General features: G+C 40.5%; 1 protein-coding gene and 1 long non-coding RNA gene across 4 annotated transcripts; one reads left to right on the forward strand and one right to left on the reverse strand.

Moving 5' to 3' along the window:
* The first annotated feature begins 13,097 nt into the window (after nt 1-13,097).
* Nucleotides 13,098-119,075, forward strand: Atp2b1 (ATPase plasma membrane Ca2+ transporting 1). Of its 3 annotated transcripts, XM_028783083.1 has the most exons (22): nt 13,744-13,828; nt 65,333-65,762; nt 76,096-76,293; nt 83,074-83,328; nt 83,417-83,542; nt 86,899-87,039; nt 89,626-89,664; nt 90,423-90,584; nt 91,947-92,161; nt 94,318-94,560; nt 95,878-96,119; nt 97,900-98,137; nt 103,973-104,152; nt 104,801-104,888; nt 105,262-105,368; nt 108,406-108,597; nt 108,819-109,032; nt 109,415-109,626; nt 110,911-111,018; nt 112,736-112,918; nt 113,297-113,410; nt 115,735-116,223. In XM_028783083.1, exons 2-22 carry the CDS (start codon nt 65,555-65,557, stop codon nt 116,044-116,046), a joined length of 3,777 nt encoding a protein of 1,258 aa, XP_028638916.1. In that variant the 5' UTR covers nt 13,744-13,828; nt 65,333-65,554; the 3' UTR covers nt 116,047-116,223. The 3 variants fall into 3 exon arrangements, with proteins under 3 accessions (XP_028638914.1, XP_028638913.1, XP_028638916.1); XM_028783081.1 differs by lacking the exons at nt 13,744-13,828; nt 113,297-113,410 and adding an exon at nt 13,098-13,249; XM_028783080.1 differs by lacking the exon at nt 113,297-113,410 and having other exon boundaries at nt 13,610-13,828; nt 115,735-119,075.
* Nucleotides 72,251-73,092, reverse strand: LOC114634482. The gene is made up of 3 exons (XR_003713329.1): nt 73,028-73,092; nt 72,859-72,897; nt 72,251-72,270 (listed from the first exon to the last, which is right to left on the reverse strand). It is a non-coding gene; the product is annotated as an uncharacterized LOC114634482 (long non-coding RNA).
* Nucleotides 119,076-129,583: the final 10,508 nt, after the last annotated feature.

Raw genomic sequence — 129,583 nt, forward strand, 5'->3', positions numbered from 1 at the left:
GCTGTCAAGCTGTATACATTTTAACTAAATTTCACTCATTTTCCACTAATTACATTCCCTTTATATACAATAGATGCAGTGGTTCTCAATGTGTGAGTAAGACCCCTTGGCAAACGTCCATCTCCAAATTTACATTACAATTCATAACAGTAGCAAGATTAAAATTATGAAGTAGCAATGAAAGTAATTTTATGGTTGGGGTCACCATAACCTTAAGGATCCATATTAAAGGGTTGCAGTGTTAGGAGGGTTGAGAACCACTGCACAATTAATATTAAGGCTTACTCTAAAATGTGACAGATTACATAGGGTACTGCTTAAAGACTAGTTACTGAATCTCTACTGTGAAAACTGCATTGTATAACTTTATTCTCAAAAGAGGCCTAGAAAGTTGTCGTTTTACACAGAGGAAAACTAAGGAACCAGAGATGATAAGGAACTTTGGCACTGAGGTTCTAGTCCAGGTTACCTCATATCTAGCCTCATCTTCCTCAAAGTCAAGTTTAATATTTCAGTCCATTTAAATTTCCCCAGTGTAAGTTTATACAGTACATACAACACCATCATAACTCACATATTTCTTTCGCCTTCTCTTTCTTACTGTTTGGTGAATTTCAAATGCTACTAGAAGCGGTAGGCTCTTAAGTCCAGACACTACATCCTATGCCATCTCTTTTTCCAGCACAGTAACTACTCTGCAGTAATTATGACAGCTTCCTACTTTGGTTATGTCAGGAAGTGACTATAAAAATCCATCCCTTGTATTTCATGGATCAGATTATTAGACTTAGAAAAATATAGAAATCCATGCAGGTAACGGTCTACACCTATTTTCTGAGACTGCCCTTGAACTCACTGTATAGCCAAGGATGGTCTTGAACTTTGGTTTTCCTGCCTCCATTTCTCATGTGTTGGGATTATTTGCATGAGGCACCTGCTTTTGTTTGTTTTATTATTAAAATCTCTATTGTTAAACATTCATCTTGAAAAATAAAAAAATTATGTATGTATGTATGTATGTGTATGTATGTATGTATGTATGTATGTATGTATGTATGTATGTATGTAAATGTCCTCATTAGGGTTTCTACTGCTGTGATGAAACACCATGACCAAAAGAAAGTTGGGGAGGAAAGGGTCTATTTGGCTTACACTTCCACATCACAGTCCATCATCAAAGGAAGTCAGGACAGGAACTCAAACAGAGCTAGAATCTGTAGGCAGGAGCTGATGCAGAAGCCATGGAGGGGTGCTGCTTATGGCTTCCTCCTCGAGCCTTGTTCAGCCTGCTTTCTGCTAAACCCCAGGACCACTAGCCTAGGGACAGCACTAACCACGATGGGCTGAGCCCTCTCCATCAATCATTAATTAAGAAAATACCCTACAGACTTGCCTACTGCCTGATCTTATGGATTAATTAAGGTTTCCTCCTCTGAGATGACTTTAGCTTATGTCAAGTTGACATAAAATGATCCAGAATGACTGATCCGGTAATAACTTGACAGCAAACACATCACCATTAACCCACAACCTTTTCTTTCTCATTCATTTCCCAAGATCCCACATTAAAAATATAAATAACTTTAACAGTCCCACAGTCTTTACAAATTCAAACACATTAAAAGTTCCATCTCCTTAAAATAGCCAATCTCTTTTAAACTCCAGTATTATAAAATTCAAAGTGTCTCAATTGCGGAGTCCTGTAAAATCAAAAATAAACCAAATGCTTTCTTAGTTCAAGAGGGAAGAACCAGGGCATAGTCACAATCAAATTAAAATAAAACCAAACTTGAAAAGTAGAAATAACTCAATGTCTAATATCTAGGATTTACTCACAATCTTCTGGGCTCCTCCTTGGGTCACTTCTCTAGCTCTGTCCTCTGCAGCACACACAGTTTGTCTTCTAGGCTCTGGCTGACTCCACTCCACTGATACTGCTGTTCTATTGTGGTGATGAAACACTGTGTCCAAAAGCAAGTTGGGGAGGAAGAGTTTATTCAATTTACACTTCCATATTTCTGTTCATCATTGAAGGAAGGCAGGACAGGTACTCAAGCAGGGCAGGAACCTAGAGGCAGGAGCTGATGCAGAGGCCTTTGAGGGATGGATGCTCTTACTTGATCCTCATGGCTTGCTCGGCTTGCTTTGTTCTAGGACCTAGGACCACCAGCCCAGGGATGCTACCATCCACAATGGGCTGGTCCCTCTTTCCAGCAATCACTAATTTAAAAAAAAAATATTAGCTATCTCAAGTTGACATAAAACTCTCCAACACAATATATTTTATACATACACACACACATATACAAAGAGAGAGAGAGAGAGAGAGAGAGAGAGAGTCATTGCAGATAGAAAAAGAAATTAATTTGAAGAGGCATTGTAATTATTTTTCTATTTAGAATAGTGACATATAAGATTCCAAGAATGAGAAGAAAGCTGTCTAAGGCTCAGAAGTAAGAAGGATTTGAGGCTGTTAAGGGAGCCCCCCTTAATTTTTAAGTTGATGAAAGGAATTGTAACGAGAGTGTGAATGAATACCACGATCAGAAAAGGGTGATAAAATATATATAAAGCAAGCGTCAAAATAACAGAAAAGACCCACCATTTGTAAGCATATGGAAGAAACGAAAAATATCTTTAGCCACATTAAGACTACATTAAGCCAGGCGGTGGTGGCGCACGCCTTTAATCCCAGCACTTGGGAAGCAGAGGCAGTGGATTTCTGAGTTCAAGGCCACCCTGGTCTACAGAGTGAGTTCCAGGACAGCCAGGACTACACAGAGAAAGCCTGTCTCGAAAAACCACAAAAAAAGAAAAGACTACATTAAAAATATTAACATACATATAGAGTCATATCCATGTATAATAATAGAAGAGTAGCAACCCATAGAGAACTGAATATATTCAAGTAAAAATAATTACCAAATCTACATATCATTTAACAGAGAACTGTGAGATGTTCCTGTAACCCTATAAACAGGTGCTACTGCTTGAGGTTTGCTCTAAATTTACCAACGTTGTACTTACGTCTGATGGTACACTAAGTTCTTATAGTTTATATTCATGGAAAAGATTTGAAAATGCACTCATTATATCTGGGAGGAGGGGGAGCTCCCCTTCTTGGAGGAGGTGGAGAGGGGAGATTGGGTGGGAAGATCTGTATGATGGGGTACTGGGAGGAGAGGGGGGCTGATATTGGGATGTCAAGTGAATAGATAAATTAATAAAAAAAGAAAATTTAAAAGATGAAAAAGAAAATGTACTTATTCAATTAGGTAAATAAAGTGAAATTGACCATGGAGAAATGACTCATTTTAAAAAGAACTTAAAAAAATGTCTTCATTGACAATTTCATACAGGGATGTGGTAAATTCTGGTGACTTTACCTCCTATGCTCTCTTATTCCTCTCCTTCCACTCTCAATGCCTTCTCTGTCCTCCATGCAAGCCCCTTTCCCACATTCACGTCTTTTTGTTTAATGTGACTAAACATCTCCCAGAATTCATCAGTAGCCAATAGTTCAGGGAGGGGCAGGGCTTGGGAGCCCCTCGTTAGTCAATAATTAACTATTGGCAGACCTAGCACTATGCAGGCTCAGTACCATAGTTGTCAGATCACAACTGCAACGGTTGTGCTGTGACCAGAAACTCAGCATTTCACAGCCTTCTCCCTATCTTCTTCTGCCTTTTACCTTCTTTCTGTCTCCTGTTCTGCACTGTTTTCTGAGCCTTAGAGTGGGTGGGTGGTTCAAATGCACTGTTGAGGGCTAAGCCATCAACTGTCGTTTACTCTCAAGAACCTTAAGTCATGTCTTTGCATTCAGTGCCATTCATCCCAAAGGAGAAGCTTCTTTAATTAAGGTGGATACTAGCATCTATCTGTGGGTATAAACAAATATTGAGAAGGTATTTTAAAGTCATGTCAATTTAGCTAAACAATAGAGCTCTCATCTAGGGCCTAAGGCCTCTTCACTAGAGTGTTTTGACTGAATGTCCAGTACAGGGCATGAATTCCCTCATGCTGAGCAAGCCTCAATCCAGGCAGAAAGCGATTGGTTACCTCCAAAGCTGCCATGCCAGTATGGTACCAGGGAGTGTATTTTCTCTGGTTGGTTGGTATTATAGTTCATACTGTTCACAGCTGGGGAAGACAGCTGTTACCTTTTCTCCCCTAGCAGCTTGCTTTGCACCATCTATCACTATGTAAACTAACCAACAAAGAGGAAATTCTTCGTCAGTACACCTTAGATAGCTATCCAAGCTGTTTTCACAGGACTATGATTTGCAGTTGCTACATCTTGTCCGGTTTTCTCATGTCTTCTCATTTTAAACACGTGTGCCTACTCAGTTATGGCCATAAGCATAACTGAAATAGTTTGCCTGGAGGAGAATATGAACAGTTAATCCAAGGCCTAGTACATCTTCCATGCCTATCCGTCAGCATCTGAACGAGACTCTTACCTTCTGAGCGTTTTCAACAATGACATTGTAAGATCATTGACACCAAAGGTTTTCCTTCTGCATCACTAGTTGTTTGTACTGGGGAAGAGCTGGCTCAGTCTCTGTACTGCTGGTCTCTCTCTCTCTCTCTCTCTCTCTCTCTCTCTCTCTCTCTCTCTCTCTCTCTCTCTCTCTCTCTCTCTCCCTCTGTCATTTCTCAAAGACATAGCTCTTCCAGTGTTGAAGACAAGCACAGGAGAAAAGCACCAAGTCTCTTGGCGAGGCTCCATTTGTAACCCCCTCTGGCTAGCTGTTCATGACTTCTGAGTGGCGGGCATCCAGACACTCATAAAGGTGTATGTGGGTTTGGGGGAGGGCACAGTCAGGTTCTTGCTTCTTATCATGAGCTATAAGCATTCTAACAACCTCGTGTTCCTCCAGGCCCAACTCCTGGCAATCTTCTGATAAGGACACCACAAACTGTCCATCGGAGAAACTGGCATCTATGAAGAGTTACATCATGGGCCTTTAGTCAACTTTTCTGTCATGTCTGTGGCATCCTTCTCCATTTTTCTTTGTTCTGTGATGTGTTGCCTATGCAGACATCTAACTAGTAGATGCAGAAACCTCCAGTGTCTGAATATGAGTGATTTTCTTAGGAAGCCAACAGCATTTCACCTAAATATGGAATTCTAGGAGAGTTATGTCCTGATGAACTCTGAAGAAAACATCTTTTCCCTCTCCACCCATGTTGTTGTCAATATAAACTTAGCCATCGGGCTAACTGTTACATTTTTACCATTTCTAGTTGCTGCTCTGACTTTCCCATCTTTGGTGTCACCTGGTTTCCTAATGAGGCTTTTTTTAATGGTTTTCTTTAAAGTCTTGCGTCATTGGTGCCTCTTTGTTTTCAATTCTGGGCAGAAGTCAGGCCTCTCTGATGATGATTTTACCTGGCATAAGTGAACTGGGAGGAACCAGTACCAGCCCACCACTGTGAGAGCCAGGGTTCTAACTTTACATGGTATTGTATGTAGCCCATGCAGAATGCTAACAAGATACCAGAGATTCAATATTTTATCAACAACAGAGGCTTATTTCTGCATTTCCAGAGGCCAGGAATTCCAAAATTAAGGTAAAAGGGCCTTAGCTTCTGGTGAGGACCAATTTCTTGCTCATAAACAGTGACTTCTGTGTCCCGAGTTGGTAGAGAGAACAGAATAAGTCTTCTTGTCTACTTTATAAGCAAATTAATTCTACTCATGAAGGTTCTTTATAATTCTCACTACTTGATCCGTTTGGGGGATTAGAATTTGAACATATGAATTTTACAGGGACACAGCATTCAGATAGAACACACACCCCCACTTTGCTGCTTGGATCATATCCTACCACATGTTATCAGTAAACTTCTGTGATTGTATGCATCTGGCTAATTCCCAGGTTTAATCATTCCCTGGGCTAACATCTGTCTGTGGTGTGCTTGATCCTCTGCCTTTGCGTTCTCTAGTCCCAGACTTACAAGTTTCTTGTGTCTTTATACGCAGTTCCATATCAGTATTGGTTCCTACATTCTCAGTACCATTTATATGTGCCACCCACAAACATTTGAGGAGCAGAGTTACATAATGCAGGAAATCTAATCCAGCAGATCTGAAGAGGCTTCGTATGTGAACTCTAAAAACTTCTTACCAAAAAAAATCCATCTGCTTATGAACCGAATTGGGGCCTCTTAACATTCATGCATTGAAATCCTTGGTGCTCACTGTGCCTGCCTGAAGAAGAGGCCTTTAGACAAGTAATTAAAGTGGAGTGAGTTTGTAACAGTGAGTGCTTAACCTAGGGCCGACGTTCTTGTAAGGAGGAGAGAGATTCTCTTTCTACTCACTTTTACCCATCGTGGCATGACGTGATGAAAAGGCACGCCATGTAGAGAAGCCTCATGGGAAACTCACCAGAGGCTCTAGAACATCGGGAAAATACATGTGTGCTGTTCTGACAATTTCAGTCTGTAGTATTTTGTTGGAAGTCAGAAAGAAAAAGACTCATATCTTCTATCAGGTCTCTGTCCATTCTTGCTAGAAAGTTGTGCACCAGATCCTTGACTCTCATGTGCTGAAGCCAAATTGGTAGGAGGAGGGGGGGGCAGGGAACACAATCCTGAGTTCTGACAAAATGTCATCAAAACTTATATTGTTGTAAAATCACTCGAAATTTACCAGGCCTTGGAAAATCTATACAGGACTTATTTTTTAATCATCTTTTAGCGCTTGCAATCTACTCATTCAGGGTGTAGTTTAACTTCCTGCTGGCTGCTGGCTTTAACCAGTATGTGAGGGCTAGCCTGTGTGTGCCTGTATCTTCTTCCCTCTGAGCTCCAGCTTTTCTTCTTCCTTCTTGTCCTGTACATTTTAGATCCCAGTGTCCTCTTCCTCCTCCATTTCGTTCTCCACACTTATCAACATTCTCCTTCTCCTGCCTGTTCCACCCACACAAAACACACCAGTCAACAAAACGGCCTCCAGTGACTTGATTTTTGATGACTGTTTGATTGTTTTCTTGCTATATTTCTATCTGGAAGAAGAAAAGTTAAAGACCCCAAAAGAGGTTTCCACACAGGTTACGAATAAAACCAGGCTATGTGCCTAAACTTAGAATCCATCATGGGAGAAATGATACTTCATTTCTTTGTTCATTCATTTGATCTTAGTGAACTGACATTAACTGGGTATCAAATTCTGCTTGGCCTGGCATATAGTATGTGCTTATTAAAAATATCTTTGTGTAAATGACTAGATGAGCTATTACCTTGATAATAATGTCTCCTAAATAGAATATTTCTTGTTTTCCTACCTTAGGGACTTCAGAGGACATTGGTCAGGCTCAATAAATACTCTAAATAAAACAGTATTACCTTGTCATCAAGGGACTGAAGTCATGGAATGGGCATACACTGTTATCCTGATAGAACAATGCTCAAGAGCAAGAATTTACTATTAGAACTAGGCAAGACGAACATGGAAAAATGTTGAACATGGTAGTATGTATTTGCAATCCCAGCACTGGGAAGGAACCGACAGGTAGATCCCTGGGGTTTGATGGCCAGTCAATCTAGACTAATGGGCACACTCTAGGCCACTGAGAGTCCCTGTCTCAAAAAAAATAATAAAGTGGATAGTGCAGGAAGACAAGACAACAGAGATTCTCCTCTGGCCTTCACATTCAGGTATATGTGAGGTCTCACAAATATGCTTCAACACACACACACACACACACACACACACACACACACACACACACACACAGAGGAAGAGAAGAGCATGCCACACAAGAATTACCTAAAAGGACTGTCTACTCTGGAGAAATTCAATAGGAAGTTCCGGCCCAGATATCTGCATTGCTTACCAAGGTAATTCTTTACTATGGTTCTTCCTGAGATGTTCAAATGAGACAAAAACAAACCAAAAACAATTTTTAAAATTACCTGAAAGATAAGCTAACAGACCAAAACAACTGCAATCGAACATCAATAAAATTCTGCTGATTTTCCCGATGATTGTATCAGAGATGCTAGGGCAGAAAGCTATGGACCTGCATTCTGGATGTCCGTGTTCAGCTGCTGATTCAAACATAGCACCACATACTCCAAACTTCTGAAGTGGAACTGCAAAAGTGGATCCTGTGTTCAGGATCTCCAAAGGCTCTTGTGCTGAAGGCTTGGTCCCACAACAGTGCTCAAGGGTTACTAGATTGTGAACACTCTAAAGTCATGAGTGAATAAATTCATTAATGAGTCTGTTGATGATGGGGCTATAATAAAGTCAGGCCTACCGGGAGGAAGAAGGACACTGGGGAAGCAGAGCATCTCTGAAGACTGTATCCTGGCTTTCCTTCCTCTCTCTTGTCTTCGTTCTATCTCTCTTCCAGCCACCAATAAGCAAACAGCTTTGCTCTAGCATAGACTTCCCACCAAGATGTTCTATTTCAAGATGGCTTAAAACAGGTTCTCTACCTGTGGGTCCTAAGTCCTTTGAGCTCTCATATCAAATAGCCTGCATATCAGATATCCGCATTATGATTCACCGTCATAGCCAATTACAGTTACAAAGCAGAAACAAAATAATGTTACAGCTGGGTCACCCCAACGTGAGGAGCTGTATTAGGGTCACAGCATTAGGAAGGCCACTGGTAGAGCAATGGTTTCCATGGACTGTGGGATGAATGGAGATGATCAAACTGCTCCTCCTGTGTCTTTTCTCCTTCGAACTCTCCATAGCACGTTAACATAATCTGCTTTCATAAAAGCCACTGTTAGTCTACTTTTTGGCTTAATCATAGCCAAAATCATATCTCAATTAGTAAATTTAAGGTATTCAGTGAACTGAAGCAATGACCTGGAGTTAAATGTGCTGTGCTGTTAAGATGATCACAGATAGTATCTTTCGCGCAAGCAAGTCATTGTGTTCTATAGTTCTCTATCTGGCTAAACAAATCAAATGTGCATTTTTGTTGTAATGTTTACGCTGTGATAAGAGGGAAAGAATGGGTACTTCTAAATAACGACATTTCCTGAGCATATACTATACAGCAAATACTGTTTTTCAGATGAGAAGAACGATAGAACAAACCTGACACTGAGAAGGCAGATGAAAAGAAAAGTGGGAATTCAAAGTAAGCCTGGGCTACCTATAAATTCCAGGCTAGCCTCGGAATCAGAACCTTTCTAGAAACAAACAGAACAACAGAAAAAGCAAGAAATGAAAACTGTATTAAAACTTTATGGAACTACTTCATCCACGTTTTATAACTTACGATGTACCACAATTCATCATTAGTAATGTGAAAAGCAGTGAGGTCTAATGAAGGGAAGTGATGGCTCTCAAAGACCCTCAGTATATGCTTGAATAATAAATAACAGCAAGAGAAATGACTGTGGTAAAATTGTTAATTCTCAGGTAACCTGAGAGTTGTTACCATATATGTCTTTTCTATTAAGTTATGTGTGTCTTTTATGGTGCAAGACAGATCTAAATCTTCCGTGGGAAACCTTCCGCAGCATTTAAGGTATGGTCTGTTTGTTGGACTTTAGATTTTGGGGTCAATACTATATGCCTGAATTATACAGTACTGGGGGTGGGAACAATGCCTTTTCCATAGATGGGTACAATGTATGTAGGCATTCAGCAACTCCTGTCAAATATCATCCACCAGCTTTGTGTTTCTCACATATAAAAATGTTGTATTGTGTGACTTGAAGACACTTGTTTTAGGCTTACTTGTAATTTGCTCTGTTTAACCCAGGAAATGGAATTAATTCGTTACTAATAGGTAACTTTTTTTTTTGGTGTGGGTTTTCAGCTAAGTAATGTTTATCTATCTGACTGTCTGTCTGTCTGTCTATATCCAGGATAATGGAAACTTGAGAATATATATAACTGTGCTTTAGGATGCATGGGATATCCCTCCACCCCCTCCCTCTCTCCACTCCTCGGTCCTCTTGTATTATGAGCAGGACTGACATAGTCACATAGAAAAGTCCATTTAGGGAATGTATCTAGTTTTAAAAAACATGCCACTGTTGGTGTCTTAAGTTTGCTCCAATGCTTAACACATATGATGCTTTTAAAAATAATCTATTTAGTTTTATTTTATGTGCTTTGGTATTTTGCCTGCTTATATGTCTGTGTGAGGGTGTCAGATTCTGAAGTTATAGTCAGTTGTGAGCTGCCATGTGGGTGCTAGAAATTGAATCCCAGTCCACTGAGATATCTATCTCTCCAGCCACCACCACACCCTGTTCTTTTAAAGGCAGGGTCTTCATATATAGATTACTCTTCTGGCCTAGAATTCTCCATTCTCCTGGTCTTCGCCTCCTGAGTGCTGGGATTATGGAAGTGTCAAATCATGCTAGGCTGGGATTCTGAAGAGGAAAAAAAAGAGCCTCACGTTTCTCTTCACATTTAGTTACATTGAGGACTTTCTGCATGAGTTACACAGCTTGAACTAATCAATTTACCAGAGAGATGTCAATACAATTAGACCATTAGAAGGAATGCAAGGAATGCACCTATTAAAATTACCAAATATGTTCAATATAACACCCCAAACATTAACTCTTGTAACTAAAAAGCACATGTACCAAACTCCCCTATCATTTACTAGAAAAACCATATTGTTTTCCTTTTCATGTATATGACTATATTACTATATTCATCTCCAGATCAATGAAATCCATGGGATTTATCCAATGGGATAAATTAAGTCCAAGATGAAGATGATACGTTCATATAATACACAAGGGCATTGCTGACTTCAGGCAGCTCAATATTTTATAAGAAAAAATGCTGAAGGATGAGCTCTATCCCAGGACCAGGGTACCTGCTTGTCACCATGAGGCTCTGGTCCCATCTCTTGCACCAGAGGAAAACAAGAAACCCTAATTAAGCAACTCAGCCTTTTTACATCGAAAAGTATGTCATTTGGGGAGGTTTCAGTATGAAGCCCTGCAGGAGAAAAAAAAAAATTGAACCTCTCAATGCTCAGTTGCCACTATATTGGTTTCAGCTTTAATTTTGTATCTGAAGAATAAAAACACACAAATCAAATATACAGTATAATTATGCTGACTATATGAGAGTAACTTTATCATATATGCAACTCACATAAAGTGAGTTCTGGGATGTATATGTTTTCACTTGTGGGTACATCTGTGCATGCAAATAAAAATTTCACTGCAATAATGTTCTCTAGTAAGCATGCTCAGTGATTTCTTTTTCATGAACACATATTTTAAGAACATGCATTTTACAAGTTAGAACTGCAGCAAACCCACAAAGTGAACAGATTCTTATTTAATCTATTACCAGCTTTGCTGGTGTAGCATACAATGATTCACTTAATACTTTAATGTCAAATTCTTGATTAAAATAGAATGCATAATTCAATTTTCTATGGGGACTTCCTTGGAGGAAAAGCTGGGAAACGGCCAAGAGTTCATAAATGTGTCTGAGTTATTCTGAAAGATATTTCAGAGCGAGAAAATACTGGAAATTACCTAAGTGAAATTTAATTAATTTGGTTTTCTAATTGTAGATTTGAAATAGTATCAGGAAGGAGTATTTATTTTACCACATCAACTAATTCTCTGTAATAAACAGAAAGAGAGAGAAATGCCAGTTTTACATGTCAAGGGCACAGCTCGGAGGCTGGTAATGTCTACCCTGGTGGAAGATATAAATGGAAAAATTATTTTCAGCAGTTTTATCATGGAAAATTTGCTTTTAAACTCAAGTATTTTCTTTTCAAGCCTTTATATTATTTTAAAACAAATGCTACAAGACAGGGAACATACATAATGCAGTATTTGCCTTACCCGTGTGCTTTTGAGAAGACTATGAAACTACCAATTCTTCCATTTCAGGGTTGAAAAAAAAACACTACAGAACAGTTTTTTTTTTTGTTTCTCGGGCTAAGCGATATAGAAAATAACACGGGTAAGGTCTGAATTGTTCGGGGAGGGGGACCTTTAGTTCAAGCAGAGATCACAGAAGGATGGAGCAGGATTCACCTCTTTAAATGTGTGGATACAGTCAAGAAGATCCTTTTTTAAAGTAGATGCAATGACGAGCGGTTTTCTTTTGAACTGCAACACGTTCGAGAGGTTGGACCAGAATCGGCTACCTTTTACCATCTAAATACTGCACGGTCCTCTGCATGATTGTTTTTTTTTTTCCCTTTTCGTTTTTTTCTCCTTGGGAAGGAAGAGGATAGGGTGTAAGTATTATGAATTTAAGACCCACTAGCTCGCCACAGGTAGGAAAAATAAAGCAGCAAACCCAAAAGAGAAACACGAGGACTTCAAGCGCGGACCTTGCGAGGCCTGCTTGCACCAGCTAGAGGACACCGTTTGGGAGCTGCAACGGGGATCCCCGGTGTCTGTGGCCCGGCCAGCGCTCCTACAGGGCGAGTGGGCTCTGTTCCCAAAGGGGAAGGCACTTTGGCTGTCGGGCGAGTGCGTCACTGTCCCGGACAGGAGACAGGTCCGCTAGGGAGTGGGCGCCGAGCCGCTCTACCGTCCGGTGACCCGGCTTCGCCTCCGCCCCGGGGGACGACTCGAGCGGGACCCCCAGGTGAAGGGCGTCCCACTGCTGCCGCAGGCAGTCGTCCCTCTCCTGCTTCCTCACGTTGCAGGAGCCGCCCGGCCGCGCGCCCAGGCACCGGCGGTGACGGACGGAGTCACCGCCCCCTCCTCCCCCGCCGCCCCCTCCCGCGGCCCTCCCCGGCCCGACACGTCATGGAAACACAGACGTCAGAGCCCGACGGCCAATCGGAAGCCGCCGCAGGCGGGGAAGGCGGGAGGGGGAAGCGCAGGAGGGGGCGGGGGCAGCCGGGAGCCCGGCGCGCAGGGAAGGAAGAGAGGGAGGGGCGCGCGGAGGCGCGAGTCGCCCGCCCCGCACTCCAGGCCACCCTTTTCCCCACCGCGCGCTTCAAGTTCTGGTCCCCTGCAACCACCCAAGTCCCGGACGCGCGCTCGCCCGGCGGGGACGCGCTCGCCGGATCCTCCCCTTTAAACGCCCTCTCCGGGAAGCGCCAGTCCCGGTCCGAGCCGCGCTACCTCCGCTCGTGCGCGCGCGCCCGCCCGCCCTCAGGCTCCCCGCGGGCCGCGTCACGTGACCGCGCCCAGCCAAGGCGGCAGCGGCGGCCGCGCGAGCATCGGCAGCGGTGGCAGAGGCAGCGGGAGCAGCTGCGCTGCCAGCGTGGAGCGGGAGGCGTGGAGGTGTGGAGAAGAAGGGAGCGTCGGACCGGAACGGGTGAGCGCCCTCCTCCCCCTTGCCTGCTCGGGCGGTCCCCGCGGGTCACCCGGTGCAGACGGGCCCCTGCCCGGGAGCTGGCCGTAGCCCCCGTTGAGCTCCGCCGTCTGCGAACCGGTGTCCCCGGACCCCACCCCGGGTTGCACCCCGCCCGTTGTTGCTGCTGCTGCTGCTGCGGACGACGGCGCGGGGCCGGTGGAGCTGCTGAGCCGAGCGCGGCGCGCCCTGAGCGCGGCTTTGCGGAGCGGAGGAGGCGGGTCCTGCGGGGACGTGAGCGGCCACTCGGCGGCCGCCGGGCTCTGGGCGGGGGCCGGCCGGGCGCCGCCTCCTCCTCCTCCTCCGCCGCCGCCTCCTCGCGGTGCAGCGTGAGTAGGGAGCCCCGGCTGGTGGACGCTGACTCTCTGGGCTCCGCCGCCGCCTCCTTCCCGAGGTGCAGTCGCACCTCCGCGTGGCGCCCGGATCCCAGCGAGCCGGCTGCGGGCACGTCCCGCGACCCCCTCGCCGCCACCCCCGGGACCCACCCGCCTAGCCGCCTTCCTTGATTCTTCCCTCGGAAAAATGGTTCCCGCTGCGGGCGAGGTGAGTGGCGGCCGGTGGCTGCCCGCGGCGGGGGCGGCCACCTGCGGGGGAGGCCGGGTGGGGCGCGCAGGGCGCGGCGGGGGTCCTGACAGCTGGGCGCGGGGTGGAGCGCCGCGGGTCCCCGCGAAGTTGGCGGCGCAGCCGGGGGTTCGCTCCTGCTAGGAGACCGTAAAGGTGAGAAGGCTTCCTCGCCGCGCGCCTCGGCGCCGGGTCCAGCTTGGAGTCGCTGTCCCGGTGGCTTCTGGTCTACACCCGGGGCTCTCCGACTTCGCGGGGCTGCCTCTGCTGCCGCCACAGCCCATCTGAACACCGGTCGCCCCCACCCCGGCATGGTGGTGACCTTGAGGGCAGCGGTGCCCGGCACTCCCTCTCCCCGCGCCCCGGGAGGGTCACCCATTTAATCCCTGGCTTGGGCCCCCAGGAGGTACTGCCGGTGCAAGGTGAAGGCTCGTCGTCGGCTCCCCGGAGAGGGTGGTGTGATAGAGGGGTGTCAGACAGGACGGTGACTCCCGGGGAGTTGGAGAGCCGCCTGGACGCTCTCTTCAGGTCTTGAGTCTGGCCCCCCAGGATGTTCACGGTTGCTTCCGATTCATGTTTATGTACTTAGTTTAAAAGAAAAAAAAAATCTGCTCTGACCTCGGATCCCTGGAACGGGTCAGTAAGAAGGAGGGTGATATTCCTATTGCGGGGGGTGGGGGCGGAGGCGGCGGGGGGGGGCTTCTTCTCTATTTCATCTTGCAGGAGAATTTTGTGCCTTAGCTAGTTAGCGACCCCTGGGTCTGCGCCTCGGTCTCTACTCAGGTTGGTCTGTGTGCGCATTTCATTCACCAGTTTACTGCGGGACTCAGCATTGGAAGTGCTTTGCTGTTGCGGTGATAAGACCCCAAGGGGAAGCTGGGGTTGGTCTGCATGGGTAAAGGGGTCTGCAGGACCTTGCTAAGGACGCGAACCTCCTCGGTAGGCTGCTTTTTACCCTTCCTGGGGATTAGAGCGCTGCAGACAGCCACCTTTGGCTGCTATGCATGCTACTTTTCTGGGTTTATTAATAATCTAATGACTCCTGTCGGTATCGATTGCTGTTCCTGATAAATTAGTTATATGGATTTTTTTTTCATACGTGTGTAGGTATATGCATGTCTGGACTGTCCTGCTTTTCAACATGGAAGGCTTTGTTGTGTTTCACCTCCCCCACCTGAGGACAGTCTTACTTTAAAATAAGGTTCTTGCTCAGCGTAGGTGTATTTTATAATAATAAGTACTTGTAAGGGCCTGGTTTGTATAAAGCGTTCCTAGGGCATCCCTTTGGATAGTGGCCCATGCGAGTGAATGGAGAGCCTTCACTTGCCCTGCCACCAGCTTTCCCTAGGGAGACTCCCTGTCCTTGTGTGTGGCAGAGGCGGATTGGGGGAATTAAAGAGGGATTGGAAGGGGAGAGTCTGCGTTTTGTGCTTATATGTTTCATTTAGTGCCCCATCCCTTTTCTTTTTTTTCTCCTCCTGGTCAGTTCGGATTTGAAGTAAATAGAAATATTTTTTTCTTGTTGAGAGCTTTTGAAAGCTGGTGTACGAAATGGGCCTTTTAAGCCATGTTTTCAGGGAGATGTTTTAGTTTCTACCTTGCTTTGGATAAGACAGATAAATTGCTGTCATAAAGGGTGGACCTCTGTCCTGATTTTGGCTTGGGTGTAACTGCAAAGATCTTTGAAAAGTAACTGTTATTTCCTACCATATAGTCTGCAAAAGTGAGTCACATTCGGGTGAGCTGAGGACAGAGCGCCACCTTTGATCTAAAATTTTGTTATCCTCCCCACCACCTCCATCAAATGGTGAAAATGATGAGGACGCCTTGGTAAGGCAGTTGTCCTCACCGACGTGCCCCTTTTAGAAGTAAGGGAGGGATTTGCCTTCATTTTTCTGTATTCTATAATTTCTAGACCTTGAAAGGAATTTCAGCAACTGTATGGGAAACTCTGGTGTTTTGTTTTTAGTTGAAGCTTGAGACCTTACATACCATTCTGAGATGAGGTGAGGAACTAATTTTGTCTCATGTTGATAATAAAATAAGAGGATATTGATGGTCTGGACCGACCAAGGGGAGGAAGGTAATGCGGCAGTGCTGTCAACGTTGTTTAGCCATTCTAGCAAATTCCAGTGCCTTACCAGCATGGCAGTCCTTGGACTTTTTTTTTTTTTTTTTCAACTGCCGAGCTATGAACAGGTTCTACAATAAACACTGAAAATTAAGTAAAATTATTTTTCTGGCCTGAATACAACATAGTAATTTTTTTTCATTCGACCGTCTCCCATTTGCCTGCCTTCCGTAGTCTCACTTGAGGGCTTATCATAACGTGCTTTAAGCTAATCACGAATGAGCACTTCGAGAAGGGGTCCATAGATTCAAAGTTGAATCGAAACCATGTTGGAAAATGGGGCTTCTGCACACGGTTCCTCTCAGATGCATCTCATATTAAAAATAAATGGGATTTTTCAGGCTTGCACCAGAAAGATGCTGTAGTGACAGCTAAGCTGATGAGATTTCCCTGCTCTCTCTGCAATGCTCTCCTCCCTCCTTCTCACATCCACATTTTAAGGTACACTATCTCTTTAGGCAGAGGGTAATTTCTTATTGTCATCCATAAAACACAAAAGAAAAAGATGTAGCTTTTAAGTAATGGGTAAAGTAACATGGATGTTACCTAATACGGGTTTTAATTACAGACCACAAGCTGTTATTGCTGTTCTATCTGCATTTAAATTATAATTCAACATTCGAGTTCTTCTGACTACCGTAAAGCATCAGATGTTGAGCTGTAGATAAGTATTAAGCTATAATTAAACAAAAAATCCGTTTGAGATGATAGATTATTTATGCCTTCACTGCTACAAGGCCTCCTTAAAGCCATGGAAATGGCCCTAGGTTAAAGGACATTTGAAGCCATTAAGTTGATGCATGCAGAATAATTAATACATTGTTAAATGTATTTTGATAAAATCCTTTATTTGGGGATTCAGTTGACTGATTTCCTTGGGCAAACATCTTAAGTTTGTTTTAAATGAAAGAATCTTTTATTTTGAAATGAGTTTTAAAAGGATTTGTCTCTTAGTAAAACTTTTTATAATGTTGAAGATCAAAAAGCATTTGACAATTTTCCTTGTAGTTTATGCATACAAGGTTAGAGCTGCTATAGAAATTTATAATTAATATGGAAAACAGGCTAAGGATCAGGAAGCAGAGACTTAAAACCAGTTTCTGCATCTCATGTAAGAATATTTTCTTCATCAGTTGGAATGGAAAATTATGTTCTAGTAAATGTCTTATAGAAAGATGGTATTAATAGCTTATGTGGGGCTCTGCAGACTCTGAGGTAACATTACAAGGAAAATGATATACAAGGAACATTTTCAAAAAGAAGTAACAATTTCCTAGCTTTTAAAAATGGTACTTATGCATGCACACCAAATACACTGTTTTATTAAAAAAATTTTTATAGAAATTGCCAATGAAAATGGAATGGCATTTAACTGAGCATTTTGACAACTCACAGCCTATCTCTCGTTAATATCACCATACTAGGAATAAGTCTTATTAATGGACACGTTAGCTAAATGAATGGAATCTTTTTTTTTTTAACACCAGATTCTTAGTATGTAGCCCTGGCTGGGCTGGAACTCACTTCACTATGTAGACCAGGTTAGCCCTGAACTCATAAAGACCCACCTGCTTTCTCTTCTTGCATGTTAAATCGAATTCTTACATTTAATATTTGTAGCATAGGAGATACACAGCACTACCTAATATTTAATAGGATCTGAAAAATTGACCCTGGTTGTGTATATGACATGGATTTTTTTTTTCTCCTGATACTCTGTTGTATAGCAGATACCTAATAGCTTTTCAAGTTGTACTCTTGTTAGCACTTTATAACAGTGACTTAGAAATAAATACTCACACTAAGCACTTGGGAGGCAGAGACAGGTGGATTTCTGAGTTCGAGGACAGTCTGGTCTACAGAGTGAGTTCCAGGACAGCCAGGGCTACACAGAGAAACCCTGTCTCGAAAAACCAAAAAAAGAAAAGAAATACTCACACTTATTCAGTGTAGTTTTTAATATAACCGTGTGGCTTGATTCTCAGAACAAGTAGTTTCTCAAAGTGAGTTACATGACAGTTGGACCTTTCTCCCTCTGGTAGTCAAGGTGATCTATCTAGGTCCAGTGTCACATATCTGACAGATAAATCAGCCAAACCTGGACTCTAGGTTATCCAGAGGTCCCCTTAGCTGTGCTCATCGCTGATCTCACTAAATGTGTTTACGCTTATGGACGTATATGAGACGTCAGTTTCTGATCAGTGTAAATTTAATAATATATTAAAAGTAAGTTGCTTAGGCTTTGCTTTGTAGTTTATTGCTTATGCTCCGAGTGATACCAACAATTCATACCTACCCTGATTTGCTTCACAGCAAGGGAGTGACATGAACATATGTAAAATACTATAGTTAAATTTATAAATTTTTAAATCTTGTTTTCAGTGAGATTTTTTTTGCAATAATTTATTTAAAAATAAAATATGCTAGGGCAAAAAAAAAAAAAGTTCCTTCTTTCAACTCCTGTAATTAAGCACTTGCTTTTTCTGACACAAGTATGTTATCTAGATTTTTCTCAAATGTTAATTTGTTAAGCAGTGGAATTTAGACATTTAAATAGGTCCCCAGTGAGGAGATTTTAATTCATAAAATCCAAAACCTTGTTACAAATCTCACACAAAAAAAGTGGTAATTCTCTACTGTTAGTGCAATTACCTGGGGCAGCACAGGTCTCTTGGCCTTACCCCTGCAATTCTGATTCGGCAGATTTGAGGTGGGGCCTACCAGTCTCCATTTTGAAAAAGAATGCTACTGACTTTATAAGCTGGATGAAGTTGTAAACGTTAATAAAAACTTTTATTATTCAGGAGGAAATCATTGATCTATTTTGAACACGGTCAAATTTGTATTCCTAAATGGTCTTGACTGTTGTAGAAAAATTTGACTTGTTGTGTTGGGTAGTTTTTGTGACAGTTGTAGCGCCTGATAGGTGGCACACACTCCTGTGTGTGCTGAGTCGTCTCTCAGAAGCCTGTCTGTGGTTACTTGGTGAGCACTGTAGACCCTCAGACACATTCTTTCTTAGTTCTGCATCTAAGTGTCCACTGTCTTCAAAGGAATTAAACACAGGCTTCTTGTCCTAAGGGTAATTCATATTGTTTTGTTTTCTTTTTCTTTTTTTGTGAGAGGGGGAAAAGTCTTTCTAATAAATAGCCATAAACTAGTAGGTAAATAGTGACCCTTTTAAATTTCATTTAGCAAACAGCTACTTCAAAAATAGCATGTTAGTGCTGATGGTCTTTCAAGAATATTAATGATACCACATTGATAATTTACCAGCTGCACACCAAAACAAGTCAGTGCTGCTCCTCTTGCCCGTTAATAATTTGTATAGCTAGGTAATCTGCAGTAAGGTCCATTCCATCTGGCTCTTAGTGTAGCCTTAACTGTTACGAACCGCATATGAGCTAACTGTACCCTGTTCAGAATCAGTCTTAAAATGCAGTTGTTTTTGTTTCATATATATCAATGTAATAGTTTGTACATACATTAGAATGAAAGTCGTTTCAAAGCCCATCTCAAGACTACTGGGCTTGTTTTTATTTTGAAGACTTAGGCTTATTGGCTGAGCCTTAGGGAACAGTTAGGAGTCGTGGGGTATAATTTACTAATGATCATGGAAATCTAATTTATTATTTTTGGCAAAGTGAGAAGATTTTTCCCTATATTCTCTTAAAGCTGTTGTCTTTTAATTTTCCAAAACAATGTTAACTAAATAGTGTATGATGTTTTAAATTACTTCTTTGGTAGGAAAATTACTTGCTATTTGTAAATATAGTAAGCCCTAGCATTGTGGTTTCTAACAGTCGGGGATTCTGGTTTTGTATTAATGTTACTGTCACCTGGGCCTCTAGAGACAAGGAGCATACTTTTGAATGGACCACTGCTTGCTCTGCTTGCTTACACTGTGAAATCTGAGATTATTCTCTTCACCGAAAACTGGTACGACTGCTGGACAGGCCTGATAAACTGAAGAATGAAATGGATGTTTTCTGAAAACTAGATCCTAGAAAGGATTTGACTGTTTACCTCAAAAGGAGCTTTTACAGCAATTGTATTGTTACCAGCATAGATCTGTCCTGTTTATTAACCCAAAATGTTCTCTTGTGAGGACTTTTAAGCTAATCTTGTTCTCAAAATGCTCAATTCCTGTCCTTTGATTTACCTTGCATATTTGTGCTCAGATTTAGCAGGTGTTTTTGTTGTTGATGTTTGTTTTCTTCAACCTTACCTGTTGTCATTTCTTCACTAAAACATTTAGTGGTTCTCCTTTTTTTTTTTTTTTTTTTAAATCATATCCAACAAGGTTCTGGAGCACTTGGATCCAGTGAATAATCCAGTGTTTTCTAAAGTGTGTTGGAAAGCACTGGCTCTTAGGGACATTAAGGGTTTGATGTGAGGAAGAGGGCAGAACTGAAATCTAACATGTACTGTTGATGCAGTTTCTCCGTTTGGGATTTCACCATGTCTGTAATGTGAGAGTACAGATAGAGCTTATCCAGATGTGTTCACGGTTTTGCCTTTATTTCACAGACTACCTTAGTGGAGCGTCTGTCTCATCTGCTCCGCACCAGGGTCACTAATTTGTACTTTTAGGGGAGGTGTTATTCACACATACAACTTGAAACGAATGGTGCTTTCTGGAACTGAGAGCCATGCTGTATACATAGCACTGTTGACCGCCCACTGGAGACAGTATAGTCTGGCTATTGACCTATTTCCTTTGTTGTGACTTCATACATGTATCCTCTAACCCAAGAAAACTCTGGGTCTCCTGGTCTAAGTATGCCTGTTAGTCAAAGCTCAGCAGCTGTTCAATCTTCCTAGTCTTCTTATTACTCTGCCTGTCTGAGTTCCTCTATGTTTCTATTCTTGCCTATACAGCTTCTTGTTGCTGTTTGTAAGATTTATTTATTTATTTGTTTATTTTACTTAGATGTATCTGTGTGTGCTTGCATAAGTTTATGTGTTGCATGTGTGTGCAGGTGCCCGTGGAGACCAGGGGAGCAGTTGGGTCTCTTTGAACTGTAGTTACAGGCAGTTGTGAGCCACCTGATACTGGTACTGTGAATGGAGCTCAGGTCTTTTGGGAGAGCGGCAAGTGGTCTCGACTACAGAGCCAGTCTCTCCAGCCCCAAGTCACACACATCGGATGTTCTATGTCCTCTTTCTGTAAAAGAGACAACCTGGAGAAATATTGCATCAAGGAACAGCAGAGAGGATGACTTGTAGACCACAGATGCTCGCTCCACCAGTACTTTCTGCATATCGGTTTAAGAGTTAGACACTTTTGTTAAGGTATCAATAACAGAGAAGCTTGGAAAGGAAGAGAATTTCTAAAGCTTGTTTTGTCTGACTTTTTAACCCTGCGCCTGTTGCTTCACAGGGTAGTCTATCTATCCTTTTCATTGAATAGCTCTAGGACAGTAGAATTTAGTTTCTATATGGGAAGTAGCTTCCATTTGTAAACAGTGCGGTATATTCATCCTTATTAGATTTTATTCTGACTCCAAAAATAATCGCAGTTGAACTTTATATTTTTAATCAAAATAACATATGAAACTCAACTATCAAAGAATTAATTAAAATTTAAAAAAGAGAAAGAACAAGTCATTGCGGGGAAGTATGTATTTTTAAATAACTAATTTCATTTTGGGCATATGCCCTCTTAGACTTTGAACTAATATTGAGATGTGCTTCCTGGGTCTGTCTATAATCCATTGGCATATTGCACAGTGGACAAGGTCATAATTTGAAGCAAGTATTATGGGTTGTAATTTAATCGCATTTTCTTGCAGTTCCTGTGTGTTGATACGAATGGTTGTGGAGCTGGAATGGATCTCAGGTCTGACTGTTTGGGGAAGGGTTTTTGAGAGTGACTTAGTCTGTGACCTAGTGCTCAATCACTGCAGGCCATCAGGAGGAAGTATAAGGATACAGTCTGTTAAAGTTTAAAAGTATGGTACTGTTATTTTTCTACCTGTCTTCCCATCAAGAAAGACCACATCTCTCATGTCTACTGAATACTCATTTCATACACAACATATTAATTTCAAACATCAAGTAACTGTATAAATTTGCCATTGTAGTAAAATCATCACTCTCAAAATACTTGGAAAAAAAAACTTCTAGAAATGAACCCATTTTACAGTAATTAGCACACTGTGCTATTGTTTATTTAGCTATTTCAAATTTTATACATATAATTTTTGAACCATTTTTAAGGGCTCATATTTTAAGTGTTTATTTTTTTATTTAAAACCTTTTTGGACATTATTTTATGAGGATCCAATTTATCATGATTATATTTATGCCAGTCCCTTTTTCCTCTCCTTTACCCACTTCCTTTCCTTCTGATTCTCTTCTTCCTAATTGGTCTGTCCATGGCTACAGAAAACCTTTAGCAACCACGAACAGTCAGTAGCTTCTCAGGAAGGAATGGTACCTCCTGGATACCTCTTTTGAAGGGCCAAATCTTGTGCCCTGTTTTCATGATAGTAGTGTTTTATGGAATTCCTTCCCATGCTTTCTTGAAATGTTCTTTGATGTGTGTGTGTGTGTGTGTGTGTGTGTCACAGACACTTTAAGAGTTCAACACTCAACAGTTCCTCATTCTCAGCATTTCACTAGATAGAAATCTGCATGAACCATCACCCTCTGCAACAAGGAGGGTCTTTGCAGCAGGCTGAGTGCCACACTGCTTCACAGATATAATGATAAACCTTTAGGGAACCAACGGTAGTATGTTCCCTACATGGGCCTTTGACTCCTCAGCCAGGCTTTTGAGTACCAGGTATGCCTTCATAGGGGGCAGGCCTCCCTCCAGTTCAATCCCAGAACAGTTGCTTATCTCCAGAGTTCTGCCACGATTGGACCAGCAGGCTTAGCTTGCTTGGCTGGTCAGTATTGTAGCACACATGGTCTATAGCTAAGTAAGACTTGACCACGGATGTGTTTCCTGACCTGGGTATATACTTAGACTTTTATAAGGTACTAGAGAAACTATTGGAACTTGGTCCCGCTTTAACTTTACCGTTGTAATTGTAATGCAACTGTTGGTCAATGAGATGCAGGGGCACAGTTTTGTTAGTGGAAAATAAAAGGGGTTTGAAAGCAAGGATTAGCAAAAGAAAATGGATTAAAGCAGTAAATCTTGATCTTCCTGTACCAGAATACACACAGGCGCACATACACTGTGCAGCCTGGCAGTGCCTATTGATATAAAATATAGATCTATAGAATTCTATCCCTTCCCAATTCAAAGTCAACTGAGTCATGTTGTAATTACTTTTTTGATGTTGTTGTTCTTTTAAAAAAGTGACTCATGAACTTCAGGTACTTTGTATACTCAAAACAACTAAAATCATGAGAGGGAAGTACTGAGGGGAAGGGTGCCAGTGTATACAGAGAGGACAGGAAAGGAGGATGGCCAGCTAGTGAAACAGCCAAGATGCTGGGCATGAGGAGGAAAAGGAGCTCTCCCAGCATCAACCCCCAGGTCAGGTGTTAGAAACAGGAGAGCAGCCAGTCCCCTCCACATGCTGTGGACGGACAGATACACAGCAACCTTTGGGATGTGCTGCCTTGGGATTTGAATGGCAGTCTTTTTATATGTACGGAACCCTGGGCCCTGCCTCCTGACTTCTCTGTCACTCACTTTGCCCTCTTGCTGAAGCGTTCTCGGTGTACTGTCAGTGATACTTCATGGACTCCATGTTTCAGTTCTGTCCTGTCTTTGCCACTGAAAACTTTAATGACAGTTAGTAAAGGAAACATTTAAGTGTCTTTGTCATTTCCCAGAAATGTGTAAAGAGGCAAGTATTTTTAATTTTTAATATTTTCTCTTAAGTTTAGATTTCAGAAACCTTTATTAAACTTAGCATAGCCTCATTCTTTCCAACCTTTCATTTTTAAGTTTTGTTGACTCTGCTTTTTTTTTTTTTTTTTTTTTTGATTTTTCAATTGACCCAAATGCTGTTTGGTTCCTGAAGATAAATACATTCATTGAAAACCTAAGTTGTCTTAAAGTTTTTCATCAGAAGTTTTTATGTAACGAGCATTAGCTCTGCTCCCTGACATGTGTACACTAAAACTGTAAATAGCAAGTTCCTTATAAATTCAGAGAAAAGAAATCCATACCAAAGTGTCAGAAAGAACCGCAATAGCCACACAACAGAATCCAAGATTGTCACTTTAAACATGATTTTTACTGCATATATTATACCATAATAAAGCAGTAAGAAAACTTTTACATCATGGTTAAAAAAAAATACAAACAAGTTAGTCAAAGGTACGTACATCCGTGTGTGGCTTTCTAACTAGGTTTCACTGTAGAAGAGCCGGCAAAGACTTTTTTTTTGAACACAGACAAATTAGATTCATCAAGATTTTCTCCCCTCTGAGCCCAGGACACTGACAGCTGAATGAGAGGTGGTCCCTCATCACTCAAAAAGCTGAACTCTAACCAGTGATGGCAAAGCCTCGTCATTTCGGAAGTCCTCAGATGCTCTTGGTGTAGCTCTGTGACATCTTCCTCATCTGTCCAGATTAGGAAGCCTGTCTTCTGTCATCTGGGGGAGCTGAATGCACTGAGAGCCACAGCTGCAAACCAAGACACCACAGTCGTAGTGAGAACATGCAGATACTAGCCACCTGTCATTGAGCTGTTAGTGTGCTGGCCAAGAGAACGACCTGAAAATCCTGGTTTGTGTGTGAAGAAAGAAAGGAAGGAAAGAAGGAAGGAAGAAAGAAAAGGAGTCTTTGTGAGATCTTCTACAGTGAAATCTGTAGTTAGAAAGGCACATATTGATGTCTATACCTTTGATTTTTCCCTTGCCTTACTTTTTTATATAAGATATTTTTAATGTATTACTTTATTAAGGTATCATATGTTCAATAGACATCATGTTGTTTAAAGTGAAATCCTAGGTTCTGATTTATAGCTATCTCAATTAATCCACAGTCAGTTTTTAAGCATAGTCATCTCCCATAAAATGTCTTTCTGTCTCTATACCACCACCCTTCCCAGCAGCCCGCTGCTGCTTTCCTCAGGTAATCACCGATGAACTTGACATTTCTACAAGTATATGTGCTTAAAACCATACAATAGATGCTCTTTTGTAGTCTGGCTTTCATTTGATCTAAGTATTTTGAACTTCATCCCTGTCGTTGTTTTTGTTGCTGATGAGGATGTCATTGTATAGCTGTAACACAGTTTGTTAATGGGGAATTGTGGACGTTTTGGTTCACGTAAAGCATAGTTTGTTATTTTTGAGTTATATTATCTCTTTATTGCTTAGATCAAAGAGTGTTAGGAGCGGTTTGTGTTTTTGCTGAGGGTTGGAGAAAAGTATTGGTGAAAGGAATATATGAAAAACCCCAAACTGGCAAAGTAGGGAGGCCCGCACGGTCAGACGTATGTGTAGAGATGAGCGTGGGTCTATGTTAATCACCTTACTGTCGTTGTGATAATACACTCCAGATAAGTCAACTTGAAGGAGGAAAAGCTGATTTGGGCCCATGATTTCAGATTTGGGTCTGCGATTGCCCTGGCTCAGTGCTCTGGGCCTGTGGTAAGGCACACTGTGGCAGAAGCATCTGGTAGATAGGGGACTTGATAACCTCAGGGCAGTCCAGAAGCAGGGAAGGAATGGGCAGCCTCCAGTATCGCCTTCAAGGGCACCCCTCTGTGACCTACTTCCTTCCAATATGATGTCCACTGCCTCATGGTAGCATTCCAGGTCGGTAATCAGCCTTTAATACACGCAGTTAGAGGGATGGGAAAAGTGGAGGGCAGATTAGAAAACACAGTAAGTTCCAAAACGAATAGCTAATAGATTAGAAAGTATAATTTGTAGGTCCCTCGGAGTAGGGACCGTCAGAGGACAACTAGGGGGATTATTGATATTTCAAAGGAAAAGTATTGTGGATCTTTGCTCTAAAGAAACTTATACATATAGAGTTGATTTAAATGATAAATACATTTAAATGTGTAGATAGCCCAGATATGTTACCTGTTCCTGAATCTGCAGTTTCTGGTGCCTTAGATACAGATGTCATGCTACTTTGGGCAAAATAGCTTGCTTCTACAGAAGCATGAAGGACTAAAGCAGATGTAACTGAACATGCCTTCTGCAGAGATATTCTGTTAACAACTTACAGGTTTTTTTCTCCATCCTTGATTTCTCCTTTAAGCCCATCAGACTTGAAGTTCTTAAGTCCTTTATCGGAGGAACAGTGAATTGCCATCTGCAACACTGTAGCAGTGTTTTAGAGCTTTTTTTCATGACACCTGAGTAATTCTAATTACTTTGACCACGTAAAGGAAAGTCATTGAATTAAATGAATCATCATATACCAGCTTTAAAAAAAAAAAGATTTGTTTGTTTATTTTATGTATATGAATACAGTATTGCCCTCTTAAGACACTACAGAAGAGGAAGGACATCAGACCCCATTGCATGTGGGTTGCTGAGAATTGAACTCAGGACTTCTGGAAGAGCAGTCAGTGCTCTTAACCACTGAGCTGTCTCCTCCCTCCCCTCCGCCCCCCTGTCTACCAGCTTTTTACTTGTAACATCCTGATCTAAGACAGTGGCTTCTGTGGAGTTTGGTGTAATCCTCTATACAGGAAATGATGAGAAGGGTTTGTAGCTGTTCTTCAAGACTGTTCTCGGGGCTGGGGAGATGAATGGGTGAGTAAAGTGTTCGGCACATACGTGTGGAGACAGGAATTCAGATCTGGAGTATCCACTAAATGCCAGGTGGGCATGGAGGCTCACTTCCAGTCCCGACCTTGAGAGCCAGTGACAGGGAACAAGCTGGCTAGCTAGAGTAGCTGAGTCAGTGAACTGTGAGAGAGCCTGCCCACACATGGAGAGCATGAGGAAGACACCTTGATGCCATCCTCTGTCTCCACATGCTTGTGCGAGCACACAGGTTTGTTTACACCTCTACACATAGGAAAATGCACATACGTCACACACAATTATCTGCAAATACAGTGGCTTATTAACCTTTCTTACCTAAAAGTATAAAAGCACTAATAATAGAATGCTTGGAAGATACAGAATGATGTAAACCTCGGAGAAAATCAGGCTGGAGAGATGGCTCAGTGGTTAAGAGCACTGACTGTTCTTCAGGAGAGCCTGGTTTGATTCCCGGTACCCACAAGGTGGTTCCAAACCTGCTGCAACTCTAATTCTAGGGGATTCGACCCCATTTTTTGCCCTCCACAGTCACCAACAATACACGTGGTCCGAGGACTACATGCAAACAGAATCATCTATAAAGATCAAATTTTTATAAGAAAATCACTCACTATATCTGATAATAATTAGCTTTAACATGTAATTATTTTGATGTTTGAATTGTATATGCTTTAACATCCTGGAAGTAATATAAAGTGTGATTGTATGGTTTTAAGAAGCTTAAGATGACTTTCTAAATTTCCTTTTTAATGTGATGTAAATTAGAATGATCTGTCCTGTGACTAGTCCCATGTACGGAATGTTTTGATTTTCCTCTTTGTTAAATAATCTCTCATTGTACATCCTTATATTTTGGATGCTTATCTCTACTTATGACTGTGCACTTTATAATTACTAAATTTAAAGTAATATGGTGGTTTGTGTGACCCATTACAGTCTCTTCCAGCTTCCTAGAGTCATGTTTTTGGAATGGTCTTTTCTTGTTCCGTATATAGTGTTTCCTGTCTATTTACATGTCTTTCCACTACTTTCTCAAACTCCCATAGCACCTTTTAAAATTGTATTCTTGTTTGACGCTTTCAGGAGCTGTTCAGCCTGAGAGTAGAGGGTACTAATTTTTCTATCGTTTGCCCTTGGCATGGTGCCTGTTTATACCTGTGAGGTTGATGTTAAATGAGCATCTTGTCTCTAGTGTTGAGCTTGTATCCATCGCCTTCTGATTCATGTAAAATACTTGCTTGAGCCTGGAGAGATGGCTCTGCTCCACTATGAAGAGCACTGGCTTCTCTTGCAGAGGGACCTGGGTTTCATCCCAAGGAGCTACACAGTGGCTCACAAATGCCAGTAACTCCCAATTCCAGGGAATCAGATTTCTTTTTCTGGGCTTTTCAGATACCAGACATACACATGCTGCACAGACATACATGCAGGCACTCGTAAACATAAAACAAAAATAAAATACTTGTTACATTCTTAGAAGCAGTAGTATGCTTGGAATGAGAATTTATCAACAGCTCCTGTTTCTTTTCTAACTTCAAGAAGACTGATGTGCCAGCTGAATGACACAGCTGAGAAGTACTTTGTTACAGCTGTTGCATGCTGTATACATTTTATTCTTTCTGTAAGGAGAATTTACTACCTGTGTAAATAGAAAAAAACGCTGCAGAGAGTAGGAAGAGAAGACTTAGGGATACCCAGGTAACTGAATTCAGAATGCCACCATTTTAATAAAATGATCCAAAACAGAATGATGTGGTTTGTTCTTGTTCTTTAGAAGAGAAAACTACAAACATTCTAACATCTAAACTTTTATGGACAAATCTATGTGCAACTAATAATACAAAACTACATTGTAGGTAAAATAAAATTGTGGAGACTTGCCAAGGTATTTTAGTAGATTTTCCTGTGATATTTTCTGAATTTTTCTCAAACTTCAGATTTTGAGTGGAAGACAGATTTTTTTTTTTAATTAAATATCTGTATTTTATTTTCTAATGTGGAGACAGATCAGGAGTTCAAAACCAGACTGGCTTACATGACACTCCATTTTAAGAAAAAAAGCAAAAGAAAAGAAAGGGGGGGACAGATGTGGGCAGAGTGATGGTGTGTGTGTGTGCGCGCGCGCGTGCACGCCTGCTGTTTTGCTAGAAGTCTCGATGGGGACAGAGTGCACACTGGCCACTCCTCTGCTTCCTTTTCTGTGACGGTGTTTATCAGATGGTGCCTGCTTCCAAGCACCAATTTCTGAGTGTGCACCTGACCCCTTCCTTGACTCTTCTCTACAATGAAGGGCTATGGCATTTCTCACTGCTTCTTTTCCCTACAAAGGAGAGACCCCAGAATGTGCTTTCAGACCTAGGGACTTGTGCTGCCACCGTTTCCGTTTTTTAAAAGTTACTGCTGAGGGGGCTGGAAAGATGGCTGAGTGGTTAATAGCACTGGTTGCTCTTTCAGAGGTCCTGAGTTCAGTTCCTAGCAACCAAATGATGGCACACAACCATCTGTAATGGGATCCGATGTCCTCTTCCGGTGTATCTGAAGAGAGCGACAGTGTACTCATATTTTCCTAAGTGGCACTGAGCATTGCTTGTATTTTCACATAGAGCCAAGGGCTGGTGAGTTAGGCTGTCCATTCGGTTATATCATCTTGGACTTGCCCCTGCCTCCTTTCCTGATACATACTAAATCATGTAGCCATAGATTCAAATTGCTTAGTTCCCAAGAGAGACGCTGTCTGGTGAAGATATTTGTCCTGAAATGAGGGAAAACTGTTGATGACGTTCTTTGGCTCCTACAGTATACTTACTATCAGCTGCTAGACTCAGAAAGTGTATACCCCAGAGTTAGGTTTTAGGGTTCTTAAGAGATGTTTATTTAACTGAAAACTGCAAATATATACAGGAAGCAGGAGGCCACCATTGAAAACCAGAGGTAATATTGGAATTGTGAGCGTTTGGGTTTAGATGGCAGCTACAGAGTAGACTGCGTTGGAAGTGTGTACTTGGGAGTTCGGAACAAGCAGGGTGCTTTCTTATTTGTTTTCTTTTATTCTGTTGTAAGCGAGGTCACTTTAAGAGAAAAATATAGTTAAAAAGGATGTACAAAAATGTGCTTTATATGTTAAACTCAATACATACCAGGATTGACTGGGCGTGGTGACACTCTTTATGAGTTTGAGGCCAGCCTGGTCTACATAGCAAGTTGTAGGCCACCACTACTACACAGAGAATCCCTTTCTCAACAGTCATGAGGTGTTCTTTGGTGGACTGGTTGCTTCCTGGAATGAGAAAGAATAAAAACTTCATGGGGCTAGAGGAAAGGTTAAGGGCTGTTGGGTATCTTCTAAGCTAGCCCAAGGCTATTGTTCATCCAACTTCCTGAACCATGTAAAACAAAGTACAAAACCAGGAAATTGGCAGAGAAGCATTTTAAGAAGCCAAAAGTCCCTGTGTCAAACTCTCTTCAGTTTAGGTGTTTACATGATGTGTTTACCCATACTTTAGATTCATTCCTGTACAGTTTTTTACTACTAGTCTTCTAATATATTGCCAATGACAGAACAGATGTGAGAAGCAAAATTGTTTGGAGGCAAGCACAAGGATTGTGGTTTTCAGAATCGAAATTTGACATCTTGATGGCGTAAGATGACATTTTTGAATTGATCAGATTTAACAATAGTGGACAGTTGGTTGAAAAACATTGGCTCTTTGCTGTTCTCCGTATCTGGAAAACCTTCACATGGAATTAATATCATTTAGGACCCTGAAATCCTTCTTCACGAAACCTACACTTCTCAAAGAGTAGGTGCTTCTCTCTAATTAATGGTCATCCAGTTGGAGCCTACTGTGTGGTCCCAGCTCTACTGGCAGGCATCAGCCAGGGATACTGGAAGACCTTGCTGATTCCAGAGGTCCACAGCAGCTGTTCAGTGTTCCTGCCCTTGTACGGCACTCTCCTCGTCACTAAGTCCCTCATGTTACAGAATACTCCTCCTGTTCAAGGCCTACTTTTAAAGACCAGGCTTGGCTGAGGCACTACCCAGCCACCCTGCACACTTTGTTTTTCTATCTTTCCCATGCCTGTGTGGCACGTATTTCCTATGGTTAGTGTCCTTGTCTCTGAACTTTCAGGACATAAAGGATGAATTTGGTACTAGTTGTAAGCAAGTGAGAAGTACGCACACAGATTATCATGTCCTGATTGTCTAGAGACCGTTCTTTTCTCATAAAAATTGTTATTATTACTGGAATATCATCCTTTCTTTTTAATATAGAGAAATTCAAGTTCAAGCCTTTTTCAGTTTCAAGTCCCATGAGTCATGCTGGTCTTGGATTGAGAATGGCATCTCAGCAGCGTGTTACTTTTATAACCTGTGCTCTGTAGTCTTAACTTCCTCTACCACCACCACAGTGGGCATATAACTACAGCTTGGCAGATTTGTTTGTAGTTTGTATTTCATTATTTACTTAATTTTTAATTTATTTAAGTGTATGAGAGAGTTCCTCTGCATGCATGCATGCGTACAAGGAGGTCAGAGCATTTCCAGCATTTTCTGGAAGTTAGTTTTCAACACCCCACTCTACCCCTTTGTTGAGGCAGTGTCTCTTGGGGTATCCCTGGCAAGCTGGCCTGAGAGCCTGTTCTCCTGTCTCTCCCTCTCATCTTGTCTCAGGAAGGCTAGTGTTTTGGACGACAGCATCTGCCTATTTCATGGGTCCTGGGGTTGCCTACAGGTTGTCAGGCTGGAGCACCAAACACTTTTACCGACCAGTTGAGCCCTTTTCATCCCCAAACTTCATATTCTAAAATTGTGGTATTCTTACTTTTATTTCTGTTGTTAATGTAATAACGATCCAGTGTGCTAATGTATAAAAGGAGACACAGTGCCCTTCCTTAATTTGAAAATCCTTTTCTGAGAATAAGGCAAATCCCTTTGCCTATAATTGCCTGCCTGACGTGTGACAGGCAATCTGTGTAAACTAGATTTTTGGTTTCAGTGTTGTTTCTTAATTATAGACTTCTGAAAGATGCTTTAAGCAGAAATGAGGGATTCAAATTCCCATGGTCTCAACAATGACAAAAGGATGGAATTTCCTATTTGAGGAGCTAATAGTGCTGAGAACTGAAAGAATGCCTATTGGACTATTCGAGCAAGCCCGGGAAATGGGGATCTCTCTGTCTCTCTCTCTCTCTCTCTCTCTGTCTCTGTCTCTGTCTCTGTCTCTCACCCCCACCCCCGTGTGTGTGTGTGTGTGTGTGTGTGTGTGTGTGTGTATGTGATTATGGAGGCAAGGTGCCTTACTATATGACTCTACATTTATTATTATTTTTTTCACTGACCCTCTGCCTGGCCAGCAAGCCCTGGGGCTCTGTCTATTCTCAGTGCTGGGATTTTAGCTGCCACACCTGGAGTTTTAAGTGTGCCGAGAATCCAAACTCGGACCCTCATGCTTCCACAACTCACACTTTACCAATCAGCCATCTCTTCAGTCCAGAGCATTTGTAAATGCCATTTGTTCTCTTAGAGTCATGTGTTGGCAGGTCTGTTGCTTTTGGATAGAGTGGGAGTTCTTTAGGAGTTAGTTAGTGACACCGTAACCCCTAGACCTAGCAGACTTCCTGAGGTACTGCAGGTCTGAAGATGGATAGTAATCACAAGTTTCACCTTCAGGCTTTATTGTACTTATCTTTTTTTAATTGTTCAAGGTAATTTGTGATATGTTGGCAAAAGATTTTTATGAAAATTAGTTAGTTTCTATCTTTAAATTTTTATTTATGCCATGTCTTAGTTAGGGTTTTACTGCTGTGAACAGACACCATGACTAAGGCAATTCTTATAAAGGACAACATTTATTTAGGGCTGGCTTGCAGTTCAGAGGTTCAGTCCATTATTGTCAAGGTGAAAAACATGCTGACCTGCAAGCAGACATCATAGCTGAGAATTCTACATCTGGATTGGCAGGTAGCAGGAAGAGTAAATGAGGCACTGGGCCTGGCTTGAGAATCTGAGACCTCAGAGCCCACCCCTAGTGACACACTTCTTCCAATGAAGCCACACCTACTCCAACAAGGCCACATAGGAGTCATTTTCATTCAAAGCATGACATGCCACATATCTCATGGATGTCACCCTTTGCCCTGAGTTTAGGAGAATGGGTTTAGCTCATTGGCTTTAGTTTTTGTAGTCATGAGGCTAAAGAGTTCTTACACAGTTAGGTGATTGTGAGAAGCACATTGCTTCAAAAGTTGATGTGCCTTCATCTGTTTGGCAGCATTCCTGATAAGGCAATGATTCCTTCAATTCCTTCCTGTGTAGACAAAGACAACGCAAGTTTATCTGCCCAAGGTAAACTTCAGTGCCCAGAGGCCTGAAGGACTGACCTGTGGGCCCATTCTCTAGTCCTGGGCAGTTGCTTTTTCCATTGCTCATAACAGTGCTTCTGTCATGTCATGAGCTAGATATGTTTGTGAATTTGTTGGTTTTTTTCTTTTCTCAGAATTAAAATGTTCTTAGATCAATCTTGAAGTGCTTGCCTGTTCATCCAACTATTTCTGCAAATCTGTTCAGGATATTATGCATTTGATTAATTTAATTGACAAAATGCTGGTTTATAAAGGACCTGTTTTAGATACAGTTCTCTTGAGAGTGTGTCTCTCGTTTAAAGTATCAGACAAGCAGTGGATATTTGATACTGTCCTAATCCATTATTCTTTGTTTGAGATAGGATCTTGCAGCTGGACTTACTCCTCAGACCTCCTGCCTTCACCTCCCAAGTGCTGGGGCTTTCGGGTACGTGCTGCCACATTTGGTGGTATTACCCTGGTCTTAAAGGAAGAATTCATACTGTGAGAGACACAGATGGGCATGAGGGAGAAAATAATAATTATTCATGAACTATGGGGTTTCTGATGATCCTAGGGAAAGGGAAAACATAGGAAAGGACATCTTTGTCAAAACCAACAAGTGGTAAATAGTAGATGCTGCAATATGCTTAAAGTTTAGAAACAGTTCTGTTAAATTTAGGCTTAGGAGTTTGATGATCTGATTGACCTAGGAAATTTCATGTCATAAAACACTGATTTGTGTAGGGACTTGCCTCTGACAATTTCTGTGATACAATTTTGCCAGTATCCCAAGAAAGGGGTGAGTCACAACTTTGCACTATCCTTACAAAATGATGAGCTACCAACCTTCTTAATGAGACTTATTTACAAGATTATTTCCAGGATATCTTTTTAAAACAAAATGAAGATTTGCTATCTTTGTGACATTTTCTTTAAAAAACAAAACAAAAACAAAAACAAAAAACAAGAATTGAAGTTATAGATGATTCAGGCAATAGGAGCCCATCCAGAAGGCTGAAGATAATTCTCTCTTGGTACAAAGCAGGCATTAACCAATCTGTATATATTCTAGTATATTTACATTTTTTGTAATATCTTTATAACCACATGCATCATAGTAATGACATCTATTATTAAAAAAAAGTCTAGAAACTTTATCCAGTGTCCAGCGAAGTGTTACTATGAAGAATCCAAGTTTCCAAAAAAAGTAAGTAATTGGGTCTTCTATACATTCCATATTTAAACTAGAGAAAAGTAAAACAGTCAATATGATTTTATTAAAACAACATCACCCTTGGTTTGTCACAGGAATCAATAGGATTCAGAAGCACATCACAGCTTCTGTGTCTAGTGATCTACAGCCATTTGATATTTAGGAAACAATGATTAGCAGGTCATGGTGATACACATCTGTGGTCCCATCATTTGTGAGGTCACTAGTTTCAGGTCAGCCTGGGACAAATGAGATCTTGTCTCAAAATAAATAAATAAAGAGCAGATTAACAGAAGCAAACCACTGTGTCTGCGTGATGCGCTGTGTACACAGGAAAGGTAAGACATGGATGTGAGGATGGGAACTGTTTCTGAGACTGACGTGGTGTGGGAACAACAGTAATCAACAAGTATAAATACTAATACAGCAAGTGAGTGGATAGAGTAAGGGTAAGAAGCCATGCTGAGCCTAGGCAGAATATGGGTTCGAGTCCCCCACCCTCAACTGCTAGCTGAGCATTTGAAGTCTTTAAGCTTTCTCTCAGAAGCATGATGGTTGTTAGGTAGGGCCAGGATCACAGGCCTGATGGACAGTCTGTTATGTTATGATTCATTCCCAGTGTTCCTAAGTGTGCTGGGTTGTGACACTAGACCGAGGTGATGCTCAACTCCTGCAAGACCCAATTTCCCTTCAGAATCAAAGAAAAACTAAATTACATTGGATGTTTAATTTACTTTTAAAATTGTTTCCTTGGAAACTGGGCTTCATAATCATAGAAAACAGGACCAGTTTGCCAATGAATATTTTTTATGTGTTCCAGATACTGCCTGGGACATATGTAGGCAAAATGTTATTCGTTGATTATCTGAAGTTTAAATTCTATTTAATAGCCATTTTAGAGCCTGACGAGACAGGCAGTAACAGTGAATCTTTGCTCTCATTAGTAAATAGGAGCCTGAAATACAAAATGTGTGTAAGTCTTAAAGAATGTACTAGTATTTAGCCGGGTGGTGGTAGTGCTCACCTTCAATCCCAACACTCAGGAGGCAGAAGCAGGCAGATCTCTGAGTTTGAGCCCAGCCTGGTCTACGAAGTGAGTTCCCAGACAGCCAGGACTACACAGAGAAAACCCTATCTTGGAAACAACAACAAAAAAGAATACCAGTATTCAAAACCAATTTTAAAGGTTGCCCGTTTTTATTAATTAGAACCAGCAAGGCATTTTTACATTTAGGAACTAAATTCAATACAGTGAACCATGGTTCTGAGCCATTAACATAAGTAACTCAGTAATGAATGTACATGTTGACTCCTGAGGAGGGCATTTTCTGGTGGAGGATACTGTATGCAGCTAGTGTGAGTGGACCTGTGTCTACTAAGTGGAGCATAGACGCTTCTGCCCTTGGAGATGTCTTGGCTTTAAAGCAGTCTAGAGGCAGGGGAGAGCTAGGAAAGCTCTGAGAACCTGGTCCAAACGTGTGCTTTGTAGATGAGACCAAGTGGTACTCCACTTTCCCAGGTTGATAGAAATGAGTGAAAACTCAGGTCCCATTCCTAAACATTCGCACTAGCATATTCATTCATTCAGGATAATATCTGAGTGGTAGCTTCATGTTGCCACAGCTAGAGCTTCAGGTAGTATGTTGGATACTGGGGTACAGCAGCTTTGGCACGTATATGTGTAACTGCATTGTGTCTCCACTAATCACAAATAGGTGGTGGCAACGTGGACAAGATGCCATTGAAGGATTTAAAGTGTGTCCTTCAAAGCTACAGCTCTGACTCTTGATCCTTGGAGCTTAGTCCCCTATTCTACAGTTCATAATAGCTGCACAAAAATTTCACGTGAGCCTTCAGATATTTTGTCACTTAAAAATGCTCGGGTACCTTATAGGCTTGATCTGCTCCTTTATTTGTCGTTAGTGTAGTCACCCTTGGGAGTGATTAATAGTGTCAGTGAGACCTCATTGGTGGTACAAAAGAAACTGTTATCAGGTTGGAGCATTGCCTGAGACCATGAATGAACACAAACCCCCCCGACCTTAACTGAATGCCTCATCTTCTTAAGGTAGGTTCCTGCCAGCAGCCTTGGTAGGGAGTTTCTAAATCGTAAGAAAGCGGGAGGACGTGGGTTGACAGCTAGTCCTGATTTTCCTTTTGCTTGTGGCAGTGTTCTTAATGTGTTCTTGAATTTTTTTTTTCTGTAACTGTTTGAGTAAGCATAGAATAAATCAATAGGAAAGATAACCTCACAATTATTGCATGAATCTGCTTTCCTTATTTTGGCAGTCTAATGAATTCTCAGTAGTGGTCCCCAAAGAGGGGGAAGTATGTTTGGTTTGCATTAACATTGAAAATGCCAATGTTACTGTAACTTGTAAGACCTGGTTATTAGAATTGCCGTGTAAGTAACATTTGTTTGAATCCCACGGTGAACCTCATTACCTTCAAAAATATTCATGTTTCTCTCTCTTAGCAAATAAAGTATATGGAACAAAAAAAAATGGTGGTGTTCTTATTTGGGTACCACAGTTTTATGATTCTCAGTATCAGTTTTTCATTCTAACACTCGCTCTAACTGAACTGTTTTGGCTTACGAATATCAATTCTTCTAACTGAACTGTTTTGGCTTACGAATATCAATTCTTTACCAGTTGGTTGGTGTTTATTAAGAAAATGGGTGGGGTGCTACAGAGATGGCTCAGTGGTTAAATGCTTGTTGTGCCAGTATGAAAATTGGAGTTAGGATGCCCAGAAACTTCTGTAAATGCCAAGTGAACAGGGTAGCCACCTGTAACTACAGGCTCAAAAGGCAGAGACGGGAGATAGCCACAGCAAGCCAACCTGTAGATACTGGCGAAAACATGAGCTGCGGTTTTAATTGAGAAATTCAGCCTCAATACATTAAGGTGCACAGACGATGGAGAATGATTTCAAACATCAGCTTCAGGCCTTCACATGCACTCACACCCATGTGCACCTGTGCACACCTGTACACATATGTATGTATACCACACATCCCAAAATAGAAAAAGGATAAAGAAGACGGAGATGAAGAAGGAGAAGACGACAACGATGACAACGACTAAGCCAAATTACCACTTTTATAAGATTACTTGGAGTGAGGTTTTAAATAATTTTAAAACACTTATGCTGGAAAGGTAGCAGAGTGGATAGATGTGCCTGCTGCCAAACCCGATTACCTGAGTCCCATCCCCACATAGATAGCAAAAGGAGAGAAGCAACCCTGACCAATTGTCTTCTGACCTTCACTTACCCACTGTGGCACGAATGCTCCCTCATGGAAGTACCTGGAAAGTAAATGTAATAAAATTTAAAGCAACTTATTTATGCACTTGTCTACTCTTTACGTTGAGACAGATTTTTTAATTAAATATTCAGCCTAAGTCCTAATTAAAGTTTCATATCAGTTTAAAAGAGCATTTTGTGTTTCACTGTCTTTATGGGAAAGCAATTTTATTGGTATTTGAGTTAGAAAAGGACTGGGTGATTGGTATATTCATTTCTTTAACCTTACTGCATAATAAATTAAAAGATCCTAATCATTTGTTTTAAATCATTTGTATTTGTGGAAAATAGAAATATCCTCTAAAAGGGTATTAGATTAATTTAGGTAGGGTTGATCTTCGGTTGTTTCCCGGTAAGTATAGCTCTCAGCTCTCGCCAAAGGAGCTTTAGAATAGAAGCCTCTTTGCAATAGAAGGGGCCATCACAGAAAGCACAGCTAGTCAAATACAGAGAGCAACTCTTCGTGGAGTGTGCAGACCCAGGAGCTATATCTACAACGTAACTCTTGCACCTAAAACTCAAGGAACATTGCAAAGGAGGAGACAGAAAGACTGTAAGAACCAGAGGACCCAAAAGTCTGGTGTGATATTGTGTCTCCTAAAAATGGTAGGGAAGCTTCATCCACAGGAGTGCAACAGTATGGCTACCTACTCAAGACCCAAACAGTAACGACACCAGTAAACCTCCAACCATGGAAGGGGGATGTTTCAAGGAACTTACCCTTAGACAGAACTACAGACAACTCAGGACTGCTGAGAGTGGAAGAGTTAGTATTCTAGATCTCGTTTCTCTTTCTCTCTCTTTCTCTCTCTCTCTCTCTCTCTCTCTCTCTCTCTTTCTCTCTCTCTCTCTGTGTGTGTGTATGTCTGTAAAGCAATAAAGAAAAAGAAGACATGAATTTTACAGGGAGTAACAGGAAATGGGAGGGGTTAGAGGGAGAAAGGGGAAGAAGGAGATGATTATTTTCCATTAACATTTAAATTTTTAAAATAAAATTTACTATTTTGATAGAAGTAGGACTATATTTTTTCTGAATTACATAGTTGTTTTCTTTTACTATATGTATACATGGGCACTGTAGAAGCACTTACTGGTCTCTTCATGTAGATTTAAGTGTATGTTTACATGCATACAACACATATATGAACTATGGAGCCCTCCCCAAGTCATACAGTTTCATGTCAAGAATGTACAAAATTGTACCATGTGTTGATGGAGCGTAGTGGACACACAGAAGCCTCTGCCAAGAGTACTGTTAAGCCTATTAGTTTATATTTGATTTGTGGTTCATATATTTGACTCAGAGGCTAGCATTCATAGTTTTATCAGTATTTTTAATAAAGGGTGTTTTCAGTATAGTGTTAGTTTGCTATAACTTCCTTGTAGGAAATGATTTGCAAAGTTCAACGATAGTTTGTTCCATTGTATTACATGAAAGAGGAAATAACATATAAAGTTTTAAATTTTTAACCATAATGTAGAAGACAAGTGTAGTCATGAACATATTTGGTGTATTGTATGTTTGTTGTATGTACAGGTATTTGAGAAGTGGTGTACAGTCTTTAAGAGGAATGAGTCAAAAGGATAGATTGTAGATATCTGGGAGGCCACATGTTTGTTACAGCTTTGCTGAATTATACGGGCTTGTCTTGTTAAGAGGGTCAAGGAACAGAAAAATCCTTTACCATCTGAACACTGAAAATTGATTTGATGAACAGACACTGAAGAGAATTTCAGATATAATTCTGAACAGTGGTTGCTGGTGCCTTCAGTCCATACAGCAGCAGACAGACTATAGAAACAAAAACTTGTTTTGTTTTGAAGTGTAAGGAGTGTGTTAGTCTCCTGGTACTGCTGTAAGAAAACGCCCCAGCCTGGGTTATTCCTCACAGTGGCGGCCCTGTTGGATTAAGGCCCCACCCTTTTACCTCACCTAAAACTTCATTACTTCCTTGAAGATGTAATCACCAAAAAAGCCATATTGGAATATAAGGCTTCTGTGTAGGAGTTTTAGAGGAAAAATAGTTCCATCTGTAACTGAGAAATTAAGGAAGTCCACACTCTTCCTGGAAGGCTTGGTAAGGCCTTCAGAGTTCCTGATTTTGTCTCATTTGTAAGTGTCTGTCAAGCTCCATGGTGATGCTGATGCTGTTACTCTGGGGACTGTACTTGGAAGATTGCTTTTAGATTGCAGGGGTGGGATGGGGGGTGTTACTCTTGAGAGTCTCGAGAGAGGGGTATGGCCAGAAGTAGAAAACAGTGGGATGTTCAGGAGACTCTTGGTTCAGATTACCAAGTTATGTTTAGTCCCAATTTGAGACATTCAAAGATTTGATTGAAGTTCAGTTGCTTACATTGCCTGGAAAATAAGTTCTAGTTTTATTAACAATCTTACTCCCTCAAATATTCAGAATTTTGGTCTTTTGTCCCCCTGCCTTTGTTGCTTCCGATCTTACTCTCCTGCCTCAGTTTAATGTGTGCTTCTGAGGATCTTGCTCCTCTCAGTGCATACGTACACACAGGATTCCCAATCCTTTCCTCTTCTGATCTGCCATGCACTTCCTTTTACAAGTAGCCATTCTCCTGCTTTACTTTCAGACTTGCATATCCAGCCTACTGTATCCTTTCACAAAGGCTGGCACTTTTCCCTGTACTTGATAGATTTTAGAAACTCCACCATATCGGCTGGTAGACAGCATCTTCCCTGTCACAGGTGTGTTGTGTCCTGGTCTGTGGGCTGTTCTGTTTGCAACCACTACCTTCCGTTTGGAGCTTAAGGAGTCTTCCTGTATTCAGAAGTTTAGGTGATGCCGCAGAGCATAACCTGGTGCATATGTATTCCATATTACTAAGGTGTATCTTCAGAGTACGTTTCTAGTTCTTCTGGGTAGAGAGAAGTTGATTTCCACCTCCACTCCCTGAATTCCTACCGTGCTCTTTCATAGTTAGTGGACTGGGTTCATGATATAAGAATGCCTTATTAATAAAATAGTGAAGTTTAAAAACAATAGATAATGGTGCCAGTAAAGAGACATGGGGGGGGGGAATCTGTGGCCTTGGTTTGTTTCTTCGGTTTTTACAGCATCTTTAATTTCCTTCCTGGTCGTGTCTGCTGCTTCTTCAGAAGCACTGTTTATTTGAGTGTGCCATTTGCCTTGCTGTTGCCTTGCAACCTTCTGTGTAATTGGGTGTTACCATGACCATCCATATTTGAATGTTCATCATTTTGGCACTTGGTATTTCTTTTTTCCTCTATGAGTGACTTCATCTAGTTTTTCTGTGTCATTTGGTCTCTTGAGCCTCCTTTCCCGTGATACAGACTGGGGTGGGGTGTGATTAGTGCCCACAGACTCATGAAGGGTGGGGCCCCTGTTGGTTTGTGGTGTTTATTATGCACAGTCATTCAAAGTCAGTAGTATTCTCCTTATAATATTGGAAGCCATGTGTGGCTTTGTTTGTACTTCCTGTGGTTTTAAGCTTTGAGAAGAAGAGATTGGGATTTAGGGTTCTGCAATTATCCTCCTAACTCAGAAGTTGTAAAAAAAAAAAAAAAAAAAAAAAAAAAGAACCTTTCATAGTTAAGGTTTTCAGACACTGTCCTCTTGTAAAGCTCTGAGTCTAAGGCTTTGCATTGCATATGCATGTACATGCATGCAGATGTAGACATTCTTACAATTAGTTGACACAGAGCTAGTTTGCCAAACTATGCCGTAGGCCAAGGATAAGCAGACTCCTCTTTAAAAGGTCATTTGTTAAAACTTTTTTTTTTGTAAAATGCTCGCTCCTCCTTGTTCTCCTTTTTCCTCCTTCTTTCCCCTTTCTTAAAAAAAAAGAAAAAGACAAATACAATGTGTGATTTGGACCAGCTTCCACTATTTGCTATCTATGAAAGTTCTGGTTTTTTAGTTGGGCTTGATGTTACATTTACTTCTGGTGATTTAAAATATGTTTTTAATGTTTCTAATAGCCTTAGAGCAACTCTGGCTATAAATCACTAAAAACAAGCCAAAAAACAACTGTAAGTGCAGGTGTTAGTTGCTTATGCAGCCAAGGAACTGTCTAGGATTCCTAGTTAACAGCTTAGTTTACAGACGCTCGGTTTAAGTGGACGCCTTGCGTAGTGACCGACACAACGCTGAGCATCTGTTGTTCCTGCAACGCAGACATGACAACTTTCTAGAGACTATGTTGTGAGTATCCTTCCAGAGGTTTTTTATTTGAAATTTAAGACTCTATACCAAAATGATTTTTACTTTTGTGTGGCAAAAGTGGAACTTTTCTGACAGTGTACAGGTTCCATTGCTTCTTATTTGTATTAGATAGACAGACAGACAACACACAGTTGTCTTTCCCATAGCCAAAAGGCATGAGTCTAAAAGCTCAACCAAATTGTCCTTCAGTGTGCTGACCAGAGGTGGTAAGGGCAGTGTAGCACTTCCTGGGGTCATAGCATCTAACAGATTGGAAGGTTAAACACCATGAATAACCATAAAGAGACGGGAACAAATAAGGCTTAGTTAACAGATTCACACAAGATTGTCCACCCACCAGTTCTTTCTATACCCACTAGAAGAAAACGGAGTAGAGGCCAAACAGTAATTCTTCAGTATGATTTAATCCTTCTGCATTTTGTGAAGGGATTGATTTCTATGGTGCCATCACTATGGTTTGAATGTGCTTTGTGCCCCCCCCCCCCCGTTATGTTAGTCACCTCTATTTTTGGTCACTAGTCATCCTATTTTTCATGATTCACTGGTGTCCACATTTGAAAGTTTTTACACAGACTGGCTTGCACCGGCAGTAGGAAGGCAGCAGATTAGGGTTATTAATGCTGTCTAATGCAGTATCTTGGTAACTCTTTCCATTGTCTTAGATCACCTGCTAAGCGTGCTTACTGCTGAATCATGGTGACCATAGGACAGATCACAAAATCGGCACAAGCCAGGTGTCCTGTAAAATATCTGTAACTCCAGCTTTAAGGGAACAGGCACCCTGTTCTGGTCTCTACTTTCATATATACCTGTTCATACCAGTCATGCTCACTTGCTCATACACATAGAAGAATAATCAATCCTTTCTTTTTTTTAAATTAAACTTCCAGTTCTACGAAACACTTCCACCGTCCCTCACTTTCACAGAAGCCATAATAACCATACACCCCAAATTGAACTGTGCATCATAGAACAGCAGTCAAGTTCCTTGTTGTATTCTGTGAGCTTCTTAATCTCTGGGCCTTTCTAACTCACACACTAACTGGCAGGTGGTTTTGCTGTATGCAAGTTGACCCTTCTGTACTTCTGGACGTTGTAACCTCTGGGACCTTGTTAAGTTTTTCTGCTAAGAGTGCATTATACCCGGGTCTTCTTGAGGTGGCTTCCTTTTCTGAAGTTAAAAAGACTCACCTCATTGAGATCCCCTGGCATACCACTATCCTTCTTAGACCCTTCATAAGTATCTGTGTTCTTTGAAGTTATAGGAGGGAGACAGACAAATTAATAGAGTTTTAAGGCTTCTTTAAGCCAGGGGCATGACCACCATATGGACCACTGTTCTGTGCTTTTGCCCCTCTGTATTTTTTAGCTTTGGTTATTTCATTTCCTATGGATAAAATTTGAATAGTAAAGAATTTCCCTCAGAGTCCCCCACGTATCTCCATGTAAGGAAGTGCATCTGGTGATCTCTCTTAATGTGCTTCATCATTGACTTGAGGGACAAGGCTTCCTTAAGAAAGATTTTAGCCTGCACTTCCTGACTTCCACATCAGCATCTGCCTTTGGTGACTGCACATGGGATGGAGACCCAGGTGGAATGGTCTCCAGATGGCCCCTCCTTCAGTTTCTGTCCCACACTTTGTCTCCGTATTTGCTCCCTTGAGTATTTTGTTACTCCTTCTAAGAAGGACCGAAGCACCCACACTTGGTCTTCCTTCTTCATGAGCTTCATGTGGTCTGTGAGTTGAATCTTGGGTATTTCAAGCTTCTGGGCTAATATCCAGTTATCAGTGAGTGACTATCATGTGGGTTCTTTTGTGATTGGGTTACCTCACTCAGGATGATATTTTCTAGTTCCATCCATTTACCTAAGAATTTCTCGAATTCATTGTTTTTAATAGCTGAGTAATACTCCATTGCTGACAGGAGCCTGATATAGCTCTCTCCTTAGAGGTCTGCCAGAGTTTGACATATTCAGAGATGGATGCTCACAGCTAACCATTGAACTGATCAAGGGGTTCCCAATGGAAGAGTGAGAGAGAAGATTGAAGGAGCTGAAAGGGTTTGTGGCCCCATGAGGAGAGCAGCAATACCAACCAACCAGAGTTCCCAGGGTCTAAACCACCAGCCTGGGAGCACATAGGGAGGGACTCATGGCTCCGGCTGTATATGTAGGAGAGGATGGCCTTGTTGGGCATAGGTGGGGGAATTTGAGGTTGAGGAAGTGGGAATGGGGGAGGTAGGTGGGGGCACATCCTCACTGAAGCAGGAGATGGGGGAATGGAATAGGGGGTTCCTGAGCGGAGTGGGGGGAATGGGGTAAGGGGATAACATCTGAAATGTAAATAAAATAAAGAAAGATTTTAGCCTTCTGGGGAACACATGGTCATGTATCTATAGCAATTTATATAACCAGGAGGGTTGTATTTAGTTACCATAAGAATAATTGATGTTCAGTTCTGTGACTTAGAGAAGTACAAATGCGTGTGCTTCAGTTTGAATGACAGGAAATTCAAGTGTTCTTTGTTTTTAAGCAGGATGATTTATTGTGTGATCCCCCTCATCCCTGTCCCCCAACCCTGATGCACACCACACCCCCAAGATCCTCTCAGTTTCTGTAGGAATGATTTCCCCTCCCCCTAGTTGCCTTACATGCAGAAAGGGAGGAGTTTTGGTTTTGTTATTTTGTTGTTGTTTTGCTTTTCTTTCATTCTTTTTTTTTTTTTTTTTTTTGGTGCTTTCAAGCATTGTACTCAACCTCCACAGTTGGCCTGGTTTTTCTGGTATCAGATGTCTTCAAGCAGAGTGCTTTTCCTTAGTCGTGTTTCTGCCCCCACCACTTCCCCCCACAGTTTGGTATCTTTGCTGCCTTCCACACTTAATGTAGGTCATTACACTGTAAAGCTTAGATTTGACTTGCTAGTGACCTACAAGCCCTTGATTTTATTGAGATGTCTCCATTTCATACTTATATACTTCATCCTTCTAAGGAATCTACAGAGATTAATATTTTAAAATTTTCATTCTGTTCCTTTTTTTGTCGCCGTCTTTGAACATCAGATCCGCCATCTGGCACAAAAGCTCTCTTCTTGCAGTATTCTTACTTGTTTTTTATATTAAAGAGGACAGATGAAGATGTAGGTATAGATATTACCACTGGTGAAATTCTGAATCCCCACACCTGAGGGTTTGATACTGTCGAGAAGAAATGAATACTCATTTATGGTTTGGAACCGGAGATAGGAATCACAGAAGAGTTGAAGGAGTTGGTCCATGCATTTAAAGGAGTAAGTAGCTTTACTTCACTACCGTATTCTTTTGAAGAGAGTGTCAAGGAGGGTATATTGGTTCTGTGGCATTTTCTGGTTTAAAATTAATAAAACCTAAGTTCCATTGTAAGCTTGGTCTGTGTACTTACATTTAAAGTGTAGTGGATCAGTGATTGCCATTGGAGAATTAAAAGGAGAATATTTGCTAGACAAATTAATCTCAGTTGGAGACTATTCCTTAAAATATTCATTAATGTGCTGGAAAGATTTGGGGAAGGTATAATCACTGCCTCCCACTTCCCCACACACAATTGAAATTAAACTCCTGTGGATAAATCACTCAAAACAGCTGGGCTCTGCACAGGAGTGTCTCAGAAGCTAGGCCCGAGATCCGTGTAAAATACAAGGTGTTTAATGTCCTACAGAGTCTGTATTCAATATCATTTGTCAGTGATTAAGGAAGCTTCTCTTTGCCCTCATATGTTTTATTGGAACTAGTGGATATGTAAGGCCATTAATATTTTAAAAATCTGAAATACCTTTCAGAATCCCACTATGATTTGGGGGATTCCTCCTCCTCTTCCTCCTCCTCTTCCTCCTCCCCTTCCTCCTCTACCTCTCCCTCCTCTTCATCCTCCATATGGATACTAGTTCTACAGAATTTTATTCTGTGGAGAAAATCGTTTGCCTCTGTGTGGTGGGGGTCAGGGTGGTGCTTTTCTTTGGTCTTGTAATAATAACAGTTTTAAATTTTGCTTTTTAAAACTGGGAATTGGGAATTAGAATTGTTTCAAACATGGCAATTTAGAAGGGTAATTATGTTGTATAAATGTAGGAATCTGGAAGTTTTGTTTTGTGTGAACATGGCAACAGCTGTCAAATGAATGAGTTGTTTCTAGTTGCAACTTTATACCTTTGGTTAAGTAACAGATAGTCTCAGGCAGGGAAGACTGAATTACACAAGCTTTGCTGTGACATTATCCTGTAATGCCAATAATACGTACATAGTTACCCGTGGTCAGATCACTCTTGTTTAAAGTTTAAAATACAGTGTTTATATTTTGGACTTTATCTAGGAGGCTGTAGTCTTTAGGGAGTGCTACAAGCATATGCAGCTATAGCTGACACCACAGGACTATCACCACAGGAACGTACATCCCCAGAAGCCCTGCAGCCATCAGCTGTGAAAGCTTGCCTTGATTTCCTTTGTAATAAATACCTTATGTGGTTCTGTACATTCAAGATTAACTACAGCAATAAATTGTTGAGGATACACTGGAAACCATCGTCTTTAAGTGCATAGTTGGTATTTTGGGAAGAGACTGGAAAGTTCTCTGTCACTGCCCCTCCCTCCCCCTACCCCCCATCACCTAATGATTCTAATGTGTAAAATGTTAAACGGAATCTAAGCTCTTGGGTTTTACAGCTTAGATAGCAATCCACCTCTTCCTTGTGAGGGAATATATTTTATATGTAAAAACATTCATCTGTGAGATTATTAATAGACATTCTTCTGCTTAGATTTCTATATTAATTATTCTATATTAATAAGAGCAACAACACCAAAACAAAAAACAAACAAACAAAAAAACAAACCCGGGTTTCACCTCAGCCGGACAGGCCTTGAACTCATTATTTTTCCCAGTCTATATATGAATGTAGGCTCTTCTTGAGCCTTAACCGCCAGCATGCAAATGAGCCAGCATATTCTTCAACATTGTTCCCCAAACATCTTGTCCATTAATTTTTGGGAAATACACCTCAAATTTCACCCAGCCTTGTCATAACTTTCAGATAAAGCAGTATTTTCCATATTAAAATTACCGCCGTGACTAGGGCAGTAGAAAGGGTTCTTTTCTAACCTATTTATCGTAGCGTTGGAAGCAGGTGAAATGTTGTGATAGGCTTGAGTTGGAGAGGCCACTTCTCCAGAATGTAGTTACAAGAGCATCATTGCTTCAGCTCTGAGATATGTAATAGCCGTACACTAGAGAGGCTGCAAAGTCTATATTTGTGTAGTTTCTCCAGCACTGTTGTTCTGTTGGTCCATTTGGCATGTGTATGTCAGTCTTGTGCCATACTATAGTCTTCAGGGGTTGACTGCTAATAAAACAATAGCAGAAATGTTCTTAGAGTTCAGAATCATAATTTATAAGACTAAACAGTAGTGCTGCCTTCAGAATAGGTGAGTTAGCATTGCATAGATGTTTTGACACTGAATGACATAAATTGCTATTTATATAATGAGTCCCTGTATACTGTTACATACATGTTTTATGAAAAGCATGAACATAGACTTATTGCTAGAACAAACTGATGCTTCCTAATCCATTTTTAATGAAGGATTCTGTTCTTGGATTGTAAACTTAATAGGACTTTTACCCTCTGCCTCTTCTTGTGTCTATAATGTAATATGATGCCTTTTACCTAATGAGGTTCAGTGTAAATACTGATGATAACAGAAGTCCCTGGTTTTTAAAATAGAGGTGCTTCAAGACTACAACTCTATGAATTTTAGTATCTGTTTTTTAAATAAATATTAGCCCTCCCTCTGTGTAGCTAGGGTTTCTGTAATACCTGTAAAAGCATTGCAGATTTGGGGTTATTATAGCATTTCACCATTTTTTTTTAAGTGCTCAGATATCTGATTCAAGTAAGTGTGCTTTCTGTAATAGCATTTCCAGTAATGCAGGGCAATATTTCACATTAATGGTAGGCTATTTTTATTTTAGTGAATTGCTGTCTTTCCAAATAGATGATCATCTCAGAGAGGTCAAGTATCCTTTTAAATACATACAAAGAGCATAGACGTGTGGAGGGATATTTCTCAGGAACTGGGTGTGAATCTTAGCTCTGCCTTTAACTACCTGTGTGACCTTGGGAGAATTAATTAGCCTACCTATCTTCACTTTCCATAAAATGGACGTTGGTGCTGATTGAGTCTCCTTTATCTGGAATGCCTAGGGCCAGAACTGTTTCAGTTTTTGGTGTTTTTTTATATTTGGCAGTATTTGTGTGGATGTTCAGTAGACAGAACATCCCTAACTTGAAAATTATAAATGTTGCAGAATCCAACATGACCCTCAAAATGTTCAGACTTAACATTTCAGATCTTTGCACTATATGTTTATACTATGGTACCAACCGAATAAGGCCCAAATTAAATACCACGTGAATGTCAGCTATTATAGTGTCGTTATTATAATCATTTGTTATATAATAAACTGAGAGGTTTTCCTTACCTTAGTAAGCCAAAGGAATATTAATACGAAGGATCTTTGCTATGGCAGGAACAGTTCTTAAGAGTTATCTTCTAATTCTGCCTTGTGCTCACAGTTTACCTATCCCTATATTCATTCAAATTACTTGCATTTTCTTGCCAGTCCCCACAGACTGTAATCAGAAAGCTGAATTACCATCACCACCACCCCCTTGTTCGCCTTCAATTTTATGGAACTGTAAATAAAGAAGACGAAAAGGAAGGTGGAAGAAAGGAAATCAACCAGCATCAGGATGTGCAGCTGGGTTGGGCTGAGACAGGAGGATCATGGGTTCCAGGCCAGCCTGCCATGCTTAGTGAAACCTATCTCAGAGCAGACACTACAAACCATGGCATACTTACTGTGCCTGTAGTAGAAGGCAGATGTTTGTATATCTTCTTTTTGGAGGGCTTGGGGGGGGGGGGTTGTCTTCTTCTCTGCCCACAATATCTGGGACTAAAGAGATAATATTTAAATACTCATGTTCTTCTCATGTTAATGTGTTCATGGATTAAAACTAAATGGGCATGACAGTCTTGAAATATATACACTAGTTGAAAGATGCACTGTATGGTAATAAAGTATTAGGGAAATTCAGCATTAAATATTTGATGAGTGAAAAACTACCTGTAAGTTATCTTCTGTGTATTTTCTTACTGCATTTTATCCACATTACTTATTTACCTATTAAAAGCCCCTAGTCTTAGCTAATATTTACAACATCAGTGCTACCTCTTTTAAGGAGATAGAAATCCTTACGCTTTCTAAATTATATTTGCCATAACAAGAAGGATTTCCAACTGCATCATAGAGAAAAGATGTCACATTCAGTTTTAATCCTTATGGCAGCCCTGAAATGTTGTTAGCCATATTCATATTTAATGGACAGGACCTATAACTCTTACATAATATGAAATTTTAGTAGGTTTAGAAGAAATAGACAGAGGGTGGATATGATTAAAATAAAGAGAATTTGACAGGCCAGGGAAAAGGCTCAGCAAGTTCAGATTCTGAGAACGTACGTAGAAGGCTGGGTAGGGTGGTGCACATCAGTAGTCCCAGCACTGGGGGTAGTCAGGAGGATCTCTGGGGCTTGCTGGCCGGGCAGTCTCCAGCCAGGAGAAGAGTTCTGAGTTCAGTGAGATACTATGCCTCAAAAGTACAGTGGAGAGTTCGAGAGCAGTGATTCTCAACCTTCCTCATACTGTGACCTTTTAATACATTTCCTCGTGTTGTAGTGAACGCCAATCATAAAATGATTTCATTGCTACTTCAACTGTAATTTTGCTACTGTTATGAATTGTAATGTAAATATCTGATGTGCCCCCTGCCCCCAAAGGGTTGTGATCAACAGGTTGAGAGCCACTGTTATAGAGGGACTGGCTAAATATTGGGTAGATAGAGTAGAAAATCAGGAAATGCAACATGTACCATTGTCCTCTTAGAGTCTCCTGTGTGCAAAGACTGAAGAGTCATGTTTTACTGGGCTGGTAGAAGCTATCTCTGTTAGAGTTCCGTGAGTTAGTCCCTCTTTAGAACAACCAGAATTGGTTACTGGAATGAATTTTAGGCTTAGAGTTTGAAATTTTAGTGTCAAGCAAGTGAAAGCAACAAACAGAACTTGGGAAGGAAAATACCAGTGTGCAATTGCAGTCTGAACTTAGAACTGAACACACACTCTAGTGTGCAGGCCTTCAGGTGTGCACTAGCCTCTAATGCCTTGCATGTGCAGAGATATACACGACTGTATTCCACAGTGCCATGTAGAGTAGGGTAGGAGTCTGAAGTCCTAAGTGAGTACTAAAGAGTTTAAGTACTGGAGCTTGGACTCTACAGAGGTAGGTATAGAAGTAGTGGTTGGGAGAGATAGAAAGCAAATAGGAAAGCCAGTCAGACTCAGAGAAGGAATTGTGCATGGAATCCGAAAGGGTTAGTACATGAGAAGTGTAGATAAGGAGGGGAAGGTGATTCATCTTATTTGCACACACGTGAGAAAACTGAAGCCAGCAGATATGACCTGCTAGATACCCTAGTTGAAAATCCTGTTCCTTTGATGCTAATTCTTAAACTCAGATTTGAAGAAGGAAGAGATAGCAGATGATGGTGTGAACATGTCTCTTCTTGGGAAGGAGAGGACTAGCTGTCTCTGAGAGGATTTCATAGGATGGGAATTATTGTACCCAGTAGTAGATTGACTTCGTATTGAGGCCAACACAGAGTCACTGAAGCTCAGCATAACTACATTCTAGATGTTTCACTCAGACTCATCCTGACAGCGTTGGTGAGATAGATATAAAAGTCACAATGCCAGCTAACTGATTTATGGAATTTGAATTCCCATTTTCCGTGTGTGGTCTATATGAGTGTACCTGTACACGTGTTTTTGACTGTGCACATGTGAAAGCCAGGAGCGGAGGCACCATTTGTAAACCCTCCTCTTCAAACTGCCCAGCGCTAAGGAACAGGGCTGTGAGGATCTCGGATGCATGCTGGCCAGTCAGTCCGGCTGGTATGGTGAGCTCTTAGTTCAGTGAGCAACCCTAACTCAAAAACGGGTGACAAGTGACAGAGAAGACCTGGTGCCGACACCTGGCCTCCACACCAAAGTGTACACAGCAAACACACTGCCATCTCACAGTCCTACTTCAGGTTTGTTTTTTTAAAAAAAAAAAAACGTCGTCGTGAGAAACTCTGCAATCCTGCCTGTTCTTTTCACTATAGACAGGTTACACAGACAAAAGAGTACGAAGTTACTAAGTAAGAAGTTGGAATGTATATGAGAGGATTACCTAGCATGAGCCACACAGTGTACATACCACAAGTGACTTAGCACAGTACCTGCTCGGGTATACGCTTTAATTCTGGTAACTACTGTTAGTGATTCACTTCCTTCCGTCTGTGGCACAAAGACTACCCAACCTCACCGTGTGCTTAGATCACCTTATGCTGATGACTAAGGCTGGGTTTTCCTTCTCAAGCCTAACTAGTTTCTGCTTGCTTTGCTGTGATTGGCCATCCTGTTTCTCCTTATGTACCGCACCCCTCATTGAGTTAAATTAATTTATTCACTCTATCTAGTAGTCATAGATCTTGGGACATGGGCTCTATTTTATTCTTTTAAGGACATTTGCGTAAAGTGTTCTTTCTGTTCAGCTTCATGTACTGCATTTACCCTCGTGACACTGCTGCTTTTTTACTGGTTTTCATCTACAGAAATGGTGCTGTCATTTGGCTTGACAAGGATTTTACTTTTTAATTCCTCCTAGATGTTTCCATCAAGTCAGTTGAAGTCTGAAGCTTTTTCTTACCTAAAATGGCCTGGACATTTATACTTGCTTTTCTGTGTTCCAATTCTAAGAAGGTTCTCCTAAGGCCGTATATCTCACTGTATTGTACAGTTTTCCTTTCCTTTCCTTGGGTTTATTCATAAGTGTATTGAAGATGTTATTCAGTACTTACATTATTAAACTGACCAAAAGACATAAGACTAGGACATTGATGTCATTGCACTTGGCATTTTAGTAACCTGTTGGTAGATTAAAATCAGAATGACAAGCAGTTAATAGAAACAGCATTTTGACTTTGTGTTGTACAAATGACATTTGAAACAATAGGGAATTGTTTACTGTTTATTTTTTAATATATTTACTTTTCATTTATTATTTTAAATAGAACCTGGAAGCTAGCTGTTCATTTATGCCTAATATTTGCCAGTTCTTGTCTCACTACATTATTTGGTAATAATTGTTGGGTACATATATTGTTGGGTACATATATTGTTGGGTACATATATTCCTGTGTTTCCTCCCTAAATATTATGCAGCAAAGAGTTTTCCAGGTTTTCGTCTTAGTTTTCTTTCATGTTTTTTTTTCAAGAATCTTAAACATTTAATAATTTAAATATCTGATTTTAACCAAAGGAAGAAAACTTTTTCCCTCCCCCTTTAAGTGACCATTACACTGTTCTTTCAAATATGAACCAACTGAGTTTGGAAATTAGCTGTTATAAAATTCTTCAGTTTTTTGTAATTTTTAAATTTTATTTGGAGTCACTGTGTGAAAGGACTTCACATACCTTCAAATACCAAAATTAACACATTTATCTGTTTAATAAATGTATAATATGTGCCCTCCACAATGCAGGGTTAATTAAATGTATAATAGGAAACTTGTTAAAATATTTTATTGGGAGTCAAAATCATCACAATAGCTTGAGTTCACTGAGTGCTCATTATTCTGTATCAGTGCTGGCTCTAACAGCAAGCTAAATCTGGAGGGTTACAATTAACAATTTGCTCACATTTGAAAAATTAGGAAGGTGAAACAGTATTTGTCAATGTCACTCTGCTAGTTCAAGAAAATGTGACGTGGAATCTGTGAAACTGTGGACTGACCGTCATTCTTGTTCTGATTAACTGGCGGGCCACATGGCCTTGTGAGTGGTGAAGGAATTCTGGCTTCTGTAGTCCATCTTGCTAGAACCTGAATGAGCCTTCCTTCATAAAGGACCATGCTGTCTTTACTGATGTGGCCACGGGTGCTCCAGATCAGTTAATTACCCTGTGTTGAGCAGTTTCTGGGGACAAAGGACTGTTGCCTGAGTGGTTACTAGGAGATGCAGAAATGAATGACTATCCTGCCTTCAGACCTTTGTGGGGTTTAAACAAGAAAGGATGCAGTCTGCACAAGAGGTTGCAGTACATGCTGCATGTGTTACAGAGGCCCTGGAAGACCATAGGAACACAAATGGATGTTTCCATGCTTTCAGGTCAGACATCCATGAAAGAGAAGCCAATTAATGGAAAAGGACTAGGCCAGCTTTCACAAGGGAGCGTGTGCCAGTGTGGCAGTTGAGGCCCTTTATTGCTAGCTTGTGGGTCTGTTGAAGACCTCCAGAGACTTACTACTTTCTCATGAGCTAGAGGCATCCCCAGTGTCCATCACTGCCCAATCCCCATCTTCCTCCTTCATTCACTTCACTTTCTGTAATGCTAAGAAGGGAACTTATACTTGTTTCTGGTCTTCTCAAAGGATGGCACAAATATCTTTCATCCAATAAAGTGATTTCCCTTGTCGTTACTAGCAGCAGAAAGAATCACTAAGTCGGCTAATTAAAGGATTATGTGTTTTCTCGTTGGTTCTATATTAACCTTCAGTTTCAGTTATTTTTTTTTTATGTTAACCTAAATGTATGAGCCTCTGTGTGTGGGCTAGGGGAGGGGAGTGTGCATGAGCTTGCAGACCAGAGGCTCTAAGATCCCCTGAAACTAAAGTTACAGGCAGTTTCAAGTGGCCTGTGTGGGTCCTGGGATCTGAACCCTGAACCTCTGGAACAGAGACTATAGCTCTTAACTGCTGAGCTATCTCCCCACCTTCACCTTCTTTTGTGTATGAGTGCTGCTGTTATTTTAGCATTCTGTCATGGAAGCCGAGGTTGTACTTTAGAAGAGAAGATTAGTTTCTGTAATGCTTTTATCACAAGACCAGCTGTTTCTTGTGCCACCTCCTTGTTGTCACCCTCCTGATGGCATCAGAGTGTCATGGCTGTTTTCCTCTTACCGCTACCCAGCACTCCTGGTCCAGGTGAGCTAAATTCTAGACAGTGAAGCCAGAAGTCGTTCTTGAAGTCACAGACTCATTAATACTTTGTTGTTTGTTCGCCATTTCTTTTGTGAGAACTTGGGTCATATTTGTTTGTGCTTGCTTGTACACTTGCTTTTTTCCCTTTGTAGACTGTGAACAGCCCTCAAGTTGCATTGAGGACAGATGTTTCTAGTAGGTGTGCTAGAAGGAGATGGAACTGGATAGCTCATGGGTCAAGAACATCCAGGAGAGGGATGCTTCTTAAGGGAAGAGAAAGAGATGGCCTTTTATGGGGTAGAATGTATGTGAATATGGACATAGGGGTTTTTTCAGGTGTCTTTGGGACCGATAGAACTCTAGGAAGAAACGGCTTACAGGAGACAGATGTTAAGTATAATATTCATGATTTCACTTGAAGTACTGCAAAATATTTAGATGGTGATGTGGGTCCACAGTTATAATGTTACCTGGAGCAAGAGATCAAGGTAGCAAATGGAGGCCATGTTGTTGTATGAGTTGCCAAGAGAGTCCTGCAAATAGATGCAGTGATGCCCTCATTTAGGATGCTGTAAAGATATTAAAAGCCAGTAAATTTGGTTAGAAACGTATGAGAACCAAGTGATACAGTGAATAGAAGAGAGGGATGCTGGGTAATGAGACAGCTGCGTAGAGAACGGCGGGGCCTGGAAAGCAACCTGAGATCGTTAATCACTGTAATCTCATCTCAGTGGTATGTGCTCAGGGATGGATCCAGTTGCCAACCTCAAGGAGAGACTCAGGGATGAGGTTGCATTGAGGACAGATGTTCCTAGTAGGTGTAGTAGGAGGAGATGGAACTGGATAGCTCGTGGGTTAAGAAAGTCCAGGAGAGGGATGCTTCTTAAGGGAAGAGAAAGAGATGGACTTTCATGGGGTAGAATGTATGTGAATACTGGCAAAGCCAAGTAAGAAACCTAACCAAAAAGGCATTGAGATGCTGTCCTGCTTGCCAGTTAAGGAAACAGGCTTACTCCAGGAGTGCAAATAATGTAAGAAAGTTTTGAAATCAGAATAGGAGTACTCTGGGAAGATAAGATACGTCAGTCAGTTGTATATTACCGTGACTCATGCGCACCATTAATGAACTAAAACATGATTCTTTGGTGGGGGGAGGGATGTTGTTTTAGTTTTTGGTTTGGTTTGGTTTGGTGCTTTGGTTTTCTTTGGTTTGGTTTGAGACAAGGTTTTATACAGCCCTGGTTGACCTAGAGCCTGTTATGTAGACCAGAACTAGCTACGTAGACCAGAACAATTGGCTGGCCTCTGTCTCCCCTGCTTCCTGGGCTCCAGGATTAAAAGTGTGTGTCTCTATGTCTAGCCTTAAGAAGTGTTTTACTTTGTTTTTCAGTAGGCATGGTTGGTGCAAGCAAGCCAGAGACAGAGACAGGAGGATTGCATCAAGTTCAAGCCCAGCCAGTAATATACTGACTTGTAGGACACCTAGAAATGCATGCTGAGACCTTTTCTTCTTTCTCGCTCTCTCTCTCTTTCTCTCTCTCTCTCCTCCCCTCCCCCCTCTCCACCCACCTCCTCAATTAGTTAAAGATGTCCTTTTGAGTATTCCTTAACCAGATGGTTTGTGTCTTCGAGGGGTTACTAATTAACCAGATGCGCATAGTAGGAAGATCAGAGAAAGTCACACAAAGACCCTGGGAAGTTAGCTTTTGAGGGAAGCTAGTACTGCCAGGGAATCTGGTGGCCTTAGAAGTCAGAACATGTGACAAGATTTGGTAAACTAGTGAGAAAAGTTGTGCCAGAGAGGAAATCTGAAAATAGAGCAATTCTAGGTGATGACCTTAATGGTGCCACTGGTCTTCAGTTACAGTCAGAACACAAACAAAGGAAGGTCAGGAATTGGTGGTGGCGGAGGGGTTACAGGAGAAAGATTGGAAATACGTGAAGAGGTTAGAGGCCCATTGGTGATGTGATGGATTACGCCCCAGGTCAACACATTCCTGATGCCCAGACTCTTTGCACTTTATTGAGTTAACCATAAATCAAATGCTGCCTAATATCTTCTTAAAATATAGCTTCTTTTTCAGCCAAATTACTTGAACTAGCATGAAAGGGAGTATTGATTTTTCAAGCTCCTCTTCAGTACCTATAACTAGAAATTGCAAAAGACCATCTATAGTCAAACTCCATAAATAAAATAGAAATGAAGACATGGGCAAGTGTCTTGTCCTCCTAGCTTTGTGCTCAGTTTTGAAGTACTGGGCCAAATCTTTGAAATAGAGAATTTTCGATTAATAAAACAGAAAGCTCATGCCAATTTACAGACAAGAGTTAGCCTTCCTCAGTACTGCCACCAGCTTTATTTTTGTGAGGCCGTTCAGTGATATAATGAGCATCCTGTTTCCTTAAACATGTAAGGGTAGGTTCTTGTGAATTGACAGGCTAGAAGCTCTGAAGCACTGAGTAGGCCGGCGGAGCAGCTGGTGTGACATTCAAGTGTTCATGCTGCCTCTTAGCTCCTGAACAGAAGGGAAGAACACTGTTTTAAATTAGAAATCTCTTCCTTGACTGTAGCTGAAAATTTCAACACCAGAGAGACTAGAAAATGATAGAACATTTGGTTCTCATATTTAACCGGAGATATAGTATGTTCTTATATTTGGTAAATTGTACAGGATTATATAAAATTAACTTTATTTTGGAGCTTTTCAAAAGCCTCCCCAACCAGCAACCTTTGCAACCAGGAATCTTACTGTAAAAATGAAAGATGCCTAAGTAGATCAACAGAATTAGGGAAAAAAAAGGGTATAGTTTATCTTAGTTATGAATAGACGGTAGCTATCTAAATTAGAGCATTTTGTTAAATTTGTTAAAGTTAATGCCTTAAAGTGCTTAAACTTTTTCAGTTTGAAAGTAGAAAAATCATCCACAATATTTATGAAATATGAGACTTTAAAAATATCAATGTACTTTATTAAACCCAAAAAGTACAAAAAAGTACCAGCTCACAAAATATTCTTAGAAAATAATCTGTTCTGAATTGTTCATGCAAATTAAGAACAGTACAATGCAGAATCATAGGTAATTTACCTATTTTGTCCAGGAACTTTTGGATCAAGACGGACATCCAACAGTTAACTCATGAGTCAAAGTTCAGGTTACAGTCTCATACAATAGTGGCTTACCGGAGTGGCAGCAGGATCAACATCCCCAGCATCCCAGAATTTAAAAATACAAGTGTTCCTACTGTGTGATGCATGAACTGAAGACGTCTCTGAGGTAGAGCCCGGCAGTGCACATTTTAAGAGCCCTACCTACAAACATTAACGTTAAAATTTATCATGTTTGTTAGATTGAGAGGTTGTGATTTGTTGATTCTGTAGGTACATCCTTGCAAGATTAGGCCAATCTCCTCATAGATGTGGGTGTCACCAGTCCGCTGGATAAGATTCTACCAACTTAACTGATCATAAAGCAAACAGGTCTCTAGTTATCGTTAAGATATCTGTGCTTCGGTTCATTGACATTGGAAATTTTATTGTATACACTAAGTGCTGTGTTGTGAACATGTAGTCTTAGTATGTGCAGGAAATGGCAGTTATCAAAAGCCCAGAGACACATGTGGCCAGTCTATGCCTCATACTTTCTCTGAGCCAGACACTGCTATGAGTGTTTTAATTGTGAAATTCTGAAATAAGAGGAAATTTACACTTGCACTTGCGAATACTTTTTTATTATCTAAAAGACAATCTCATTTTCTGTGACTGAAACCAGACGAGAACAGTTACCATCACCCAACCCTGCCCCACTGTCTTCCTTGAAGTCAAAGAAGCAAAGGAAGCTGTGGGAAGTGAAACTGTGCAGCCAGAGACAACCATGTGGTGGGAACAAAAGTCCGGCAGTGCAGGGATTAGAACAGCAGAAACAGAGTGGGGGAGTGGGGCAGAGTGTGCTCTTCAGGTTCAGGAACGTGAGAATCACCTGTCACCTAGAAAGTGGTGTCTCCTGCATAGGAGAAGCTGGAATGGAGCAAGTTGATCAGGGAGGAGGGAGAAAATCCATCCATCGGAACAGCACATTTCAAAGGATTGCAGCTACCTGTGGGCCTTGAGCCCACATTTGATTAAATGACCTTTACTAGACGGGCGTTTTATGTCATTGTTTCTTAGGAGCCCTTGCTAAGTTAATTCCTGCACTGATTTGATGTATTTCTGTTTTGGCATGGTTAACTTTAACAGTTTAGTCTTCAAATAAGCATGCCTTGTCCTTCAAGTTTTATGAAATACTAAAGCGCAGAATTATTGCTTGGCCTGCTGTCAACGATCTAGGACCATTGTTCTGAATGATTGTCACTAGTGTACAGTTCATTTGACACTCTCTGAAATGTATGTATTTATATACATACATGCATATATGTTTGCTTGTTTGTTTGTTTGTGAAGCAGGGTCTCACTGTGGAGCCTTGGCTGGCCACTCATTGTATAGACCAGGCTGATCTTGAACTCACAGAGATCCTACTTCCTCTTCCCCACTGCTGGGATTAAAGACATGTGCCACCAAGCACAGCCTGAAGTACTTTTTATTTTCTACTGTCTAAAAGGATTCAAAGAGAAATAAAAATGATCCATCTCTAATACCAAGATGGCTTGAAAAACTCCTTCAATGCTAACCTTCTCCAAAATTAGCATATATTTTAAACATGTTGCTCTAAGGTGTTTTTGGTTGTTCTGTTATCGAATTGCCATTACTCTATGCAGAGCTGCCTTTTCAAATAGATTACAGCTCAGGGCACAAACTAAAAGCATTTCTACTCAATAAACATTGAACTCTCACTGTATCCCAGACACAGATGAGGGTTAAAAATCAATAGGACAGATCGTATCCTGAGGTCACAGTTCACTGGGAAAGACACAGAGAGGTGACTCATATCGTTACAGATTCAAGAAGACAGCTGTGACAAGAGAGCAGGTTAGGTCCTCTTCTGTTCTAAGAATCCGCCCCCCACCTACCCCCACATATTCACCGAAGCCTTCATGCTGGGCTTACTGCTCCACACAGCTGCAGCTACTTCTACAGTACGAAGTCCCTGCCTAGAATAGCCTTCTAGAAGATAAGTAAATTACTGAGGGAGTCAGAGTGGTAGGCATGAATCTTTGGAGATTGATTAATCAGGCATTGTGAACAGTGCTTGTTTTCTGTAACAGTTCTGTATAAATGAGATCCTGCTTAGAGAGAAAGATTGAGCGTGGGGGGGTGCATTACAGACAACATGCATTTAATAAGAATTAACTTCTAACTAAGCTATGAAGACTTTGTTCTTTTAGATGAGTAGGTTTTCTTTAAGTTCTTTGAAAAGTATAAAGCAGAAGTTCTGAGTCATATTAAATTTGATTTTTTCCCCTGGCTTCCTAATTCCTAACCCAATTTCTAATTGATTTAGTGAAATAATTGGGATGCGCTGTAATTTGTAAAGGAAGTTCTCGCCATTAGTGATTATGTGCTCTCTGAAACTATAATATTAGACCAAACGCTCTTCCTACTATTCGAATTATATCGAATAGTTGGCAGGAAGAGACTATCACTTCTTAAGAAAAAATAGTTCAGTTGTTGAAAGATACCAGGGATTTAGGGCAGGAATCTGGTGAAAGGTGTTTTGCACTCCTGCAGAAGTATCTGTGGGCGTAGTGTGAAGAATTATACTTTTCTTGCTGAGACACAAGACAGCGTAGAACATTTCTTTCCTTTTCATAATTTTTCAGTGGAGTAGACAGTTGGTCTGGTCTAACATGTAGTAATTATCTATCCATCCCATCAAGGGACCTTTAAGGCAGCAGTTCTGAACATGTAAGTTAAGACCCTTTTGGGCGTTGAATGACCGCGTCACAGGAGTCACCTAAGACCGTTGGAAAACCCAGATCTTTATATTTTGATGCTTAATAGTAGCAAAATTACAGTTTTAAAATAGCAAGGAAAATAATTTTATGGTTGGGGATCATCACAACCTGAGGAACTGTATTAAAGCCTCTTAGCATTAGGAAGGTTGAAACCCACTGCTCTAAGGGGCTGAGGTTCAGGTTGTCCACACTAACTTGAATGTAATTGAGGAAGACTGGCCGGGGCAGTTTGGTTCTCTAAGTTACAAAGCAGCTATGGATAAAATGCTGGTCACAAAGAAACAGTTACAGAGGTTAGTGATCCGTCTCTTAGCTGCCTGTCAGGGTACAAAGGGAATAGAATTGATTTTATGCTGGTACACACATGTGCATGCATATTCCACACATGCTGAGAGAGAAGGGGGGTGTTAAGAAGATGGAGTTCTCTTTACATGTTCTTTTGTGAGAAATCTGTAATCCCAAACTATTTTTGAGTTCTTTGATCTATTTAATGGCTAAGTTTACATTGTCAAGACAGTTATTTTGCTGGGTGGCAGGTAGACCTCAACACCAGCACATTGTTAAGAACTGTACCCTGATTTCAGGGTTACTCATTTGCTTGTTTTAGTGATTCAGTGTTTAATACTTGGCGATCAAGAGTGTTTGGCTTCAGTATCTGTAAAATGGGAAATTGGATTTTATCTCCCATATCCTATCCCTTAAATTCTATGACTCCCTCATAACTCTTAACTCAACAACGTGAGGGCTTATGCTTATTGTTAATATTATGTTTAAATTCATTTTACAAAGTGTCGTATTATTCCAGAAAATTGGTGATTTTTATGATCAAGGTTGACACCTTACTATTAGCTTGATAATGCCAAGTAATAATCAAGTTAACACATATTTAGCTTTGATCAATTTGGCCTTTGTCTTGCGTATATGACACATTTTTATACATATTTGTAAAGTTATGTTTCGGAATTAAATATAAGATGATCATACATGTGTGCCAAATAAATGTAGCCTTATTCCCATTTGTGTGTTTGCTCTTGATCTGTTATCTAACAGTTTTCGATTCCCCAGCTTTAAATTTTTATACATTGAATAAGCACACTTCGTCAGATAGTTGGAAAGCTCATTCAGAAGGCAGGCTTGTTGCTGATGTTCTTAGTAATAACAACACGTGTTTTTGGCTATTATACGAATCTCATGTTGGTATATGTATTAAAGTCATTTCATAGAATGCTTTGCATGACTCCATATTTCATTTCATAAGTTGCCTAGCTCTTCTCCTATATTTCTTTTAGTTTATGTAAATGATTCTTAAAGTCTGGAGTTACCTTATTGTCCTTTATGGAATCTAGGTAACTTTCATACAACTTCCCCTGCGGTCTCGACCTTGTGAAAGGAGGAATTGAGATCGTGTTATTAACAGTGCTGTCTCTGAGCTTACTTAGCAGGTGGACTTCCCAATCATCCTTTGTGTTCTCCTGTGTCTCTGCCCATTCCTAGGGAAACTTGTGTGTGGGAAGAATCCACCTACTTTCCCCATATGAAGATTATAGCTGTTCTTGCCCTATGTCGGGCTACAGCTGTCTATTTCCAGAAAACCTCAGACTACACACGGTGGTTTAGTTAGAAGTGTCATTTATTCTGGGATAAATTTTATAGGCTAGGTGTCCTAAATAGAGTTGTATGTCTTCTTTAAGACACCACCTTTCTGAGGTCTCAGCTTCCACCTAACATTTTTTTTTTCTTAAGCCTTTAAAATAGAAGGTGAAATCTCTTTGAAGAACCAAAAGGGCATCAAAATAGATGATCTGATTTCCATTTTGTATTTTATTTGAATCCAAACTTAGTCTGTCTCTTACATGACTATAACTTTAAGGCTAACAAATAAATCATTTTTTTTGTTGCCCTTGGCATTTTTGTCAGTCACTGGCTGAGCTGAATGAACAAATAAAGAAGGAAATAGCAGCAGGAGCTAATAGATCATCTAGAAGGAGAAAGCAGCTCCTGTGTAATTAGTAGGTCGTTGGTGATCTACTTCAGAGAGAGGCTGCTCTGCATTTCAGTGCTTCTCCTGCACAGCCTTTTCTCAAGCTGTTTCCTAAGTGTAATGGAACTGAATGTAATCATGTACTCAACCAAAGCTCTTGGCTCATCCAATAATAGAAAACTCAACTTCTAAAATCAATTTCTTGAAAAATGGTTGGAAAAAGTCAAGGACAGGACAAACTATTCGTTGTTTAAGCCAGGGCCTTAAAGGATGCCTCGGGAGGACTAGGGAGGCACATACTCATCCATCGTCCATCCCGACTGGCCTTCCCTGTTGGATTGTGTACTGCTCAGTGATCATGGTAGTTCTTGTGTTTTCTCACAGATTTAAACTCAGTAAGATGAAACAAGCTGATAGGTAACACAGAGGCAGAGCAGAAATCTCATTGACAGTCTGTTCAGGTCTCATTTACACTTCTGGAGTAGGAAGACCATGGGGACAATGGTTTTCTGTGGAAGTCAGTTCAGATTTAGTAAGAACTGGGGAAAGGCTGTTGAGGTGACAACCAAAATCCACAAGTTTCAGTTTAGTATTGATTTGATTGTATAGATCATGTGTTTGGAGTTATTTGACTGCTTTTTGACCAACAGAAATGTCCATTGTCACCTAGTAAATGGGAAAACTTTGTGGAGGCATATTATGAGTAGTACAAGCATGGTATGTGGCTTCTACTCCTAGGTCAGTTAGTATCCCTTTTCTTAAGGTACTTAAGAACATCCAGTGAATAACATTGTTTTATCTTATTTAAATCTGTTCAGGGAAATGACAAATATTGGTACCTACAAATAAAAAAACATAAGTGCTACCATCGCTTCCCTAAATAAACAAGTTAGCAAACTCATAGCCTAGGACAGAGATGTTCTTTCTTTGCGGAGACACTTAATGCAGAGGCATACCTCACATGGGCAGAGTGTTGAAAATAAGTGACTCATACACATTCAGCTTTAAAATGGAACACGTATACCAACACACACACACACACACACACCATTACAAAAGAATGGATGGGATTTAAAAGCCAGAGATGAGGAAGAGTGTCATGAATCACTGTATCTACATATTGACGTTGTCATTGCAACCATGAAAACAGCAGCTGTCGGACAGCTGTGCCAGATCACTTCCTCCAACCCTTTCACCATGGATAGAGGGGAAGACAGCAAGGCTATGAACGCTAATGCTGCTGATGGCTCCCGAGGTGGAGAGGGCATCGGATTCTAATAGGGGAAATAGTCACTGTGGGACTGGGTGAGAGAGAGGAATCAGAGGGAAACCAGAGGGTGCTGGGAAGTGGCTAAAAGTACTGTGTGTGTGTGTGTGTGTGTGTGTGTGTGTGTGTGTGTGTGTGTGTGATGGAAGATGATTTTGTATGACTGGAATGACATTCTTATGTTGAGCCCAGAATGCCACTTTTCCTTTATTCCAGACACTTAAACAACAGGGGACTTTCTTTGTAACTTGTATGTCTCCTTATTACATCTCAGTCTAGAATATACAGGACTTACAGCTATGCCTTAAAAAAAAAAAAAAAAAAAAAAGGCGGACAGGTGAAGAAACCTCTCTGTTGCCTGTCTGTAGCAAATACCTTAGATCATCACATACGTGGCAATTGATGGGAGTAGCAGGTCAGTGGTTAAATGGACACACATGCCGTTGTCACAACACAGACAGGAATCTTAACTTTGTCTCTTACAGTAACTAATCTATATTAGGGCTACTGTGATGCTCTAGCCAACAGATTTTGTGTATGGAAACTGAAGATTATCAAACAACCACACTCTCGGTTGGTTTTTAAGTTGCTTATTGTAATAATTGGTGTGAGTAGGTGGGAACCCACTTGGCCTAGGAGATGGGTAAAATGGCAGTAATTGAGCAAACATAGGGTTTATGAAGTGGGAGTAAGAATACAGTGAATGAAACTGTCTTATAAAGTCTTACCTCTATATTCCCTCAGATTTAAGGCAAGGCAAACAAGCATTACTTAGCCAGCCCTCCTCAGCACGGCAGATAAAAATGCTTACTTAGCCTTACAGCCAGCTTCCATTTCATTCCAGGAGTTGTCAGGATGCTCCCTGAACACACAGCACTTGTATTGTCTGGAAATTTAATAGAAATATGAGTTGTGGAGTACATGCATAATTCTACCGAACTTAACACTCGTAGGGTGTAAGTCCTTCCACTTGACACTGAAGACTGCTGATGTGTGTGGACCACAAACCATGGTATACATACATCCTTCTAGCAGCTTTGTAGGTCAAAAGTAATTGTACGACTCTTTTCTAGTCGCCAGATACTTTGTTATTTAGGGGGTTGGACTGTTTGAGTTGAGCAAGGTTGATTCAGTTAACTGAAGCTTGACCTCGAATACCTTTAAAAACAATGCAGCGTCCAAGTATGCAAGGGAATGAACGGGTGCAGGAGGTGCTGTCATGGGAAGACTTAACCAGACTCGCAGAGTGAAATTGTTAAGGGTGGAATCAAAGATGGCATGAGTTTAAACCCAGGAATCTAGGATAATGATGATCATGGAAGGCTGCAGTTATCAGGGAATATTATACATCCGATCGTTAGGGTGTTAGATAAGGACTTGACAGGTCAGTTTTAGGTACTTATAAAGGGATGAACTGAAAAACTAGTGAAGAAATTAAAACTGTATTTGTTCCTCAAACTTTTATTATCTATTTTTTTTCATTTTTATATTTTATTATACTCATTCTTTTATTGTCTGTCATGGTCTCCCATAATTCTTGGTTCTAAGAATAGGGTATCATGTAGACTAGTTGATAATCGGTAAGAAAATGAAGACGCGGAAAAGATGAAGGCATAGGAAGCAACTCTAGGTAGATAGATATCCGGAGGTGGAAGCATGACAGGAACTGAATGGAAGATAGCTTTAGAACTTCAGAGGACGACGGAGTGATGACAGAGTCAAGGAGTAATGCAGGAAAATGCTTGCTGGGTTTCTGAGGCTTGAACCCTTTCATAGGCAGTTTGATATATATAGAAAGGTTTAGCAAGCTAGGTGAGGCCAATGTATAAGAAGGAGTTCTGGCTTTGAGACCAGCTATTTCCATCCATTGAGTTAGCTGAAAATTCGATTTATCTAGGCTTTAGTGTTCAGGATAGAGTAAGAAATAATATTATTTAATTTTAGTAGTTAAACGAGAGGATGGGTTTAAGGCAACTAGCAAAGTTGGAGCTAACTAGTTGGAACTAAGCACTTTGTAACTGGATAACAGTAATATATCACACACATGCTCACACACACACACAGAGAGAGAGAGAGAGAGAGAGAGAGAGAGAGAGAGAGAGAGAGAGGTCAGTAACAATGTTCACTTTCATTTGATACTGAGTTCTAGTGACTAAATAAACCTTTAAAAAAAAAAGGAAGTTATACTATGATCCAAATCCATAATTCATGAATATTTGTAACTAGTGTACTTCATTTAGCTACCTGGTAGCATTTAAAGTGTGCATGGGTAATAAATGCTCTTGAGAATGAACTATTAACACCTAAATCTTTTCTTCCTACAGATGTATACATCTCAAGATTGAGAGGAAGAAACAAGTCATGGGCCAATGGTCAAGATACTTCTCTGGGAATCATTGCTGCTGATACTGCTTTATAGAGTCATACAATGAGTCTTTGGTTTAAGGAAGATTTTCATATTTAAAAGATTTTCATCTTGGAAATAATATCAAGTGAAAATTTCATTCTTTTGGGAAACATTTTCCTCCTAATAAATTATCCTTGTAATGGGCGACATGGCGAACAACTCAGTTGCGTATAGCGGTGTGAAAAACTCTTTGAAAGAAGCTAATCATGATGGAGACTTTGGAATTACGCTCACAGAGCTGCGGGCTCTTATGGAGCTCAGGTCCACAGATGCATTACGAAAAATACAGGAAAGCTATGGAGATGTCTATGGAATTTGCACCAAGTTGAAAACATCTCCCAATGAAGGTAAGTCTTGGTGTTGATTAGTCACTGGAGCCGAGAGTAGTGTTAATCCAGCTCAGATGGAGACATATTTATATTGTCTTGGTTATTGCATGATCATGCCATGATTTTAGTAATGGGTTATCAGCTTGTGACAGTTCTAGTCGCTTAACAGTTTTCAGAATGGTAAGCTGACCTGTTTTGTCCTTTTGTCTGCATTAGTGTTCCAGTTTGCAATAACAAGATTGCCCTTCACTGGAGGTGTAGAAGGTAGAACTGAGAGTGGTACCCCCCAGGGGATTCAGTGGAAATAAACTGCTCACTAGCCTTCATTTTGCCCGTGTCTTAAAATAGTTCTCACTTCCAGTAGCCGTCAAAGTTGGTTTTTGCTCATGGGACTTAATCTAAACTTTTAATAATCAGTTGACCGAGGTCTGAACACAAATTTTTGGATTAGATGGCACTGAGTCTCTCAGTAAATATTTCTGCGGTCAGATTATGTCAGATTTCCCTGTGTTTGAAAAGGCTTTAGTTTCATGGAATCCCTTGTTTTATAGCATAGACTTTCCTGTGCTATGACCTTAGAAATGGTCTGACAAAGTTAGTCTTACTGTTCATAAAGCTAAGGATACAAAGTTTTCCTTATTATTAAGCTGTTTAACTCTGAACCTTTTCCTAACATTACTGCTGATGGCAATCCTTTATGTAACAGCAAAAGATGATTTCCAGCATTATTGGGGAATTTTAAATCAGACCAGCAGAGTTCTTTGAGAGCACTTGTGTAGCTGTGTGTGAACGTGCTCACTGCTGACTATGACAGGTAGGCCCTCTGAGTTCTCTGATGACCACAGTGTTGAGGAACTCCTCAGAGTCCATGCTCACCCACGTCCTAAAATGACATCATTTCACTGCGGGATACCTTAGGGTTTATTTGTATCTTTTCAAGTCAGAATTACTAACGTCATAGGCTTTCTGGTCTACCTTAGTAATATTAGGCTTGTGCATTATGCACACATGGTTTGCGATTACCCTACTTTTTGACATGCTAGATGTATCCCTTAATGTGCTGTTTTCCATTATTAGGTTTATTTATTTTCTTTACTCATTGATACTATATTTCTTTTTTATTTATTTATTTAAAATGTTAATAAAAGGCTCTATAAGTTCAGTAATGCTCAATAACAAGATACCCATACAATCAGAAGTGTAACCCAATACCCAACCTAGATATACCAACTATCTTTGGTGGAGACACGTGAACATCCGCCTCCATGTTCCCCCCCGCCCCCCGCCCCAGATCCTCCTCCTTACCCCTCCTCTTCTTCTCCTACTGTATTTCATCTAAAACTCAGCTAGCAAATGTTTCATGATCACCAAATTAATAGGAAAATTAACATTAAAGAACCCTCCTTGTCACATATATTTATTCAAAAACGGGAATATTGAGTGGCTAGGAATGTAGCCCTATAGCAGAGCACTTACCTAATATACATAATCCATAGGTTGGATGTTAAGTACTGCAGAGGTGTATATTGAACTTCAGTTTCAGATATATGACCGCTCTTCACCCAGCCATATTTTTGTATTTTGTTGCTATAAGTTATTAGAGTTTTTGTTTCCTAATTGCTGAATATACCTCTCCTACATCTTGTCATCTTTTTTTGTAAGTGTGATTTCTCATCAATTTGTAGTATAGATTGCTTTATTATTTTGAGTAGTATGTTACATTGACTTTTGAATTAGTTAATGAATTAATTGGAAGTTTTGCTTCTAGAAATTCTGGGAAGAAGAGATTGTTTACTCTTGACAACATGATAGAAGCCATGAATGATCTCTGGAGAACTGATTTAACAATTAGCATTTTATCCTTATTGTGTGTGCTTTGGGGCACTAAGTGAAATTATGCACTGTTTAAATTGGTCTTTACAGTTTATACATAAATATATTTTCATTTTGAAATATCTTTTTAAAGATTACAAAGCAGTCCACTGTAAGCATATTTGTGTTTATAGTTACTGAAGTATAACCAAAATGGCAGCAAACTTCATGGAAATATTTCCAAAGGACTCGTCAGAGCTTTCACTTATTAGGAATGTTTCACTCCAGAATCTTAACGGTTTTGTCACTGATCAACCAGGCAGATCATCAGTGAATCAGGGTCAAAAATAAGCAGCTGGGGTTTGTGTGGCCAGGGGTGTGTCTAGACAGTAAATACATGCCTTTTTGTTAGAGTAATCTGTATTCAGGGAGTATGAGAACTGAAATGGTTCTTCACAGTACTTGGGTTTGACTACTGAAACTAAAGGTGTCCCCTGTCCCTTCAGTGCATTTGTTTATGAGTCACTCCCTGACATGGCTTTTGATCTGACTCGGTGCTTTGTGTGTTCCATAGATTCCAGATATCTCCCTAAGGTGGAAGGGTATTGACAATTGTTGGAGGAAATTCTGAGTATAAAATTAAGTTACATCTGGCACTCAGAAATTTTACTGCAATATATGTGCCTTAAAATTGCTCAAGTATAGTACTAGAAACTGTCTACTCTGTGACAGGTACTTTTTAGGCCCTGAGCATATATCCATGAATAAAGCAAAGATCTCTACCTTTTTCTCAAAAGAGAGAGACAGTTCATCATGTTAAATATGTAATGTCTAAATTAAATACACAGTGTTAGTGTCTTATGCTTAAGAGAGAAGTGAGTGGAGAAGAACAGTCGTGCTGGAGGTGCCTCTTTTAGATTGTGTAACATCTGAAGGAGCAGCCCAAGATTTTTCTTAGGAATAGCAACAACAAAAACATTAACACTTATATTACATAACGCTTTCGTGCTAGATTGGTTATTAGTGCTTTCCTACAAGTGTAAGCCCCTTTTATTCTTAAAACTCCTTTATCTTATTTTATAGGGGAAAAAAAAGGTTAAACAGCTTGCCCAAGTGACACTTTAGCCGTGGTATCTCTGGGTAGATGCTTTTAAATGGCACGGGGGACTGCTTTTTATAAAAGTTCAGTCCGTATACTTTACGGAAGGGTTGAGATACTGAAAAAGAGCTACTTTGTTCTTGTTTTCTTAATTTTTCCCTCAGTGGAAAAACAGACTTATTTTTGGAGTTCCATGGTGGATAAATGGTTTTGTGTGTCAACTTTCTGTCAGTGACAAAATACCTGAGAGAGTCAATGCTGGAAGGAAGAAAGGGTTTTAAGGATTTTTTCTCATGATTACTTGGCCCATTGGCTTGGGGCTGGAAGGAAGCAGTAATTATTAGCAAGAGTACCTGGTGGGGAACTCAGGGAAGAGCCCTGTGGGAGGCATTCAGTAGCCAGCCTGTGGAGTTCTCCTCAGCTCTGTGGCCTTTAGAAGTAGCCCTTCCATCCAGGCATCAGGGTTTCCTGCTTCCCCAATTCCAGCTTACCAACGTGTTCTCTAAAAAGGTATGATTTGAGCCTGTTCTCAGGAATACTACAGATGTGTTGACCAGTAGAACATGTTTGGTCAGGTGAGGTTTTACCATCTTTTTGATTGATTATCATAATTCCTGAGGGGGATTGAAATGAAAAGTTCAGGGTAAATGAAGGTAAGATTTGGAATGTCATATTCTTAGCTGTGTCTTTTAGAACAAACATGTATCTCATATTCCTCAGAGCTCTAGAGTTTTATGCCAAAATAATCTGTTTATAACATCCTAACACCTAAAATTATTTTAAACTATTTTTCTTTCGTGTTTTAGTTTCCTGTATTGACTCTGTTAATCCTACTCTAAATCCCATTTCTCGGTCTGCTAACTTTCCCAATGGCTTCGGGTGTCTTTTCTACTTTACCCCTGTTATCTTTCTTGTGCTTTGTATTGGGTGGCAGAGAAGACTCTACTATAGGTTTCTGGAATGCATGCCTCTAGCTCCAGTACCCTATTTGTTATGCAGTAACACTGCACCAAACAAAGTATAAAAGTGAATTAATACAAATTAAAGACAGATGCTGAGTTACCAGGCATGGCTTTGTGCACCGCAGAAGGAAGAAGGCAGGTAAAGCTGAGCTTTGTACGTGATGATTATCAAAATGAGGTGAAAGAGAGGCTAAAGTAAAACCAACAGAGGGATCGAAAAATGGCACTAGAAACAGTTGAGGTGCATGATGGGAAGCTGGAGAGGCTCAGTAGCTATTGTCATTGGTTGCCTAGTTTCCATGTTTTAAGTGACAGCTTATATTTGCGCTCCCTAGAAGTAAGTCTCCGGTCCTAGTGTACTTTGACCTTGTATCCACGTGGCAATATAGTTTAACTCTTGGAGAAAATCGACCTTTCCCTAGGGATAAATCATTATTGACTTAGGGGCTAGTACAAAAATGCTCTCATGCGCCATGGTTTGTGCTCGGCTTTGCAGAATAGCACAGATGTTCAGCCCATGTTTGCATGGCTACGGTGTGTTAGCATGTACGGTTTCATGCTTCTGAGTTCTGTGGCGCTTCTGCATGAGCTTGCCCAAGAAATGTATTGCCACTGTAGTCGAGAATTAAATGTTATTTTGGTGCCTGCTACGGTCACTTGTTTTCACTGATTATAAACTTTTTTTTTTAAAGGCCGTTTTAACTAGTTCTCCAATTCTGTGGCATGTATATAATTTTAAAAGTCATACGTGAACCTGAAGTAGCATGCCATTGACTTTCTCTTGTGCTTTTAAGTTTCATTTTTAGGTGACAGTAGATTGAATTCCCTTTCAAAATATTCCCTTTCTGTCTTCCCAACATACTCCTGGAGTTCTCTTTCTTGGTATTAGACATTTCCTCTCCTGTACTTTCCTGGGTTGTTACTGGGCAATGCTATCCAAAAGCCTGTTGACGTTGACTTCATAAGCCAACACCTGGTACTCATAGTTCCCGTATTAACAGTGCCTACCCACGATTCCCCTCAGCCTTGAAGGTGAAGCCCCAATTCCTCATTCTTTTCTTAGAACTCTGTTCCTGAACCTCTCCAAACCTTTCTACTGAAACTGTTACCAGTGTTGCTACCAAGTTAAAAACTTGAATGGCTTTGATGTGAGTTTTTTTAAACCCATTCTCGTGTGGTCCTTAAGCCTTGGAAATTCTAACTCCTTTTTTTTTCCCCAACAGTGCCTCTTTCATTGTACCCTATGGGTAGGATCCACTGTCTTGTCTTTCAAAAAAGTTGATCCCTTTTCCTATCTCAGGTTCCTAATGTTTGAAGCAGCGAATTTCTCATTTTTCTTAAAACTCATGTCAGCTCTCGTTTCTAGTCTTTTTAGTGTCTAGCACACGTTACCTCCACCTGCAGCACTGTATAAGGAGAGAATCAGGATTGAGATGCTAAAATGAGTGTATTGGTATTCCTTCGACCACCACAGCCCTGTGACCTTGGAATCCCTTTCTTCGTGTATATTCTGTTAGTATCCCCTTCACTGCCATCTAATATGTAATACACTGGGTGTGTCTGAGTGATTGCTTATTAGTCATCCCTACCAAACTCTTGAGTCCTTTAAGGTCAAGAACCAGGGAAAGGCATCCTGCCTGCCCCATCTCTTGTGTGTTCAGTACCTTTCCACAGCGCCTGGCACACGGTAGCATATGGGAATGAGTGTTTAGGTCTGACTTTAGATGGATGGATCAAAAGTTTGAGGGCCAGTGAGGGATCACCTCCTCCTTCAAAACGGAAACAATGAAGAAGGTTGTACATGAACACATTTCCATATACTCTTCAGTCTATGTCCTTCTGTCCAAAGTCACCTTAACTGATACACCCACCCTACCACCATATACATGTACACATATGTACATCCATAGTCACCCAGTTCCTAGTTTTATGTGGAATGGATTATCCTGATTCTCAGCTAAATCTGCCTGCATCAGACACTCCAGTAAACCTTCTCATCGTCTCCTAAGTTAGAAGCAACAATTGAGATAGTATATTTCTTACGAGAGTCATGGTGACTTGATATAATTGGTTATGATTCTCTCTCCTCTCAAGTATAAGATAGTTCGGTTACTCTGTCTTACCTGTTCATAGGATCAGTTTCAGGCTATTTTTTTCTCCCCACCTTGGTGGATGCAGACATAGAAAGTGTATAAATTTGGATATTTCTGTGGCTTGTGGTTGTATTTTCTCTTTATGAAGCTTACTGTTCTTGACCTTGACTGGTTGCCAGTCTGCTATAGTCAGCCAAGCTCACAGGACTCCGCAGAAATTTCATTATATTTCTTGATACGTTATCTGTAATAATTTGCTACTTCTCTAATTTAAAACCCAAGACCAGATGGTTTCCTCCCTGTCTGTACTCTGCTTGGCAGTGGCAGCGTCTCCCTGATGTCCGTCAGACTGACACCCTCACATGGATCCCATCCCCCTTGCTTCTTTACAGGTCTTCCTCTAATAATATCCACGAGTCCTATACCATCCTGTCATCTCTCTGCCATCCTCATTTCCTTGGGAGGTAACCCGCTTTAATATCTGCCACCCATCTTTGAGAAAACAAACAATATTCTTAACTTACCTTTACTAATTTGTTTCTCCCCACTGCATTACACTTCTGGGAAGAAAAAAAAAAAAGATGGTTTCCACTCAGTCCTCCCCATTGTCTCCTCAGTTCTTTCTAACCAGACTATCTTCCACACATGCTAGAAGGGTCTCATCAAGGTCATCATCTTTTGTTTAGTGAAAGAAAATGGGCCACTTTCTGCCTGTATCTTACTCAGCCCTCTCACACTACCCCAGCATTTCCTGTAGTCAGTAGTGTCATCTTTGAAACCTCTTTCTTATAGAAGTGTCTGTAGTACTGTGTGAGCATGCTTCCTTCTGTCTTGGCTTCCGTCATAGTGCGTCCTTCATGTTATCCTTGCCTGCTCTCTAATTATGCTCTCATCTAGCTGGTACCTTCGGAATCCTTATATGTTGCTGACCCTCTGGCTCAGACTTTGCATATTCATTCTGAATATGACTAGCAGTCATCTTACTAGATATTGCTTTTTATCTGCTCAGGTCTACAAAACAGAACTATTAAGTCCTCCTTCTCCTTCCACCAACCCCGAGGTTCCCAAAGCCTGCCCTATCTTGGTGAATAACCGCCATCCACCCACTCACGTGCACATGTTAGCTGTGATTTTTCAGTTAAACCCACCTGCTTCCAACATTCCAGTAAGCCACCCCCACTCAAGTCCTTGTACCAAAAAAAAAAAGAAAAGAGGACAGTTAAAAGTTAAGTCTAGATACCATTCTTTCTTCTTCCCTCTCCCTTTCATCCTACATCCAATCATTCCTTGAGATTGTCTGATCTCCTTCCAGGGTACCTGGCAGATCCAGTTACTCCTCTCCATCTAAAACGCAGAGCCAAGCACTCCTGTCTCTCTGCACAACAGCCTCTTGACTGGTCTTTCCCCTGGAGCACTCCAACACAGCAGCGTAAATGACCTTTCTAAATTACACATTAGTTATCACTTCCCTACTTTAAAACCATCAGGTAGTTTCCATCACAGTTAAAGTGAATAACAATCTTCTTTCCTATCCCCCACAATCCCACAATCTTGCCCTTTTTTTTTTTTTTACCCATTCTTTCTTTGCTCCTCTCTCACTGGACCCTAGCCACACTGTTTGCTTCCTGGTTCCTAAGTCTTGTAACCTTGTATTGATCTCTGGCTTTTGTGTTTTTTTACTATTGGAAGTGCCTCCCTCTGGTTTTCTCGTGTCTGACTCTTCATCGTTCAGACTCATTCAGATGGTAGTTTGTTAGGAAGTAGTCTGCTCAGAATTCTGGGGGCCTCTGAAAAATCATTTTTCCCTGAATTCCATGTATCTTTAAATGTCTTAATGAATCTATTTGTCTCTCTCAGACATAATTTACACTTGCTGAGTGCAGAACTGGCCCCTAGCATGTTGAGCAGTGTCTGCTGTCTGGAAGTTGTTGATCAGTAAATAACATCTTTGGGCAACTCACAAAACTCTTCCCCTTCATAATACCAAGATTATCAAATCTATAATTAAGTTTGTGTTCCAAATGGGCTTACCACTTACAGCATTCAAATTTGTAACTTGTCTTCCCCCTACTTAATGAACTTTTACCCTGTAATTTTCTATTTGCAGAGTTAATAATGCCTTCTGCTTTTTTTCTTCAAAACAAACAACCTTGTCAGTTATTCCAACAAGCAGTACTGCTGCTTCCTCCAAGATGAAAAGTAAAACAAGATTTCAGTATGGGACCTGCATTTTAGGTCTTCTAATTCACCAGCAGCTTCCGTCTTGTATGGCGTAAGCATGTGCTTAGCTGTACGTGATGGTTAGGAAAATCACAATTCCTTAAAGCTACTGGATTTTCTTAGTGCTCTCTTTAACTATGTGGCTTTTCTTTTCAGTATTAACATAAAGCATCATAGCTAATAGAAGATGAAATTGTGACCTATAATTTGGGAATTATCATGGTAATACTTAAGCTGATCAGATGTTAGTTGTGTGATCAGTTGTAATCTTCATTAAGGAAGACTTAAAAACAAATGTATACCCATTTCTCAGAAAGTGGAGACCAACATGAACCAGACAAGCACTCAGCCTTCTTCCTCCTTAATGTGAGATCACGGAAGCAGGAGACTAAACAAGTGACCCAGACTTCCTGGATTCCAGTGTCCCCTTTATTACTGTAGTCTTCTCTTGTCTTTGTTCTGGTGACTCTGTCTAGAGTTTAGAGTGCCAGAAAGTTACGTTTTGAAGCCTTGAAGTGTGACCATGTTACACTTAGCAGTGAGAAAACTCTCTGGAATCTTCTCTTGGTACATTCAGCAGTGGGACTTCGGATCTCTATGTTTGTTTCCTGTTGTAGCAATGTAGTCAGATATGTCTGGCTCTCTTCTTGCCTCAGCATTGAGATGAACCGAAGCACCGAAAACAAGAGCCTTCTCTTCGAGTAATGTGGTCCTTTCCCGATTTCTTTCTTGTCTCTCATAAATGGGATCTTAAAACTAAAATAAAAAAGTTTAAAAAGTTAAGGTCTGATTTGACAAATTAGAGGGAGAAGTATTTTGGTACCTCTGACACCTTCACCACCATGTACGTGCACTTTTCTTCTTCTTTTTCTTCTTCTTCTCCTTCTCCTTCTCCTTCTCCTTCTCCTTCTCCTTCTCCTCCTCCTCCTCCTCCTCCTCCTCCTCCTCCTCCTCTTCCTCCTCCTCCTCCTCCTCCTCCTCCTCCTCTTCTTCCTCCTTCTCCTTCTTCTTCTTCTTCTTCTTTTTTTGTTTTTTTTTTTTTGGTTTTTCGAGACAGGGTTTCTCTGTGTAGCCCGGGCTGTCCTAGAACTCACTCTGTAGACTAGGCTAGCCCCAAACTCTCAAACTCAGAAATCCACCTGCCTCTGCCTTCCAAGTGCTGGGATTAAAGGCGTGCGCCACCACCGCCCAGCATGTGCACTTTTCATTAGAGGATTCTTTGTACATCTGTGTTTGTCTGGATGATGGAACAAACAGGGCGGGTGGGGGGTGTGCTTGATAGATAGAGTGAAGGAAAGGAAAGGTGGCATTTGTCAACTCTCTCAGGCTCCTCCTACCTTTCTCACCCCACACCCTAAACAATGAATGTGCCATCCTGCAGTCCAGCTCCCCATCCCCACCAGTAGTGGTAGCTGTAGTTCCCTTACTTGAGAGACCATTGTGAATCTTCTGCTTCATGACACAAACATCTCACCAGTCTACTTAAAACCAACATTTTAGTAGAGATGCCTTTAGAGGTTGTGTTAAAATTAACGCTTTGTTCTTCCATAAATAAGGATTAAAAAAATAAACTAACAAAGCATTTTGCTGATTTGCAGATTAGCTAGCTGACGTTCGATACCTAAAGCAAATCTGCCTTGTACCTTTTTACCAAAATGTCCCCCACTTTAAAGGGAAGCATTCCTAAAACCAGAGAAGCAATTAGTTTTAACATAAAAAACTGTCAAATTGACATAAATGGTTCTGATGTCTTGGTGTCTATAAAAAGTATGGTCAAAGGAAACAAAGTAAATAAAGTAATGGTGAAAACTTTGAAGCCGTTGAAAAAAGGGTTTCTTGCATTGCCGGGCATCAAACTCAGGGCCTTCCCCTTGCCTACCCATGTGACCCAACCAGGGCCTTCCCCTTAACTCCCCATGTGACCCACTCTTAAGTTAGCTACTTTAAATGTGTGCTTCAAGTAAACCTCTGTATGTTTCTCACTGATTTATAAACTCTGTGTGTTTAGACTAAAAAGAACAAAGATAAACATTCCCATACTGTCCTGTGACTTACAATTTGAAGTGGAACAAATTAATATGCTTTGTGTAAAGTGGATACTCTCGCTTACAAGTCCTCAGACTTTACCAGAACTTGTTTTCTCTCTCTCTCTTTTTTTAAATCAGGTTTAAGTGGAAATCCTGCAGATTTAGAAAGAAGAGAAGCAGTGTTTGGAAAGAACTTTATACCTCCTAAGAAGCCAAAAACCTTTCTTCAGTTAGTATGGGAAGCATTACAAGATGTCACTTTAATTATACTAGAAATTGCAGCCATAGTATCATTGGGCCTTTCTTTTTATCAACCTCCGGAAGGGGATAATGCACGTAAGTAAATACAAGCGGGGAGGGTTCTGTGGGGAGGGCTAGCTCAGCATGTTTGCTTAATATGTAGTAAGAAGAAGAGGAATGCCAGAGATCATTCATTGACTGTCGTGTGATAGGCTCTGTCCTAATCACTTCAAGGCTATCATCCAAAGTGATTTTCATGGTAACTCACAAGTTTCAGTGTTGCCTGCATCACTGAGGGAGACACGGTTTAATTGTTCATCTGTGCATGAATACTGGGTGGACATAGTTACACATCTGGTCACTACACATGTATGATACAGCTTGCTAGCGGGGCTTTCTCAAGTTTTTACATTTTGTTTTACTCTGTATAGAAATGCTCACACACAGGTTTAATACCCTTCAATGCTTGAGACCTAGGTGTTGGATTTCTTGTCTTTGGATTCAGGAGTATTTGCAAAATGCATATATAATGAGATTCTTGGGGAAAGGGCCTGTCCGAGTGCCACATGTATTCATGGCTCAGATACACATTCCCTGAAGGTAATTTTATACAATATTTTAAAGAATTTTCTTCACAGTTTCCGTGCTAGAATTTTCCAGTGTGGCATCGTGTCTGTGCTCAAAAAGTTTCAGATATTTGAATGTTTTGGATTTGGGGGAGGGGGATTCAGTCTGTGGGGAACATTGTGACCCAAGAGGAAGTGTAGCATACAGAGGGCAGATCGGTTTCAGTGTCTATCCACAGACAGTTTTGATGGGCTCTTCACAATCTGTGCTTTTCACTTATCCTTTCAAAGTCTTCTTTGCCTTCTAAAAGGCTTTGTTATACTATGATTCCTATAGTCTATATACTAGCAAATCTAGCCTGGGAATTTGGATACTATATTCAAATCAGCCTATAGTATGTTGTGTCAAAAGACTGACCCTTCCAAGGTTTTTTTGTTCATTGAAGTTTCATTCTTAGGCATTCTACACTATGAAGAGTTTAATTTAAAAAATATTGGTAGCTTTAGTAGCTGTTTATGTAACGATACAAAGAAATTTTACAAAGGTGCACCTAGGGCTTATGTGAACATCTTACTGATTTTTAAGCAACTCAGTCAGAGAATATATGTGTTTATGTTACATAATACAGAACACAACTTCCTAGCAATGTACTATTAAAGTTTGATCCAAACCAGTCCTCATTGTTCAATGGACAGTTCCTCCAATTGAGGCACCAAAGAAATGCATCCAGATTTTGTAACTTGTCTCATAGGAATGTAAAAGTGTCCCTAGATCAGAATCACCGGTACAGATAACAAAGTCTAGGGCCAGCCTTCCTGGCATCTAAGCTACTTCATTTATAGGATCCCCTAGAAATCCCCTCAAATTTGATAGAAATTCTGCTCATTGAATACATCTAAGATGATAATCTAGGGTTACCCTAAAGCCTGTTAATATTCACAATCCACTAGAACTTATTGATGAAACCTAGGTTTTTGTACCATGGTTGAAAGTTATGTGGTTTGTTTTATTTTTTTGCAAGACAAGACAGGTTGGTGCCTGGAGCTCATAGGTCAGCAAGCCTAGCAAAATCAGTGAGCGTCAAGATCAATGAAAGATTCTGTCTAAAAAGATAAGGTGATGAGTGATTGAGGACACCCAATGTTGACCTGGATGCGCACAGACACTCACACACATGCACATACACATGCATACGCACACAGAAATATTCCATCACCTTAAATATGACCATGGTTTTTTTTTTTCACTCTTGGTAAATCCAAATATTTCGTTAATGAAATTTAGAGTATAAGCCTATTGCAGATGGGAAGTCAGTAACTCCGCCATCTCCACATAAATAATTTTGAATGAAATGAGAACAGTGGGACTTTCTGTTTTTAAACACTGTTGCCGTGTAGCTCAGACTGCCCCCACTTCATGTCCTCTGCCTGCTTTACCCTCTCAGTGCTGGAATTGCAGACACATGCCCACGCTCTTCTCATGGGAGCCATGGGATGGCTCTTCTCATTTTAATCTGTCTTTTATTTCGGGCTTAAAGAGAGCTTGAAGTCTCGTGTCTGTGTCTGTGTCCAGTGTGTCACAGCCCGCGTGATGGGATCTTTGACAAAGTAAGTCTTTAAAGATGATTAAATAAAGAGTTTTTAAAATGAAGTGGTTGCCTTGAGGTAGATACCGGTGGAATGTAGACTGTGTGTCTCTCATTTGAATCTATCTCCAGGAGGACACCTTTGGGTAAAATGTGTTTACAGTGGGATTGAAAGCGTTAAACTTTTTGCACCTTTGATCTTGTTACTCTTTGTCCCTGTAGCTTGAGTTTGCAGTGGTCACCAGCTGGCAAGGGTCTCTACCTCTAGGGATACTGTGCTACTTCCTGTCTGTCAAAGATCATTGTGATTGTGGCTGATGTGGAGTGGAACTGTATATGAAATATCTCATTGTTTCATGTTTTCTTTGAAATACTCAGTAGTTTAGAGATAAAGATGTGTTTCAATTAAAACTGATAATTACATGATTGTTTCACAGTTCCTTACCCCTTAACCTCTTTTATATTGTCTGTAATTTTTTGCGGTTACCCTTTCAGGAAAAATTTGAACAAATACCTTTAAGTGGTAAATCTAATTTTATGTATTTGCAACTGTATCTTTATAATGTATAATTTCAAAAGTAGAAATTTGAAGAATAAAACAAGAAAGATTAATTTTTTTATTGTTTTGTATAGAAGTAACTGTAAGTCTTCATTGACTTAATTTTGGCGTATTTATTTATTTACTATCATGGTTTTCCTTGGTGGTGTTATATTGTAAAAACATACTTACCAAGTTCGTATTGAGTCTCAGAGGCGTTGCTGAAATGATAATACTATCTTCTGCTTTTATGCTTTTAGTAAATAAATGAAAGTAACTGAGGTGCTTCATTTGGATAGTATCTTAGCTTGTTTCTGGGTTACCGGAAGTGTTCAGCATGGTATTTTGACCTTCATGTGTTCTTGAATCCATACTTGAACTAATTCATTGAGTTTGTCTCTTATTATTAGCATGTGGCGGCTATCTTACATATGTCAATCATAAATTCATTCAATTTGTTGTTGTCTGCAATAGTGTGATCATTTCTTCAGCTTGAAAATAATTAAAAATGCAAGTTCCGGTAACTGAATCAGAGCAACCTCAACACAACACTAAATAAATCCTCCTGCTTCCACGTCGTCTTACAAAAATGCTTTGTGCCCACTGAGAGCTGAGTTCTAATAGCTTTGAAAATACTTTGCATGTGCTTACTAACTTCATCCAGGTAGATCTGACTCTCCCTCTTCTTGAGGTTGTCACATGTTCCTCTCCAAGACTGGCCGTTGCCCAGTAACCTCACACTCCAGATTCTTTGCTTTCTGCATGGGTCTGGAATATGCTTAGTCATTTCTAGAATTACTCTCTTACTCAGTTTTATTTTCAGTATTGTTCTCAGCTTTATCCCACCCAGTAGCTTCAGACATTTCAGTTCGGCTCAGAAGACATAATGTAGTATTCCAAAGAACATATCCCTTCTGGTGAATTTGTAAATGCCCAAAGCAAAGCTTCAGGAAAGGATGCTGACAGGGACAGCAGTGGGGACACACCTGTAGCCCCGACACTTGGGGACACTGAGCAGGAAGGGCTCTATAGCAACACAGTAACAAGTAAAAACAAAGACTCCCTGCATGTGTGGCCTTTTGTCATTTTTGTAGAGGCTCATCATGGGCCACTGGATCGATTTTAGACTTGAGTACAATCCAGCTCCAAAGAACAAGGACTAGCTCCATGACCTTTCTATGGATTTAGGGCCCGGAGGAATCACACCCTATCCTTTTCAGACTGCTCTTATCTGCCTTGGAATATCATTACTGACTTCAGTTTCTCCCTGAAATTCTCTTCCCTTTGGTCTCTATGCTGGTGGCCCCCATGACCATGTGACATGCTGTGGGGACCTTAGAGCAGCTTCCTTGGCTTAGTCAACCTCACTTTATTTTATAATCTACAACTATGTTTGGTTTTCTTCATGAACTTACAGATACCTAATTGTTGATATCTTACCTGAAATTCCATATTTCATCCCTAACTACCTTGGTTTCCTAAAGCAGTGTCTGCCACCCAGTAGGTGTTGATATGGGTGAGCAGACAAGTAGCTAAACTGTGACCACACTGTAATAGAACTGATTATGAATAATGGAGTGTATTTCATCCTTAACTTTTCACTTATATTTTCTCTGCCATCTGTACTCATAGCAGGCAGCCTCTTAATGCTAAACAGCCACATTGTAAGTGCAAAAGAAAGTTTCTTAAGGGGAAACTGTGAAATGTTACTGTAGTGGGCACAGATGATAACCAAGTGGAACAGCTCTAGTGCTGATACAGAGAAAGTTTTAGAGGTCTGGATAGAAGATGAAGCCACCCACAACATTCCTGTCAGCCAAAGTGTAAACCAGAGCAAGGCCTCATAGTCCTGTGAGGACTGAGAGAAGGAGGAAGACTGCAGAAGAAAGCTCTGAAACTCGGGAGGCGTTTTGTTTTGTTTTGTTTTGTTTTGTTTTGTTTTGTTTTGTTTTGTTTTGTTTTGTTTTCGAGACAGGGTTTCACTGTATAGCCTGGGCTGTCCTAGAACTCACTCTATAGACCAGGCTGTCCTCGAACTCAGAAATCCACCTGCCTTTGCCTCCCAAATGCTGGGATTAAAGGCATGCACCACCACTGCCCAGCTGTGAGGTGTAAATCAAAGGTCCATCTCGATTTGTCACAACCTGGGGTTCAGGAGCTGGTACAGAATCTGAGGCACACTGTCCAAAAGACAGAGGTGATGTCATTGGTGAGAGCGGCCACACAAAACCGTTTGTAGTGCAGATGAAACAGCTTGTTAGGAGAAACTACTTCAGTGTGGTCAGTGGGAGCCAGCACATTCCTCAGGGAGCTAAGTTTTCCCTACCTGCATTCTGTAAATGCAAGAGCAAAGCTTGGATCACAGCATATCTATTCCAGTGCTTTACAGAGTCCACTGTTGAGGTTTACTGTACCTACTGTTTTATATACGCATGGATGTCAGCCATCAGCAACACTCCACACAAAGCAGGAGCTGCTGAAAACTCAGATGATCATTGATGGTTTAGCAATAGTTATTCATTTTTAGACTATATATATAAATAAATCACATATATAAATGCTATCATATTCGTATTTTATATAAAAATTACACACACAAACATACATACACTGTTAGTAACAATGCACCCGTTCACCCAAATGCTCCAGTGAAGATGGGTGGTGAAATGAATGTTCTCACATCTGCTTATATGTGATCTATTCTACATCCCATGGACTCAGGAAGTAATATTGTCTTTTGGGTATCTTTCTTCAAGAAATACATTTCCTAAGGCTGTGGATACCGTAGGTGATTTGACAGAGGAAAGTGAACTGAAAACCTAAGGAAAGAATTCACCAGTAGGTCACATGAAGAATCTTTCAGGCCTCATGGAGAAACGCATCCCCATTAGCCGGTGTCTGGAGGCTGCAGGTTCTACCTACATGGATGACTGTGTGGTCCTGGACCTTAGAGGAAGTAACTGGGCCGAATGTGACGGACTTAGGGCTACCAGCCTGGACATATGACTCAGTTACTGGATAAGCAAAGAAAGCAGTGTTTTAAGGTGGAATTGGCTTAGAGGTTTAGAATAGTGTATGTATCTAGTGATAGAGAATGAGAGGATTGAGTTCAACCTCAAAAGTGACTCTTCTCCTGTTGATGAAATGGTCCCAAGCAGCCTTAAATGCTCCAGGAAACTTGCAAAAAGAACTCATCTGACGGGGCAAGCCTCATTTTCGGCTTTTATTTTAACTTACCATTTTTAATTATTTATTTTATTTAAAGGGTTTATAAATAATGATATCTTTTCTCCATTCCATTTCCTCCCTCTAGACTTTTCCATACACCTGTTCTCTCTCAAATTCATGGCCTCTTCTGTTATTGTATATATGTATATGTATACGCATGTAACAATAACAGAAGAGACCATGAATGTGAGAGGATATATATATCCTAAGTAATACAACCTTTAATCACAGCACCAGGAAGACAGAGACAGAAGCAGATGGATCTCTGTGTGTGTTGGGGCCAGCCTGATCTACATAGTGAGCTTCAGGCCAGCCTGGTTTACAAAATGAGTTTCAGGCCAGCCAGAGCTAGATACTGAGACCCTGCCTTTTATTTATTCATTTTTTTATGGCTTCTTTATGGAAGCTGCTGCTTTCTGCCTCTCCCTTCAGCAACCACTACCCTGATAGAACAGCAGCCACTGTTAGCAGAATAGCACACACTCCTTCACCAGCAAAACTTAGGATTTTCTGAAGGCTCAGATGATCATTGGCAGTTTCAGCCACAAAGCTGTTTATAATTATGGTGTGTGCATTTTAGACTTCACACTGTTGCGTACTTTATAAACTAGTGTGGCTATAGCCGACAGGCACTTGAAAGCTGAAAATCTGTGTAAGTCGAGATACTAACTTCACTGGATCTGCCTGGAACAAAGCACTAGATACTGTAGGGATATGTGGGTAACTTCTATTCAGGCTGAAGTTTGGTTTTCTCCACATGCTGACTCGTGTAACTGGCAATCTGGACTGCTTTATATGGCCTGAGTTTATAAATCTTAAAGGTGGGGAACTTGAAATTGGCAGAGCATGGTTCTGTACCTTAGTAGAAGGGTCAGAGTGCTGAGTCAAGTTGAGCAAGTGAGAAACTGAAAATATCCACTCGGTTTTTAAAATTGCCATTTTGTTTCTTTCTGAATAGTTTGTGGAGAAGTTTCAGTCGGGGAAGAAGAAGGTGAAGGAGAAACGGGGTGGATTGAAGGAGCTGCGATTCTCTTGTCAGTGGTGTGTGTGGTGTTAGTGACAGCTTTCAATGACTGGAGTAAGGAGAAACAGTTCCGAGGCTTGCAAAGTCGAATCGAGCAGGAACAAAAGTTCACCGTCATCAGGGGTGGGCAGGTCATCCAGATCCCTGTAGCCGACATTACTGTTGGAGACATTGCCCAAGTGAAGTACGGTAAGCCAAGCAGAGCCCTGCGTCCTGCAAGATTCAAAGCTGGACCGAACTTGCGGATGGTTTAGCATCTCACTGCCTTCTCTTTCAGGTGATCTTCTTCCAGCTGATGGCATACTGATTCAAGGCAATGACCTTAAAATTGATGAAAGTTCATTGACTGGTGAATCTGATCATGTTAAGAAGTCTCTAGATAAAGATCCCTTACTTCTGTCAGGTACGGATTTATAAACTTGGAGCATATTACTAAAAACTAAGAGGCCACAGAGATTTTTATAAAAAGGACAGGTATATTGCAGATCCTGGAAAACAACTGTATTTCATAAATGAAGATAGAGTCCAAAGAGTGAAGAAATTTGAAAGATGGTGTTAATGTCAAAACTTAAATATAAGCCTAATGGTATCTTTTAAACATTTTTATTTAATATTTAACATTTTTTTGGCCTGTTAAAAGTAAAACATTAAAGAGTGATTATAGGTTTAAGACAAAGAAATGAACTCTATGATGATTTGCAAAGAGCGGGTTAGTTTCGTTTTAAATACAACTGTAAGTTTGCACAATCAACTACCTCACTGAACTGGTAAGAGAATTAGTCAGAAATGTGAACTGTGATGTCAGGTTGTATGAGTGACTGACAGCAGGGATACTGGAATAACATTCATATCTCCTAGTCGGAATAAATCTGAATGTACGTGTTACAGGAAGGGCTTGCACAGGCAAGAGTGCTGTTAGAAGAATAGTGTAGACAGATGTCTGCTTAGGACACTCCTGGTCAGACCAGGAGTCATTATGGCAACTAAGGTTATTTGGGAGAGACGATACAAAAAAGGCAAGCCGCTTTCTGAAACATTAAATAAAAGAAACAGGCATGCCACAGGTTGTCTGCAGAAACATGCTCATTCTTTACATTTAAATTTCTGAGACGCCCTACTCTTAATTTTATAGTAGTCTTTAAAGCATTTATGAAATTATTTGTCAGAATTATATTGTTAGATTAAATTTTATATTGGTGCCCAGGAAGCCAAATGTTAGCCTATTTCCATTATCATTAGCAGATGTTCATGTAATGCTAATGATTTATAAGTCGAAGATTCCCGCTGATTTAAAATTTAATGACTGTTTAATAGCTTAGCAGCTATATTTTTTTTCAGGCCTTGGTGAGCTTTGTATTTGAATAGAATGAACATGACTTTACTGAACCAAAGTCAAACTTATAATAACTACAGAAATTAAGTTATTAATCACACCTTTAGACCAGAACCATTATCTTTTGAAAATTTGTAATAATGATGAAAAGATGTATTGCAAAAACAAACAAAAAACTAATCAGTAACCAAGAATAACTATATTCATTTATGAAAAGGGTAATTGTCAATTATACAAATATTTTTTAAAAAATCAAGATTTGTATACTATTTGTCAATACCCTAGGCTTCTTAAGAGTGTACATTCTTTGAGTGTTTCTGCTGATGTACTAAATCCATACTGAGGATGTATATCTTGGATGTATAAGGATAACACCTGTAAGTAATTATCTTACTACTTCTTTGCCATGTTTCTAAGAAGCAAAAATCATTGTTAACCAGTTAAGAACCATATTCCTTCCAAAGTGGAGAGAAAGTGTCCCAGTCATAATCTTACCACCATAGATAGACTCATTGGCCATCATATTGGGTAAATAGAGATAACCTTGTGATGCCTTTGATAAATATGCTTCTTAGACTTTTATGTACCTGTAATTTATTTACATAGTGCTTAGCTGTTTCAGGATGGTCCCTTTAAGTAAGCTTTAGTCCTCCGACAAAAATGATTGGCAAGCTTTACATACACTCCCTATCCTACCTAACATGCCAAGATACCGAGAGAACTCTGTAAATTTTCCCTGTTCAAAGAAAGATGGAAATAAACTTTGCACAGTCCCTTATCACAGTACGGGTGGGAAAGTTTCTCTGCATTTATTCCCCTGTTCCAAAAATGAACTAAAAACCATAACATGCATTTATTTTTAAATTTACTCTCACGATGCCATCTCTCATTGCTGTTCTTGGCTTCTTAAATTTAGATTTTTAAAAGCGTGTTTGGTTAGTGGTGGGATAGGGACCTGAGCAAAACTGTTTACTTTTCCTGAGCACATTGACTGCTAACAGTCTAGCAGACTTGGACTAAGGGAAAACAGACCCTAAAAACTGAAATCCAGAGAGAGCCAGAACTGTTCAGAGAAATTGTCTTTTATATGTACTTAATAAATATTATTCTCCTGAATTCCATGTGTTTACCTTGTATTTTCACTGACAAAGGACGCAGTAATTAGTAAAACACCGAGAATGTAGAGGGTTTTTTTTTTGTTTTTGTTTTTTTTTTTACTATGCCAGAAAAACCAAAGACCTCAGAAGTATGCATTAGATAAGTTACCCAGTAATTTGTAGCCAGTGTGAGTCCTAGTGACTGGAGTAAGTACGTGAGTCTGTTGTAGCAAATTACCCTTGGCATAGAAGAAGGTGGTGAACGCTGTAGGCCATGGCCTGCAGAAGCTTGTGAACTGAGAGACAAAATACAAACAAATGATAGCTGTAAAGAACAACTAATTCAGAATCAAAAAGAGAAAACGCAGTCCACACGACTGCTTGAAGTGCACACAGTAGCCTTGTGGACAGAGCTGAAGAAGTAGTCATGCAGAGACTGGAGAACAGTAAGCAAATTGGTTGTGGTATGCGATTAATCGATATCCTGACAGAGCTCGATTAAGTCCTTAACTTGTTTGTAACAGTCGTATAACTGTAGCCACATTTCTAGAAAATAATAATAATACTTGTAAGATTGTTTGTAAAGGACATGGACTGAGTTCAGTGAGGTCTGTGTTTGCTACCTGTCTGCGTCGGAATAGTATGTTACAGTTGTGGACAAGAAAATCGAGAAGGTTGGTTGGTCTCAAGACCAACTTGATTGACTAGGCAATGTGTCCAGTCAGAAATTGGTAACCCCCAACAGGGATGTTAAATCACATGGTAGGAATAGTAAAACATACCAGGATATGCTAGGGAGGCAGAAAAACTAGTTAGGGAGCTTGGCCGTAATCTTGGCAGACTGAGTTGGAAGCCTAGATAGAAGTTGTGAGGTTAAGTATGGGAATACACTTGTGCTGTGAACTTGTGGTTATAAGCGCATTTCTGTATGAACAATGTATTTATTAAATACTATCCCTCATGTCCTACACTTGCTTAATACCTAATAGTGACGTCACTGAATACCCACACATTCCAAGCAATGTGCTAATTTTTCATCTATAGACTTTTTTGGGAATTGTTATTTATAGTACATTTTATGAAGTATGCGTACTCTAATGTATTTTATACAAGGAGTTGATGTATTATCATTTTCCTGTTTATTGTTACTTGGTGATAAAAGTTATCAGCTCATATATGACAAACTACAGATTGCTTAAGCCTTAAGACTCAATGTTGGTCTGCTTTATTAAATATTGGGTTTATTTTTTAAAAGTATTACTGAAATTTGAAATTGAGTAGTTGGAAGGAAACCTATTATAATTTTTACAAAGATCTCTGTTGTTCTAGGTACTCATGTAATGGAAGGTTCTGGAAGAATGGTAGTTACTGCTGTAGGTGTGAATTCTCAAACTGGAATTATCTTCACCTTACTTGGAGCTGGAGGTGAAGAAGAAGAAAAGAAAGATGAGAAGAAGAAAGAAAAGAAAAGTAGGTGTGGCAGTTTGCTGTAAGAATTGCTATTTGCAAGAACAGCAACTGGGAATCTTGAAAACTCGTACAGAAATAGTTTTCTTTCCTGAGACTGTGATATGAAAATGTCCGTGAGGTGTTAATTGCCTTATTCACTTTCAAGTAACAAAATAATAGTCCTTGAGGGGTTTCATTAGTACATCAGTCCCCTCCACCACAGGAAGAGACAGTATAAACTTAGTACTTCAGCCTGGGCTTTATCTTATTTTTTCCTGGTCATGTGATCAGTAACATGAATTGAGCTCCGGCTTCCTGGTTGTTTTTTTCTCCTTCTCTGCTAGTTTCCTGTTTCAGCCAGAGCTGCATTGTACTCTCACCGGGTTTTCAGTCTTCACACTTTGTCCTTTCATGTGCTCCACTGTGTGCACACACTTCAGCATGTGCACACGGGCTGCGGCTAGACCTCGTTGTTACGTGTCCACATCTTTCATTTGACTGTTCCTGCTATCCCTCCAAGTGATCTTTCTGCAGACTTTGGTAGCATAGAGTTTATCCACAAAGATCTTAGAGCAAACTGACCTACACAAAGAAACACCTCAGAATGTAGTTCTGGGTGTGCCACTGTAGAAGGCCCTCCTGTACTTTATATGCTGGTATCTTCTGCACCATCCATCTCACTCAGAGGCACCTGTCGGGACCCTTTCTTTTTGCCATGACCACAGTTTGCTGTCCTGGAACCATTGGACTTGTTTAATTTGCTTCAGGGTGTAAGCCAGTATTTTGTTTTCTCACAAGAGTATTTTAAGATCTTCTAAAATAAATGCCTGGCTGAAACTTTGGCTTACCCTAAATCTCTCATAAGTATATCATTGTTGGTTTTTTGGGGAAGTTTGTTGTTGTGGTTTATGATGGTGGGCATAGAGCCATGAGTCCACCCCACAGTGGTGGTGCAGGTTCACTCAGACTGTTTTTAAGGCAGGGTCTCACATTCTGCCTCAGGCTAGTCTTGAATTCAGTGGGTAGCCTAGACTGGCTTGAGTTTGTCCTGCTTCAAAGTACTGGTATACAGGCGTGATACCTGGCTTGCTGCGGAGCTGATGACCACACCTTTAATCCCAGCAATAGGGAAGCAGAGGCAAGCAGGATCGCTGTGAGTTACAGGAGAGCCAGGGCTACACAGAAACTGTGTCGAAAACAAAAAACAAAACAGGTTGGGTGGATTGTTTGTTCTTTGTGCACTGTCTTTCTATATGAAGTTCTTATTTCACACAAAACGCATTTGAGATTTTCTTTGTGTAGCTCTGTGGTAGAGAGCTTACTGGCATACTCAGTCTCTGAGACCATTTCCTAACACTGGGGGTGGGCAGATAGAAAGTTGTAGCTGAAGTCGAAGGTGGCTCACAGTATTCTAGATTCCTTCATCCAGTGTGATCCCGGGCAGCCCTAGGTGAGCCACCAGAGGCTTCTTCGAACATGGTGGTAGTGGTTGCCGAATGCTTTGCTCACCCCGTCTTCATCTGCCTTCATTCTTACTGTCAGGAAAGCGAACCTCGTGGAGGTGGTGTAACATGATCAGGTAGCAAGTGTCTGATCGATGCCTCTGCTCTTTGTCCTCACATACAGGAGTCTTACATCAATGACTCCTGTAAACATAAGAAGTGTACTGGTGACTGTTCTTACTGACCAACAATAACTGTTCTAATGCATACTGTTCCAAAGGTCTTACCCGTCTTTATCAGTCCAGCCTGGACTGGCCCTAGGAATTACCATCAAAACTGTCGTTTAGGTTGTGTTTTTATTTTTCACTTCTTCCTCTTCCCTGCCTCCAACCCTTCTCATATCTTGCCTGCTTTGGCATCTAATCAGACACAGGCTAACTTGTCTCCGTGTCCTGTGCATTTGCTTGCCAGCCCGGAATGTGCTTTTCTGGTCTCCAAACCTAAGCTCCCTGCAAGGAGCCAGGTATTCTCTTACTATCGCCTCATCTTTCCCAGGCTTCTGTTCTTTCCTGCCCATATTTGTTCCACGTTTCCCTGCTTGAAGATGCTCTTCTCGATAGAGACGCTGGAAGAAAATAGGCTGGTTCACTTGTTCCAAGCAGCGAAGCCTGCCCTTCCTCGATTATTGCTTCAGACCTGTCATCTTTCTGTGTATATCATTCCGCTCACTAACGCTCCTGCTCTCCTCGCTTGCCTCCTTGCCTTCCGCACTCCTCACTCCCGCTCCCACCAGAGCGCTCCTGTATGCCTGTTTTCTTTTTATAGAATCTCCTCCCTCCATCCTCTCTTTTTCTGCTTTCTCAGGGTTATGTCTGTATTTAGCTTGACGATCTCTTACACCATATTCGGACTTATTATAACTTATCAAAGAATAAAGCCTTATGCAGAAATACAGTATGCACACCCTAAACTATTGTGGAGTATTCTCCCCACGGTAAGACCTAGGAAGTGATTGACAGGGTCCGCAAGCTGCTGTTTTCTGTTTGTATACCTATACACCACTGTGTAACAATTCTCTTATAGAAATGTGAACTACCTCTGCATAATTTAGCGTGACCGTATTCATTTCTTTTGGAAAGCTTTAATTCCCGTTTTGTTCCTACAGATAAGAAACAAGATGGAGCCATTGAGAATCGCAACAAAGGTAAATTCAGGAAGATAAAAAAGTACAGTTAGCTTGTTTTCTTTACCTCCAAAAATAGATCCGCTGTGTACTGTATTTATCCAAAATTAGGGTGCATGTGACAGAGAACATAAACCGTGTTAGCGTGGATTAACTTCTCTGACCAGTGCTGTAGCCATGCCGTCTATACAGTCTTAAGAGGGTGTTGATTATGATTCGTGTTCCGTGCTTAGGTCGCTTTCCACAGAAGGATTCCAAAGTACTTTACATACATGAAATGAAATAGTTGGTAGAAAAAAAGCCTGAAATTCTGTATAGTGTAAATTACATTTAAAAGTCTATAAACATATGCTTGCTTTTCTATGTGTAATCATATATAATATTCTATATTGGATCATAAATTACATGAGAGGGATCTGTAGTCTTTATATAAGCTTGTACCTAAAATCACATGAAAAGAAAGAAATTTAGTATTCTTAGTTCTTAGTTTAAGGACTGTGTATGCTTCATTCCTGTCACTGAATGTGATATCCTTAACATCTGGAACAGTGCCACAGGCTAATCTCATTGTTGTCTTATTCCCTCTGGGTAGCCACCCCCAATACACACACACACACACACACACCCACACGCGTGCACACACACTTACACTTAAATGTTATAATTCAGCCTTTTTTCTATCAGAAACTGATTTTGTGTAAAAAAAAAACAAGAAAGAGTTTCAAAAAAGTTTATCATGCCTTTACAATACAACAAAATTGTGTTTTCTCTGAACTTAGCAAAAGCCCAAGATGGCGCAGCCATGGAGATGCAGCCTCTGAAAAGTGAGGAAGGAGGAGATGGTGATGAGAAAGACAAAAAGAAAGCAAATCTGCCAAAAAAGGAAAAGTCCGTGTTACAAGGAAAACTTACGAAACTGGCTGTTCAGATTGGCAAAGCAGGTACGACATGGGAGAAATGACAGAAGAAAGGGGTGTTAGTTTTAACATACGGGTATCTGTTTTAAAAGTGTCTTTTGCCACATCGAGGGCTGGAAATCGTCATTTTGCAGACATAAAGGATATGAAAAGAATGTCTTTAACTTTGTACAGGGCCTTTTGAATTACTGTAGACTTACAATATGATTACAGCAGACCTGTCCTTCCTCCTCCTGACGGTGAGGTAATCGTGGTCAGGTTAAAGTTAGTGTCCAAATTTGCCTAATTGACAAATCCATGCAGCCATCTGTAGATTTCTAGGGTTAGAAATGTTAAAGGGCTCTCAGGGGTTCGTTTAGCAGATTATCGAACACTGAAAGTTTCTCAGCACGCACTCTGCTCAGCCTTTTATTGGCTGTCTGTGGGAAAAAAAAATGTATTTTCTGAATTTTGCTCATCTGAAAACACTCATAATTGTGAAGCTGATTTACTAAAATGCTGCCTTCGCTAGGCAGTACCTGTGGAACCAGCACTGCTTTTCAGAGGAGCAGTAATGGAGGGCCCATGGTAAAGCAGTGTGCCAGCATTGCCGCCTTTTGGCAGATGCTGTGTAGAAAGCACATACATTATGAGAGTCATGCAGACGGCATCATTGAACGGCCAGGAGTAGAATCGGTGAAGCAGCCTATGCTTATGCTCAATAGGTGTAGTCCCTAATAGCAGATATGCGTGTGTATCAGTTGACTCATACTGTTGGAAGGGGTGAACTTTCATGGTGAGGGTGTTGGGTAGCGACTAGGTAGGATATTGGACTCAGATATTAGACGAGATTCGTGTTTAATACTCATTTGTAAGAGACTATCTGATACATCTCATGGGGCTCAGTGTTTTGTAATACATAGTTAACACTGCTTTTTCCTAATTAATGAATCAGTGAACATAGACCAAAAATAATTTAGGAAATGATCCAGGTAGTGTAATTTTATGTGTATATTTTAAAACATGGAGTTAATCTAATTTCAAGACTCTTAAGTTGACCCGTCTTCCCAACATCTCTCAGAACATTCGTCGAACATAGTGAGCAGCAGCTTACGCTGACCTGTGGGTAGTCACTTGTATTCGCTTCTTAAATTTGTCTCCACCTTAGACAAAGCTCATTATAACAGAATCACAAAAGCTTGTCTCACAGGTCTCTGGGGTCAGAGTTTAAGTCTGAAGGGTGTCAGATGTGATGAGTCAGTACACCCTGGGGATAACAGCTGCTCAGGAAAATTGAGAAAGAACTAACTTGGCTGGTTATAAGAATAGCCGTACAGTGCTGCTACAGAGTGGTAGTGGGTAGCAGCTGTCATACTTAAACAATTGTCCCATTTCCTGCTTTTCCAGGTCTGCTGATGTCCGCCATCACAGTTATCATCCTAGTGTTATATTTTGTGATCGATACCTTCTGGGTTCAGAAAAGACCATGGCTTGCAGAGTGCACACCAATCTACATCCAGTACTTCGTGAAGTTCTTCATTATTGGAGTCACAGTTCTAGTGGTCGCCGTGCCGGAAGGCCTTCCACTAGCGGTCACCATCTCACTGGCTTATTCAGTCAAGGTTAGTGAGGGATAGTTAAGTAGCCGTGTTGTTTAAAGCTGATTTAGAAAACACACACATCCTTTTCTGGCCTGGAAGGTGGTGGGTTTCCATTGCCTTAAAGATGCAGGCAGTGATTCCAGGATGTCTGTGCAGAGAGTAGTTCACTTCATGAGGAGCAGAAGCCTTGGGAGGTCTCCTCACACCCTCTCTCCCATCCATTCATAAAGTTGAGCTCAGGGTGTGTGCAGTTCAGTATATGGTACAAGAGCAAGTAGGCTTTTCTTAGGCCCAGTTGCTGAGCCCTCTCTCTCACTTCTGCTTTGCTCTTCCTACAAGGAAGTCTTCCATTTGTGGACAGATTTATATTTCGAGAAACAATTCAGCTATTATTTTCATGTGTAAAATCTTTTGACTCCCTTCCTGTGGCTCACAAAGCCCTGCTCCTTCTGGCCCTTGCTCACTGTGTCCATCTGCCCCACCCACTGTCCCTCTGGTACAACCTTCCCCGCTGGTCTTAAGACATCCCATCTAAGATCTGCCTTTCATAATGGGGTGCAGGCTACTCTTAACAGAAGAGTGCTGCCCTTGTAACTTGCGAAGTTAGGTAGCGTTTTTCCTTCAACAACATTCCTGACGGTGAGAATTTAACAATCATAGCTTCTGTGCTGACATTTTCCCTTCAGGGTTCCGAATGTTTTACAAATGGCCAGTCATAAGAATGTGTTTGGCTAACTGTTTGAGGTTTTTTTGGGGGGTTTTTTGGTTTTTGTTTTTTTTAATTTATTGTGTCTTCATGTTTGTGTGTCACACGGTGTGCATGTGTAAGTCAGAGGATAGCTTGCAGAAGTGGATTCTTTTCTTCCTCTATGAGTGACCCAGAAATCCATGTCAGGTTATCAGGCTTGGTGGCAAGCAATTTTAACCACTCAGCCACCTTCTCAGTACCCACTGTTTATTTCCTTTCAGACATTGAACACAGATTTTATAATTTAAAATTTTTAATATATTAAGGTGTTACAAAACAGTTTAACCATCTATTTGTACTTCTTTAATGCTTTAAAATGATTAGAAATAATTAGAATATAGATTTTTTTTTTTTAGACAGACTGATTTTATCAAAATTGTCATTAGTTCATTTTGTGCTGTCTTGAATGATGTTAGTCTTTCAGTTGATCAGGAAGATTTATGTTCCTTGAATAGAGAAGTGAGACTGTTGTGCTTCGAGTCCTTTAAGCTGACTTTCAGCGTCTGCTTGGCCCTAACGTCATCAGCGTTGTTCCTTTCACTATGGTGTGGTCCTCATACCTCCTGGCAGTGTTTTGTAAAATTGAACGTGTTTCCTTATCTGCAGATTTCATTCTTTTCTATTTCCACATTCTGATCATACGTAAATTTGGGAAGTACATATTTCTCTTTTCCATGTTTATTCAAAAACTGGATTTTTATATTCTCCTGTGAATTGGTTATGGGTAGGGGGACTTTGGAAGTGAATTGGTATAATTTCCACCATGTATATAATTTAAATGCCTTTTGTCACTGTTGTAAAAACTGTTGGCGTCTTTTCAACCATCCTCCTCTTTAGTTATAAAGGAAGCAGTGACGTACGCTTTGATCCGAAGAGTGAAAACTCCCAGCATTAGGATTAGTGAAAATGACCAGGTCAAGTCTTTGAATGTTAACTCAGCCTGGAAAAGTAGAGGGAAACAACCGCCACCCAAACAGCTTCATACTCACGAGTTTTCATATTGTCTGACTAAAGCTCTGTTTTTGTTGGAAAACAAAAAGGGGTCTTCTTATTTGCTGCTTCGTGAAACTTAGTCCTTTATCCTACATTACCACGATTATCACTATACCTATATATAGTAAGATTGCCGTGGAAGTCATTTCACTAAGCATATCAGAGGCATGTTGTACCTAATTATATATAGATGCTGAGATCTCTGTTAGATTATGTAATGTATCAGTAACATACTTGAAACCATTGCTAGTAGGATTCTCTTTGGCCTATTTGGGTAGGTCAAATATTCTAAAATCCTTCTGATATTAAGCTGGTACTTTTTAAGCTGTGTTTATATTAATGTTAATTGATCTTATCATTGCCATATCATGATTGTCTTTCTATGTAGTTTAACTGTCTTGGGTTGTGGTTTCATTTTATTTCTTTGCCACTATAGAAAATGATGAAGGACAATAACTTAGTGAGACATCTGGATGCTTGTGAGACCATGGGGAATGCTACAGCTATCTGTTCAGATAAAACGGGAACCCTGACAATGAACAGGATGACGGTTGTTCAGGCTTACATAAATGAAAAGCATTATAAAAAGGTTCCGGAACCAGAAGCCATCCCACCAAATATCCTGTCCTATCTGGTAACAGGAATTTCTGTGAATTGTGCTTATACGTCAAAAATATTGGTAAGGTTGCTTTAATTTACCTGCATGGAAATGCTTGTGTTTATAGTATGCTTACTATAAGATCTGTTTGCTTGTTTATTATCATTGTGTTTTCGTGGGGGTATGAATGCCATGGAGCCCCTGTAGTGGTCAGAGGATCACTTTATGGAAGTGAGTCTTTCCTTCTGAGTTTACTGGTGTTCCACGAGTCAGATTCAGGGTTTTAGGCGTGTACAAGTGCCATAACCCCTAACCCACACTTGTAGGCTTTTCTTTGTTTGTTTGTTTTTATCTTTAATTTCTGTTATTCAGAAATTTTGAAGCCTTACAGTCAGAATGCCTGGCTATGTTCTTAATTAATTTTATTCTTGTTTACAGTGGTGGGTATACAGCAAAGGGCCTTGTACCTGTTAGGTCAGTGTTCTACCCCCGCTCCACATCCCCAGCCCACTACTCATTGTACTAAATTATCACTGCTATGTCCATGTTGTAAAAGACCTAGCTGTCTCACAGGAGAACACCAGTATCCATTTCTAGAGGCTCTTGAGAATTACTGTCAGTGCATACTTTATATAAGCTGTCCTGCTTGGGTTTTTTTTTTCTACCCATAAAGTTGTCTTTAGGCATTTTAAAAGCTCATAAAGTAATCATAGATTTTTGTGACAACTTTATTAAGTTATTTTCAACTTTGCAAGCTTTAAATTTTTATTTAAGCGGAAAGCATAACATGTATGTTTGACTTTTTATTGTCTAGTGACTTATTAAACCTGTGGACAAAAATTATATTGCAAGTTGGCTAATGAAAACATGGGTGAGTGGGTGGATTAGAAAACTAGGCGATTCTGGTCTTAGACCTGGTCTTGCCATTTACTATTTGAAGTCTGAGCTTTTGCTTTCTATAAATAAGGACCTTATTGTGAATTCCTTAGTATAAAAATACACAATAAAAGTGAGAAAAGAAAATGGAATTAAAGTTAAGTTCTACTGTGTATGAGGAGGAATCAACTGTAAGATACATGCATCTTATGTCATTTAATTAGAAGTCTTTAAGCACACCCGTTTATAGCTACTGAAGCCACCACCATAGCAGTTGGAAAGCCTGACAGAAGTTCACTTGACTAGCAACTACCTGGTCTTAGGTGGAAAGCATGTCACCCTTCCCCAAAATTCTTTCTACCTTACCTGTGCCTTTCTTCGAAATTCTCATAATATAAGACATTTTAAACATCATTTTGTTTCAGAAGGTTATGTTCTGTATTGCATTTTAAATAAAATATTTCTTATAGGGAAGCAAGATAAATGTAGCTTTTAATGTTTATTTATTTATTGTTTTTACAGCCACCAGAGAAAGAGGGTGGATTACCTCGTCATGTGGGTAATAAAACAGAATGTGCCTTGTTGGGATTTCTCTTGGATTTAAAACGGGATTATCAAGATGTTAGAAATGAAATACCAGAAGAAGCATTGTACAAAGTCTATACCTTCAATTCTGTTAGGAAATCCATGAGCACAGTCCTGAAAAATTCAGATGGAAGTTTCCGGATCTTCAGCAAGGGTGCCTCTGAGATAATTCTGAAAAAGTAAGCACGAAGGGGTCCGATGAGTGAGACCGTCGCATACAGGACACCTCTGTGTGGTTGCTAGGAGCATCATGCATTTGGATGGCATCGCACAGCTTTGTAGCATGTTTTCTGGTATCCAGATAGGCCTACTGTGTTCAGCCTTGTCCAGTGCACCCTAGCTTCTTACGTCTCAGCCATTTGCTCTAGGGAAAATAAGCCCATCGTATTTAGTGTGGTAATTTAAATGAGCTACACTTTCATGGTTTTGTGAGACCTGGACTACAACAGCTTTCTCTCATGCACATGACACTCAGTTACGTGATGTCAATAGGACAGGTTAGAAACCTGTTCTATCTCTGGCTTTCTTGATAGCAGATAAATGGCAGAGAAGAGATTTTTGTTGTTGTTGTTGTTTAAATCAAAGTCAATCAGGCATTGACTTACCTTGCAACTAAGTAGCTTTGAGATCTGAGGCAGAGTTTTATTCCTCTTTACTTTCCACTTTCCTTCATTAGAAAAGGGGGTGGCGGAGAGTAACTCTGAGTGAAGTAAAGCAGCGTGTGTACTTATTTTTATAGAGTCTGACTGGAGGTAGGTTTACAGTAACTCCCTGTAATGTTTACATTCTGCTTTGAGACTGAGCAGGTAAGAGTGACTGAACCAGGTAATACCATTAAAGCAGTTTTTCACCGAAGCTCTGTGATGGCGAGCCAAGTGTGGTGGTCCTTTCATATGATCCCAGCATTTGAACGTCGTGGGGATTACAAGTTAGATGCTGGGCAACATGACTTAATGAAACCTTATTTTTAAAACCGTGTTTAAAAGACAGAAGCACAAAAGGTGTGACTGAAAGTAATTCTTGAATGAAGAAGTAAGGTGGGCGGGGGGAGAGGAGTGTCTGGTGTTAGGGACTGATGAGGAAGCGGCTGCTGCTGTTGCAGTAGCCCTAGCTGGGAGATGAGAGCCACGGAGGAAAGTAGCATGGAATCCAAAGGAATGAACGTATCGTGTACACTTGAGGGGAAGGGATGTGGGCTCAGGAGATGATGGTTGCCTTGCGGATGAAGAAGCAAGTGTTCAGGTCAAACTTTTAGAGTTACTTGGGGTAACATTGATGTCAGGTACATGCCATGCTGGTGACATTTGGTGTTGTATGCTAAGGTTAAAGCATCTAGTAGAGTATTTCAGCACTGATGGGAAGCCTCAGAAAACATTCAGACCAGAAGGTGTGGGTTTAGCAGACACTCCCATGGAACCACACAAAAGCACTTCAAACAAGAGAGGTGGCTAGAACAGTATGACTTCACTCCTTACTTCAGGGAGGGAAGCTTTGGGTTAGCATCACTAAAAACTAAACTGTTTTGACCTAATGTTTCTCATAAAACACCTGTTGTGTTATTTTAACAAAAAGATTCTTTTTTCTTTTACGGCTAAAACAGTACATGTGATGAAATGACCTCACAGGTAAGGGGTTGATTGACTTTATCCTGTTTATTTAAAAGGAGAAAATACTTTATGTGACCACTCAGGAATCTGAAAATGTTTTAAGAATAGCATTTCCAAAAGAGAGTTTAGAGATGACTGAGGTAACTGGTTAAGAATCGTAAGTAAGACCCATACACAGGAAGAGTGTTCTGTAAAAAGAGAGTGAAGAAGTCTATAGAAGGCAACATGTAAGATTCCTTGCTTTCCAGATATCAGATTCCGTGATTCCCCTCCTGCCCTTGCACTTGGCAGAAATGGCATTAACTCTTACTTTTGTTAGTTATTGATGTTTGCATTCAATGTTTCTTTCTAGGTGTTTCAAAATCTTGAGTGCTAACGGTGAGGCAAAAGTATTCCGACCCAGAGACCGCGATGACATTGTGAAAACTGTGATTGAGCCCATGGCATCGGAAGGCCTGAGAACTATATGCCTAGCGTTCAGAGACTTCCCCGCTGGGGAGCCAGAACCGGAGTGGGATAACGAGAACGATGTCGTCACCGGTCTTACTTGTATCGCGGTTGTGGGGATTGAAGATCCCGTGAGGCCTGAGGTGGTGAAACGTCCCATCTGATTATGCAGAGACCCATGCTTTATGAATCTAGCCATTGATCACGTTAATCAGTCTTCCACTAAAACGCCTGGTGCTGGTGATCTTTGTACACTGAACCAGAGATGACTGAAATGACAGCAATGTGACAGTAATAATGTAGTTAGCATACATCACCCTTTATGCTATTCAGTGAGGCAGCTTCTCTGGTTTGCCCTGAGTTTATAACACCATAACCTAGCACAGTGCCTTAACTGTGCACACTTTTCAGTTGACGATTATTAACTTAAAAAGAGTGCGTTTAGATGATGAGGTTTCCTTCTTCAGACCAGGACCATACGGTAAAGCATTGAATGAAGACAGAAATGTCTCATTTTTCTCAGTACAAAAGCCACTGGCTATGTGTATCTATTATGTTCTTGAGGTGTGAGTGGTATAATTAGAAACCTTAATTTGTTTAAAAGATCTTTTCAATTTTATTTTATGTACATTGGTGGTCTGCCTGCATGTATGTCTCTGTGAGAGTGTCAGATTCCCTGAAACTAGAATTACAGACAAATTCTACAGAATTTGTAATTACAGAAGTTGTGGGCCGCCATGTGAGAACTAGAAATTGAACCTGGGTCCTCTGGAAGAGCAGCCAGCGCTCTCGACCTCTGAGCCATCTCTCCAGCTCCAGAAAACTGAATTTTTAACTTAAATTTAAACATTTATCATAACCGGTCGCAGAAAGTGCTAGATTTTGTCCTTTTAAATTGATTTAAATTTGTGTTTACTTTCTGACTTTTTGGTTTTGAAGTATATCCCAGGTACTGTTCTAGGTACTAGAGACAGAAAGAATTTAGATATCTGGTCCCTGGCTTCAAAGAAGTCAGTGCCTTGAGTGACAATGGACACAGTACTTGATGTTAGTTCATTGCTAGCTGTGCAGAGACCATGGGGTATCAACCTTATCTAAAGCACTAGTATCCTTTTAAGTTTTCTCTGGATATATGTTAAGAGCATTTCACGTGTAACTTTATTTAGTGCTCACCTGGTGACTGGAATATTAACTGTTCTGATTAGAAAGAGGGAAAGCTTGAGATATGCAGTGGAACTGTAGGTAACAGACGTAGTATCTCCAGACCCCAGTTCTGTAAAACAAAAGTTAGAAAGACCACTAAGCTTTTGCAGGGGTCAAATAGGACTTCTTAAACATTGATTACTTGTCTGAGTCTTAACACTCAGGGAGCTATGGAAGGGGGTGCAGGAACTCAGCACAGTAAGTACATCTAAGCAAAGAGGGAACAACACAAGAACTACTTTTGTTTAATGGTTGTGTCACATAATTTATTCAACCTGTGATGCTGGGCAGCCGTCTGAGAACAGGAAATACTGATTTCAGTGAGCTAAAAAGTCAGAGACTTTGTATTCTGGAAGAAAACACCCAACTTGTACAAGGATAGATGCCTAGATAGACAACCAGTGGGAAGGAAACAGGCAGACGGGGACGAGGATAGATGCCAGGGCAGTAACTAGTGGCAAGGACAGGATTTGGGAGCAATACTACTTGTCCTGTGCTCATAACCCTTACATTTTAAGTGGGCGAGGGGACAGCTGTGAGGATGGAAAGGTGACATTACGTGGGACTTCCAAGAGCATAAGAGTTGTAAAGGCTATGCAGGGGTCATAAAATAAGGTTGTTGAGGAAGACCATATTAAGAATTTGAGCTGAAATGAAATATGGTGGCGCACTATGAGCCAGGCATATAAATAGCTGCAAGAAGAACATTCCAGGCTATATTAGTCATGGTTCTCTAAAGGACCAGAACTTACAGAATGAATCTATATCTATATAGCATGGAGATTTATTAGACTGGCTTACAGGCTGTGCTTTGTCTAGTCTAACAATGGCTGTCTATCAACCAGTCCAGGAATCCGTTAGTTGTTCAGTCATCGAGGCTGGCTCTCACGGCTAGCCTTCAGCATATGCCAGGATCTTGAAGAAGTAGGCTCTAATGCCAGTGAGGGAACGGACTTGCCAGTGGGACGGGGAGAGCAAGCAGGCAAAGCGAGCTTCCTTCTTCTGTGTCCTGTAGATAGGCTGCCAAGCAGAAGATGTGACCCACATTAAAGGTAGGTCTTCTCAGCAGAAAAGATCCCTCACAGGTGAACCTAGTCATGCAGGTTCTAGTTAATTCCAATGTAGTCAAGTTAACAACCAGGAATAGTCATTATACAGGCAAATAGCAAAATGTACAGAGGACTGCAGGTGAGAAAATAGTACTGAGCTATTTTAAAGACAGGAAGGAAGCCAGCATGTTGCTCAGTGTAAAGAATCAGGAGATAAGCTTGTCCATGCCCTAACTAGACTGTAAGCCCTCTAAAGTTTTCTTCTAAAGTTTAGATATTATAATATTATTTATGTGCTAAAATATTTTTAAGACTAGAAAGAGAGATACAGAAGTGGGAAAACCAGTGAAACTTGTAACACCCATCTCCAGCAACACGTGAACTACAGTCATGACAGAGAAGATGAAATGAAAGATACTTCAGGGGTGGGGTAATAGGGGTGTTGGGTTTGAGTATGCTGGTGTTTGATCATGTTGAGGTATATGAAACATCCTGTGTGTGTCACATGAGCATCTGGACCTAGAAGCCACAAGATAGTCGAAAGCTGGAAAAATTACTCACGAGACATAAAGAGACTTAGGGAAAGTAGCCAGAGAAACAGGTGGAGACTGAGAGCCAGTTAGAAGCCTTACAGGAGAAGAGGAGCCCATCACTACCTTGCAGAATTTGTTGGGGGGTAGAGGGTATTACCATGTCAGAAGAGTGAAACAAAACTGCAGTTTGAGAGATCAAGATAACTTTAGCGTGGTTTTTGCTATTTTATGAGTCTCATCCAGATCTTTGCCAAACTTTCGTCATAGGAAAACCAGGCAAAGTTCTGTGCATTGACATGCAGCTAAATTATATCTAATAGAATACTTGTTAAGACATTTGTAACTTTGTCTGTTGGAGAAACTTAAGTCTTTTTATCTCCATTATATTCTTGGTATTTTAGTTGATGGAGAGGGTTTTTGTTTTTTGGGGAGGGTTGGGGGGGTCTTTTTGTCTAGTTTTTGTTTTTTGTTTTGTTTTGTTTTTACCAGTGGTTCTCAACCTCCCTAATACTGTGACTCTTTAATACAGTTCCTCATGTTGTGGTGACCCTCAACCATAAAATTAGTTTCATTGCTACTGTATAACTGTAATTTTGCTGCTGTTATGAATTGTAATGTAAATATCTGTGTTTTCTGATGGTCTTAGGTGACCCCTGTAAAAGGGTTCTTTCTACATCCCCCGAAGGGGTTGTGACCTACAGGTTGAGAACCACTGTTTCTAATGGATTAGTTGACCTTTCTGTACAAGATAAGATGGATGCAGGAGTGATGGGATAAGAGGATGTGTGTGAGCCAGCTCCTCTGATGTCAGGCCTGTGCAGTTCTGAATCAGGAATCAGAACAAACCTAGTTTTCATGAACAAGATATGTCACCTTGCTTAAATACCTTACTTTTCAAAATGGAGGCAGTGTGTGAGTTGCAAGTTAGAAACATTTTCTGTTTGGTGGGCAGAAAGGTAAGTATTAGTTTATCATTATTAATCAGTTTAATTAAGATATTATTCCTGTAGCATACAGTTCTAAGTCTAATGGTCCTTCTCTTGCTTGATAATTGTGCAGATATCACTACAGTCAGAATAGTTTAGTCACCTGAGAGAGAAACTTCATCATCACCAGTGGCCATCCTTTATTCTCTCCATCCTGTGTCCTGTGGCGCCAGGCAGTTCCTTGTCTGCTGTTCCTGTCTACAGTTACCTACCTGGAACTTTTTTATAGTCTTTATCTCATTATAATTAAATATTGACTGGCCTACATCTTGTCATGCCTTCTACCCCTTAAACTCTGAAGTAGTGGGAACCAGCGCCCACCCTAAGTTCTATTTTAAAAGCAGAATCCAAACAGTAATGAATTCATTACTACATTCATTCAAATGGTACCTGGCACTTCGTAAATATTAGCTTCAGTGAGTGTGGAGGACAATGATACAGATAAGGCCAGCGTGGGGAAAATAACAATGTAAACCTTAGATATATAACTGAAGTTGTTTGTAGTTATTTATATATCCTGGCTATCAGGTCCCTGCTGTTTGTGCCTCCCTGGAAAAACATCCCTGTGGTAATTATTTCCACAGAAATCTCTAATTTAATAACACAATAAATACTAAACTCTAGTTACTTACTAGGTATTTAAATATGTAAATAAATGAAAGTGCATTGGTGACTCAAAGTAAAGGTCCTGCCTTGAGAAAGGATTGACTTGCAGAAGACATGAATAAACAAGTATCTGGAATATGATGGGGTATCAAATAATAGAGATGTTTAATAATAAATGAAAGCCAAATGTCTAGCTAGGTACTCAGTTCAAGGGAGCTCCAGAGAAGTTACATTTAAGCTGGACTTTAATAGAAGTCACAGACACATAGCTTGGAGGACTGATTCAGCACTCCCTCCTCTGCATGCACGTATGTGAAGTGTTTCACATTAAGAGTGTTCACACATAAGAGTTTTCCCTTTCTCTTGAAATCATAATTGTGTTGGCATTGGGCTCTCTTCATTCCGCCATGAAAACCAAACCAGACAAGAGTTGAGTAACACTTTCACTAAGTGTTTCTCTTGGGTGTGTCGTTACCAACATGTTTCCCTCAGTGTTGCTCTCTACATGGCCCTGAAGCCATTTGAATTTGCAGCTTCTGCTCCAGTAAGATCTGTATAGATTTTCCCCCCCTTAGGGGAACAAGAAAGATTTTCTGAGCAAACTACAGTAGCAGAAGTACACCCTGCCATGTCAGTCTATATGGAGTAAAGTTTAGTAAATCTAGAAAACTATTCTGAGGCCATCTGTTACTCTGTAGTACCGAGAGCTCCATGCTTTGTGTAAAACAGCTGAGGAGTCATTACGTAAAAGAATTTTATCAGAAAGTGTATCAGATGTTCTAAAGAATAAATAGCTTAGACATAAGGAGAGCAGTTAAAGGCTGTTGCAATAAGCTCTGGGTATCGAGCTGACTCAGGAGAAGCTTGAGATAAAATATGTTAAGACTTGTTGGTCCTTACGGAAGCATGGGAGAAATGAATAAGGAATTAGAGTTGACTCCTAGGCTTTGATAAATACTGAGGTTTAGAAAGCATAGTATACCGAACTGTGATGCCCACTTTGTAGACAGAACCTTGAATACAGTTCTCCTCGTGAGAAGGAAGGGTGAGTGGGGTTAAAAGATGGATGAGGATGGCTCAAACCTTCCTAATGCTGTGACCCTTTAGTACAGTTCCTCGTGGTGTGGTGATTCATAACCATAACATTATTCCGTTCCTACGTCATAGCTTATATTGCTAGTTATGAATTGTAACGTAAATATCTGATGTGCAGGATGTGTGAAGTATGAACCCCCTCCCCAAGGTGGGGTCACAACTCACAAGCTGAGAACCACTGGATTAGGAGAAAGGAAAGAAAAAGTGGGTTATATATAACTAAACCCAGCTTCCCTCTGGGCAGTTCCAGAATGGTAGAAAAACACTACTTAAGAAGTGCCTGATGGTTTCCAGAGGAAAAGAGACCTTAAATTGAGAAGTTAATGTACACTGGAAGGAAGCAGCTAAACAGCAGTCATTATTGGTGGTGATTGAAGGGGTTTTGGACATCTTGAGATACATTTGTCAGTTGTAGTCTAGGAAGTCATATTTGTTCAATGAGATATTTTTCTTTGGAAAAAAAAAATTTCCATCCTCATGATTTTCTTTTTTCCTATGTAAACCAGGTACCAGAAGCAATAAAGAAATGTCAGAGGGCTGGAATTACTGTGCGCATGGTCACTGGTGATAATATCAACACGGCTCGGGCCATTGCTACCAAATGTGGTATTTTACACCCAGGGGAAGATTTCCTTTGCTTAGAAGGTAAAGATTTTAACCGAAGAATACGAAATGAAAAAGGAGAGGTAAGATTTTTTTTCCCTTAAGTTTTAAATTGATATTCCTAGTATATTAGTAATTTCTTCAACCAACACATATTGAATATATATTTGTTGTTAAGGACCATGCCTCAGTAATGCTATTCAGAAGCAACACAGTCCTGCATTCTGGGGGACAAGAATGATGGTTCTGGAAAGGCTTGTGTCTTGCAAGAATGTTTTATGAAAGGAGCTACTGTTGGTCTAGACTATGTCTATAAGTACAGTACTATGAAACTAGTAAGGTGGGCTGGAAGAACTGAGAGGAGGTAGATTTTAGGAGACTCTATTCTCAGAATTCTCATACGAAGGAAGTTCATTTTCATAGGCAATATGGCGGGGGGACAGGGAGGTTCACAGTTTAACCTTATGCTATAGATAGTAGTGTATTTTCAAACTTATACATAAATCAGAGCCACCATGACAGTGCATTAAAACATAGACTGATGCATTCCACTAAAGAATATTTACTGTTTGACCTGAAGCCACGCCCAAGAACTTGTAAATATGACAAGTTCCAAGGAGTGTCTATTACTCTTTGAACCATGAGTAAGGAACTACTGGTGAATATGGCAGCTAGCTAATTTGGAATTGAGTCTAATTTTGGCACATTTTAACCTTGATAAAAATTTATAGATTGAACAAGAGAGGATAGACAAGATTTGGCCAAAGCTTCGAGTACTTGCAAGATCATCTCCCACTGACAAACATACACTGGTTAAAGGTGAGTACGTTGTACAACCATCTCACAATTTCTTAACCCAGAAACATGTTCTGCTTCCTTAAGTTAAAACAAATACTGAATAGTAAATTGAGTTACAAATAGCACTTTTCTAGTAAAATGTAGAAACATTTCTTTCTGATATATTGGGCAAATTGCATTTATCTCCAGTGATTACCATAATATATTACTCCCAAGCAACCTTAGCTGCTAGAATTGATTTTTGCTCCATAGCAAAACACTTTATATTTTTACATTTGTTTAAATATATATTTTTAGCTTTGAGTCCATAAACCAGGATATTGAGGATATTGTACGGAATCACTTCATCCATTCTAAAGGGTTTTGATAGCACTACTATTTCCTTCTATTTAAGGTATAATTGACAGCACAGTCTCAGAGCAACGGCAAGTTGTAGCTGTAACGGGTGATGGTACAAATGACGGGCCTGCACTGAAGAAAGCAGACGTCGGCTTTGCAATGGTAGGAGCCCACACTAGTGTTTACCTACAGCTTGCTATCTGGGTTCTCTGCTTGTTTGTTGCCAAAATTGCTATCAATTTGAAACAATGTTCCTCAGAATTAGTTTTAAGAGATAAGGGATAAGCCTAAGTGAGTTTATAGGTCTAGTTGTTTTATATGCTCCTTTATTAGATACTATGAAGTCTGGCCAGAAGATGATTTCTTTGAACGTCTGTAACAATGTACCTTTGCTTTGTACTCTGAGAAATTTTTAAATCTTAGTTAACTCACCTGCATCTTACAGCCACCACCTTCTTAAACAGACTTAAGATGGTGACCTAAGGGCTTTTAAGGAATACTTGAATGTCATCATTTTATGTAGCCGTATCCTCGTGTACAAGACACTGTGTTTCATTATGGCAGCCTCACATGTGCATATGACCTACCCTGCTCATATCCACACAGTCACTACCCTCCCTCGCTTCCTCTCCCCCTCTGCTAGGCCTCTACCCTTCTACTCGGATGCCTTACATAATTTCTCTATCTAGAGTCCACATACAAGAAATTTGCTTTAAGTTGGGGAGGTGCCTGCTTTTCACAAAATCCTCAACTAAAGTGTTTTCTTTTATTCTTTGTCTTATTTTTAGAAAATAATAGTCCGTAATTCTAATTACCAAAATATAACCAAAAAAAAACCTTGAAGATTTGAATATTTGTGTTTAATATACAGCCCGTTCTTTTTATTTTTGCACTAGACTGGAGAGTTTCACAATAGACTGCAAAAGTCTGTTCTGAATAGTTACTTGTTCCACTTAATGTGACTATTCATGGTCATCGTAGAAATATTAACGTATTTTAGAGGTGCTAAATTTGTCTCCATATCCTACACTGTAAGAGACACTGAATTCCTAAACACAGTGTGACACTAAGGGCTTTGGGTGTGAGGATGTTTCTGTGTGCCAGGCTGTACTTACATCATTACCCTCCAATATTTCATTGCTAAATTAGAGATATAGAAGACACCTCATGGTGATAGGATTTAATTCCAAGGACTCACCCTACCCTACCTTACCCTACCCTACCCTACCTACTCTACCCCTAGACAGCTGTATTGACATATAATGTTGAAACTTATAAAGAGTTCCTGACGTGAGCCTTGTGCTTTAAGCAAGTAACATCATCCTTTTTTGGGATACTGCATCCAGTAATTGTTGTTCCTCATCATGTAGCAGATTCTTGCTACTTCTGTAACCCTGACACCTGACACTTAGCCAGGATGGCAAAACTAGTACCATGGAACACATTGTTCTTTTCCTTAAAACTTGGGCATAAGACAGATACTGAAGGTTTTAAGTACATGTTAACAAAACTCACCAATCCAGACAAAAATAAATACAGTACATAAGCTATGTTGGTAGTCGGTTTTGTTTTTAGGGTTTTGCATGATTTAAAATTAAATCAGACTTTTTAAAAAATGAAATTCATTTCAAAAGTAATGTGAAGAAGTAAGTCTGGGTGGCTAGGACTTGAAACCAGTTTTTGCTAAGACTTGATTTCTGAGAAAGCACAGATCAGAGACACGTGGACAGGTAGTCACAGTAAGGAACTCAAAGTTCCCATACCAACTCACCTTTTATAACCATCTCTGAAATGTATAAGGATTTGAACAGAGCTATGAAGGTTTGCATTCATAACCTGTAAAAGTGATTAGAATTGAGAACGTGAAACTGAGGGGTTACCAAGAGGCTGAAAGAGAACACCGGGGCTTGTGATTGAGTTAAAGCTCCATCTCGGCTTCTCGGTGCTGATCCGTATAGTGCATGCAGCATTTCTAAAGTGGCTTAGCAGAGCTTCCTACCACGAGCCAGTTTTTTAATCCCCCACCTTTTTTTTTGACTCCTAGAAGAAAACTTGACCATGTTCGCTGCTGGGTTTTTTCCCATCTATATAAACCATAATGATCCCAGTGCTTTGTCAACATACAAAGCATTGACAACTGGCTTTTCCTCAAGGAAGATGAGGACTTGACACTTACAACAGACAATAGGAGCACAGGCATGGGGCTGCATCTGCTCTATGTGCACACTCATGCCTGTGCAGACTCGTGCTCCCATTCTCCCAATAGGGCTATGTAGTACACCTAACAGGGAAGCAGCTAAGTCATAAATACACAACTGAACACAATTATACACTGTTCTATGCAGGACAGGAAATGCATACAACCAGTGACTCTTGGAGCTTGCTGCTTCCGCCTGGTTTAAACTCTGTAGAATCATATGGTTTTCATCCCTCGTTTAGCATCAGTATATGAACATTATCTATGATGTGTGTAGTTACAATTAACTTGTTTTGATCAGCCTACAGTCTCTTAACCTACCATCCTGCTGTTGACGGTCTCTCCAGCCTGAGGCCGCCCGTTGCTCCCTCTTGTCTTCAGGTCTTCAAGAGTGCCTCATTTGTTTCCAAGTGTTCCCTGAAACTGCAGGCCCCAGCCAGTTAGGAATTCTATAATGGGGAAGAGCTGTCTCTGCTTCCCTACTGATGGCTTAAGCATCAGATGCCTTTGGACTGCTGAGTTGTTGGCCGTCAGCATCCGCTTCCAGTCCTTACCGTCTTTGTGCAAACACTCCCTTCCCTCACATTTACCATGCCTAATCTGTTCTCAGTTTTAAACTTGAGAATCCACACGTATGTGGTGATCATCTCCGCCTCTTTATCTCATCCCTCCTACCTCCCCAGTCCCTCCAACATGCCCCCTGCCAACTCCATGGCCGTTCTCCATTCTCCATTAGTATTTTTAATAGACTTTTTCATGACCTTGGAAGAGACCCCCCCCACCTTTATGTGCAACAGTCTTTGCGCTTTGCTTTGCATGCTTCATTCTTTATGTATGGTGTCAACTAAGCCTTAGTGTCCTTCTCAGTGGCATCTTCAAATGACAGTATTGCTCTTCTTTTAGCATAAATGTCATTCTCTTTATTAAGTGTTAATGGTGCACATTTGCATATGTAAAGTGATATTTTAAGCACATAGTCTAATTCACAGACTTTTTTAACAGGGCATTGCTGGAACTGATGTGGCTAAAGAAGCATCTGATATTATTCTCACAGATGACAACTTTACAAGCATTGTTAAAGCAGTTATGTGGGGACGAAATGTCTATGACAGCATCTCAAAATTCCTTCAGTTCCAGCTTACAGTTAACGTAGTAGCAGTGATTGTTGCTTTCACGGGCGCTTGTATTACTCAAGTAGGTGACTGTTACTATTTATTTTAAAGCAAAAATTATATGCTCTACCTTTTTTAAAGTCCTTAAGTATTTAAATAAGATGAAGCTTTATATTATAGGCTAATTAACATAAAACGTAATCTGTTCTATTCCTTGAGTCTTTGTAATCCTAAAGGCTTTCCAAAAGTTGCTGCCCTCCCTGAACAGTTTGGACTGTCTATTAGGAAGCCTGTCTTTTCTAGGACTCGCCACTTAAGGCGGTGCAGATGCTGTGGGTAAACCTCATCATGGACACGCTGGCTTCCCTGGCTCTGGCTACGGAACCACCTACCGAGTCACTCCTCCTTCGGAAGCCTTATGGTAGAAATAAGCCTCTCATCTCACGCACCATGATGAAGAATATCTTGGGCCATGCGTTCTATCAGCTCGTAGTGGTCTTTACTCTCTTGTTTGCTGGTAAGAGCTCACTGCAGTCACGTTCCAGTTACACTGTGTCTGAGGCACATGGGTGTCACCCAGTATGCTTTAGTGGGACAGAATTTCACAAGCATAAGGCCTGTTCCCGACTCCGCTGTGTATGTTTAAGTTTCACTTAACTTGTGTGGACGTGGGGGAAGTGAAGAGGCTTGGCTTTTATCTGGGAGTCACTGTACTCTGTGGTCCTGACATGTCTCCATAGTGTTAGGGGCTGCACTAAATAATCCCAGGGTCCGTTGCAGCTCTTTCTGTGTGGTCATCACACATCACAGATTGGCTAGGCTTTGTTCTCATGCACTTTGTTAAGTTACATATTAGGTGATTTTAGAGATAATTAGAAAATGGTGGCATCTCGTTTCAGGAGAGAAGTTTTTCGACATCGACAGTGGAAGGAATGCCCCTCTGCATGCTCCCCCGTCAGAACACTACACCATTGTGTTCAATACCTTTGTGCTGATGCAGCTCTTCAATGAAATAAATGCCCGGAAAATTCATGGGGAGAGAAACGTGTTTGAAGGAATCTTCAATAATGCCATCTTCTGCACAATCGTCTTAGGCACCTTCGTGGTGCAGGTGAGTGAGTGGGAAGGAAGTTTAGAGTTGATGATTATATGAGACAGAGTAAGCAGGTTCGCTGTTCACACATTACTCCAGCTAGGAGAGAAGCTTCTGTATGTTGACTTCTGATGTCCACCTAGTTTCATGTTGCTCTAAGATATATTCTGAAAACCATTGTAACTTGTCTCTGGTTTTCTCAGAAGTTAGTTCTACAGCTGCCTAAGCAGTTAGCTTTATTTCTTTTAACTATAAAGAATTCTTTTTAATGAGAGCCAATCAGCCGGTCACACAATTATTGGTTTTTCCTCCAGTATCTCAATGCCGTTCTTTCACATCTTAATTCCACCAAAACAAAAAAGTCTATTACTTAAAAAAAAAAAAAAAACTAGACACACTGAACATTTCCTTATTCCCTGATCTAGAAACACTGAACATTTCCTTATTCCCTGATTTCTTGATATACAAAAGAATGATTTCAGTTTCGTGCCTTTATGAAAATCCAGACCTGAATACTATATCACCTATGATGAAACTGAATGCTGGACTCCTAGCAAACTAGTGACAACTCTGTCTGAAAAAATACACAAATATTCTTGACATAAAAGCAAAAAAAAAGAAAGAAAGAAAGAAAGGAAGGAAGAATGAAAGAAAGAAACAAATAAATGTAAAACGTGAGATTTATAATGCTTTTTAAAGTATTAAAAAAATGGTAACTACTGTCACATACCAAATTGCTTTTTTTTTATTTCAATATTTCACAGCTACTTATATCAGAAAGAATTGTCAGACTCAGACAAAGGTGAATATTTTGTTGCTTAATACCTGTTATTCCTAGGTATACTATTAATAGGACACTAAAAGACAAGAAGGAGTCACGGTGTGAATTTTATGTACGTATGTCATTGGACTTCAGGCTCACTGTTGAATGGACTAGCAGAGCTAGCCCACATTACATAGAGCGTTGCCAGGTTGCGTTTCTTTCGTTGCAGAGCGTGCATAGTTGGCGTAACATCTAAATGTAATGTAGGAGTAAATGCTCATAGAAAGCAAGGTGATGTTCTCTCTGTCCACATCTCTACACCATGGTGCACCCCAGAGTACTTCCTGCCTTTCGTGAAAGGCATAAGGGATTCAAGGCACAGCAAGGAATGTAGCTATATGGGATACATAGAACATACAGGTATCCCTTTGGTCATGAGTGTAGACACAACTTCCTTATATATATTTAAAATTTGGGACTGAGATTTTACTTTATTTTAGTTGTCATTTAAATAAATTTACTCTTGATTGTTCCTCCAGATAATAATTGTGCAGTTTGGCGGGAAGCCTTTCAGCTGCTCAGAACTTTCAATAGAACAATGGCTGTGGTCAATATTCCTGGGAATGGGGACCTTACTCTGGGGCCAGGTAAAAACCTCACTGTTTTGTGGGTTTTTTGTTTTTGTTTTGTTTTTTTTTTTAAAAAAAAGACATGCTACTGTTTCTGATATTTTTCTGGTTACCACTTGAGTCACAAAGGGGGACTGTGAGTGACATGGGATTTGTCTCCTTTCCTAGGCAGCTTGTCCAGGATGCCTCTTGTTTGTTGTGCTCTGGTCTTTCGCCCGTTACTAAGAGTTTAAAACAGGTTGCTGCCGTTACAAGGGGCACATAAATGACTGGTTAGGATGTCAACGTCTGTGTCTTTATCACCTACTTTTATATTTTCAGAATCAGCATACTTCTGTTATTTTACAATATAAGTAAATGAATATTTGTAAAAGCCTAGGAGAAGTTTTGAGTCTTACCTAGCAAACAGTTCTTTAAAGTTGTGGTATCTGGAAAACACAGCCACAGAAAGGGATTTTCAGGCGTTGGAATGGTTTTAACAGTGCGTCTCTCAATGATAAACACAGAAAAGTAAGCTCTCTGCAACGTTCATGAGAGCTGTCTTACTTGCAGTCGCATGCCCTTCTTCTTTTAAAGATGGGTGGTAAGCCAATCGCAGCGTTCACCTCCGGGCTATCGTTACTGGTATCAGAGCACTGCTGGAGAATCAGTACTGACACGTCCGTGAGCGAAGGTGGTGTGTGACTGTGAGCTCTGCCATTCTGCAGAGCAAACCAAACTCAGCTTGTATTTAGCTCAGTCTTCCTTACCGTTTTCTTAGTAGTGTCTCTGAGTTCTACGGGTCGTTTTATTATCTTAAAAAACTCTTTCTCTGTGATCCGTGATTGGTCCACATTTCTTTCTTTCTTTTTTTTTTTTCCATTCTAATTATTTTGCAGTGTTCTCTGATAGGCAGAGCAAAAGCCTACAATCTAAAAATCTGCCTGATGTCAAGAAGAAGAAACTGAGTATTGTGTAGCAGCGGGCTTCCGTTAATTTTGTCTGTTGATTCTAATTATGTGATGCTTTTAAAAAAAAAAAAAAGGTCTTGGCTTTGGTGCCCAGGAAGCCTGAAATCTTAGTCATTTCATGAACAAGTCACTTCACAAATCTGAGCCTGTTTTACCTCTGTGAACTCAGGCGGCAGGAGAAGGGCTCCAGGCTGTTCTGTGTCTGGATGCATCTTGGTTTCCCCCTTGGTAAACTTGGCTCTATACGTACTGCCTGCTAACACTCAGCTGCTAATGTTGATGGTTCTGATACTCTTTTTGTCTCTGGGGGCATCCCTCACTAGGTATCGCTATTATCAATCAGTGTTGATCCAATTTTAAATATCTTAAGTTTTCCAAAAATAATTAACTAAAATATTTCAGTGTAACTTTAATGATCTTCTGAATTCTGATGTCTTCATTTGTTAAACTTTTATAGCACTGATGGATTACAAGCTTGTTTTGCATCCAGTAAGACCACTTTTTACCTGAAGCAAATGTAATTAGTAAGAGTTCGAGTGGAAATTTTGTATATGTACACATGGTTGTGCAATTCACTGTCATGAATGTCTAAAATATGAGAAATACGATCAAGTTAATTCATATTCAGAAAACATTTTGTCCTTGCAAACATATGTCTTTTGTATAACTGAATAATTTTTGTTCTGGGAAAATCTGACTGCCAGGGTCTTCATTGCTTCTCTGATAAAGATAAGCGCACACTCCTGCCATTTTTAATACCTTAAGTTCTTTCCCCTGTGTTATAGCTTATTTCAACCATTCCAACCAGCCGCTTAAAGTTTCTAAAAGAAGCTGGTCATGGAACACAGAAGGAGGAGATACCTGAGGAGGAATTAGCAGAGGATGTTGAAGAGATTGACCATGCCGAAAGGGAGTTGCGGCGTGGCCAGATCTTGTGGTTTAGAGGCCTGAACAGAATCCAAACACAGGTATGGGTCTGGTAGAGAGGTAGGAGAGCTGATGGGGCTAAGATGTTCACCTGGGGAGAGGTCTTCCTGCGCTTTTAACTGCCTTTCCAGCCTTCCCGGCCGGCCCACAAAATGTATTCTTTTGAAAAATACTACCGATGGCCAAACTGAGCGAAACTTTTAACTGGTTATGAAAGAATGTCTCTCATATGCCCTCAGCTTTTTTCCCCCCTAGCTTTTATTTTCCCCTCTCATCTCAAAATGCTACATCTTACCTATTTATCTGCTCTGTAAAAGTGCCTTTCCCTTTACGTTTTAAATGTCGGTTGATGGAACGGTCCTTTCTCTTGTTCTCTCTCTCTTGCTGAGCAAGCTGTCACGATCTCTGATTCCTTGCAGATGGATGTAGTGAATGCTTTCCAGAGTGGAAGTTCCATTCAGGGGGCTCTAAGGCGACAACCCTCCATCGCCAGCCAGCATCACGATGTAACAAATATTTCTACCCCTACACATGTAGTGTTTTCCTCTTCTACTGCTTCTACTACTGTGGGGTGTGAGTGTGTGTTCCTAAGTGCATGAAATTAACATTTCCTACTCCACACACCTAACGTTTCTCATTCTCTCCTTACTGTTTAAACTCATTGTTCGGGCTTTTCATAAAGCTTTCTTTTTTGTAAAGTGGACTGAGACCTCAAGTGTTGCCATTGTTGTTGTTTCAGTTCTTAGAGGGTTGAGGAGAGGTGGGTCAGTTGCCACCAGAGATTACACACGAAATCTGGGAGCTTGTCTCTGTGCTGACTCTTAGAGTTAGTTCATCCGGGGAGTAAAGCAAGCTACAGCTTAGCGTTTATGAGACGACTATAGATCTTTGAGTATATGCCTTCCAGTGTATGACATACTGCATGGTTCCCAGAAGCATGTGATGCGAAACTGAGCTAACAGAACCAGAAAATTACGTTTACAACGTTAAAGAGCGAATTTGGCATTGCAGCTTTTACATTGTCCGTTGAGAAAGTAAGTTAGCAGCATGAAGTGAAGCTACTGCCTAGCTAGTCAGTTGCTTGCCTTCCTAACTTGAACTCTGTCTGCCTTGATCACGTGTGCCACTGAATGAGCTTTCCTTATTTTTACACTCTCTATATCGGTTGGTTTCTTTTGTACACCCAGTTCAGCTTGAGAGTGCATCGTAGATAACATTCTGATGTTACAAACCAGTTTGACAGTGTATTCACTGCTGTTGGTCCGTCGAACTAAAATAGAAACGCATGATAAAGTAGAATTATAAAATGACATAAGAAGTCAAAAATAAGTAAGTACAGGCTGCATTTGGTTGTGTATGTGTGCATGCGGAAATGCAGACTTTGTAGGACCTCTCCTGGATCAGAGTCTGCCTTTCCCCAGTCAGATCAGATGCACATTAGAGTCTGGAGAGGTCTTGGGGTTGATTGTGTATGCTAACACTGCACCACATCCCATAACAACCCCACAGGGTAGGGACACACTACATCTGGTTTACAACAGAGAAATCCCACGTGGCTACACCTCCTCATCCTTCAGTAGGCTCCCTTTCTTGCTCAGCCATATTTGTGGTGTAAAAGGCCAAGTTAATTTAGAGCAGTGGTTCTCAACCTCCTAACCTGCAGCCCTGGTGATCATAAAATTACTTGTGTTGATTCTTTACAACTGCAATCTTGCAACTGTTAGGAATGTAAATGTGCAATGTATATAATATCTGATATGGGATCCCCTCCCCACACAGACGCCCAAAAGAGCTTGTGACCAACAGGTTGAGAACTACTGATTTGGACTAACACAGCATGCAGATGGGGTGTTAAGTCCCGAAAGACAAACATGAAGAAAGATGATAATTTGAAGGGACACATGACCTTTTATCTTCTTCTTTTATCTTCTTCTAAATTTTTTTGAATGACACCGGTTTATTGAGCCTGACTGTTGGCACTACAGTGACATTTTTATGCTTGCCTGTTAACTTAGTTTCCTGTATTATACAGCCTACACCCAAGAAGAAAGGTAAATTGTTAGGCCGTATAAGTCTAAACAGTTACTAAAAAGAAAACTTTGCAACTTGGTGTCTTTTCCTTGGATTTGTTTTTTTTTTAAAGAGTCACAGAGAGTGTGTGTTTGGAATCTGTTCTGTCCAGAGAACTATAGTGATTAAGTTATAATCTTTTATACAAAAAAAAACAACACTAACACTTTTATAGAAAAATGGCATATACTCAAATATTTATAGCTGTTTGGTAGCATTTTATAGATATGTATTTGGGATTGTCCTTATTTTTAATTAAGGAAGGAGTGGGGCAAATGTGACTTCATTGTGGCACTCAGCTTATATTTGCTTGGCTTGTTCATAGTTGGTGACACCCTAATTCCTAGCATGATAAATAGTACCCTTTGTGCTTGACATTGTTTAGCCTGAGTTGTTTTGAGAAATACGTGCTTTTTGATTTAAAGATAATTCAAGTAAGCTTGTGTATGGCTAAGTTCTCATTTTGTTTTTTTTGTTTTTGTTTTTGTCTTCTTAGGGAAAAAAAAAATCCTACAAAATGGCTATTAAATTCTTAGCCAGTAACAATGCAGTTTTGTTAGTTTTTCTTTGAATGTCTACCTCTCGATTAGAGTATGTGGTTTCGTTGTTCTGTAGTGTCCTACTAAAATATTCATTTTTTTACAGTGTATTGCAAGTTCCACTGCATTACATGCAAATACGATTCACTCATACCTAGCTGTTTGTGGATTCAAACTCATAAGTGAGCCATTCCTGTGGCTGACTTCCTGGCGTCCTGACATCTCTCTGTGTTTTGTGCTGTTTACAGATCCGAGTGGTGAATGCATTTCGTAGTTCTTTATACGAAGGGTTAGAGAAGCCAGAATCAAGAAGTTCAATCCACAACTTTATGACACACCCTGAGTTTAGGATAGAAGATTCAGAGCCGCACATCCCCCTTATTGATGATACTGACGCAGAAGATGACGCTCCTACAAAACGCAACTCCAGCCCTCCGCCCTCTCCTAACAAAAATAACAATGCTGTTGACAGCGGAATTCACCTTACAATAGAAATGAACAAGTCTGCTACCTCTTCATCCCCAGGAAGCCCACTACATAGTTTGGAAACATCACTCTGATTGTAAGCTGAATGTTAACACACTAGCTGCATTGTAAAGAAACAAATCGAAACTGAGTCTTTTCACATATTGTGACGGACAAGATAGTATTCTTGTCTTTGGACTTCAACAGAAGACACACTTGTACGAATGTAGATTTATTTTTTTAAAAAAAAAAAAAAGCAAAGCTTTCTGCCAGACTGAGGGTGCTTTTTTGGGGTGTGGGAGAAACGAACTGACAGACAAACAGCGGTGACTCGGCATGAGTGCCCTGTGGGTCGTCAGTGGTACCTAACGTTGTCCTGACCGTGTACTAGCGGAGCTGTGGTGGTTTATCTCAGTACTTGATGGGAGGGAGGGAGGGAGGAGTGACACTGAGTGACACATAGAGCCCTGGATCGTTGAGTGAATACTTTAATTTCTGCTGTTGGCTGTTAATAATTTGGATTATTTATGTTTATAAATGATACAGATCTGTTTACAAGGTTTGTAGATACTTTTTTTGTTCTTCATAGATGGGAAGCTTCCTTATAACTAATGCAGAGAAAAATTAGTCCTTCAAATACTGCTGTATTTTCAGGAAAAAAAGGGGAGGGGGTGTTTCTATTGAAACTGTACTAAATTTTTGCCTACAATTTATCTTGTTAAATATGTAGATAAATTGCTAATACTAATAGCCAAATAGATAACACTAATGCTTTGTTTAAAAAACAAAAAAGAAAAGAAAACAAGACAAAAAAAAAAAAAAAAACCATGAGCAGTGGTGTTCTAATGAAGTCATGGCATCCTGTCCTAATTAGTTTCTTAAAGACATTTACTACTTAATGGTTTTGAAAGAACTGTTTAATTTTTAAATTTTTTGAAAACTTGCTAATAACCTTTTGTTCAGAATTTAGTAGATTGTTTATTGCAGGACATCAAATACACAATGAAAGCTGCTTGAAATGCCTTTGTTATTTCAGGCCAATCAAATTAAACTATCAAACTACAAGAGAACCTTTAGTCTTTTTTTTGTTTTGTTTTTGTCTATGTTAGTTCAGCAATGTCTTGGTGAACTGTGAGTGACTGTATTGATTTTTCTAATAACTCCTTAGAGACCTTCACACAGCGTAGGAGGGCTGTTGGCATTTTGAGAAAGGTTAATAGGTAGGAGCGTACATGTTTTCCTTTTGTTTTTGAAACTTGTTTGTAAACATAAATAAATACGCCCTTTTATTAAATAAACACACGGCAATGGTTCTTCAGACAGTTCAGCTCCTTGGTTCTGTATATGTGCCGCATCAGCCTGTCTCCCCTAACCACAACTAGAATAAATTTCAAAGTGGTGACAGCCCCCAGGAAGGGCTGTTTGAATTCTTTGGTGGTCACCCCACAGAGTCTGGCTGAGACAGCACAGTTTTGCTACTTAGCATAGCCTTCCTAAAACCTAGTTTGATCTAAAATAAGGTAATCTCACCATTTTATACAAAGTAATGACCACCGTGGTCTCTGATGTATTTGCTTTTATTAGGTGGCCCAGTAACAGATTAGATCAAAGGGATGGCATATGGAAATATGAGGAAGCTTCTAAACGTGATGTGTGTAGATCAACCAAGTATATGCTGAAGTGCCCGTCTGTGGGACAGTTGCATTTCCGGGCTCTCTGCTTCTTTTCTGCCTATGTTCGTCCTTTGTTCGCCTCTTGTCTTGACCCTTTAGAAAGTGGTATTGTTTCAGGGCGTGGATCTCGCCAGATAAACAATCCTCAGGCTGACATAAAGTTTACGAGGACTACTACATCCAAGAATGCTGACCTAGCAAAGAAACATCTAGCTGATGGTGCTTGATTTTTTTTTTTTTTTTTTTTGAGCGGGTGGGAGGAATCTTTCTCTCTCCATCAGTTGCCTGCGGTAACACTCTGGAAGTCTTAGAAACACATCGGCTCTGTGACACCGATCACTGTACATTTTTAACTCATCGGGTATTTGTAGTTGTTCATACTGTAAAAAGAGGTAGCATGTTATGCTGGGGAGCATATTTAGACCAGGAACCCAGGGTGGGCTCCTCGTCTCGAATTTGCCATTATGTGCTGCATGATCTTGGGGAAATGACTCACCCTGAAGGAGGGTGGGGGACTAGACTCCTCTTGAAGAACCCTTTCAACTCTAAATATTGACCCTATCCACTGAAGAAGCCTGTGAGGCATAGGGAATAGAGAAAAGGGAAATGTTCTTCGCTTTCTTTTTTTTATTTTGGTTATGCTTAAATATGAATGTAATTACCAAGAGATTTAGGCGTGCATGTGCTTCGGAGGGTTCGTGTCCAGCTTTTCCAGTCTTCGGGTTTTTTCTTTTTTTCTTTTTTTCTTTTTTCAACTCAAGGCAATGGCTTTCTACCCCACCTCTGAATCCATAAATGGATCTTAGGACATCTGTGAAGTAATAGCAAGACACGCTCGCTGTGTGTTTCTCTCTTTGAGACATTTCTACCAGAAATTTCCAGAGCATTATATAAGTAGAAAAAAATTAACAAGCAAGCTGTTAAAGATTTTAGATCCCATTCTATAGTGTGTATAGCTAAATCAACATCTGTAATTCACATTTTCTCTTCTATCCTCTAACCAAAATCAGAAGAAAAAAAAAAACTTGTTTAATTTTGCATCCCAAAATGTTTTTAATCTTTGTATATTTTTTAAAATCCCTTTTCTCCTCATCATTGCCTTTCCGTGGTTGTAAATACTTGTCGCACTCTGAGGATGAGTTATTTCTTGTCATCTTACAAATATGTGATATGGTAATTTTCATAACAGATTATCAGTTTTGAACCAAGAAATGGTGATTTGTTTATAAGAGAAAAAACAAAAACAAAACCTGGCTTCATTTCTGTGAAATTGTTCTTTGAAACTTTTCATTTCCACATGTAAGCCAACTGAGATACTACCGTGATAGTGTTGATTTCTTTTAATAATGCTTACCATCTCTTTTAGCCACTGAGCCTTTTATTATTTGTCTATTTGTAAAGTTTATTTGTCTTAACTCATTTAATAAATATACTGTTTATCTGTTTCTGAATGGGGACTGAACTTTTTGAAACTTGGGATGATTTGAACATCATATTTTGGCATTCCTTTTTTTCTACTCGAGATTTTTTTTTAATCTACATAATATAGATTCTATAATATACTTGGAATGTTAATGACTGATAGCGACTCAGTGTTCTCACTGACTTACCTGGTTTCCCCTCTAGAAGGGAAGTGGGTGTGGTACCCCAGCTCCTGCCCACAGTGTCAGCCCTCAGTCGCAGAATCACTTCTGCAGTTCAGGGAGTGCAGTGGGGTTTTTTTTGTTTGTTTGTTTGTTTAGAACTTCTTTTCCACATGATTAAGAGCACTTTATTAAATAATCCAAACTTTTTAGTAACAATTATCTCAACTCTGTGATGGAAAGATAATAGCAATAAAACTTAACACTTAGGTGGTTTCCATAGTAAATGATTACCATAAATTCACAGAAAGATGATGAACCAGCAAGGTAATTCTGGATACCATATTTTGATAGCATAAATTATTAAATGGTTGAATCATACAATAGGAAGGGTAGGTTTTTTTCATCTTGTCAAATTGGGAATTTATGTATATTAACTGTCAGAATTGAAATGTTCTATTTGTAAAGCTGTACTAAAGAAGAATGGGCAGTTTCTTTAGCCTTTGTTTCTTGGCATTTCCCTGCTTACCTTTAGAGACCTTGGTTTCTTGTACCCATTTGGTCTCTAGCCTGGGCTGCTCTAGAACCATGCGTTAAGAGCACAGCACCCTCTTTTTTCAATTACTCTGACATATGTGCAAGTGTCTGTGTTGCTATACTGTTCTCTTGGTGTCAATAAGAAAATTACTTTCAACCAAATAATTTATTTACCAACAGATGGTAGCTTTTCCCCCTAAAGCCTTATTCCTATATACTTTTGCCATGAGAATGATTTCTTTACCACTTTTCATATTTGTTCTTAAAAAGAAAAAAGAAAAGCTTATAGTCACATACAGTGCTATAGTACAAACAGGCTGGTTTACTCTGTTTTCTCTGAGTTTGAATTGTCACTATTGAACAGTACGTTCGTGGTTCCAGAATAGGAGCTTAAAGTTAACGTGTGTTTATATGGCACTGTTTCCTTAAGCAACACTGCCCTATGAAAAGCACTATGCACATCTGGATTTGGGTTCAACTCAGGACTAAGCTCTTAATTTAAATCAAAGTTTAAAGGTCATATAGGGGTTTTTTTTTTCCATGTTAGCAATGGGGTTTTGGCCCGCAAACTAGTAATTGCAAAAGTATTTTCAGTGTGCCAAGCATTTTATATGGATTATGTAAATAATAACCCTGTGAATTTCCATTGTACTTATGGAAAAACTGAGGCTTAAAAGGCTTACATCTCTGGCTTTGGAACATATGGTGGAAGTCAGCTTCACGCTCGAGGCAGCATTGAAGAGCCCCCAACTGCTAGGACCTGGGTCAAACAAGTATCAAAAAACTCCAGTGCATAAGCCTGGTGCTGCCTTTGCAGCCACTCTTTTCTGATAACCGATGCTTCCGACATACCTTCTAAACAACAGCTCAAAGACGGTGGCAAAGAATCGCTGCCTAAGATGTAAGTAGCCCAAACTTTCCTCAGGTCAGAGGAAGATAGGGCAGTGATGCTGATCACATACTTCAGTTAGAATTTCTGAGATAGGTGTTTTTGAAGTTTTATAGATACCATGAAAAGGTCAGCACTTTTAGTAATAAATTGGGGTGAAAATTTATCACATGAATGCTGTGAGTTCTCTTGTCTCTGTAAAGAAGAAAAATCGGGGACTACGGAATGTACTACGTGCACACGGCACACTCTTTTGCTCTGTTTGGTGTACCCTTTAAATTTTTCATAGCTGTATTTGAGACCCTGTCCACTCCTTAAACCTCTGAATTTATTTTAGTGAGTTATTTTTTATCTCAACAGTATTTTCCTTGATGAAAATTCTTAATGCTTTAATATTTAGCCCACATGACAGACACTGCACGTTAGATCTCAGTGAGTCAAGTTTAAGTCAGTCACACCCCTTTCTGATGTCTCAGTCTCAGTACCATCTGCACCCGTGCAGTGTGTGAGCGCTCCATCTCTTTGGTTTGTAAAACTGATATGCTGCTGGCTGACTTCTATGGTCATTACGGTATCTTCATTGAGATAAACTATTCTAAAAGTCTTTTTCAATAAGACGGCTTTGGAAATCACCAGTCTTTAGTCTGGGGCATGTCTTAATGAATAGCTGGAGGGTAAAAAAAAAAAGGGGGGGGGAAAAAAAGAAGCCACCAAGACCTGGAATATGTGACATTCAAAATTCAAGTTAGGATCCTTTTCATCATAAGACTGCTCTGAGGTGAATCCGCTGCGAGTCAAAGGGTCTTTCATGTTTTGTTTGTCTGCTGTAGAACTGAGAGAAGTAGTACTTCTCCACTTCTGAAGTGCAGAAGGGGCAAGGGCCGTCAGACAGTACAGTCACTTGAGTTCTAAGGAGTCAGATCCTGCCATCATCATCTTAGAACCTTGCCTAGGAATTAGTCCCTGTCTTCCTTCCTGCTAAATGAGCTGCTGACCGCTTTGATGGGTTTTGTTGTTCAAATCTCCTGCTTCTCTGGCATTCATTGAACAAATACTTGGTACCTGTGAGGAGGAATTCCTGTCTTTCTAACCCTAAGCAGAATCAAACAGGATGAGATTGGGAGGTGCGGGGTGGGTGCTTGGGGAGGTCAATCTCTATTATATAGTGCAGTCACAGACGCCCTCAGGTAAGTAACTGGACTCAGGGAACCACCTGCTATGCTAACAGGAAGTAATTTCTACACAGGCTCTAGTAGGTTGCTGTTTGTCAAGTTTGAGGACCAAAAAGGAGTGCTCATTGTACCTGGGATGTCGTAGGCCAGCGGGAGAGTCTTCTAAAAGCTTGGATAAAGCCAGGTAATAGCGGTATGAACCTTTAATCCCAGCACTTGAGAGGCCGAAACAGGCAGATCTCTGTGAGTTCTAGACCAACTAGGGCTACACAGTGAAATCCCAGCTCAAACGTTTGGATAGGTAGTAGGCAACTCCTGAACTTCAACCCTGGTAAGAACTAAGCTAATGAGCCGGTTGGAGAATAACTTAACAGATCTGCTGTATTCCAGTTTCGTCTTCTCTGTCTCTTTATTGCCCCCTTGTAAAGATCTGCATACGCCCATTTTCCTTATTTGTGTTCATTTACACTTGCCCTGCCCATCCAGTTGGCACCAGCCTGGTGCCATTTTTAAGTGTCTCACTTCTTTCCTGTTTGCTTCATCCTGTGGGGATGTTTCCCTGCGGATAACAGTAACCATTCTATTTGCTGTTTTTCATCATGGAAACAAAAGATGGTCATTCTCAGCTCTCTGATCTAACAACCTCCAGTCTGCCCTCTATTTAGCTTCTTGAAAAACCCTTTGCACCTCTGGTCTTATTTATCTACGGCCTGACCACCATCTCTCACCTTTGCCTACTAGCCTCTGTTGGCTTCGTCTTTACCATGTATTTGAGTCGGCTCCCTCCTCCTATTCTGTCACTGACCTGGAGGCCTGGGAGCCTCTGCTCCCTTGATGAACCTGAACTCGCTTCAACTTCATGCCTCTTCCTGACTCTGCAGCACACTCATAGTCTCGATAGAAATGGAAATGCTCTCATCTCCTTGTTTCCTGACTGACCCTCAGGCCAACCTTTTATTATTCTCAGGTCCATTCTTCATTGCATGTATTCCCAAGTCCTGTAAAGCCAGAATCCAAGCCCAAGTACGGCTGACCCGGATCCATTCTGCTTTATTCTGTTGAGCATTTTGCTGTCGGCCCCTGGGCTTCACGTTTCAACAGACATCTGCTGCTCATTCTCACTGTGTTAGGCTTTAGTCCAAAGCAACATTTTATATCTGTCTATATTAAACCATATTAAGGTTTGCTACTTTGCTGAAACTACTGCTTTTTAGGGGTGTAGCGGGGGGTGGGGGTGGGGCATAAGCAAGCAAGATCTGCAAACAAGCCTATGCCTGATTTTTCAAAAAGAAAAACAAAAACCTGTCTACCAAGCTGATGTTTAACCCAATCATTGATTAAAGCCCACCTGGTTAAATATTCCATTATGTTCCATGTCAGCAGCTATTGAATCCAAGAGTAGATACTGATTTATTGAAATGCTGTCTCTCTCTCTCTCAGCCCCTTTTTCTTTCACCTTTTAGTTTCAAGTCTTTTTTTGTTAATATTCTCATTTTCGGTTATTATTGCCCTAAATTCCTCGTATCTCAAGGCCATATAAGGTAGTTTCTTGGCTTTGTTGCCCCTACCCTACTAAATCCATGCCATGCCAAAAATTCTCCGTTATCATGAGATTCCCAGCAGTCCCTCTTTTGAGAAATAGTTAAGTAGATGACCACCAGGAAGCGTTGAATAGCCCTTACCTCCAGGCTCCAGGCTTGTTCCTCTTCCCCTTTCTCTGCTGGGGGCAATGTGATGTTCGTGTGTTCTCCCAGCACCCCCAAGCTCCATGCCTGCCTAGGCCCTTTTGTACTTTGTACCTCTTGGCAGTTCACATCTTTCACACAGTAGACGAGAGACAAATGATCTCACGTGAGGGTAGCACTACACGGAGGGTCAGAGGCGGGAGAAACGTGAGCTCTCAACTAGACACATAACAAAGCCCTCTCTTAGGGGACTGGGAAGTGTCACAGCAGTAGAACACTTCGGTAATACCATGGGTTTGGGCCCCCAACATCACCCAAGATAGAAGCATCTGTTGGGGGAGAATCATCTGGAAGAGGACCACGAGGCTCTGCCTGTGAGAGATAGGAAAAGGCAACCAACCACATGTGAGAGGAGCGATTACCCAGAAGTCCACAGACCTAGCTCTGGCCTCAACTCTGCCTTGTTCTAACAGCCAACACTCTGAGCCCCTAGTTTACTCAGCAGGAACACGGTCCAGGTCATGCCCTTTGATGCTCACTTGAAATCGGAGACTTGCAAGCTCTTTAATGATTCTAAGAAAAGTGAGTGCACAATGGCAGTGCGTGCGAGTTCCACAGCAAACGAACCCTGCAAGGAGCTGTTCCTGCCTCCCTTGATTTAGTTTAAATGGATAAGTTGGGAGCTGCAAAGAATTTGCAGATTGTGACCGGGTCATAAACTACCAAGATGAATCAGAAAAAAATCAGTGCTTGCTTCCTTCCATTCCTACTTTGGTGTGTAGTCAACAACAGAAACTTTTCTTGAAAATAGTATAGCGTTATGTGTTGCACATCTATCTGGGAAGTGGGGATCCAGTCAGTGTGCCAGCAACCTAGTCAGGTTTTACCATTTATCCTGTAATTGAATAGCACTAGATGACCTGATTTGCTGGGTCTCTTTCCCAAGTTTTATGACCCCAGGTATATGACAAGATAATGCCTCTATTCCCCAAGTTTTAAAATACTGTTGCTGTTCCACCTCCAACAGTCAATGGTGTGGCCAGGGCATTGGCAAATTTTTAAACATTCCCACATGACTCAAATATGCAGCAAAAGTTTGAGAACTTGGAAACACTGAGAATGGTAGTCCCCAGATTCAGAAAGGAACACGGAAGGGAAATGGTAAACTCACTCCAGCCCCAAGATAGATGCTTAGTGCCAGAAATGCAGTTTGCTTTTTTAAAAAAAAATGAAAATGTCTCTAGCGCTCTCTTAAATGTGTACAGGTTATAGGTTATAAAACATAGCTGTTGCCGGGCAGTGGTGGCGCACGCCTTTAATCCCAGCACTTGGGAGGCAGAAGCAGGTGGATTTCTGAGTTCGAGGCCAGCCTGGTCTACAGAGTGAGTTCCAGGACAGCCCGGGCTATACAGAGAAACCCTGTCTCGAAAAACAAAACAAAACAAAAAACAAAAAAAAAAGAAAGAAAAAGAAAAAAAGCTGTTTGCAGTTAATGGCACATATAAGCTAACCTGATACCTATATTGACTGGAGATGTGCTAATAGCAAGTTTAAAATCTCTCAAATACAAATAACTTTAAGTCTCCTTCGTTACATGAAAACAAAACTGCTTTTAAAATTCAAGTCCTTATTTAAGCTGTAGTCAGGGCTGGAGAGATGGCACAGCAGTTAGGAGCACGCACCACTCTTCGGGACTTAAATCAGGCACCCCACAACCACCTAACTCCAGATCTAAGGAGGTGTGATGCCTCCGACCTTTCGGATACATTTGGACACACACACACGCACACACACATGCTCACACACACTTGAACACATGAACACACATATTTAAATTTTAAAAGAAAGATGCAGTCTAAGGCAATCTAAACTTCTAAAAATGACTTATACAATGCTTCCTATAACTAAAAGCAAATGGCATTCATCCCTTGATAGATACATTTTAAAGTTCATGGTTGTTAGTAAACACTTAAGTATGATCAAAATATAAAGACTGTTCTACTTTGTTGAAACAAGAGTTTAAATAAAAATGTTTTTCCTTTCCAAAAAAAAAAATTAATTGGATTTTTCTTTCTGCTTTGAAGGGCAATTTCTAAGTCACTTTAATCTAAAAAGTTTGGCTCCCCTGTCCATTCAGTTAACAGCTGAAATATCCCACAGCATCCTGCACTGAGGGTCTGTTTCTTCCTTGTTCCCAGAGTGCACTACAGGTTCTTACCACGCTGTGCTCTGGGTCCCACAGTGAGTGAGTTTTACCAGGCTACTGTCTTGTAATAACTGAGAAGCAGCTGCTGTTGGAACATTCACCACAGCCTGTGAGGTCAGCATCACTGCGCTAATACGAGAATCCCATCAAGTAACTGCCCGTCAAGCCAACCTTTCAGATTCATAACCGTAGCTTCACATGTCCCCCAGTCCTGATCGCTTGCCTCACGTTCTCATCCCACATTCTCGGATTCAGTACAAAGACCTGTTCCTCATAGTGGAGTACCATCTGTCCCAGTTTGCCAAAGTGGTTCTGGTCCATAAGCCTGCCATCTCTGTGTGATTACTAATACACCCGCCCTCCCCACCAAATCATTCTTGTTTGAATGATAGAAGTTATATTCCCAGGTTTCTTCATTGTCTTGCTCTGGCTACCCAGTGAGTGAGCATGTGTGTGTGTGGGGGGGGGGGGGGGTTGTATCTTCAACCTATGTGGTGGTGGGGAATCTGTGTCTGTAGCCTCTGTGTGTGTGTGTGTGTGTGTGTGTGTGTGTGTGTGTGGTCTGTGTCTGCAGCCTCTGTGTGTGTATATATACATGTGTGGTCTGTGTCTGCAGCTTCTGTGTATGTGTGTGTGCGCAGGTGTATGTGTGTGTGTCTGTGTGTGTACCCTGTGGGGGTGTGTGTGTATGTGTCTGTGTCTGTGTGTGTCTGTCTGTCTGTCTGTCTGTGTACCCTGTGGTGTGTGTGTGTGCAGCCTGTGGTGTGTGTGTGTGTGTGTGTGTGTGTTGTAGGAGGGAAGGGGAAGAAAAAAGGCTGTACCGCATTCATGTAGAGCCTATAACCTAAACTGTTAGGAACATGGGGAGGAGCTAGCTCTTTGGGTCAGATATCCATGCTTTCCTCCTATGGATAAGAGAGTTAGTCTTGGAATGACTGTACCTTAAGGTACAGTAGTGTTTCTATTTATGTTTATTGCCCTTTAAAAGAGTTTTCCTTTTTTAAGCTTAGCATAGTGGTACACACTTAATCCTAGTACCAGGAGGCTGAGATAGGAGGATTACAAATTCAAGGCTAGCCTGGGCTTAATAGTGAGACCTCACCTAAAACAAAAATCTTGCAAATGTTTGCCTTTATTTTATCTTACAGAATTGGTATGGGCTAATTCTCTGTAGAACAAAGGAAAGAACACTCTAATGCAGTGGTTCTCAACCTTCCTAATGCTGCGACTTGTTCATACAGTTCTTTATTTTTTTGGTGACCCACAACCATATTTTCATGGCCACTTCATAACTTTGCTACTGTTATGAATCATAATGTAAATATCTGGTTTTTCCAATGGTCTTACGTGGCCCTTATGAAAGAGCCTTTTGATAACTTCCCCCCACCCCAGAAGGGTCGTGGCCCACAGGTTGAAAAACCCTACTCTAATGCTTTTCCCACTGTCAAATACTATGTAATTTGTGGCATTCCAAAAGTATGTTTTCTGACAGCATCAAGGAGCTCTCTAGGTTATGACTAAGCTTTGTCTTTGTTCCAATGTTTCTGACCAATATGAAGAGCTCATTTGAAAGGTGTGCCCTTGGGTCCCTGGGTTTCCCTTGTCTCAGTAGTGACTAGCTGAAGATACACTTACCTTGTGAAGACACACAGTCCTGCAGCGTGCACATGGCAGTGGTTCTAAGTGTGGGGTTGTTGAAGGTGTGGATGTCATCACAGAGGTGGAGTGGTTGTAGTGTGAGGTGATTGTAGGTGGGATGGTTGTAGTTAGGGGGTGGTCGTAGGTGTGGGGTAGTTGTAGGTGTGAGGTGATTGTCGATTATAAATGACAGTTAGTACATCAGGAAAAACATGGTGGCTAATGACTTTCTGTGGATTGAGAGACCTATAAATAACAAATCCACCTCCGCCTGTAATTTCAACTTTCTTCTCTAAAAGCTTGATGGATGCAAATAACAGTGACTGAATTATTCACTTTATTTTTGCATACCCTAGCGTATCTTTAGCCCAGAGAGGTTGGGAAGCTGGTGACAGGAGCAGTTCACAGTTGGATCTCTAGCAAACATAGGAGCTAGTATTCTCATGTATAAAATACAAAGCTCTGGGGCATGAAGTGGTTCAGTATAATATGTCACATTATTATATGTTATAATATAAATAATATATTACAATATATATCATATTATAATATATAATTACATATACTAAATAGTATTATTATTAAATAATTAAAACTCAAAGCTCTTTTGAGATTTATCATTGAGACTATTTGAACATATTTGAAGATGCAACTTAAAAAAATGCTAATAGTTTCATTAAGGAAACAGCTTTTCACATGTACCCTGTGTGGACATTTATTTTATCATAAGACTGGAAACATGAGCTAAACCTCTCCCCACACATACGTAGCAGATGTGCAGCTTGGTCTTCATGTGGGTTCTGAAGAACTGGAGTGGGGGCTATCCCAAAGGCTGTTGCCTGTATATGGGATATGTTCTTCTAGCTGGGCTGCCTTGTCTGGCCTCGGTGGGAGAGGAAGCACCTAGCCTCACAAAGACTTGAAGTGCCAGGGTCCAGGGATACTGGGATGGGAGGTAGGGAGGGTGAGGTTTGGTGGAAGGATTGTGGGAGGGGGTGACCTGGAGGTGGGCAGAGAGTGGGATATAAAGTGAATAAGTAAAAAATAAAGTAAGAAGTACAACAAAGGAAAAATAGGGGGGAAAGAGTAAATACAATAAATTTAGGAAATATATAGTATATTAAAAAAATAATAACAATAAAGTTAAAGGATTTAAGGATTTGACTACACAAATATTTAATAAATAAGTCAAAAGTAAAAAAAAAAAAAAAGAAGAAGAAGACCATAAAGAGTTTTGGAGAGTTTTACATTCTCTTTATTCCCAAATGCTTCTAAGTAAGGAGCTTCAGGGTTTTTTGGTTTGTTTGTTTGTTTTTTCTGATTCTTGCTCTTTATTAAGATGTAGGTAATGAAGGGAAATCTCTTACCTGCTCCTTCCAGGTTAAATTCTAGTGTCTGTGTTTAGAAGCCATTGTTTGCTCTATGCATGTAGGACCCCTCGAATCTAGCCAAACCTTTGGCACTGAACACATTTGAGGCTTTAAACCCTGTCAATTATAGCAAGTGTGACGGAGTTAGGAATGGCCCACTGTAGCCCAAATTGTGAAGCGAGACAAGAAAAAAAAATCCATCTATGTGAAGGCTTAAAGGTGTGGCTCTTGATCAGGCCTTCTTGATCAGGCCATCTGAGGGAAAGAGAGCAAACTATCTGTGAGAAAGAATGAATGACTGTGTTGTGTGGTACAAATTTCAGCAGTCAGTCTGAAAAGGCTGCTTCAGTCCTTGGAGGGCTGTCAAAGGAAGCAACGACATCACCCACCTGTGGCCCACACCACCCTTCTGCAGGGTCCTTCTAAGGAGAGGAACATAACCAGGGAAACATTTCTCCCTCAGAGAGGAGAGGAAGCAGGTGGCAGAAGCAGGCTGAAGCAAAGGGTTTGAAGTTCAGCAGTCCTAATGTGTAAGGCGGGGGGCACAACTGAGCAACCGTGCAATAGCCCCCTGAATCCACAGCACGAGAGCAACAAGGCTGCTTACACTGAACCCTCAGCGTGGGACTTTTAACTGTTTAGGAAATGTGCACAGTGCCTCCATCCTTTGCAGGAACTCTACGAGGCAGAAGGGGGACCAGGCACAACTCCTGTTGTGCCAGGAGTGTCCCAAGCCAGAGAGAACATTAGCAGGATGATCAACAAGCAGGAAGAGTCAGGGTTAAAGAGTACTCAGCAGAGAAATCCCCTGACCAGAGAGAGAGACAGAAACAGAGAGAGACAGAGACAGAGAGAGACAGAGACAGAGAGAGACAGAGA

The sequence above is a fragment of the Grammomys surdaster genome, unplaced genomic scaffold (assembly GCF_004785775.1).
Source record: "Grammomys surdaster isolate TR1022 unplaced genomic scaffold, NIH_TR_1.0 958, whole genome shotgun sequence".
Classification (NCBI taxonomy): domain Eukaryota; kingdom Metazoa; phylum Chordata; class Mammalia; order Rodentia; family Muridae; genus Grammomys; species Grammomys surdaster.

What these genes read in the sequence shown, in the direction of transcription:
- Atp2b1 (XM_028783083.1), top strand. Translation starts at nt 65,555, where the DNA reads ATGGGCGACATGGCGAACAACTCAGTTGCGTATAGCGGTGTGAAAAAC. An exon ending in GAAAACATCTCCCAATGAAG is followed by an intron (nt 65,763 to 76,095) that starts GTAAGTCTTGGT and finishes TTTTTAAATCAG; the next exon opens with GTTTAAGTGGAAATCCTGCA. An exon ending in GGACCTTACTCTGGGGCCAG is followed by an intron (nt 111,019 to 112,735) that starts GTAAAAACCTCA and finishes CCTGTGTTATAG; the next exon opens with CTTATTTCAACCATTCCAAC.